This window comes from Stegostoma tigrinum, chromosome 1, assembly GCF_030684315.1.
Source record: "Stegostoma tigrinum isolate sSteTig4 chromosome 1, sSteTig4.hap1, whole genome shotgun sequence".
NCBI lineage: Eukaryota > Metazoa > Chordata > Chondrichthyes > Orectolobiformes > Stegostomatidae > Stegostoma > Stegostoma tigrinum.
Window position 1 is genome coordinate 40,783,928 of NC_081354.1, and position 115,301 is coordinate 40,899,228.

General features: G+C 42.9%; 1 protein-coding gene across 5 annotated transcripts; it reads left to right on the forward strand.

Annotated features, from left to right (window-relative positions):
* The first annotated feature begins 38,711 nt into the window (after positions 1-38,711).
* On the forward strand, positions 38,712-110,985 carry ctso (cathepsin O). 5 transcript variants are annotated; one of them, XR_009445614.1, is made up of 9 exons: positions 38,712-39,138; positions 45,357-45,474; positions 48,197-48,333; positions 74,173-74,340; positions 78,556-78,677; positions 83,497-83,660; positions 97,697-97,789; positions 105,678-105,776; positions 105,878-110,985. XR_009445614.1 is itself a non-coding variant. In XM_048538561.2 (8 exons), exons 1-8 carry the CDS (start codon positions 38,914-38,916, stop codon positions 105,910-105,912), a joined length of 1,062 nt encoding a protein of 353 aa, XP_048394518.1. In that variant the 5' UTR covers positions 38,712-38,913; the 3' UTR covers positions 105,913-110,984. The 5 variants fall into 5 exon arrangements, 2 of the variants coding, with proteins under 2 accessions (XP_048394518.1, XP_048394535.1); XR_009445615.1 differs by lacking the exon at positions 105,678-105,776 and adding an exon at positions 84,590-84,815 and having other exon boundaries at positions 105,878-105,897; XR_009445617.1 differs by lacking the exon at positions 74,173-74,340.
* Positions 110,986-115,301: the final 4,316 nt, after the last annotated feature.

Consider the following 115,301-nt stretch of genomic DNA (forward strand, 5'->3'; position numbering starts at 1 on the left):
TCAGAGTTAACGTTTTGGGTCAAATGAACCTTTCTCAGAGCTCCAAAGCGCTCTCGCTTAGCCAATCAGTGCACACAGTAGAGAGATCATCTGTCAATTTTGAGATATTATATTTAGTTCCCTCACCAATATCATATTGTGAATAGTAGGGGTCCTACTATTAGGACCCCAGTGATACATCACTATTCATTGTCTATCATTCAGAATAAGACCTATTTATTCCTACTGTGATCAGAGATAATGGGAACTGCAGATGCTGGAAAATCCAAAATAACAAAGTGTGGAGCTGGATGAACAGGGCAGGCCAAGCAGCATCTTAGGAGCATAAAAGCTGATGTTTCCGGTCTCGGCCCGAAACGTCAGCTTTTGTGCTCCTAAGATGCTGCTTGGTCTGCTGTGTTCATCCAGCTCCACACTTTGTTATCTTACCATTTATTCCTACTCTTTATTTACTGTTTACTAATTAATTCTCTATGCATCTCAATAAACTACCCAATCCTATTAGCTTTAATTTTACATATTATTCTCTTGTGTGGGACTTTGTCCAAAGCCTTCTGAAAGCTCAAATAAACCATACCCACTTGCTGTCACGCCCCCCGCCCCCGATCAAATCTACTGGTTACACCCTTAAAGTATTCCAGTCATTTTGTCAACCATGATTTCCTTTTTGTAAATCCATTGAATCCCTACAGTGTGGAAACACACCCTTTGCCCCAACAAGTCCACACTGATCCTCAGATAATCCCACCCAGGCCTATTCTCCAAACCCACCTAATCTACACATCCCTGAACACGATAGGCAATTTAGCATGGCCAATCCACCTAGCCTGTACATCTTTAGACGGTGGAAGGAAACCAGAGCACCCTGAGGAAACCCACGCAGACACAGGAAGAACGTGCAAACTCTACACAGACAGTTGCCCAAGGGATATAGAACCCAGGCCCCTGTCACTGTGAGGCAGTAGTGTTAACACAGCTACCATGCCATCCCCTAAATATTTGTGCCGAAGTGGGATTTGAACTCTTAACTATTATGATTTATAGACAACTGTACTACCCACTGAGCGACACCACAATTCTAATTCTACCAAAACATTTAAATGGTTCGCTATAGAATCCTTGATAATGGAGTTGGACATCTCCCCCAATACTGACATCTGATGTACTGATCTCCAATTCCTCATTTTCTCTCTATCTCTCCTTTTAAATAGCGAGTTACATCAGCTAATCTTCAATCTGTTCAGAACTGATCCAGATTGTAAAGAATCTTGGAAGATAACCACCAATATTACTTCCTTAGGTACTGTAGGATATAGAAGATCAAATTCTGGGGATTTATCAGTGTTCAATCCCATCAAATTCTCTAACGCTATTTATAGAGTCAAACAGTCATACAGCATGGTAACAGATCCTTTGGTTTAAACGGTCCAAGCCGAATATAATCCCAAACTAAACTAATTCCACCTGCCTGATCCTGGCCTATATCCCTCCAAACATTTCCTATGCATATATCCATCCAAATATCTTTTAAATGTTATAATTGTACCCCCATCCACTACTTCATCAGCAAGTTCAGTCCTCATATGAACCACCGTCAGAGTGAATAATTTGCCCTTCGTGTCCTTTTTTTAATCTTTCTCCTTTCACCTTACAAATGTATCCCGTCGTCTTGAAATCCCCCATCCTAGGGAAAAGACGACTATCATTAACTCTATCTTTACCTCTCATTATTTTATAAACTTCTATCGGGTCACCTCTCGACTTCCTAAAATCTATTAAAAAATGTCTCAACCTTTCCGAATAACTCAAACCTTCCATTTGCTCACTTTTACTAAACTTTGTGTCGCCCTTCATTTCTGGTACATTATTCGTGTCCTCCTTTGTGAACACAGAAACAGAGTATGAATTTAGTTTGTCAGCCATAGTTTCATTCCCGTTGTGAATTCCCCTGTTTCTGACTTTAAGGGACCTACATTAGTTTTGATCAATCCTTTTCTTTGAACATACCGATACAAATTTTAACAGTCAGTTCCTATGTTCCCACAAGTTTACTCTTATACCCTATTTTACTTTCTTAATTAATCCCTTGATCATCCTTTGCTGACTTCAGAACTGTTCCCAATTCCTCAGATCTATTTTTTTCATTGCTCATTTGTATGCTTCATTTTCTTGCATTTGATACTATCTCAAATTTCCATCATATGCCATGGTTTGGCCATAGTTCTCTTTGCACCCTTGCACCACATAGGAATAAACAGTTTTTGTAGTTTATCCATTTGCTCTTTGAACGTTTGCTTATCCACTGTCATTTCTTTCCGTCACATTTTCCAATCCATCTTAGCATCTCAGGCATCAGACCATCGTTGTTTCCCCTTTTAAGATTCAGGACTCTCATCTCAGAATCAAATACTCCACTCTCGACCCTGATGGACAATTCTAACATGATATGGTCAGTCATTCACAAAAGGTCTCTTACGACTACATTACCATTTATTCCTTTCTCATCACAATAATACACAGTCTAAGATGGCCTGTTCTCCAATTGGTTCATCAATGTATTGATCCAGGAAACCATCCCATGTACAACCTAGAAATTCCTCCATGGTATTGTGACTAATTTGATTCACTTAATATATATGCAAATTAAAGTCACTCGCAGTTACAGTTCTTCCTTTACCGCATGCATTTCTGATTTCCTGTTTAATATTATTCCCAACTTAACCATTGTATACTATTTGCATAATTTTTTTGTCTATTGATATTTCTCAATTTTACCCAAACAGAATCTACATTGTCTAAGCTAATATCTTTCCTCAATATTATGTTTATATCCTTTTTAACCAATAAAGCAACTCCACAGCTTTTTCATTTTTGACTGTCTTTCTTAGGTATTGAATAACCCTGGATGTTCAGTTCCCATCCTGGTCACCCTGCATCTGTCTCCATAATCCCAACTATATCATACTCGATTATATTTATTTTAGTGATTTAATCATTAATTTTATTTTGAATGCTACATGCATTCAGGCACAAAATCTAAAGGCATGATTTTTTTTTCTATTTCTATTATGTTTTACCATGGCTTTATTTGATGCCGTCCCTTGATTCCTCTGCTTGACACGTGACTTATTCCCCATTCTGTCTTTTGTTCTTGACCTTGATTCCCCTTCTATGCCCTGCTTCCCACTCCCCTGCCAATTTATTTAAAACCCTCCCCAACCACTCTGGCAAATACCCCCCTGGGCATCAGTTCAGTCCTGCCCAGGTGTAAGCGTTACAGTTTGTACTGGTTCCACTTCACTGAACCAGTCTCAATGCCTCAGGAATCTGAAATCCTCCATTTCTCCCATCTCTTTAGTCAAATGTTCATCAATATATCCTACTATTTCTGTTCCGACTAGTATGTGGCACTGGTAGTAATCCTGACATCACTATCCTGAAGTCTTACTTTTCAGCTTGCTTTCAAACTCTCTATATTCCACTTTTAGGACCTCATCCCTTCTTTTTGGCATTTGTTGGTACTGATGTATACCACAGCCACTGGCTGTTCACAGTCCCCCTTCTGGATGTTCTTGGCCCTAGCACCAAGGAGGCAATATACCATCCTGTTTGCGACTACAAATATGCCTGTCTATTCACTTCACAATTGAATCCCCAACATCTATTGCATTTCCACACTTGTGCTCCTCCTGTGTGCAGCACAGCCACAAATTCGGCAATTGGTAATTTCCAGAGGGGTCATTCCTGTTAAGAGTATCCAAAGTGGCGTATCTGTTTTGCAAGGAAATGGCCAGAAGGGATTCCTGCACTGCCTGCCTGGTCCTCTTAGTCTGTCATTTTCTTTCTTAACATGTGGTGTGACCATTTCTATTCACAATACTCTCAACTTTCTGGTTACTCCACAAAGTCCCCAGCCACCAGTCCAGCTCCAAAACCCAAGCTTCCAAGAGGTGCAGCTGAAGACACTTCCTGCATACATGCTGGCCTCAGACACTGGAAATGTGCCCAGATTCCTACATGGAGCGGAAGGCGCACACACAGTTTGAGCTCTCCTGCCAATGATTTATCCCTTTAAATTAAATATTCCTTCAAGGCAGAGATCGACAAATTCTTGATCTCAGAAGGGATCAAGGGCTACAAGGAAGTGGCGTTGAAATGCCCATCAGCCATGATTTAAATGGCAAGTGGACTTGATGGGCTGAATAGCCTTACTTTCACTCCTATGTCTTATGATCTTATGGTCTTATTAAACATTCACATCAAATAATATCAATTTATCTTGGGTCCTTCTTTCCCATTCCTTTTACCAAAGAACTCAGCACTGAAACTGAGAAAATATAAACCATAAAAATCCCTTACAAACTATAAGCAACATTTTTACCTCGCTTAACTTACTATTTGCCAATGTCCTCTCTCCCTTGGAACCCTACTCCTGTAGTAGGGATGCTCCCATGATGTCACTCTTTGTTTCTTCCCAACAAGCAAGACACCCTGCCCAGATTTCTTCACTGTGACACTGACTGTGAGGACACTCTTCCTAAACTTGAAATGTAAACTTTGTTTTTTCTCCTCAGTGCTGCCAGACCTGCAGAGTTTCTGCAGCAGTTTCTATTTTTGTTTGTTTCAGATCCCGAGCATCTACAGTTTTTTTTTGTTTTATCTCAGATCAATCTTTTTCGGAAGAAAGATTCTTTCCATGAGTCGAGACAAAGCCAAAATTTATTGGCCATCCCTCACTACCTTGACAAGGTGGTTATAAACTCCTTTCCCACAGTTCCCATAGCTCAGGTACCTGCATGTGTTGTTAGGAATTATCACCTAACAGTGAGAATGACAATGAATAAACAGTGATATGGTTTCAAGGCAAGGTAATGGCTTGGAGGGAATCTTAGACTGCGTATTACCACGTGTCTGATGTCCATGTCCTTCTAAGTGGTGCAGTTTGGAAGGTACTTTCAGAAGCTCCTTGGTGAGCTGTACATTTATTGTATGATTTCAGAATGCAATCTGTTAATGTTTTGGGACATCTATTTTTCAGTTAGCTTACTGAATAGTGCAGACATTTAAGTGCCTCAGCAACAAGTTAATGTTGCATGATCTTGCTATGCTTTGCCGCTATCACTGTGAAAATTATTGATGCTTAGAGATGTAATTATTCAACTGTGCCTTAATTGTTTCTTCTCCTGAGTGTTGGTTAGCTCAGTTCACTGTTTGGCGAGTTTTTAATGCAGAGTAATGCCAACAGTGTAGGTTCAACTCCTGCACAAGCTAAGGTTACCATGAAGGACTCTCCATCTTAACCTCTCCCCTCACCTGAGGAGTGGTGACCAAATGAAATATCAGCTATGCAATTTAAATCTGTCAATGGACTAACAAGAGTGTTTGAAAGTTATGATGAAATTCTTTGATAGTCAAGCTATAAGCATATTCACTAGTGTAGGCAACTGTTGCTTTTTTGCATGGTCCAGGATAAATTCCACTGCCCAAAACACTCAGTAGATGTAGAGTTTACTCAGATAAAGAGATAGTAAGAACTGCAGATGCTGGAGTCAGAAATAACACAATGTGGAGCTAGACGTCCACAGCAGGTCGGGCAGCATCAAAAGAGCAGGAAAACTGATGTTTTGGGTCAGGACCCTTCTTCAGAAAATACTTAAATACAGTCTGAAAAAGCAGCAATCACTAACAAATGTGGCAATAATTTAAAATTTCTACATTGTTTAGATTTTTTTTTAAGTTGAATGTTTTTATCATGGTTCTTGCTGGTGAGGGAGAAACTGGCCTCTAGAACAGGCCCAATGCTATTAAAGAGGTGACCGGGAGCATTGTGGGCTCATCCCAATAAATTGCAAATTTTAAGAAGATGATGGACGTTAGCGTTTGCTGGTGCAATGGATGCTGAAAGCTATTACTAAGGACAATGTAATGGTGAATTTTAAAAATCTCATGGTAATCAAGCAGAATCAACATGGTTTTGTGACAGATAAATGGTGTTTGACTAAACTATGAGTTTTCTGAGGAAGTAACAAGCAATGTGGATACATTTATGGATGCATTGACCTTAGACTTTCAGGAGGAATTTAACAAAGTGCACATCAAAATTTACTCCTGAAAATAGGAATTCCTGGAATAGGAGGTAACATAATAAGGTATTAGCAAGCTAACAGGAAACAGTGAGGTAAGTAATGGATAAATTTAAAGTTGCCAAGCTATAACTGGAGGACTGCCACAGGGATCATTGCCAGGATCTCAACTGTTTATCATTTATATTCATGACTCTAACAAAGGGACTGAATACATGACAGCTATATTTAATTAAATATCATATAGCCTTAAGGGGCTGATTGGCTTACTCCGACTTCTTATTCATATACTCATATGATTGCATCAAAAGGCTGGAGCTTCTTGATAATGGAACCAAAGCTTTCAAATTTCCTGTTCTGGATTCTAGGCTATTTTGGGCTTGGATCCAAGGAAGATCTCACCTGTTGGCAGTCTCAAGACAGAGGTGAGTTTGTAACAACCGCATTGGTCCTGCCTGCTGATACCCACGACATGAAAATTAGATCGTTACTGCCTAAACACTGTGAATCCATTAAAACAGAAAGGTCACAAAATGAACATTGTTTTGCTGTTTGATTTGGTTGAAAAAAGTATTCACACTTTTGTCAATTCCAAGCATAGCCAGAACCAATTGTCATATGATTGAAAGTGTTGTAGTGGCATTATGTGTATGCCTGAATAATGAGTATGATGTTCGCTGATTTAACAACAAACTTTTCAACCTTGATAATACTTTCTTTTAAACACTCACAACGAAATATGCATTCATCAGCATGAGGCACCTCTCAATTTGAAGGCATCATTGTGCAACATTTAAGTTAATTGCTTTTTTTGTGTTGAATTTGTGCAAATATTACATTGTGTCAAAACATTCCAAAGTCTGTAGTTGGCAAGGCATTGAGTTGTTCTGAATCATGAGAAACTTGCAGTTCCCCTTGGGCTGTTGCTTCATTGGGAAATAGACACAGGCAGCAAAGAAGATACACTCATTGAAGGTGAAGACGGGGAATGGTTAATTATCTGCCTCGAGTATTTAGAATACACTTCTATTTTCACTTAGGCATTGAGGAATGTGGCAGCTGCACCTTTCCAAAGGTAGTCAAAGAAGTCAGCTCCCTCTTTTTGAATCATTTCCTTCAACATACCCTAACATAAGACAGTGCTTACATTAATAACTCCATTTAATATTTTTGTTAATTAGTCCATTGTGATTCTTATTCATATCAAATGAAATGTGATGAAATGGAGTGACCTTGATAAATTCAGGAGGTGGGCAAGAGTAGCTGTGTGAGGGAAAACCTGGAAACCTCAGGAACATAGCTCACTGACCAAATTAAAAGGCAGAACCTCATTTTCATTTCATTTTTTCAGCAGCTAGATAAGTTCATTGGCAGGTTATGGAGGATTCTGGCTTCCTCACCACTTAATCAATGCTGCAACCCACCTCATTAAAATTCAGCTTCGTGTCACACCAAATATATTAAGTAAATGTTGACAACTCTTGACATAGAGAATTCAGAGTGGGTACCTGGTGACCCCAGCTAGCTCAATGGCTGCATACAGCTCCATGTTACTCAGCACAAAACAGAATTTCACAGCTTGATCTGCAGGTACCAGGAAAATGCATTTCTCATCCATGGACTATGCCATCGACACTTGTCAATGCATCATGACCATCAGGATGGTCCACTTTGTAAGCATATAATTGAACAGCAGCAACAACAGCAACTAGCGTAGAATGGGCTACAGCAGGGACACTTTGTGTGCAGGGACAGGCACATAGCTCACCGATTGGACCTGAACGTATCTCAGAGCCACTCGCTTAATCTTGTAAGACATGCTGACTTGGCACTAACTTGCAGGCTTACATCGTCCATGTCTTGCCTTACTTTGCCAGGTAGCGAGTTAATACTTCAGCCACAGCCAAAAGCTATTATTAATGCCAGATTAACATGCAATTGAGCAAAGACACAGATCTAGGCTGCTTGTCATGTTAATCAGTGGAGAAGTGGACAGAATTGGGTGGGGGGGTGGGGAGGGAGTCAAATGTCTAGCCTAACAGTATGCCAATATGTAAATCAGAGATTTCCAGCATATGCCAACTGCCTGTGCTGCAAGTAGACTGTACATTCAAAGAACAAAGAACAAAGAAAATTACAACATAGGAACAGGCACTTGGGCCTTCCAAGCCTGTGCCGATCCAGATCCAGATCTAGATCTAAACCTGTCACCTATTTTCCAAAGATCTGTATCCCTCTGCTCCCTGCCCATTCACGTATCTGTCCAGATACATCTTAAATGATGCTGTCATACCTGCCTCTACCACCTTTGCTGGCAACGCGTTCCAGGTACCCACCACCCTCTGCGTAAAGAATTTTCCATGCATACCTCCCTTAAACTTTCCCCCTCTCACCTTGAAATCATGACACCTAGTAATCGAGTCCCCAACTCTGGGAAAAAGCTTCTTGTTATCCACCCTGTCTATACCTCTCATGATTTTGTAGACCTCAATCAGGAACTGCCTCAATCTCCGTCTTTCTAATGTTAATAATCCAAATCTACTCAACCTCTCTTCATAGCTAGCACCCTCCATACTAGGCAACATCCTGGTGAGCCTCTTCTGCACCCTCTCCAAAGCATCCACATCCTTTTGGTAATGTGGCGACTGGAAATGTAGGCAATATTCTAAATGTGGTTGAAGCAAAGTCCTATACAACTGTAACATGACCTGCCAACCCCTGTACTCAATACCCCGTCCAATGAACGAAAGCATGCCCTATGCCTTCTTGACCACTCTATCCACTTGTGTTGCCACCTTCAGGGTACAACGGATCTGAAAAATCAGATCTCTCTGTGCATCAATTTTCCCCAGGGCTTTTCCATTTCCCATATAGTTTGCTCTAGAATCACCTTGCATTTGCCTGGATTGAACTCCATCTGCCATTTCTCCACCCAACTCTCCAATCTATCCATATTCTACTGCATTCTCCGACAGTCCCCTTCACTGTCTGCTACTCCACCAATCTTAGTGTCATCTGCAAACTTGCTAATCAGACCATCTGTGCTTTCTTCCCTAATCATTTATGTGTGTCACAAACAACAGTGGTCCCAAAACAGATCGCTATGGAACACCACTGGTCACAGTTCTCTATTTTGAGAAACTCCCCTCCAATACCATTCTCTATCGAATTGCCCAGCCAGTTCTCTATCCATCCAGCTAGTACACCCTGGACCCCATGTGACTTCACCTTCTCCATCAGCCTACCATGGGGAACCTTATCAAATGCCAGACTAAAGTCCATGTATACAACACCTACAGCACTTCCCTCATCTATCAACTTTGTCACTTCCTCAAAGAATTCTATCAAGTTGGGAAGACATGACCTTCCCTGGACAAAACCATGCTACTTATCACTAATAAGCCCATTTTCTACCATATGTAAATAGATCCTCTCTCTCAGTATCTTCTCCAGCGGCTTCCCCAACACTAATGTCAGGCTCACCGGTTTGTAATTATCTAGCTTATCCTTACTATCCTTCTTAAACAAGGGGACAACATTAGCAATTCTCCAGTCCTCCGGGACCTCACCTGTGCCCAAGGATGCTGTAAAGGTATCTGTTAAGGCCCCAGTTATTTGCTCTCTCGCTTCCCCCAGAAACCTGGGATAGATCCCACCCGGACCTGGGGACTTGAACATCCTAATGCCTTTTAGAACACCCAGCACCTCCCCACTCCTGATGCCAATTTGACCTAGATTAATCAAACATCTATCCCTAACCTCAACATCTGTCATGGCCCTCTCCTCAGTGAATACAGACGCAGAGTATGCATTAAGAATCTCACTGATTTTTTTTGACTCCTCACATAACTTCCCACCTTTGGCCTTGAGTGGGGCAACGCTTTCTCTAGTTCCCTCTTGTTCCTTATGTATGAATAAAAGGCTTTGGGATTTTCCTTAACCCTGTTTGATAAACATATTTCATGACCCCTTTTAGTCCTCTTAATTCTTCATTTCAGATTGGGCCTACTTTCCTGATATTCTTCCAAAACCTCATCTGTTTTCAGTCGCCTAGACCTTATGTATGCTTCTTTTTACCTCTTTGCTACTCTCACAATTTCACCTGTCATCCATGGTTCCCTAATCATGTCCTTTCTATTCCTCATTTTCACAGGGACACGTCTGTCCTGCAGTCTAATCAACCTCTCTTTCAAAGCCTCCCACATTTCAAATGTGGATTTACCCTCAAACAGCTGCTCCCAATTCACATTCCCCAGCTCCTGCCAAATTTTGCTATAGTTGGCCTTCCCCCAATTCAGCACTCTTCCTTTAGGACTACTCTCATCTTTGTCCATCAGTATGCTAAAACTTACGGAATTGTGATCACTATTCCCAAAGTAATCCACGAGTGAAACTTCAACCACCTGGCCGGGCTCATTCCGCAATACCAGGTCCCGTATGGTCCCTTCCCGAGTTGGACTATTTACAAACTGCTCTTAAAAACCTTCCTGGAAGCTCCTTACAAACTCTGCTCCATCTAAACCCCTAACACTAAGTGGATCCCAGTCCCAGTAACTGTTAGAAGGGGGAAAAAGCAGTCAGCGCAGGGATCCCCTGTGGTCGTTCCCCTGAAAAACAAGTATACCGTTTTGGATACTGTTGGCGGGGGGGGTACTTACCAGGGGCATGCAGTAGGGTGCAGGTCTCTGGCACAGAGTCTGTCCCTCTTGCACAGACGGGAAGAGGAGATAGGAAGAGAGTGATAGTCATTGGGGACTCAATAGTTAGAGGGACTGATAGAAGGTTGGCCAGGAACAAAACAGACTCACGGTTGGTGTGTTGCCTCCCAGGTGCCAGGGTCCGTGATGTCTCAGATCGTGTCTTTAGGGTCCTGAAGGGAGAGGGTGACCAGCCCCAAGTCGTGCTCCACATAGGCACCAATGACATAGGTAGAAAGAGGGATAGGGATGTCAGGCAGGATTTCAGGGAGCTAGGGTGGAAGCTGAGAGCTTGAACAAACAGAGTGGTTATCTCTGGTTTGTTACCCGTGCCACGTGACAGCAAGGCAAAGAACAGGGAGAGATTTCAGCTGAACACGTGGCTGCAGGGATGATGCAGGAGGGAGGGCTTCAGGTACATGAACAATTGGGGGTCATTCTGGGAAAGGTGGGACCTCTACAAACAGGACAGACTCCACTTGAACCAGAGGGGCACTAATATCCTGGGTGGGAAATTTGCTAGTGCTATTCAGGTGGATTTAAACTAGTTCAGAAGGGGGATGGGAAACTGAGGGGTAGTCCTAGTACACTGGATGATGAGCGTAGTGAGGACGTGGACAGGACCTCACTGTCACAGGAGTGTGCTGGCAGACAGCAAGCTGGGTTGAAGTGTGTCTACCTTAATGCCAGGAATATCTGGAATAAGACAGGTGAGCTTGCAGCTTGGATAGGTACCTGGGACTTCGATGTTGTGGCCATTTCAGAGACATGGATAGAGCAGGGTCAGGAATGAATGTTGCAGGTTCCAGGGTTTAGATCTTTCATTAAGGTCAGGGAAGGTGGTAAAAGAGGGGGAGGTGTGGCTTTGTTGGTCAAGGACAGTATAACAGTGGCTGAAAGAACTTTTGATGAGGACTCGTCTAATGAGGTGGTATGGGCTGAGGTTGCTGAGGAAGGTCTATTGACTGAGTCAGGATGGGTGGAAGTTAGGAACAGCAAGGGAGCAGTCACCTCATTGGGGGTTTTCAACAGACCCGCAAATAGCAGTAGGGAGATCGAAGAACTCAAAGGCCGGCAGATTGTTGAAAAGTGCAAACATAGCAGGGTTGTTGTTATGGGTGACTTCAACTTTCCCAATATTGATTGGAACCTCCTTAGTGCAGATGGTTTGGATGGAGCCATTTTTGTCAGGTGTGTTCAGTAGGGTTTCCTTACTCAGTATGTGGACTGGCCAACGAGAGTGGAGGCCATTTTGGATTTGGTGCTCGGCAATGAGCCAGGACAGGTGTCAGATCTCGTGGTGGGACAGCACTTTGGCGACAGCGACCACAACAGCCTCAAATTTACCATTGCCATGGAAAGGGAAAGGAGCAGTTACCAGGGGAAGATATTTAACTGGGGAAAAAGGAAACTATGATGCTATCAGACGGGAGTTCGGAAGTACAGATTGGGAGCAATTCTTCCACAGAAAGGGCACAACAAACATGTGGAGGCTGTTTAAGGAGCAGTTGTTGCAAGTGATGTATAAATTTGTTCCTCTGTGACAGGTAAGAAGGAGTAAGATTAAGGAGCCTTGGATGACGGGAATAGAAGTGCTTCTCGTCAAAAAGAAAAAGGCAGCTTACGTAAGGTGGAGGAAGTAAGGGTCTAGTGCAGCTTGAAAGGATTACAGGTTTGCTCAGAAGGAGCTCAAAAGTGGACTGAGGAGGGCCAGGAGGGGGCATGAAAAAGGCTTGGCAGGAAGGATTGGGGAGAACCTTAAGGCATATTACTCATATGTGAGGAAGAAGAGAATGATCAGGGAGGAGGTAGGGCCAATCAGGGATAGCGTAGGGAACATGTGCGTGGAGTCTGAGCAGGTAGGGGGAGCCCTAAATGAGTTTTTTGCTTCGGTTTTCACTAAGGAAAGGGACCTTGTTGTGAATGAGAACTTTGAGGAGCAGGAAAACAGGCTTGAACAGATCGAGATTGAGGAAGTTGATGTCCTGGAAATTTTGGCAAACATTAAGATTGATAAGTCCCCAGGGCCAGACCAGATTTATCTTAGGTTGCTCCAGGAAGCGAGAAAGGAGGTTGCTAAGCCGCTGGTGAAGATCTTTGCTTCCTCACTCTCCACGGGAGTCGTACCAGAAGATTGGAGGGAGGCAAATGTTGTTCCTCTTTTCAAGAAAGGGAGTAGGGAATTCCCTGGAAATTACAGACCAGTCAGTCTTATGTCTGTGGTCAGCAAGGTTTGGGAAAGAATTCTGAGGGATAGGACTTAAGACTATTTGGAAAAGCATAGGATGATTAAAGGGAGTCAGCATGGCTTTGTGAGGGGCAGGTCATGCCTCACAAAACTTATTGAGTTCTTCAAGGAGGTCACGAGACAGGTTGACAAGGGTCGAGCAGTGGATGTCGTGTACATGGACGTCAGCAAAGCATTTGATAAGGTTCCCCACAACAGGCTCATTCATAAAGTCAGGAGGTATGGGATACAGGGTGATTTGGCTGTCTGGATTCAGACTTGGTTGGCTGACGGGAGGCAGAGAGTGGTTGTAGATGGTAAGTATTCTGCCTGGAGGTCAGTGCAGAGTGGTGTCCCGCAGGGCTCTGTTCTTGGGCCTCTGCTCTTTGTAGTTTTTATCAATGACTTGGATGAGGAGGTTGAGCGGTGGGTTAGTATGTTTGCTGATGACACATAGGTTGGAGGTGCTGTTGATAGTATCGAGGGCTATTGCAGGCTTCAGCGAGACATTGACAGTATGCAGAGCTGGGCTGAGACATGGCAGATGGAGTTCAACCTGAATGAATGCGAAGTGATGCATTTTGGAAGGTCAAACTTAAATGCTGAATATAGGATTAAAGGCAGGATTCTCGGCAGTGTGGAGGAACAGTGGGATCTTGGTGTTCAAGTGCATAGCTCCCTCAAAGTTGCCACCCAAGTGGATACGGTTGTTAAGAAAGCATATGGTGTTTTGGCTTTCATTAACAGGGGGGTCGAGTTTAACAGCCGTGAGGTTATGCTGCAATTCTACAAAACCCTGGTGAGAACACACTTGGAATATTGTGTCCAGTTCTGGTTGCCCTGTTATAGGAAAGATGTGGGGGCTTTGGAGAGGGTGCAAAGGAGGTTTACCAGGATGCTGCCTGGACTGGAGGGCTTGTCTTACGAGGAGAGATTGACTGAGCTTGGACTTTTCTCTCTGGAGACAAGGAAGAAGAAAGGTGACCTGATCGAGGTGTACAAGGCAATGAGAGGCATGGATAGAGTTGATAGCCAGAGACCTTTCCCCAGGGCAGGATTGACTGCCACGAGGGGTCATAATTTTAAGGTGTTAGGAGGAAGGTATAGAGGAGATGTCAGAGGGAGGTTCTTCACCCAGAGAGTTGTGAGCGCATGGAATACTTTGCCAGTGGTATTCGTGGAAGCAGAGTCATTCGTGACATTCAAGTGACTGCTGGACATGTACATGCGCAGCAGTGAATTGAGGGGAATGTAGGTTAGGTTATTTTGTTTTTGGATCAGGATTATTCCACGGCACAACATCGTGGGTCGAAGGGCCTGTACTGTGCTGTACCTTTCTATGTTCTATGTTCTAACGTTGGGAAAATTAAAATTTCCCATCACCACCACCCTGTTGCTCCTACATCTCTCCATTATCTCTCCAGATATTTATACCTTCATCTCATGCTCGCTGTTGGGAGGCCAATTAGTACAGCCCCATATTTTTACCGCACCCTTCCTATTTCTAAGCTCTGCCCATATTGCCTCACTGCTCGAGTCCTCCTTAGTGCCCTCCTTCAGCACAGATGTGATATCCTCTATGATCAGCAATGCAACTCCACCACCCCTTTTACCTCCCTCTCTATCCTGCCTGAAGCATCTGTATCCTGGGACATCTAATTGCCAATCATGCCCTTCCCTCACCAAGTCTCAGTAATAGCAATAACATCATACTCTCAGGTACTAATCCAAGCCCTAAGTTCACCTACCGTACCTACCACTCTTCTCGCATTAAAACAATTGCAACTCAGACCACCTGTCCCTTTGCTTTCATCATCTGCTCTCTGTCTCCTCTTCCCCTTAGTCACACTGACTTCATTATCTAGTTCCTGACAGGCTTTTTTTACTACCTCCTTACTGTCCACTAATTTCCACATTTGGTTCCTGCCCCACTGCCACATTAGTTTAAACCCTCCCCAACAGCATTAGCAAAAGCACCCCCAAGGACATTTGTTCAAGTCCCGCCCAGGTGGAGACTGTCCAAGTTGTAATAGTCATACCTCCCCCAGAACCAGTCCCAATGCCCCAAAAATCTGAACCCCTCCCTCCTGCACCATCTCTCAAGTCACTCATTTATCCTGCCTACTTTCATTTCTACTCTGACTAGTGGATGTGAGTTTGCTCGCTGAGCTGGAAGGTTAGTTTTCAGACGTTTCATCACCATTCTAGGTAACATCATCAGTGAGCCTCCGACGAACTGCTGGTGTTATGTCCCGCTTTCTATTTATCTGTTTAGGTTTCCTTGGGTTGGTGATGTCATTTCCTGCATTGGTGATGTCATTTCCAGTACTTTTTCTCAGATTGGCTCCAAATCAATGTGTTTGTTGATGGAGTTTGGCTCCAAATCAATGTGTTTGTTGATGGAGTTCCAGTTGGAATGCCATGCTTCTAGGAATTCTCGTGCGTGTCTCTGTTTGGCTTGTCCTAGGATGGATGTGATGTCCCAATCAAAGTGGTGTCCTTCCTTATCTGTATGTAGGGATACAAGCGATAGTGGGTCATGTCGTTTTGTGGCTAGTTGATGTTCATGTATCCTGGTGGCTAGCTTTCTGCCTGTTTGTTCAATGTAGTGTTTGTCACAGTTCTTGCAAGGTATTTTGTAGATGACATTCATTTTATTTGTTGTCTGTATAGGGTCTTTTAAGTTCATTAGCTGCTGTTTTAGTGTGTTGGTGGGTTTGTGGGCTACCCTGATGCCAAGGGTTCCGAGTAGTCTGGCAGTAATTTCGGAAATGTCTTTGATGTAGGGGAGAGTCGTTATGGTTTCTGAGCCCGTTTTGTCTGTTTGTTTGGGTTTGTTGCTGAGAATTTGGCGGACTGTGTTCATAGGGTACCCATTCTTTTTGAATATGCTGTATAGGTGATTTTCCTCTGCTCTGCGTAGTTCCTTTGTGCTGCAGTGTGTGGTGGCTCATTGGAATAATGTTCTAATGCAGCTTTGTTTGTGGGTGTTGGGATGGTTGCTCCTGTAGTTCAGTATTTGGTCCGTATGTGTTGTTTTCCTGTAGACGCTGGTTTGAAGTTCCCCATTGGCTGTTCGCTCTACTGTGACATCTAGGAATGGCAGTTTGTTGTTGTTTTCCTCCTCTTTTGTGAATGTTATGCCAGTAAGGGTATTATTGATGATCTTGAATGTTTCCTCTAATTTGTTTTGTTTAGTGATGACAAAGGTGTCATCCACATAGCGGACCCAAAGTTTGGGTTGGATGATTGGCAGAGCTGTTTGTTCGAGTCTCTGCATTACTGCCTCTGCTAAGAACCCTGATATCAGAGATCCCATGGATGTACCATCCCAACACCCACAAACGAAGTTTTCGTCTGAAAACTAACCTTCCAGCTCAGCGAGCAAACTCACATCTAATATAAAAGTAAAGTCACATGGTGAACTAGCTTACACAGAGGGTAGCAGTGGAAAGAAGCTTCTCAGAATGGAGGGTTGTAACCAATGATGTTCCACAGGGATCAGTGCTGGGACCTGTCCTGTTGATGGTCTACATAAATGATTTGGAAAACAGTGGCTAGTCCAATTTGTAAGTTTGTGGATGATACAAAGATTGATGGAGTTGCAGGTAATGAGGAGGATCGGTAGAGGATACAGCAGGACATTGATCAGTTGGAGGCATGGGGAGAAAAATAGCTAATAGGGTTTAATTGGGCAAAGGAGAGGTAATGAATTTTGGAAGGTCAATTACAGGTAGAAACTATACAATGAATATCAGAACCTTTGGGAGTATTGATATGCAGACGGATCTGGGTGTGCAGGTCGAAAGATCACTGAAGATAGCAGCACAGGTAGATAAGGTAGTAAAAAGGATAGACATGGTAGTAAAAAGGATAGACGTTAGGTTTCAGGTAAAAGTTTGGCACAACATAGTGGGCCGAAGGGCCTGTACCGTACTGTACTGTTCTGTGTTCTATGTTCTGAAAGGCTTATGGTATGCTTGCTTTCATTGGAAGGGGGCATTGAAAATGAGGATAGGCAAATTACGCTGCAGCCTAATAGATCTAACATTAGGCCACACTTGGAATATTACATCCAATTCTGGTCAACACACTGCCAGAAGGATGTGGATGCTTTGGAGATGGTACAGAAAGGTTTACCATAATGTTGCCTGGTATAGGGCATTTTAGCTATGAAGAAAGGGTGTATAGACTTGGTTTGTTTTCACTGAAACACAGGAGGTTAGGGGGTGACTTGATAGAAGTTTATAAGGTTGTGAATCGCATGGATAGAGTGGAAAATACGAAACTTTTCCCTAGCATGGAAGGGTCAGTTAACTGGGGCACAGGTTCAAGATGCAAGGGGAGGAATTGAAAAGAGATGTGCAAGGCAAGTGTTTCACACAAAAGGGTGGTGAGAGCCTGGAACGTGCTGCCAGAGGTGGTGATGGATGCAGACACAATCGCAGCATTCAAGAAGCACCTGGACAAATACATGAACGGGAAGAGAATACAAACACATAAAATAAGTACAAGAGTAGGCCATTCAGCTCTTCAAGCCTGTACCACCATTCAATATGATCATGGCTGATCATGTAGTCTGAGTATTCCATTTCCACCCTGTCTCCATACCCATTGATCCCACAAGGGCCATGTCCAACTCCCTTCTCAATATATCAAATTAATTGGCCCCAGCAGCTTTTGGAGAGAATTCACAACTCTTTGACTGAAGAATTTCTTTCTCATCTCAGTTCTGAATGGCCTACCCCTTAATCTTAGACTGCGACCCCTAGGTTCTGGATTTGCCCAAATCTTCTCGCATCTAGCCTGTCCAGTCCCTTCAAGATTTTATATGTTTCTCTCAGAACTTCCCCTCTTTCTTCCAAATTCCAGTGAGTGCAAGTCTAGTCAACCCAGTCTTTCCTTATGTCAATCCTGCCATCCCAGGAATCAGTCTGGTGAAACTTCGCTGGACTCCCTCAATAGCAAGAATGTCCTTCGTCAGATTAGGAGACCAAAACCGCACACAATGCTCAAGATGTGGCCTCACCAAAGCCTTGTGTAACTGCAACAAGATATCCTCACTCCAATACTCAAATCCTCTTGCTATGAAGGCCGGTATACCATTAGCTTTCTTCACTGCCTGCTGCACCTGCATGCCAGCTTTCAGTGACTGTTCCACCATGACAACCAAGTCTCATTGCACCTCACCTTCTCCTAAACTGCCAGCATTCAAAAAATTATTGGCCTTCCTGTTTTTGCAACCAAACTGGATAACCTGTCATTTATCTATAGTACATTGCATTGCAGGGATACGGATCGTGTAAGTGAAGATAGTTTTAGTATGGAAGGACAAACTGTGACTGTGCAGGCTTGGGGGGCCTGTTCCTGTGCTACTCCGTTCTTTGTTTCTTATTCTAAAGTACCTAAATAAGGAGTGGCCTGGGTGAGCCGACCATTGCAGTGAGCAAGTATTGGGTCCTGGGGTCAATGGGACAGAAACGCTCGGAATCAGTGAAGAAAGCTGAAAGAAAGCACTCTTTTAAAGTCAGCAAGGCAATAATGACATCACTGAGTAGCTGAGAGGTAGACAATAAGAGAAAGTGGACCAGGAATTATGGAAAGTAAGAGTCAAATCAACAGAGCATGTGCAGAGGAACCAGATAAAATTGGTCCACTTGGTTCGGTTTTCAGACCCAGTGCAAAAGGATATACCAGGAGGCACACTGTAGGGCCATTGATCAGGACATAGCCCAAAAAGCTGTGGATGAGCTTATTGAGAGATGCAATAATTTATGGGTTCTGCTCAGAGTCCTGTATCAGACATGTAAAGAAAACAGATCCCGCACTGTGAACCATTCAAAACAACAGTATGAAGTTGAAAAATTAAAGTTCCAACTTTTCTTGTAAAAGGGAATATTATGCACATTTGGAACAATAGAATCAGATGGGGTCAGTGATTATGGGATACACTGGGAAGAAATTTACAAACAAATTCATAGCTACACAGAGTGTCCAAGATTGTGGACTTCCCTTTTTCAGTTCCCAAAGGTCATTTATCGTAAAACAAAAGAGGGAAAGACCTAACGGAAGCTGGAGATCAGAAGAGAGACCTCACCACCACCCTGCCCCCAGAATACTATTCATAAATGGATCCTCTACAGTGGAGGATAAACACAATGACAGGAAATGACATGTTTATGGAGAACAACAGAGGCAAATCCCTAAAAGAACTTGTGCTGAGGCTCCTGAACAAAATGAGGCCTCAAGCTGCCAAGTTAGCAGTTGTAACCTACTTGGTTGGACATACGCTCAGATAGCATGCATGTCTGAAATAGCTTAACTGACTTCTTGGTATTTTGGGAAGCTAGAAGGTTTGTCTCAGCAGATGGGTTCACTTTCTTTTATTCTTTACCTCTCAGCTACTCGGTGATGTCATTATTGCCTTGCTGACTTTAAAAGAGTGCTTTCTTTCAGCTTTGGCACACCTGCTCAAATTTATTCTAAACTGCTCAAGGCTGCAAATATAGTATCTTTAAGGTTACAGCCTACCACATAGCCTCCCCAGATGAGAACATAAGGACAGAAAATCTAACAAAGTAAGGTAACCATGAAGCAGAACCATGGCTTTAATGTTAGGACTGTAATAGATAAGCCTTATTCCACACCAACCCTCAAAAGACCATCCTGCCCGGACCCAGTTCTGCTACCCTGCATTTTTCACAGCTAATTTACCTAGCCTGCACAACCCTGGACATGATGGACAATTTGGCATGGCCAATCCACCTAACCTGCACATCTTTGGATTGCAGGAGAAAACCAGAAGAAACCCACGTAAACACGGGGAAAATGTGCAATCTCTTCATAGTTGCCTAAGTGTAGAATCAGACCAACGTCCTTGGCACTGTGAAGCAGTGTTGTTAATCACTGAATTACTGCACCATCCAACGCAGAGAAGGGTGTAAAATGAGTGATGGACTAGCACTATTAATTAAGGAGTCAATTCAGGAGAGATGATGTCTTGGAAAGGTCTTCAAATTAAGCTTTGTGCGTAGAACTTAGGAATTTTAAGGGGGCAGTCACATTGTTGGGAATGTACTATAGTCCCCTAAGAGTCAGTGGAAGGTAAAAGAACAAATATGTACACAGCTCACAGAGTATAAGAGTAATAATCAGGTATTATACTAGGGTATTTCATGGTTCTCAGCATAAATTGAGATAGTCATAGTGTTAGGGGTTTCAAGGGTGGCAGATTTCTTGAAATGCATGCATGGGAGGTTTTGGAACAATTTGTAGAGGGCCCAATCAAGGGACGGCACAATGTTGGATCTGGTTTTGGCAATCAAAGTCAAACAACTGTTCAATGCGGCAGTTGAGGGAACATATTAGCAATAGTGACCACAACACGGTATGGTTCAAATTTATTATGATCAAGGAGAAAGATGGCCTGTAAACTACTTAGAAACCGACATCCATTTCAAGCCGACCGACTCCCACAGCTACCTAGAATACATCTCCTCCCACCCACCTTCCTGCAAAAATACCATCCCCTATTCCCAATTCCTTCACATCTGCTCCCAGGATGAGGCATTCCACTCCCGTACATCCCAGATGCCCTCACTTTTCAAGGACCGCAACATCCCCCCGTCAGTAGTCGAGAACACCCTCGACCATGTCTCCCCCATTTCCCGCAACACATCCCACACATCCCCTCCCCGCAATAACACCCAAAGCAGAATCCCCTCATCCTCACGTACCATCCCACCAACGTCTGGATCCAACGCATCATCCTCTGACACTTCCACCATCTGCAATCCGACCCCACCACCAAAGGCAATTTTCCCTCCCCACCCTTATCTGCTTTCCAGAGGGACCACTCTCTCCATGACTCCCTTGTCCACTCCCTACTCTCCTCCAGCCCCATCACTCCTGGCAATTTTCCCTGCAACCGCAGGAAGTGTACACATGCCCCTACACCTCCCTCGTCACCTCCCATCCCAGATGCCAAAAAGACTTTCCACATCAAGCAGATGTTCACTTGTACATCTGCTAATGTGGTATACAGCATCCGCCGTTGCTGTTGTGGCCTCCTCTACATTGGGGAAACCAAGCGAAGGCTTGGGGACCGCTTTGCAGAATACCTACGCTCGGTCCACAATAAAGAACTACACCTCCCAGTCGCAAACCATTTCAATTCCCCCTCCCATTTCTCAGACGACACGTCTGTCCTGGGCCTCCTGTAGTGCCACAACGATGCTACCCGAAGGTTGCAGGAACAGCACCTCATATTCTGCTTTGGAACCCTGCAGCCCAATGGTATCAATGTGGACTTCACAAGCTTCAAAATCTCCTCTCCCCCTACTGTATCCCAAAACCAGCCCAGCTCATCCCCGCCTCCCTAACCTGTCCTTCCTCCCACCTATTCACTCCTCCCACCTCAAGCCCCACTCCCATCTCCTACCTACTAATCTCATCCTGCCTCCTTGACCAGTCCGTCCTCCCTGGACTGACCTATCTCCTCCCTACCTCCCCACCTACACTCACCTTTACTGGCTCCATCCCCGCCTCTTTGACCTGTCTGTCTCCTCTCCACCTATCTTCTCCTCTATCCATCTTCTATCCACCTCCCCCTCTCTCCCCATTTATTTCAGAACTCCCTTCCACTCCCCCATTTCTGAAGAAGGGTCTAGGCCCGAAACCTCAGCCTTCCTGCTGCTCTGAAGCTGCTTGGCCTGCTGTGTTTATCCAATGCTACACCTTTTTATTTCAGAGTACAAATGCAACATGCAACCTTCAGGGAGAAATACAGGAGGAATAAATTTAGGGAACCCTGGGTATCTATGACAACTCAGGGCTGGATGGGGAAGAAGAGGATAGCTCTTAGTAAGTCCAAAAGAAGCAATTCGGCTGTGGCCCTAGAAGAATATACGAAGTGCAAGGAGGAAATTAAGAAAGCAATTCAAAGAGCAAATTAGAGGCGTGATAAAGGGCTTGCAAACAGGATTAGGGACAGAATCCTAAGTAATTTTATAAATATGTTAAATGGAAGATGTTTACCAGGGAAAGAATAGGGCCCATTACAGACGAAGAGGGCAATCTGTGTGTGAAGCTTCATGATATTGAAAGGGTGTGAAATGAATACTTCTCTTTGGTCTTCACTTTGATGAAACAGAATGTAGGTACAGAATTCAGGAAAGGGCCGGAAGAACTTAAGCAGTTTTACGTAGGATATGGGGAGGTATTGGAGGCTCTGGTGGGCTTAAAAATGGACAAATCCCCAGGCCTGGATCAAGTGCATCTCAGGCTACTGTAGGAGGCAAGGCAGGAAATTACAGGGGCTCATTTAAGAAACATTTGGACAGGAGGGATAAGTATGGAGGGATATGAACCAAATGCAGGCAAATGGGACTCAATTAATTGTTAAAAACTGGGTGCATAGACACGTTGGGCCGAAGTGCCTGTTTCCATGCTGTAAACCTCTATGGCTCTGATACTAATTTTTAATTCCTCTTTGGCCGCAGGTGGAGGTTACAAAGGATTAGAGGACAGCTAATAAAGTTCCACTTTTCAAGAAAGGTGGCAGAGATGAACCACAAAATTACAGATCAGTGATTCTCTTGTCTGAAGGGGTGAATTAATATCCATTTGAAAAAGTATATGTTTACTGGAGATATTCAGCAAGTCTTTTTCAGAGGGCATTCATGCCTAACAAATGTGTTAAAATTTTTTTGCAAATGTAACCAAGTGTGTGGGTGAGGAAAGTTGTTGATGTAATCTACGTGGATTTTTGCAAAGCTTTTGTACTACATGGGAAGCTGATTGAGAAGGCAAAAGCGCATGAAACTCAGACAATTTCTTGGTGAACAAGGCCAGCATATCCATATGCAGAATTTTGCTGGACACAGGATAAGCTGAGTGGTATGATCTCAATCAGTTCAAGTGCTACCGAGCCCAGAGCAATAGCCACCAACTCCATGTGCTTCCACGGGAGCTGAAGGAAGTGGACCCTAACCAGAGTCCTAATCCAGATCCTGGATGAGTCTGTTGCAAAACCATACCAAATTCCTGATCTCAATCCAGTAACAGCTCCAGACACTGTCTCTCCTCAGGCCTCAATCTCGGGAACTGGACCACAGTCTCACCAATTCCGGTCAGAAGAGGTAGATGTCAATGCACAGTAGCCCTTAAGACAGAAGAGTGGTTAGAGACAGTCCACCCAACAAAGCATCCTATGCGGTGCTCTAGCTCAGAGGCAGAGACAATCCCTTTACAAAGGCAGTCATTTTGATGTTCTTTCAAAGACGTGGAGGAGGAGCAGGTCATTGGTAGCCAGGGGGCCCGATTCCTCAGACACACGGACGTATGCAACCTCCAAGCCTGCTTCATCATGTTCATGGAAAAACATTGTCATAAACCTCTGCCACCACCATAGTTTGAATCTAACAGTCCATCCTAGCTGTACATGGATATAGCGTCGAAAAGTATGATAGATATTCATCATCATAATTCTCATCTTTTGGCCATTTTTCATTTCATCCTCTAAATTTTAATTATCCAGAATTCTGAAGATGTAGCCTGTTGGTCTGCATCATCAATTGGATTGCTAGGCAGAACTGATCATAAGTGTTAATTAGACACATACCTTGGCTATACGTGGTTTGCCCTACTGGAGGCAGGGAAATGTGAGAATGGCATTTTGTGGATCCATCCCAACAAATTTCTGATGTTTGGATAACGGCCATCTAGTTATGTATAGAAAGATAAACGGGAGCTCAGATTATTGCTATTTGATCACAGGTAGAATAGGTGACTGGTGGGGTTTTTCCCCAAATGAATGTTTGGCTACTGGCTACAAGGAAAGGCTAGAAATTCGGCAATGATGCCCCAGGGAGGTCATAGAATGCAACTATGTCCGATACAAATTGGGTATGAAATTAGATATGGACTAAAACCAGCCACACCTCACGTTTGTCCATGGACTATCCGAGGATGGAAAACAGAAGAGGCGAGACCCAAACCATCAGGACTCTATAAAAGAGATATATTGAACGATCTGGCAACAGCTTAAAGAAAAGCAGTGTCTACAGTCAATACCATCCATTTGGCTAATTTGGATAATAAGCTCAGACTTTTAACCCAACAAAGAGAACAGACCATGGATAAAACTTATCTGTACAATTAACAAAATGATAACCGGAATAAAAGAACATCAGGCAGACTAACATCTGGTAACAGTGCTAGAAGGACACGCCAAGACCATAAATGTGATCATCAAGGGAAACACAAATGCTGACACTAAGTAGCAGACAGGACCTTGTGCCATAAGATCTATAGCCAGTAGATGATCAAACAGTTGAGGGAGAACCTTGAGCAAACTCAGCATGGACAGCTCCTAACTTGGATCAGATAGAGCATTTGTTCCTTGGGAAGAGACACACCAATGTTTCAAACTGTCAATTTCAGCAACTGACCAAGGTCTGGTTGAACAATAATTATAAGGCATCCCAAGAAAGGCCTTGGGGGATGGCAAAGGGGATCCTGATCAAATTGCCAAATCAAAATGGATTAAAATCTTCAGGGTGGAAAACATCAGCATTATCCAATACGGAGAATGGTTAGAATGTGACGGCACCCTTTTGATTGCTGTTGAAAAAATGGGGTTTGTAGGTGCCACTTTGGATAAATGTCAGCAAACAAAAGAGTGCCCCTGCCCCATACATGAACACACGTTGTGTGGTTTTTAGACAAACACTGTTCTAAATTGTACTGTAAAATTCCAAAGCCTGAACACAGACATCACCAAGGTAGTGCATATCGCAAAGGGAGAATACTGCCTTACAACTTCCCCATTACAAGTGTTATATATATGACATCCAAAGCACAACCTTTTGCCATGAATACCAGCCAGGGTAACCCTAACAGAAGTCACAGATATCCACAGGAGGAGTGAGATCTTTGTCAACATCCGTGACAAATTCAGAAAAATATTCGGGGATTTTTGGGAGAAGTACTTTGAACTATTAGAAGAACGACCGCAGGTCCAGACACAATAATATATGCATATTACGATTTTGCAGCTGTTATTTCAGCAGAGTGAAAAGAAAGGTATCAGGGAAATCAAAGTGATTAATCAGTACAATAACTTCTGGGACTAGGGCTCAAAATTGAAGATACACCCGTGGGTCCACCTCCTCTCACAACTAGCTCTGTTGTTCTTCCCATTTACTTTGATCCACCTCACCATCTTCATGGTTAAATTAATCCGCTGGAAGAAGGAACTCATGAAAAAACCAACAATACAGTCAATAGTCCTACAGCAGGAGCCAAGAAATTAATGAACCCGGACTGCTTTGCAAAAGAGACGGCAAGACTGCAGATGCTGGAGTCAGAGTCTAACATAGTGTGGAGCTCCTGAACTTCTGAAGAAGGGTCCTGACCTGAAACATGTCAATTTCTCCTTTGATACCCGTGATCTACTGCAATGCAAGAGAGGTCACTTAAGAATACAAGTGAGAATGCTCCCTTCTAGGAAGTTTTCATTGAGAGAAAATTACATTATTCTTTCAGAAACTTACGTTGTAAGTATAGTATAGCAATGATGTGTATACCCCCTGCATTGTGTTTCTCTTATTTCCTTTGCGTTTTTACTTTGATTATGATCTCTTGATTATCAAGTATATTTGATCAAGTGGCATACTCCTGGTTCCGGAGATGCCGTACAATAAAAAGTTTGCTGTATATAATATTGTTAAGCTTATTGGTGTGCATAAGGAAGATAGTTAGTGTACAGGGTATTGTTGTCTATATATGATAGGGAATGGCATGGTGGCTCAGTGGTTAGCACTGCAGCCTCACAGCTCAGGGACCCGGATTCAATTCCAGCCTTGTTTGCACATTCTCCCCGTGTCTGCGTGGGTTTCCTCAGGGTGCTCCGGCTTCCTCCCAATGTCCAAAGATGTGCAGGTTAGGTGGATCAGCCATGCTAAATTGCCCGTAGAGGTCAGGGGTGTGTGGGTTAAAGGGGGATGGGTCTGTGTGAGATACTTCAAAGGGTGGTGTGGACTTGTTGGGCCGAAGGGCCTGTTTCCACACTGTAGGGAATCTAATCTAATCTAATCTACTCAGGAAGTTAGGCTATCCATTTGAGGCTTGAAATATTCCTGCAAGATAGTGTTGTCTGAGCTTGTGATCCCATTTTCGCTAGATGCTTCAAGGGATCAACAGGAGGAAGTGTTGTCAAGCGACTTTGGATCTAATATTGGACACTCTAAATTTACCTAAGGTCAGAGAATTCAGCCTTGATAAAAGTTGGCCAAACCTAAATTAAATAGCAGCCAACAGCTATCAGCTATGGTGAACATTGGAAACTAAGATCAATGGGTTTGAAAAGCTTCAAGGGAAACCAGTTACAGCCTGCCCAGGGTTGTGTATTGGATGCATTTTGACTGCCCGAGTGTGTCCTGCTGAAGGGTCCCAACCCACAATGTTGACTTTCCTGCTCCTCTGATGCTGCCTGACCTGCTGTGTTCGTCCAGCTCCATACTGCATTAACATTGTCTGAGTGTGTGCACTTTACCCATCCTGGTATGGCAACTGCGAAGGGTGTTGACACAGCACCATTAGATGATTTGAATCCAATTCATGACCCTGTTGACCAAAGGTCACAGAACATTTTGCAAGGTTCATTGCAAGAGACTTGTAAGCCAGTCCCTCAGTGAAGATGCAATGAAGACTCAGGAAAGGCTCAATGAAGACATGGTGAAGACTCACTGGGGTGTCTCTGAGCAAGAAGAACATGCGGCAATAAAAGAAGGCTCAGGAAAAGATTCACCCGACATGCGGGATCCACTATAATGGAAGAAAGCCAGCACTACCTCAGAGAGGAAGGGAGGTTCCATCCGCCCTACTTATACAGATGGACTATTGCCAATAATATCCTTTCTCTGACAGGCAAAGAAAAGAGTAAATATTGTGAGAATTTGGGAAATGTTTAAATAGTGTTTTGGCAAGGAATATTTTGTTAATAGCGTTGAGTTGAAACACAAATCGAATTCTAGTCCCTTTGTCCACCTCATATAAGCACTTGGGTAAAGTGTCTTTGAGAAAAAATTCTCGTCAAAATGTCCAGAGCACAAACAAGAGATCTCGCAAAAACTCTTACAGCACCAACATAATATCTATTCATTTGAATTATAGGCTGTCTTCAAAAATGATCTTGAATCATCCTACTTGAATAATTTTCCACACTTTTACAATACATCTGTGTCATACTGGCATATGGGTGCATATATTTTATGACAACTAGTAAACATTTTACAAAAGATCTTTGCCAAACATTGCGTTTCAGCCACAGGGATATCAAAGTGACATACCCCAGAAACAGCTTGCAATCACAGTTCCATTCCAGTTAAATGGGTTCCTGAATATCAGTGTAAGCTGTGGTATTGTAGAAAGTCATAATCCATCTTTGGCACTGAACAGCTGCACTTGTAAGTTACTGAAATATATATTTTAGTTGTAATTTGAGTTGTAATTGGTGCAAATTTCAGCAGCATTAATCATCAGATTGAATGCATTGCTCTTCAATCATTAGTCTTATGTGTCAGCTCATTTCTTACATATGTTGTTGAAAATTGTGCTGCACCCAATCTTTAAATATTGGAAAAAAAAAGATTTTATTTAGACCATTTCAACATTTCATTAATTATATTATGGTGGAAAGATTATATTAATGTTTTTACAATCCATCTGAAAAGTGAACTACTGAAAGAAGTCATGAGCCTATAGCTGCTAAATGAAGCTTAATTGCCAAACAAACCAATGCATATGCCCAATGCATGGAAACAATAAAGCCATTTATATTACTGAAAGTTGACTCCCTTAAATGAGTAGGTTAGGTCAGACCAGAAATTATAATTTAAAATACCTGAACAAGGAACCCAACCTGTCTTAAAAATAAACGCAAAATACTGTGAATGCTGGAAATCTGAAACAAAAGCACAGAATGCTGAGAAACTCAACGGGTCTGGCAGCATCTTGCAGAAAGTAAGAAAGTTAATGGTTCCGAGTCTGATGTGACTCGGTTGTCCTGAAAGTCACTTTCTCTCGCCACAGATGCTGCCAGGCCTACAGAGTTTCTCCTGCTATATAAATGTCCACTTTCAGCTTTAACAAAGTTAGGCTAAGAGTGTGCAATCAATTTGATTTCAGGAGGTAGGTTGGAGATGTAAGCATTTTAATGAAGTCATATAATGTTCACTTTAACAGTGATTCTGTTTTTATTTCACTCAAGACAGATTTACCAGATCTTGGAAAACCTTGAAAGTGGAAGGAAGAAAAGGTAAGTCTACATGGCAACAGGATATCCAGTTAACTCCAGCTACTTCACTGCTGGCAGTAAAATGAGAGTATGGGGGTACCCTTAATAAAACACTAAATGTCTTGGTTTCTCAAGGTGGTGCGAATATTAGCGAGTCTTCACTCTTGCGACCATTGGAATAAATGTTCAATTTGATTAATTATGTCCTCACCAAACTAGGGGGTGTGAGGAGGTATCTATATCTATGTGATATGCTGAAATGTTAAAGTTCATGTAAAAAACATGTACTGATGTTGACCCTCCCTAGCAGCTTCTTTCTTGGTGCCCCTCTAAGTGTCCTTTTATGCCACGGCTCCTCTTCATCCATCTTATCTAAGATTGCCTCATGCTCTACACAGCCGCACATCACATCATCAAGGTAGTAACTTGTGTCCTCTATGGGAGGGCCTTGATCCTGAATGGATCAAGCCAATCATCCTGAATCTCATTTTCAGGAACAATGGTCTACTCAATGGCCGTAGTCTGACGAATGTTATAGTTTCCCCTGTTTCAGTCCTGGGTTTTCATACTTGTATCATTATACACCTTGAGAGTAGGTAATGCTTGTCAGCATGTATCCATTCTTGCAGGTGAATGAGACAAGGCTGAGGTCTCAGGAAACAGCTGGAGAATACAAATATCATGCTTACTCCCAAGATAAGCAGCACAAACGAGCAGGACTTACATGATCTGTGGCTGCAGATGAATTACAGGTTAAGGATGAAAACTCTGAACAGACTGTTTTTAACACTCCTTTCGCAGGTGGCTTGATTTTGCCTGCCTCTGTGGAACATATTTTCCAGTAAGGGGGCACATAAAATAGTTCAACTAGTTAGTTCACCCCCTTAGGATGGACTGTTTTTTGTGCACAGAACATATCTATGCACTTTTCCACATTGCTGGTTAAATTTTCCTCAGTGCTATTGTCTGGTTGGGGCGGCGATGCCTTGTTGCAGTTGTACACAGCCTTGCTGAGACCACACCTGGAGTATTATGTGCCGTTTTCCTCTCATTTACTGTGGAGGATTGTTCTGGCCATGTAGGGAACACATCAAGTCTGATTCCTGAGATGCCAGGACTGACATAGGAAGAGAGGCTGGATTAGTTAGGACTACATTCACTGGAGTTTTGAAGAATGAGAGGGTATCTCATAGAAATCTACAAAATTCTAACAGAAATAGACAGAGTAAATGTAGAAAGAATGATTCCAATGAGTGGACTGGGGGAGGTGTCCAGAACCAGACATCACACTCAAAACTAGTGAGCCTAAAGAATTTTCTTTAAGAATAAGAACAGAAAATGGGTAAGGCCAAAACATTGAATGTTTTCAAGAAGGAGGTCCATATAGTTCTCAGGATTAAAGAGGTCAGAGGGTATGGGGTGAAGGTAGGAACGGGGTACTGAGTAGAATGATCAACCACGATACATTGAATGGCAGAGCAGGCTTGAGGGGCCAAATGGCTTATCCTTGTTCGTATTTACCACATTTCTCTGTTCCTATAATCTTTTCAGCATCTGACTGTTTCTTCATATCATGAGGATCTCTGAAGAAATCCCCTTGATTGTTCAGTGCTGGCAAGTATAACAATTGTCTAAATTTCTGTCTGCACTAAGAAGTTAGGCAAGGCAAAAATGCTGCGAGCCTCAAAATGAGTGATCACTAAGAAAGTAAACTAAGACCCCATCTCATGTATCCTGTGGGTGAATAAGATGGGTGTGTGCCCCTGTCCACATAGCAACCTAACAGGAAAATTGCAATTTATGGTGCCAATGAACTCTGAAGTGCAGTAGAGAATTACTGAAAAGTCTTCTGAATTATTCAGGGTTCGGGCATGCTGAGGATTGTGCTTTGCTGAAGCTGACTTGCATGAATGGAGAGTGGAGATAATCATTACCTATGGAACATGTCATGAGATGTTGGTGACTGAAGGCGCACAGGAAGGTGTGGAAAAGATGCAGTAAGCTTCATCCTCCAGGTAACTGCACTGACTTTCAAGTTGAGAAGTTGCACCATCTTGTTTCCCATCATTGCTTGAGATAATTGCGAACTGCATAGGAATGAGATGAGATACCCAATAATGAAACGTGAATGTATGGAAATAAGTGATGTGCTACTTACTAGTGAGATTCTTATCTAGCCTTGAAATATTAAGGGGAATATCAGACTTTGTTTCTCAATGTTGAGAATCTCAGGATTAAATTTTAGCTAAGCATCAGAGTCCCCCTCCACAATAACAATAACAATACTCACTTCAACATGTGTGTATGACAGCTCTATGCTGCTGCTCTCGTACTACCTTGTGCTCACAAGTGGCATAAGTACTCATCCCACTATGAGTCCACAATGTGGATCATAGAATCATAGAGTCCCCACAGTGTGGAAACAGGCCCTTCGGCCCAACAAGTCCACACTGACCCACAGAGCATCCCACCCAGACCCATCCCCCTGTAACCCACATAATCCACATATCCCTGAACACTATGGGCAATTTAGCATGGCCAATCCACTGAGCCTGCACTACTTTGGGCTATGGGAGGAAACCGGAGCACCTGGAGGAAACCCACACTGACATGGGGAGAATGTGCAAACTCCACACAGACAGTCACCCGAGGGTGGAATTGGACCCGGGTCCCTGACGCTGTGAGGCAGCAATGCTAACCACTGAGTCATCATGCCGCCCTATGACATCTTCATGGCTATCAAATACACAAGACTAGAAGAAACTGGTAGAAACCCACCGTCACGTAAACAACATCCTCATTGGGATAAAAATTCACAAATTCACAAACTCCAGGCTAGCGTATACAGAAAGGCCATACTTAATTACACCAGCAATCACCTCAATACCCATAAACAGAGCTACATCAGGACATTATTCAAATGATCCACAATACATTGCAGCAACCCAGAATTGCGGAAATCAGAACAGGATCACCTGTATGGAGTTTTTATAAGGAATAAATACCCAAAAAGCACAGTCTGCCATTAACTCCAAAACAAGAAGACACAACAGGCCCAGACGCACTGATCACCCTACCGCACATCAGATATTTCAGAGATGACCACAAGATAACTCAGACCCCTAGGTATCAGGATAGCCCATAAACCAACAATCACCCTGTGACAGCGACTCGTGAACATAAAGGATCCCTTATCCACAACCAATAAAACTAATGTAATGTACAAAATACCATGTAAGGACTGTGAGAAACATTACAGAGGCTAGCTGGAAGAAAAGTGACAATAAGGATATGTGAATACCAACTAGCCACTAACAGACACGAGCAATTCTCACTGGTCTCAATACACACGGACAAAGAAAGACATGAATTCCACTGGGACAACACATTCATTACAGCACAAGCCAAACAGAAAAATGCCAGGGAATGCCTGGGGGCCTGGCATTCTAATCGAGTGGACCCGATATATAAACCACTGAAAAACAGAACCAAAAGTAATGCCAACCGCCCCAGTAAATTGAGGCATATAATTAACACGTTGGACAGAACACCAACACTTCACCAGAGGCACACTGATGGCATTACCTAGAAGGGTGATGAAACGTGTGCAATCAAACAGACTGACTTGGCGAGCAAGTCTACAACCTCAGTACTCATCCTGCCGGAACCTTCCAGAACACCCACTGTCAGGGCTATGTTAAACCCTGGCTATGTACAAGGTTAATTTTGAAAACAAGGAACTACCCCTCACATATGAACATAGGGATTAGAAGCAAGTATACGCCATTCATCCAAGATGCTCCATGATCCATTGAGATCAAGGTTTGTCCAATTGAAACCAAATTCAAATTTCCACTTATGCCTAACAATCTGTCAATCCTTCAGTTAACAAAAAATTTATCTGCTTCTGTCTTAAAGATGTCATAGGGTTCTGCTTCCACCAACTTCTAGAAAGTGAGTTCCAAAGACTCAGGACAGTCTGACAGAAATAATTTAAATCAACAAGCTCTGGTTTTTAAAGTGACCTCTTGTTCCAGATTTTCTCTTAGGATGAATCATTCTCTTCACATCTACACTATCAGAGCCCCTCAGGATTTTATGTAGTTCAATCGAGTTACCTCTTACTCTTCGAAACTTCAATCGATACAAGCTTAGCCTGTCCAGTATTCCCACATAAGTCAAACTGCCCGTTCCAGATATTAGGCCAGGCACTGTAGAGCATCTGCGCTCTGTTTGCAAAAAATGACAACACCTTCTGGTTGTGAACCATTTTAACTCCCCCTCCCACTCCCTGGATGATATGTCCATCATGTTCCCCAGTATTACAATGACGCCACCCGCAAACTGAAGGAGCAGCACTTCATATTTCGCCTCAGGAGCCTACAGCCTGATGGCCTAAAAGTGAATTTCACCAGTTTAAGAATCTCCCCACACCTAGCCTCATCCTATGTCCAGCCCTTCCCCTCATCCCCACCTCCTTGACCTGACACAACCTGTCCATCTTCTCTCTCATTCCTAACCAATCCCCATCACTCCCTACCCGCACTCACCTATCACCATACCACCTATCTTCCCCAGCCCCACCTCTCCGCTCTCAATTCATTTCAGAGCTCCCTTCCCCTTGCCCCATTTCTGAAGAAGGGTCATGACCCAAAACATCAACTTTCCTGCTCCTCTAATGGGCAGCAAGGTGGCTCAGTGGTTAGCACTGCAGCCTCACAGCACCAGGGACCCGGGTTCGATCCCAGCCTTGGGCGACTGTCTACGTGGAGTTTGCACATTCTCCTCGTGTCTGCGCGGGTTTCCTCCCACAGTCCAAAGACGTGCAGGCTAGGTTGATCAGCCATGCTAAATTGCCTGTAGTGTTCAGGGACGTGTGGGTTACAGGGAGATGGGTCTGGGTGGGATGCTGAAAGGGGCTTAGAGGTGACTATTATTAATAATTACCATTAATAAGTATTAATAGATACAATGAAAAATAGTCCATAACAGGAAGGGATAGTGAATATGAATATAAGAACCAACCTATAATGACTAGAATTTATAAAGAGAGTAAAGGACAACATGAAAGGCCCTGAATCTGAATGCACACAGCATTTGGGAAAAATGAGTTGAGAACACGAATAGAAATGAATAAGTATAATCTGGTAGTCATCTCAGAGTCCTTCTACATGGTGGGATTTGAACCTTGAAGGTGACAGGATATTTATGAATGACAGGAAATAACAAATTAGTTAAACGATAATATCAGCATAAAAGGGAGGGATTCCATAAGTTTGGGAATCCAAGATGAGGAAATAGTTTGGGTAGAAACGAAAACGATAGAAGCAAGAAGTCACTTGTGGGAGTGATGTAACAGAAGGGTAGACTATGAAGAGATAAATAATAAGAGCTTGTCAAAAACGCATGATAATAATCATGGGAGATTTTAATCTACATATTGATTGAAAAGTTAGATGGGCAATGATAGCCTAGATGCTCAACTGTCCAGAGTTTCATTGTTTTAGATGAGATAGAGAATAAGGTAACGGAGGTAGAGGAGTTGCATTACTGTTTAGGGAGAATATCACATGTGCACTCAGAGAGGACATACTGGAAGGGTCATTCACTGAGGCAATATGGGTACAGCTCAAAAATAAGATGGGTACAATCACTCTGATAGGATTATATTACAGCACCCCCTGCCCCCGCCAGCCAACTGCTTCCAAAGCAGATGCAATAACAACAGCATTATCATTGTGGGTGACTTTAACGTCCCCAGTTTTGACTGAACTGCATAATAGGCATAGATTGGGCAGAATTTGTTAAGTGCATCCAAAAGGGTTTCTTGAAGCAGTGTGTAGACAGTCTAAATAGAAGTAGGGCCACACTGGACCTTGTATTGGCTAATGAACCCGACCAGGTGATTGACCTTACAGTGGGCCAGCATTTTGGATACAACTTCTTGCGTTTTAAGATAACTATGAATAAGGATAAGTCAAGACATTGCGTGAAGGTACTAAATTGGGGGAGAGCAAACCATGTCAAATTTAGTTAGGAGCTCGGGAGTGTAAAAATTGGGAGGAGCTGTTATCAGGCAAGTCCACATTTGACATGTGAGAGTTTGAAGGCCTACTGATCGGAACTAAGGGCTGGCATGCTCCAGCAAGAAGGACAAGGATGATGAGGTAATGGGCCGCTTGAAAAACAAGGGAGGTTGTGAATTTAGTCAAAAGGAAAAAAGATGCATATATAAGGTTTCAAAAGCTAAAAATCTGACAGGGCCCATAAGGAATATATGGAAAACAGCAATGAACTTAAATAGGGAATTTGGAGAGTGGGGAGGGGCACTGGGGGCTACCAGATCATACTTATTCATTTCTATTTGTGCTCTCAATGAAATAACTTTGGTAAATGGGGTTAAAGAGAATCACATGCATTCTTTACATACATTAAAAACAAGAGGATAAGTAGGGAGAAAGTAGGACCACGCAAGGGTAAAAGGAGGGAACACGTGCTTGGAGGCAGAGGATGTGGGTAAGATTGTAAATGAGTGCTTTGTGTCAGTATTCACCTGGGAGAAGGATATGGATATTAGGGAATTTTGAGATCAAGAAAGAAGTGGTGTTGGATCTCTTGAAGAGCATTAAGGTGGATAAGTCCCCAGGGACCCATGTTACCTGCCCAAGAATATTAAGAGACAATAGAGATGCTGGAGCCTTGACTAAGATCTTTGTATCCTCATTAGCCACTGGACAGGTTCCAGAGGATTGGCGAGTAGCAGGTGTTCTCCCTCTGTTCAGGGGAAATAGGAATAATTGAGGAAAGTATAGACTGATGAGTCTCACATCAGTGGTTGGAAAGCTATTGGAGAAAATTCTGAGGGATAGGAATTAGGTACATTTGGTAAAGCGTGGCCGAATTAGGGACAGTCAGCATGGCTTTGTGTGAGGCAGATCATGTCTTATTAGCTGAAATTTTTGAGAAGGTGACGAAGGTAATCGATGAGGGTCGACCAGTGGATGTTGTCTACATGGACAGAGCCAAGAACAAAGAACAATACAGCACAGGAACAGGCCATTCAGCCTTGCAAGCCTGTGCTGACACAATTTGTTCTGACATAGTAGAACTGTCTTCACTTACATGATCTGTATCCTTCTATTCCCTTCCTATTCACATATTCACCCAGGTGCTTCTTGAATGCTGCTATTGTTTCTGCGTTCACCACCTCCTCCAGCAGCGCAACACAGGCACTCACGACTCTCTGTGTGAAAGGCGTGTTTTGCATATCTCTTTCAAACTTCTTCCCCAGACCCTGAACTTGTGTCCCCTAGTAATTAACCTGTCCACCCTGGGCAAAGCCTCCACTATCCATGCCATTGACTATCTTATAAACTTTTATCAGGTCACCCCTCAACCTCCTGTATTCCAGTGAAAACAAACCTAGTCTATCCTAACTTTCTTCATAGCTAAAATCCCACATTCGAGTTAACATTCTGGTTGTACCCACTCCCAAGCATCCACATCCTTCTGGTAGTGAGGTGACGAGAACTGTATGCAATATTCCAAGTGTGGCCTAACTAAAGTTGCATAAAGCTGCAGCATAACTTGCCTATCGTTATACTTAATACTCCTTCCAATGAAGAAAAGCAAACATGCCATTGGCTTTTTTAAAAAACTACCTTATCTATCTGCACTGCTATCTTCAGTGATCTGTGGACTTGCATGCCAGATTCCTCTGCATATCAATACTCATAAAAGTTCTGCCATTGACTGTACAACCCGCACCTGTAGTTGATCTTCCAAACTGCATTCCAAACTGTCCTGATTAAATTCCATCTGCCATTTTTCTGCCCATGCCTCCAACTGATCTATATCCTGCTGCATCCTTTGACAAATCTCCTCACGACCCACAACTCCACTAATCCTAATATTGACTGCTCTACTACTATTTAGATCAGCCACGCTTTCCTCCAGATCCCCACGGCAGGCTCATTCATAAAGTCAGGAGGTATGGGATACAGAGTGATTTGGCTGTCTGGATTCAGAATTGGTTGGCTGACAGGAGGCAGAGAGTGGTTGTAGATGGTAAGTATTCTGCCTGGAGGTCAGTGCTGACTGGTGTCCCGCAGGGCTCTGTTCTTGGGCCTCTGCTCTTTGTAGTTTTTATCAATGACTTGGACGAGGAGGTCGAGGGGTGGGTTAGTATGTTTGCTGATGACACAAAGGTTGTAGGTGCCGTTGATAGTATCGAGGGCTATTGCAGGCTTCAGCGAGACATTGACAGTATGCAGAGCTGCGCTGAGAAATGGCAGATGGAGTTCAACCTGGATAAATGCGAAGTGATGCATTTTCGAAGGTCGAACTTAAATGCTGAATATAGGATTAAAGGCAGGATTCTCGGCAGTGTGGAGGAACAGCGGGATCTTGGTGTTCAAGTGCATAGCTCCCTCAAAGTTGCCACCCAAGTGGATAAGGTTGTTAAGAAAGCATATGGTGTTTTGGCTTTCATTAACAGGGGGATCGAGTTTAAGAGCCGCGAGGTTTTGCTGCAGCTCTACAAAACCCTGGTGAGACCACACTTGGAATATTGTGTCCAGTTCTGGTGGCCCTGTTATAGGAAAGATGTGGAGACTTTGGAGAAGGTGCAAAGGAGGTTTACCAGGATGCAGCCTGGAAGGAGGGCTTGTTTTACGAGGAGAGGTTGACTGAGCTCAGACTTTTCTCACTGGAGAGAAGGAGGAAGAGAGATGACCTGATCAAGGTGTACAAGGTAATGAGAGGCATGGATAGAGTCGATAGCCAGAGACTTTTCCCCAGGGCAGGATTGACTGCCACGAGGGATCAGAGTTTTAAGGTGTTAGGAGGAAGGTATAGAGGAGACATCAGAGGGATGTTCTTCACCCAGAGAGTTGTGAGCGCATTGAATACTTTGCTAGTGGTAGTTGTGGAAGTGGAGTCATTAGTGACATTTAAGCGACTGCTGGACATGCAAAGGGACAGCAGTGAATTGAGGGGAATGTAGGTTATGCTATTTTATTTTTGGATTAGGATTGATCCACGGCATAACATTGTGGGCCGAAGGGCCTGTACTGTGCTGTACCTTTCTATGTTCTATGTTCTATTTATGTAGACCACGAACAGCAGAGGTCCCAGCGCTGAACCCTGTGGAACTCCACCAGTCATAACCTTCCATTCCGAAATGCATCCTTCCACTGTTGTCCTCTGTCTCCTATGACTATGCCAATTCCGAATCCGTCTTGCCAGTTCACCCATTTTAGTAAAGCTTTCAACAAGCTCCCTCATGGTAGGTACATCCAGAAGATTAAGATGCATAGGGTCTCTGGTGGCTTGGCTGCATGATTAGATTACCCTGAGAAGGCAGAGGGTAGTGGTGGAAGAGTGATTTTTTAAAGTTGGAGATCCATGACTAGTAGCGTTCTGCAGGGACTCCTACTGGGACCTCTACTGTTTGTGTGTACGTGTTCATAACGTGTGTATATATAAAGCTCAAATCATATAAATAATTTAAATTCCAACTGCCATTTCTTTGCCCCTATCTGCAACTGATCCGTATCCTGTTGTATCCTTTGACAATGTTCTAAACTGTCCACAACTCCATCGATCTTTGTATCTCTGCAAACTTGCTAACCCACCCATCATTATATATATTGTATAGGGGACAGCTTTATTTGATTCAAGCTTTTGTTCAGCAATTATTTGGAATGCTATCAAGTAGTTTAAATGGTTTAGCTATTAATTCAATACAGTTTCGTCAATTTATACGCTACTGTACTTTGCAGCAAAAACAAATCTTAAAACTTCATAGCTTGACTAATATTTTTCTATTTCAGTTCACTACTCCCTCTCTGGGATAACTCTTGTTCTGTAAGACAGCAGAATTACACCTAATTCTCTCAGGTCTTCATTCTACCTAAACCCTTGTTTAAAATGGCCATTTAAAAAACTATCAGAGATAATGGGAACTGCAGATGCTGGAGAATTCCAAGATAATAAAATGTGAGGCTGGATGAACACAGCAGGCCAAGCAGCATCTCAGGAGCACAAAAGCTGACGTTTCGGGAGCTCTGATGAAGGGTCTAGGCCCGAAACGTCAGCTTTTGTGCTCCTGCGATGCTGCTTGGCCTGCTGTGTTCATCCAGCCTCACATTTTATTATTTTAATTTAAAAAGCTACTCCGCTACACATTCCTAAACTGTTATCTGTGGAATCTGTTACCATCGTCCTTTCAAGCAACGTTCCAGAGTAACATATGATTTGTACTAAACAAAAAACTGGGCGAATTACGATTGCAATCTAATATATACTTTCAGTCAAACAAGTAGAGAGGAGAGTCAAAGTGAAAATGAAACCAACGGATGTTGTTGGAATCTGTATGTGGTCCGGAAGTCAGTCGGGGTGGAGAAATTGGACTCGAAACGTTAGCTGTGCTTTTCTCTCCACATATGCTGCCAGACCTGCTGAATGCTTCGAGCACTTCGTGGTTTTGTTCACTTTAGATCTCCAGTATCCGCAGTTGTTTGTTTTATTTTAGGTAGTAGCTGTGGCCTGCCGACTGTGGAACATTTCAAGTTCTTACTTTGCGTCCCGTTCCCTTAATACACGACGATGCGTTGGTTTCTGCTGCTGTTGTGTTTTCCCAGCATCCAGTTTGCTTTACCCGGATATTGCAGTATACAGCAACGGCTTCGTTTCCAGCTGCCGAGCAACATAAGCCGAGACGCAGCTGCTGCTGCTCATTCAGAGCACCTCTTCGAGCAGTTTGTTTGGAAATATAATTGCAGCTACGCGGCAGGAAGCTCCGAATTCGATCACAAATACAAGGTTTTTCTGGTAGAGTTTTGGGCCATGGGTCCACTGTATCATCTCCCTGGGCTGTGTGCAGTGTAACTGTTGGCAAAGTCAGATCGAAACTTGGAATAACAAGGTGTAAAGCTGGATGAACACAGCAGGCCAAGCAGCATCAATGGAGCAGAAGGGCTGACATTTCGGGATGCTGCTTGGCCTGCTGTCATACATCATGTCATCTCAGATTTTCCAACATCGGCAGTTCCCATTATCTCGAAACTTGGAATCTCGCTTTTAGTTATTAAGACACGGTGTGCAACATATTGAAGTAAAGGAATCCTTTTACTTTGAATAGTGGGTCAGATTACAAGGAGGCACAACGTCAACGCTTTAACAGATTTGCTTACGATGTTTTGGATTTCGCTACTTCTAGGATTCGTGGTTTATTACACTGCGGAATAACTCGAATTTGGCTCTCCTTAAAATGGGATTTTTTTTACCGTGTTCTGTTTTATTTAGCAAGCTGTAAGGAAAGCACAATAATAAGTTAGAATATCGTGAGAAAATAGTAGCCGAAAAGGCATTTTGCAGCCAAGTAAATAGCCACAGAGTATAAAAAGTTAATCAGCCTAAGCTGGTGATAGCACAGTGTGGAGCTGGAGGAGCATAGCAGGCCGGAGAGCAGCAGAGGAGCAGGAAAGTTGACGTTTCGGGTCGGGGCCTGTCTTCGAAAATACGTTAGGTAGTGCCTTGTTTTTCTTCCCAGTCAGCAGGAAAACAACAGTTTTGTACATTGAAGAAAGATGTCCACAAAGAATTTGTGATTTCTGTGGTATTGCTTTCTTGACATCAGTGTGAATGTGCTGTCAGGTCTCTGGCAGCAGTTGTTGAAAAGCAGGGTATACAGCATCAAATCACTCGCTTATATGCTTACAGCCGACAGATCAGGCAGTTTAAAGTACTAAATCCCTTCACATCTATTATTGTCAATATTTAGATAGTGAAAGCAATGTTTTTATTACATTAGGATAGAACTGAAGTAACTTTCTTTTTCTTAAAAGCATGTGGAATTTCTCGTAATGGAGATGTTTGGCATTTCATAAGTTTTCCAGGACAACTGATGGTGTTTCGTAGTAATAATGAAGTTAGTTGTTGTTGAGTAGTTGACTTCTCCATGGGCATATGAAAATGGAGGATTGTGGACCAAGGGCATGCAGAATTGCAGTTCTGAAGAAGGGTCACTGGAGCCAAAACATTAACTCTGATTTCTCTTCACTGATGCTGTGAGACCTGCAGAGCTTTTCCAGCAATTTCTGTTTTTGTTTCTGATTTACAGCATCTGGAATTCTTTGGGTTTTTATTTAGTTCAGGAGAATAGTTTGACCGAAGAAGAAAGGCAGGTTACGTTACGAAGTCTCCTACTTTGTGAGGGTTCGTAGCAAAGGTTTCAAGTTACCAGAACTGAAAGGGACAGAATGTTAGAAACATTACAATCCAGAAAGACTCAATTTAACACCTGGTGTCTGCACAGGCTAAATAAACTAGCTACCTATTGTCTTCCGGCTCACCAGCTCACTACCCATAATCTTGCCAGTTATAGAGCTTCAAGTGCAGATTCAGGTTACTTTTAAGTGAGTGGAGGGCTTCCATCTGAATCACCAAGCTGGCAGAGTGTTCCAGATACCCATGACCTTCTGAAAAAGTTTCTCCTCATGACCCCTCTAATCCTCCTACCAAGGATCTTAAGTGTATCACGTTTTCACGAGGACAAGAAATAAAACCTTCCTGTCCACTCTATCCACGCTCATTATTTTGTGCACCATAAAGCCTCCTCTGTTGTAAGGAAATCACCTCAGTCAACTCAACCCTTCCTCATTGCTGCAATTTTCCAAGCCCTGCCAATAAAAAACATAAGATATTGGAGCAGAAATTGGGTCATTCAGCCCATCGAGTCTGCTGTGACATTAGATCATGGCTGATGTTTTTCCAACCCATTATCCTGCCTTCTGCCTATGACCTTATATTCTTGATTAGTAAGGGGATCTATCTCAGTTTTAAATGCACTTAATGACTTGGCCTGCACAGCCTTCTGCAATGTCTTTGACAGATTCACCACCTCTAGCTGAATAAATTTCTCCTCATCTCAGTTCTAAAGTATTATCCCTTCACTGGAAGGTTGTACGCTCAGGTCCTGGTCTCTTCTACTAATGAAAACATCTCCATGTCCATCCTGTCCAGACCTCTCAGTATTCTGTAAGTTTGAATCGGATCACCTCTCGGCCTTCGAACTTCCATCAAGTACCTAGAGTCCTCAAATGCTTCTCATATGACAAGAACTTGATCCCTGGAATGATAAATGTGAACCTCCTCTAAACTGCCAAGTCCAGCATGTCCTTCCTTAAAATTTTGGCAAAGATCTGTAGCTTGGGTTGTGGGTGAGATTGTTGACTTGCTCGCCGAGCTGATGTATTCTCATTCAGACGTTTCATCATCATGCTGGATAACACCATCAGTGGAGCTTCTGGTGAAGTGATGTTATTCTACTCCACTTGAAATTTATACTGTTTGGTCCCTTGTGGTGAACAGCAACATTTCCAGTTTTGGTCTGTAAGGGTTTATATATGGGGTCCAATTCTCTATGTTTGCTTACTGAAGTATGGGTGGAGAACCATGCTTATAGGAATTCCAGTGCATGTCTATGTTTGGCTGGGGCTACTGTGGTTACCTTGTCCCAATTAAACTGAAGGCCTTCATTGCCTGAGTGTACCGATATTAAGGAGAGTTCATTGTGCCGTTTTGCTGCTAGTTGGTATCCATGCTAGTTTCCTTCCTGTCTGTCCGATGTAATATTTGTGGCAGTCATTGCATGGTATTTTGTAAACCACGTTGGTTATGCATGTTGTGGGAATAGGGTCTTTAATCTTGTGAGTGTTGCTGTAGAGAGGCTGTGGCCGTGTGGGCTGCCGTGATTCCTAGTGGTCTTAAGAGTCTGGTTTTCAGTTCCAATATGTTCTTGATGTAGGGCTGTGTGTTAGGGTGTACTTTGTCCTCCTGTTGTTTTTTGCTTTGGTATTTGTGTATGAGTAGGTATTTGTGGATGAAGTTGCAGGGATATCTGCTTATAGTGAGGGTTTTGTATGGGTACTCTTCCTTATTCCTACGCATTTCTGGAGTGTTGCAGTGTGTCCAGGCCCATTTAAATAGTGCCCAAATGCAGCTCTGTTTGTAGACGTTGGGGTAGTTGCTGTCAAGTTGAGGTTTTGATCAGTTTGGGTTACTTTTCTGTATACCAAGGTTTGGAGCTCCCCATTGGTCATATGCTCAACTTTAACATCCAGAAAAGGAAGCTGATTGTTGTTTTCTTCTGCCCTTGTGAATTTAATCCCAGCGAATACGCTGTTGATGAAGTGGTGGGTCTTTTCTAATTTGTTGCGTTCAATAATGACAAATGTGTCGTCTACATAACCGTATCCACTGTTTAGTCAACGGATCACCCCATTCCATCAACTCACCCCAAGATTTCCCTCGATACCCTCCAGCACGTAAAAATCAGCAGATGAGATTATTTATCCTTTGACATCACAGCTTTATTTACATCAAACAGCATCCCACTAGCCAAAGAAACAGTGGCTATAGTACTAGAGAAAACAGCAATGGAGACCAGCAGCTCCATCAGTAATGATAACCTACTTAAACTACTAGACCTCTGCCTCACCACACATTTCATCTTTAATAGTCAAATATACAAACAGATCAACAGTACACCAATGTGGTCACCCATCACAGGACTCATTGCAGAAGCAGTCGTGCAAAGTTTAGAACACACCACCCTCCACCACATTCAACCAAAACTAAACAAAACAAATTAAAAGAGACCCACCACCTCATCAACAGCATATTCTCAGGGATTAAATTCACCACGGAAGAAGAAAACAACAACCAACTTACGTTTCTGGTTGTTAAAGTTGAGCATATGACCAATGGGGAGTTCCAAACCTCGTTATACAGAAAAGTAACCCAAACTGAACAATTCCTCAACTTCCACAGCAACCACCCCAACGTCCACAGATAAACCTGCATAAGGACACAACTTAAATGGGCCAAGACACACTGCAACACTCCAGAAATGCACAGGAATAAGGAAGAACACCTATACAAAACCCTCACTATAAACAGATATCCCTTCAACTTCAGCCACAAATGCCTACTAAACAAACAACAGGAGGACAAAGTACATCCTAACATACTGCCTTACACCAACAGCGTATCGGAACCGACAAAACTCCTAAGACCACTCGGAATCATGGTAGTCCACAAGCCCACAACCATTCGATGACTAAGAATTAAGCATAAAAGACCTCGTTCCCATAACATGCAGAACCAATGTGTTTTACAAAATACCATACCACTATTGCCACAAGAATTACATCAGACAGATAGGAAGGAAACTCGCCATCAGAATACACAAACATGAACCAGCAGCCAAATGACACAACTAACTGCCCTTAATATCTATACACTCAGACAATGAAGGCCAACAGTTTAACATGGACAAGGTAACCATAGTAGCCCAAGCCAAATGTAGATGCACAAGGGAATTCATAGAGGCATGGTTCTCCACCTGTGATAACAAACACATAGAATTGGACCCCATTATCAAACCCATACAGATCAAAGCTGGAAATGACGCCACTCTCCATATCGGACCAGACAGTATAAATTCCAAGCGGAGTAGAATAACATCGCTTCAGCAGAGGCTCCATCGATGCTGTCATTGAAAATGGTAACAAAATGTCAGAACAAGAGCAAGTCAGCTCAGCGAGCGAGTCAACAACCTCATGCCTTTCCTTAGCTATTGGGCCCATTTTGGTAAATCCCTTCTGCACTCTTTGTCGAGCAGAACTGTATATAAAATTCTAGCTATGAGTTAAGCAGTATATTATGTAGTTCCAGAATGCTCCTGCATTTAGTATCTTGCCTCAAAGGAAAGCATCACGCATTACCTACCTGTTCTGCCATCTCAGACTTGTGAGCATGCAATGCAAGGTCTCTATTTTTCTATTCCTCTCAATTCTCCCCCATTTATTGTGTATTCTCTTGCTTTGTTTATCCTACCCAAATGCATAACCTCACATTCTTTTTCTGATGAAGTGCCTAGGCCCGAAATGTCAGCTTTTGTGCTCCTAAGATGCTTGGTCTGCTGTGTTCATCCGGCTCAACACTTTATCTCGGATTCTCCAGCATCTGCAGTTCCCATTATCTCTCCCATGACTTCACATTTCTCTGGATTGAATTCCATATGTAATTTTTCCACTCACTCAACGAAACCATGATGTCATTCTGCAATTGATAGGCATCTTCGATAGGCTTCCTCTTTAATATCAATTACCCTGCCAATTTTTTTTCTCCTCTGTAAATTTCCCAATCATGCTTTCCAATTTAAGCCAAAATCAATGTAGATCAGAAACAGTAACAGTTTCAAAATTGATCTCTGTGGAACATCACTGGAACCATTTACAAAAACATTTGTCAACCATTATCTTTTGTTTCCTATCACTGAGCCAATTTTGAAATTAACTGAAAACATTCCCAAGTCCAATGTCCTTTAATTTTTCCAACCAGTTTGTCATCTGGAGACTTTGTCAAATGCTTTATTAAAATCCATGCATTCAACATCCATGATACTAACATCATCAATCTTACTTGCTTAGAAAATCCAATTAAGTTTGTAAGACACGACCTCCCCTTAATGGGATAGTGTAGGGGGAGGGGCTTAAATTAGTTCACGGGTCAGCGCAACATCGAGGGCCGAAGGGCCTGTTCTGCACTGTATTGTTCTATGTTCTATGCTAATAAAATCATGCTGATGATCCCTGATTAAACTATGCCTCTCCAAGTAATGGTTAATCCTATCTCTCAATCTTGACTCCATTAATTTGCCAACCACAGAGGTCAGACTCACCAGCCTGGAAACTATTGTTTTTGAATAATATAACCTTACATTTACATTCCTTGGTGCACGAGTAAAAGTCTAAGATCAGTCGAAGATCAAAAATTCTTATCACTATTTGTTACTTGCATATCCAATTTTTGAAACAAAAGAGAAATTTAACAACCAAAGTTAATTACTTTCAGTTGGTTTTTCAAAGAAGGGAAACAAGATTAATTCACACTCTGCTAAGTTCATTTTTGGAATTTACAGAAAATATTTTTTTAAATGGTTGAATTTCTGATGCTTCATAACGGAAACACTTTATTTGTAGGAAAGCATACAAAGACACTACTCTCTGAATCTTATTTCTTCAATCTTGTTGAATGAAAGTGGCTCCGCTATTTATGGAATCAACCAGTTCTCCGATATGCCACCTCAAGTATTTAGAGGTAATGTCTTGTAACATTTCATAGCATGTATATTAATATTTAAAGCTTGTAATTCTTCGGCACAGTGTACTAAAATTTGAATAATTGGCATTAAATATGTTTGTTATACCTTTTGGTTAGCAAAATTTTGAAACATTCACAATTTTAAATTCAAATGCTGGGACGTCATTGGACATAATTTTTAGAGCACACCGTGTAAAGTAGAGAGTTATGTGGAAGTCTGGAGGCTTGTGTTGCACATGAACATGTTGTTCCTAAATCATATTGGAATGACATAATGTAACTGGTAGTTTTAAAAAAAAATCTGACCTATCCCCTCCCTACCTCCCCACCTATCTTCTTTTCTCTCCATCTTTGGTCCCCCTCCCCCCTCTCCCTATTTATTCCAGAACCATCTCCCCATCCCCCTCTCTGATGAAGGGTCTAGGCCTGAAACGTCAGCTTTTGTGCTCCTGAGATGCTGCTTGGCCTGTTGTGTTCATCCAGCTTCACGCTTTGTTATCTCGTATCCCAGTTTTTGTCATTTTTCCATTTTGTTAGCTTTAGGTCCGCATTGGCTTCTCTCCACATTTTAGTTCCACTACATTAGCTAAAACTGGCGATGTAAAAAAATGTGGCAAGATGACTTAGAAACAACTTACTGACTGTAATATAATGTCTTAACAATGGAAAACCATGAAAGATTTCCTCTTTGGTTTTGACTTTGGTACAAAAGATGAACTGAGGAAATCTAACACTTTTGCTCTGAATACTTCCCAAGTTATAAGCTAGATTCTCATTGAATTATGGCAACTGTCCAAAATGAAACTGGATCTTGAAGTCCCACCATTATTTCCAGCAGACCCTATTTTCGCTGGTCGCGGTAAGTGAACAGAATATGCAAATAGTGGGGGAAACACAGACTCAGCAAGGCATTTGAACTGAGTGCTGTGTACAAACAGACTCCATTTTCACTGGAGCATGGACCAGTGTGGGAGTTACAGATTTTTAAGAATAGATGAAAATAGTGTATAGAGTAAATGAGGTCTATAAATCTGTTCAGTGATTTAATTTTCCAACCCTTTAAATTTCAGAAAAAAAAAATCCCCTGCCTGTATCTGATATGACATTGTGGTATCAATATCTCCTTGTTGACACAATGTTGATGATCAGATGCCTACTTCCACAATCTGTCATTACCACAAAGTGGTAGTTCAGAGTTTGGTTCACAGGTCCAAGAAGTTATCCATGGATTAGCTATTTTTGTGACCTGGTGAATACAAATATTTAAGTGATTACGTTGTTAAGGTGATTTAGTTGTAGTGAATCACATTCAATGAAGGAAAATGGCATCATTATAGCGTGAAGTTTGTTATTGATACTTCAAACTTAATTTCATTTGACCATGGTTCATGAGTCCTACCTAGAGCGAATGCTGTGCAAATTGATTATAAAAGGTAGTCGGGGGGATTTGTTTGGCTTGGCATGTCATGAGCTGATGTTAAGTTTGTATAGAGGCTGTAGAAGCGAGTAGGGTTCTGTTCTGGCACTAAATTGTTTTAGGAGACATTAGGGTAGTTGAGGATGGGTCTTGGGCATGGATTGACATGGTGCATAGCAGCGGCAAGTGGGGTGGATGGAAGGACATAAGGTGGAAGGTGAGTGAGAAGCCGTGAGGAGTGAGCACAAGAGGATCTAACATTTAACAACTCAACTGAGACAAAACCCCAGAAAAATGAGGTGGCCGTTTTAATAAGCCTGCTTCAGCACTATGCTGTTCTTGTGACTGTCACCAATTTCTGTCCAGAAGTGGCAGGCTCCACTCTCTCTCACACCTTAACACTTACGGCCCTAACCCTGAAGTGAGAATTCTGCCATTTGGACACTTCTTCCCAAGATATGTTTCATAACTAGGATATTTCCTTGTGCCTGAAACAAATATCAAGCTATTAGTCCAGTTTGATTGGATGTGCCTAGAGGAGACTGTATACTGTACAAACATGGAGTACTTGAGTGAGTACGCAGTGAATCCAGCTCATAGTAAATTTGTTGTAGGAGGCAGAACTGACAGACAATCTCTCAGATCTGCCACCTTTTACTGTCAGTGTAATTTATGCTGTATTTTATAGTGTATGCTGATTAAATTGTGAGTTGAGATTCCGGTATTATATATATTCTGATTTCATTCTGATTGTATATGAACAGGACTTAAAACAGTTGAGTTCACACTAAAGCTCAATGTCCTGTAATACATTCCTTTTAGAGGTATTAAAACCTTCTGTTTTAAAATTAATCATAAATTGCATGAAATAACAACCAGTAGAATTAGCATGATAAAAATACTGTATAACTTTTCTTGCTGGAAATACTATTATCTATTTGCAGATGAATAATCTTAATATAGTTGTGTTGCACATGAATCTTAATATAGAGTTGTGAGAGCATGGAATGCGTTGCCAGCAGCAGTTGTGGAAGCAAGGTCATTGGGGTCATTTAAGAGACTGCTGGACATGCATATGGTCACAGAAATTTGAGGGTGCATACATGAGGATCAATGGTCGGCACAACATTGTGGGCTGAAGGGCCTGTTCTGTGCTGTACTGTTCTATGTTCTATGTTCTATGTTCTATGTTCTATGTTCTATATATACGGATTTGTACAATTATATGTTCTCAGTTTACTAAACATTGACATGAAACAAGGAGTTTTAAAAAAAATAGTATTTTATAAATTGAACCCACAGCAACATATTTGAGTTCAAGATCAGTGCAACTTCCGAAATATACATCAGTTCTTAAGGATACCAAGACGCGAGCATTACCACCAAAATTTGACTGGAGAGACAAGAATGTTGTCACATCTGTGCGAAATCAAAGATCTGTAAGTTTCATTTTTTTTCCTAAATCTGCTGGAAATATATATAGATGAGCAATAACATTTTGAATGCATATTGTATTATTATTTGTGCCTACCCCTAAAGCAAGTTCTCTGAATTGAGAAGTCATGTTGAGGTTGTGCACAACATCAGTGAGGCCTCTTCTGTCGTACTGTGTCCAGTTCTGGTCACCCAGTTACAGGAAGGATATTAAGCAGCTGGATTGGGTCCAGAAGAGATTTACCAGGATGTTGCTGGGTATGGAAGGCTCTAGTTTTAAAGAAAGGCTGGGTAGGCTGAGACTTTTTTTCTGTTGGAGCCTGGGAGGTTGAGGGGTGGCCTTTATAGAGCTTTATAAAATGAGAGGTATAGGTAGGGTTAATGGTAGTTGTCTTTTCCTTATAAATGAGGGATTTCAAGATTGGGGCCACATTTTTAAGCTGAGAGGAAAGAGATTTTAAAAAAAGACGGAGGATAGTTCACTTGTTGAATTAACTTCCTGAGAAAGTGACCATTATGGGCACAGTTACAACATGTAAAAGACACTTGGATAAATACATGAAGAGGAAAGGTTTGAAGGGATATGGGACAGGATCAGGCAGATGGGACTAGTTTAGTTTGGAATTATGTTTGCTATAGACTATTTGGACTGAAGGGTTTATTTCCATGCTATATGATTCTAATCTTTAAAAATCACTCTATTCTCTGTCATTCTTTTCATTTGCCAGTAACTTCCTTCAATTTTCAAGCTATCCAGTATTGATATTCTCCTCCCTCGCCTCTTTTGCCTTGAAATCTTACCTCTTTAACATATCTTACCAACCTGTTTCGTCTTTAAAATTTGCTGTATTCAGAGTCTCTGCCTTTTCCTAATTATAATTTACCAATTCTTTGTTCATTCAGTTAGCAATTCATGTGCCTAGGTGATCCTTTCTAATCACATTCATATTTCAAAAGGTATTCCTTTCATAAAATCCACATCCTCCATTCAAGCAAAACAATACTCCAAATCAAGCTCTTTACAAGTCACTTTTTGAGCTGCGTTTTCAATTTTCTAAATATGGTGTCTCCTGTTGTTATTCTTGTTCTTATTTCTTAGTTACATCTTCGGTATGCGATATAACGTTTCCTACTTGAATTCTTGTTTTAAAATAAATTCTGCAGATTCTAGAAAGAGGAACTGAAAGGTCTGGCAGTATCTGTGGAAAGAATAACAAGTTAACATTTCAAGCCCAATATAATACTTCATCACGCACACCAACATACATAACCACTAACCTTGCACATTCTCTTTGCAACCTACTTGTTCGCTTAGGAAACATCACCAACCCCCTCACCACCAGCAGTAGCTTTTTCTGTTGTAATACCTGCCTCTCATTCATTCCAGGAACAAAACAACTGACAATAGGGCAGAAAGAGTGAAGACTCACTTCTGATCAGTGAAGGATCCTGACTCTGACCACCCTAAGTAGGGCTTACACTGATGCTAGAGGCTTCATTTGATTTACTGTGCTGGAATTTCTTCAGCAAAGGCTATGCCCCTTGAGTGAACGGAGGCCTGTTGATACCTGTGGCAAGCTTCCTGGCTTTGTGTTTGAGGTAAATGGCATGGCATTCAGTGGCAATGTGAAGCTGGCTAAGGGGGCTATGCACAAAAAGCAAGGCAAGGCAATGCAAGGCAGGGGTGCTGCAAGCATCCAAGTAAGGTCAGAGTCAGCGAGCACTACACAGCAAGCAAGCCCGGTCCACTCTATGAGATAGGTGTGAGTCCCTGAGCTCAAAGTACCCTTACCACAGTTATTACAATGATAGTTGCTGGAGCAGCCCAAGGTGCATCCCTGGAGGGCAGAAGCATTACTTAAGTAACAAAGTACAAAGAGAATAAATAACAGTACAGCTAAGCATCAGGCCCTTTGGCCCACCAAGACTGCACTGACATATGATGCCTTTCTCAACTAAAAACCTTGTGCCTCTTACAAGGACCATATCCCTCTATACCATGCTTATTTTTATATCTGTCAAGATGCCTGTTAAACATTGCTATTTAATGGCTGGAATGTGTTACCACGTCCTCTGCTAGCACATTCTAGCTACCACCTTCTGTGAAAAACTTGCCTCTCACATCTCCTTTAAACTACCCACTTTTACTTTAAACCTGTGTCCACGAGTAATTGACATTTGTACCCTGGGGAAAAAGACTCCGACTATCCATTCTCTCCATGCCCCCAGAAGTTTACAAAATTATATCAGGTCACCCCTTGTCATTCGATGATCAAGTGGAAACAAACCAAGTTTGCCCAATCTCTCCTTGTAACTAATCACCTCCAAACCAAGCAACTTCCTGGTAAATCATTCCTGTACCCTCTCCAAATCTCCACATTGTTCTGGTAGTGTGGCAAACAGTATTCTAAATGTGGCCTAACTAAAGTTCTATACAGCTGCAACATATCCTGCCAATTTTTATACTCTATGCCTTCTTCACCATCTTATCCACTTGTATTGCTACTTTGAGAGAAGTGTGGACTTGTACCTCTGCATGTTGATTCTGTTAAGGGTTCTGCCATTTACTGTATACTAACCTACATTAGATCTTCCAAAATCTATCACCACATGTTTGTCCGGATTAAACTCCATCTGCCATTTCTCCACCTAAGGCTCAAACCTATCTGTATCCTGCTGTATCCTCTGGCAAACCTCCTTTCTATCCTCAGCTTCCCCAATCTTGGTGTCATCTGCAAATTATCACCTGCATTCTCCGCCAAATCATTTGGAAACAATAGGGTCCCAGTACTGATCCCTGCACAGTACCGCTGGTCACGGACCTCCAGTCAGAAAATCTCTTCCACCACAAATGTTTGTCTTCTAGACTGTGCCAGTTATATATCCGTCTTGCCAGCTCATCACAGAACCAATGTGACTTCAGTTTTTGGATCAGTCTGCCATGAGAAACCTTGTCAAAGGCCTTGCTAAACTGCAAACAGACAACATTTCCTGCCCTTTCCTCAATGATCTTGGTCATTTCTTCAAAAAACTCAAATCAAGTTTGAGAGTCATGATCTTCTCTGCATAAATTATTATTCTATTAAATTATTATATAAATTATTATAAAGATTAGATAGGGTGGACAGTGAGAGTCTTTTTCCAAGGATGATGATGTCAGCTTGTACGAGGGGCATAGCTACAAATTGAGGGGTGATAGATTTAAGACAGATGTCAGAGGCAGGTTCTTTCATCAGAGAGTGGTAAGGCCTGCCAGTATAGTTAACTCAGCCACATTAGTCCTTGGATAAGCAGATGGATGATGATGGGATAGTGGAAGGGGATGGGCTTAGATTAGTTCACAGGTCGGTGCAACATGGAGGGCCGAAGGTCCTGTTCTGCGCTGTATTGTTCTATGTTCTAAAACCATATTACCTATCACTAATAAGCCTGTATTTTTCCAAAATGTGGGTAAACCCTATCCCTAAGAAACTTCTCCAATAATTTCTATGCCACTGCTATAAGTCACATTGGTCTGTAATTTCCTCGATTATCCCCGTTGCCCTTCTTAAACAATGGATAAAGCACGTGACATGAAAGTTCATAGAGGATGGCACATGTCGAGATCCCATGTCTTTGGATGTGGGGATGGATTTAGCTGGTGCTTAGTAAGAACACCGGAATAGAAACAGGTTATTCAGCCTGTTGAGCCATTTAAAATGATCTTGGCTGATCAGACACTTGAGTGTCTTTTACTCGCCACATCCTCATACCCCTATTTATCACGCAATTTCTGCCTTATATACATTCAAAGACGAAGCCACCACAGCCCTCTCAGTAAAATATTTCTTCTCATTACAGATATAAATGGCATGCTTTATTTTTCAATTGCAACCCTGGTTTTAGACTCCACAATTGGAGAAAACATCTAAGTTTGCATCTACCTTGTCAGTACATTTTTTATGTATTCATTGTGGGCATCACTGGTTGAGCTGGTGTTTCTTGCCCATTCCAGTTGCTCAAGAAAGTGTTGGGGAACTGCCTTCTTGAACTGCTGCAGTTCTCCTGCTGTGGAATGACCGACAATGCTATTAGGGAGGGAATTCCAGGATTTTGATCCAGCGATGGTGAAGGAATAGCAATATATTTCCAAGTCAGGATGGTGAGTGATTTGGAGGGGAACATGGAGGTGGTGGTGTTCCCATATGTCTGATGACTTTGTCCTTCTACCTGGAGGTGGTTGTGGGTTTGAAAGATGCTCTCTGAGGATCTTTGGTGAATTTCTGCAGTGCATCTTGTAGATAGTACACATTGCTGCTACTGTGAGCGTCAGTGGTGGAGGGAGTGAATGCTTGTGGATAAAGTGCCAATCAAGTGGGCTGCTTTGTCCTGGATGCTGCCAAGCTTCTTGAGTGTTGGAGGTTTCAATGAGATCAGCTCTCATTCATTGACACTAGAGAATACAGGCCCAGTTTAAACAATATCCCAGGACAGGTATGGTGAAATTTTGTTGCACATCCTCCATTGCAATAATACCTTTCCTGAGATAATGAGACAAAAACTGCACACAGTACTCCAGGTACAAACTGACCAAGCTCTGATGCAATTGAAAGAAGATTTCATGACTCCTGAACTCACTCTTGAAATAATGGCTAATATTCCATTAGCCACTCATGGGAGAATTCACGTAGATTCCTTAGTGAAAACAGATGCAAAGCAATCATTTGGCTCCTCTGCATTTCTCTATTCCCAGTAATAAATTCTTCATACCTTTTAATGTATTTTCCTGATCAACCTCAGCCAGTGCATACTTCTTGCCTTCAACATATTGCTGCAGAAAATCATTCCTAACATGCCAGAAACCCACCTTCCACTACTTTAATGCTCAGTTGATTCACTCTGTCTATATGCAGATTGAAATTATAAAGAGTGATAAAGGACAGTGCACAGCAAAGGGAAAAGGCCCCTTTGGACTATTGAGTCTGTACTGGTCAAAGATAATCACAACTATTCTAATTCCATTTACCAGCACTTACGCGTAGCCTTGTGGGCCTTGGCATCACAAGTCTACATCTAAAAACATCTTCAATATAATGAAGGTTTCCGCCTCTACCACACTTAAAGACCGTGATTTCCAGATTCCCAACATCCTCTTGATGAAGGAAATTTCCTCACATCCCCTCTAAACCTCCTGTCCCTTGCTTTAAATCTATGTCCCCAAGCATCAACCCTTGCACCAAGGGGAAAAAGTTTATGCATCTCATTTTCTACATCTCAAATCATGTCCCTCCTCAGTCTCCTGTGTTACGACGAAAACAACCCCAGTCTATCCAATCTGTCTTCATAACTGAAACTCCTGAGTGCAGCCAACACTGTAGTAAATCTCTTTTGCAACCTCTCCAGTCCATATATATGATTCCAATAATGTGGATTCCAGAACTGCACAAAATATTATAGCCGTGGCCTAATCAAGTGTTCCATCTTAACCACCTTATCTACCCATCCTGCTGGCTTAGGGTTTCCCTGATCCTTGGTGCATCCTAGCGTCCTATCTTTCATCGCTTATTTCCTTGCCTTATTAGTCCTGCCCAAGTGCATCATCCTCTGCTTCCTGCCACTCAGCCAACTGTGGATCTAATTTGTCAGAATTTATTGCATTGCATGGGGTCTTTCCTTTGCCATCAGTCTCCAATGCAGAACCTTATGAAAAGTCTTGCTGAAGTCGAAATAGACTACGTCAAATTTGTTGCCCTCAATCACACACCTAATTATCTCTTTGAAAAATACCCTGTTACTTTTTGCATCTCTGAATCAACAGATATCAGGGGACAAATTCTACGTTGGATGGGGCCATACCTGACACAGGAAGTTGCCATGGTTGTTGGAGGTTAGGCATCTCTGCAGGAGTTCCTCAGGGTAGCATCCTATGCCCAAAAATCTTCAGTTGCTTCATCAATGACTTTCCCTCCATAAGGTCAGAAGTGGGGATGTTCGCTGATTATTGCACAATGTTCAGCACCATTTATCACTCCTCAGACACTGAGGCACCCCATTTCTAAATGCAAGAAGATCTGGATGATATCCAGGCTTTGAGTGACAAATGGTAAGTAACGTTCGTGCCACACAAATGCCAGGCTGTGACAGTCACCAACAAGAGATTCTGGATGTGAGTTTGCTCGCTGAGCTGGAAGGTTCGTTTTCAGACGTTTCATCTGAACCTTCCAGCTCAGCGAGCAAACTCACATCCAGAACCTCAACCTGAGCTACAAATCTTCTCAAAACTCGCTACCAACAAGAGACAATATAACCACCATCCCTAGACATTCAATGGTGTTGTCTTCACCGAACCTCCACTATTGACATCCTGGGAGTTACCATTGATCAGAAACTCAACTGGACTCACCACAGTGTTGAGGTTCTTTTACCACTGCAAACCGTTGTGAGAGACAGATAGACATAAACTGGTCTTTCGTTGTCATTTATTCGGAGAACTTGCTCTGATATGGTTCCGAGCTTTAATCTCGAGCTGGAATTCTCTCTCTTTCTCTTTTCTTTCTCTCTCTTTCTTTCAGACAGTAGATGTGGCTTCTTTTTGTACCAGATTGTACCAGATACAAAGTATTACAGTTATCGCATATAATCTGATTCATAATCTCAATATAATCAGTAGAGCTTTTTTAACAGGGTGTTCTTATTCAGTTCTTTAACAATTAGTACCTTTAACAATGGCATTGTGGGTCAATCCACAGCAGGTGGACTGCAGCAATTTAAGAAAGCAGCTCACCACCACCTTCTCAAGGGCAACTGGGGATGGTCAATAAATATTTGCTTACCAGCAACACCCACATCCCACAAAATGAATTTTTTTTTTAAATTGCCTACATATCTACTCATTTGTTTCTGTCTGACTGACTTTAGTAAAATACACTTCCAGATATTTAATTTTTTTTCCCTTAAGGGGTTTGTTTGTCGCATCAGGGCAGGCACTTGAAAAAGACCTGTAAGTAACTATTAGAAACTTTAACCTTGGTACAATTAAGTTTCCCTGATATAATTAAGTTTCTTTTAACTTTTTCTAGCCCTGTGCATTTCTGCTGAACCCCACAATATAAACACAGTGGCTAGGTAAATTGTCAAGCAGCTCACCTCTTGACTCATCAAAGCCTGTCCACCATCGACAAGTCATCCACTTGCCTGGATGAGTGCAGCCCCAACAACATTCAAGAAGTCTGACACCATCCAGGACAAAGCAGCCTGCTTGATTGGCACTGCATCGACAACATCCATTCCTTCCACTAGCAACATTCAGTAGCAGCAGTGTATACTATCTACATGAAGCACTGCAGAAATTCATCAAAGATCCTCAGATAGCATCTTCTAAACCCACGACCACTTCCATCTAGAAGGACAAGGCAGCATATGCATGGGAACACCATCACCTTCAAATTCTCTTCCAAGCCACTCACCATCCTGATGTGGAAATATATCGCTGTTCCTTCACCCATATCTACTCATTTGTTTCTCTCTGACTGACTTGAGTAAAAAAACACTTTCAGATATTTAATTTTTTTCTGTTCTATCCACATTGTTTAATTTGAGGAACCTACTAAGATATTACTGCTGTGGTTGATTCCCTCATCAAAATACTGACAACACTTCCTGTTCTACCATGTTCCTTGTCTTGTCTGAAGACCCTGTGTCTTGGAATATTGACCTGCCAAACCTGCCTGCCTTTCAACTATGTCTCAGTGATAGCAATTACATGACACCCTCATTACATCTTACTCTTAGTCTGTGTCCTCAACCCATCTGTCTCATTTGTCAGACTCCTTGCACTAAAATGGGGCGGCACGGTGGCTCAGTGGTTAGTACTGCAGCCTCACAGCGCCAGGGACCCGGGTTCGATTCCAGCCTCGGGCAACTGTCTGTGTGGAGTTTGCACATTCTCCCCGTGTCTGCGTGGGTTTCCTCCGGGTGTTCTGGTTTCCTCCCACAGTCCAAAAAAAATGTGCAGGCTAGGTGGATTGGCCACTCTAAATTGCCCGTAGTGTTCAGGGATGAGTGGGTTATAGGGGGATGGGTCTGGGTGGGATGCTTCAAGGGGCAGTGTGGACTTGTTGGGCCGAAGGGCCTGTTTCCACACTGTAGGGAATCTTAAAATAAATACCGTCCAACTTGACAAACTCTCTTGTGGCTTAACTGGCCTATAAACTAGCCTTCCTGACTGACTTTCTGTCTCTTCCAAATTTGACTCTACATCTCCATCTGATGAACCTTATCTTTACACCAAGCTAGTTTAAACCCACACCAACACCACCAGCAAACCTCCCCATAGAATGCTTGTCACATTTCTGGTTCAGGTGCAACCACTAACCTTGCGCAGATTCTACCAGCCCCAAAAACAGTCCCATGTCACAGAAATCTAAAGCCATCCTTCCTCCACCATTTATCTAGCCATGTACTCATCCAGACTAATGCCCTATTTTTTCCCCATTGCTCCCCTCTTAAATAGTGGGGTGACGTTTTCAGTCTTCCAATTTGCAGGTATCATTCAGAATCTGTAGAATTTTGGAAGATGATCTTCAACATATTGACTATCTTCATTGCCACATCTCCCAACACTTTACAAAATCAAGAATCACATACAGGGACTTGGCAATTTCCAGCCCACTGATTTCTCCGTTCCATCCCTCTTGATAGCACTAATTTCCTTCAACTCCTCATTGTCCCTAGTCACTTGGATCTCTACTTCTGGGAGTTTTCTTGAACCTTCCTTTGTGAAAACAGATACAAAAATAATCATTTAGCTTCTTTGCCATTTTTCTTTTCCCCATGAATTCTGACTCTACCTGTTATGAATCCAGTGTTGTCTCAGCCAGCCATTTTGTTTTTATGTACCTGTAAAAGCTCATGCACTCTGTTTTTATATTTTTTGCAGGCCTGCATTTGTGTTCTCTTCTACCTTTCCACAGTTTCTTTGTCTTCCTTTTCTGTATTTAAGAACTTAGAACGGACGGATTTGCTACTACTCTGGTCACTTTATATGCCTTTTTCGTTCAATCTTATACAATCGTGAACTTTCTTTGTCAACCATCGTTGCCTGACTTTTATTGAGTTTTTACAACGTGAAGGAATGTATAGCTGCTGCACACCACATAATATTTCTTTAAAGCCTGTCCATTTCCCATGTACAGTCAGGCCATGCACAACCGTATGCACAGTCTCGACTCCTCCTTCCAGCAGCATCATTTCATACTATTTCAAAAATGTCCTGGTTCTCAGCACTATTTCGCACACTGTTAGATTCAGCGTTTTAATAAGAAACAAACCTCCAAAAAGGAGCTATCTCCAAAAGCTGAGATCGTAAGGTGTAGAGCTGGATGAACACAGCAGGCCAAGCAGCATCAGTGGATCAGGAAGGCTGACGTTTTGGGCCTAGACCCTTCTTCAGAAAACTCTTTTGTTGTGAGCTGTGTTCTTCCAGCTCTACACCTTGTTATCTCAGATTCTCCAGCGTCTGCAGTTCCTACTGTCTCTACCTCCAAAAGCTCTCAGGCACTGACATCCCTGTAGATTCTTCCTTCCCTCCCCTTTCTTCTGACATCACCCCTCTTCTAATCCCATGTAATGTATTCACTGTATTTGCAGACCTTTCCCTCTGTGAGTCAGGACCATCGGTGCTCTGCAAAAGATTTAGTTTTGTCCCTTTATACATCTCCCTCAATGAATTTAGGGCATATCATGACATTGAACTCTTCTTCTCTGGACAGGAATCCTGTCCCCATTCCACAAGCCCTTCACTCATCCCCAGTACTCCCTCCCACCTGGATGTCTCCCTCTGGCCTTCTACCTGTATTTGATCTCTTCAAGAACTGCCATTGCAACAATAGCCGCCCTAATTTCTCTGTTCCCTTTAGCCACACTAACCCATGTATTTGCTACTTTCCATTCTTTCAGATGCAACCCTGATTTGATTCCCAAACCAGTTGACAAAGGTGGTGGTGTCCTCATGTGGTGTGCTAAACTCCACGTTTCAGAGGCTAAGCACCAGCTCTTAGACACTTCTTCCTAACTTGTCTCGAGTTTGACTCTACCACTGAACATTAAGCTGTTCTTTTTAGGACTATCACTGACTCTGGAAATATCCCCTGCACAGTTTCTCACCTCATGGTCCCCAAATACATACAAATATGCTTGTACCTCCTTCTCAAAATCCACCAGCAGGATGTAATTAGTAAAGTGAAAAAGCAATGGCAGATGTAATTTAATCCTGATAAGTGTGATGTAATGCATTTTGGGAGGTCTAATAAGGGAAGGATATACACACCGTATGTTCAGCTCAGAGGGAGTACTGAGAAACAAAGGAACCTTGGTGTACAAGTCTACAGATCTCTGATCAGCACAAGTAGACTTGGTGGTCAGTAGACTTATGTTCATTAGCTAGGGTGCTGAATTTAGGAGCAAGTAAGTCTTGTTACGTTTTAGTAAAATATTGGTTACAGATGGAATTCTATATGCAATTCTGGTCCCCACACCATCAGAACAACATGATTGCACTGGATAGACTGCAGAGGAGGATCACCAGAATGTTGCATGAGATGAAAAGTCTCAGTTATGAGAAAAAACTAATTCAGCTGGGTTTGTTTCCTTGGGGCAGGGGTGGTGTCTGAATGAAGTATACACAATTATGAGAAGTATGGACAGAGCAGATCATAAGAATATTTTCTACATGGCACATAGGCAAAGGCTATTTTTTTCTGGAGCAAAGGTTGAGGAGTGACTTTACAGAAGTGTATAAAATCATGAGTAGCACGGATAGTGTTAACAGCCAAAGTCTTCTCCCCAGGGAAGTTCAAAGCGAAAGGGCACAAGTTTAAGGTGAGAGAGGAAAGACTTAAAAGGGACCTAAGGGGCAACTTTTTCCACACAGATGGTGGTGTGTACATGTGGTCAGGGCTTCCAAAGGAATTGGAGGAGGCTGGTACAATTACATTTAAAAGGCATCTGGACGGACGTACGAATAGGAAGGGTTTAGAGGGATATGAGCCAAATGGGACTGGATTAGTTTCGGGTATCTGGTTGGCAGAGATAAGTTGGACTGAAGGGTCTGTTTCCATGCTGTGCATCTCTGTGACCAGACGGTACAAGTTTAAGGTGGAGGGAAAGTGATTCAGAGGATATCTGAGGGGAAAGAAAAATCACGTAGCTGGTGGTAGATATATGCAAGATGCTGCCTGATGGCAACTTCTAAGAAGCGTCTGGATGAGCATTTAAAATGGCAGGGCAGGGCACTGTAGGCTATGGATCAACAGCAAATAGATTGGATTAGTGTTAATTTCATGTTTGTTGGTTTGCATAGACATGGTGGACCAAAGGGCCTGTTTCTATCTTATATGACTCTCGGACTGCACTGACAGACTCAATGTTTCAGTCTTCTCCTGCCTGCTTATTGACTTTATTCCAAGTTAACTTGTAATTCTTATGATGCTTGATGTTGATTCCATAATTTCCACTTTTCTGGCCCGAGCCACATCCTCTCCACCAGGAATGTGCAACGCTGCATGTCCATCCCACGTCAGGATGGTCTTAAGGCTCTTTACCTGTTTCTTAACGAGGTCTGAACATTCCCAATTTGTCACCACCCTCCATCGCCCAGTGGACTTCGTTCTCACTTTTTCCATGACTTCATCTCACTTTTTGCACATCAGAGGCATGGCGAGGGGTACTTGCTTGGTTATAGCCCGGTCTCTCTCTTTTGTGGTATTTAGAATATTGCTTATTTCAGTCCTACTTGGGGTTCCCTGCGCACAACACACGCTTCAATACATCAATGCTGTTTTCTGGTATCATGTGGATTTGGAAAAGTTAATCAATTTTGCTTCCAGTTTCCATATAGGCATTTTATAGCCCCTAGGATTGTATACTCAATGTTGAAGTACTTAATATTTCACATTTGGAATGTTAACTTTGCTTCTCTCTCTACAGATGCTGCCAAACTTGCTGAATTTCTCCAGCATTTTCTGTTTTTAGTTTGAAATATATTATGCATTGTTTTAATAGGGTACGAATGCTGGAGAAATTCAGATCTGGCAGCATCAGTGGAGATAGGAACACCGCAAACATTTCAAATCCAGTTCACTCTTCTTCAGAACTGAAAGGGGCTAGAAAATGGTATCAGAGATAATAGGAACTGCAGATGCTGGAGAATCCAAGATAACAAGATGTGGAGCTGGATGAACACAGCAGGCCAAGCAGCATCTTAGGAGCAGGAAAGCTGACATTTCGGGCCTAGACCCTTCATCAAAAAGGGCTAGAAAATGTCTTTTATTTGTTGACAGAAGTAGAAGAGGAACAAGTGGAAAAGATGTGAGGATGCCAAAGCAAAAGACAAAAAGGACAACAAACTGTGTCAGTGCTGGTAAACGAGTGTTTGAGATACAAAATAAGTATAAATGACAGGTGTGAAAAGGAGAAAATGCATCCATTGTGCCAAGGTACTAACAAGATGCTGTGACGGCGGGAGATAGCAGTGTGATTGTCATCAAAAGGGAATATGGAGGACACAGGTCATGTGCCGACATTGTTGAACTTAATAGTCCTGAAGCCTGCAAAGTATCTAAGTAGAAAATGAGGTGTTGTTCCTCCAGCTTGCCGTGGGTTTTGTTGGAACATGATTAGGGCCAGGTGGAAATGCAAGCATGGATGCAAGATGGTTTGTTGAAATGGTAAGCAACTGGAAGGTCTCGGTCATTTTTATTGACAATGTGGAGGTGTTCAACAAAGCAGTGTCACAATCTGTGTTTGGTCTCGCAAACGTGAAGATGACTACATTGTGTGCAGTAAATATAATAGACTAGATTGAAGACAAATACAAGCAAAATATTGCTTCCCATAGGTGTGTTTAGAGCCTTGAACAGAGAGGAGGGAGGTGGTGAAAGGGCATATGTTAAGCTCTCTGTGACTGCATGGGATGCTGCCATTGGGCAGAGGTGTTGACGAAGTGTTGGGATTGATGGGGGAGTGGCTATAGTGTGAAAGTGGTCCCTGCAGAAGGCTGGCGGTAGAACGGAATTTAAAATGTGTTTGGTGGTAGTAGTCTATTGGAGATGGCAAAAGTTGCAGAACATCATGCTGAGTCCAAGACTGGTTTATGCACAATAAGATGGGGAAATGGGAGCAAAATTACACCATTTAGCCCATCAAGTCTGCTTCAACATTTGATCATGGCTGATATGTTTCTCAATCCCATTCTCCTGACTTTTCCCCGTAATCCTTGATCCCCTTACAAATTAAGAATCTTTTGTCATAAATACTCTCAATAACTTAGCCTCCACAGCCATCTGCAGCATTGAGTTTCACAGTTTAACTAAAGAAAATGCTGCCTCATCTCAGCTCAAAAGTGCAGTCCTTTGTGCAGAGTGAGTGCCTTTGGGTTCTAGTCTCTTTACTAGTGAAAACATCATCTCTACACGCACTCTATTCAGGTCCGTCAGTATTTTGTGAGTTTCAATGAGACTTCCTCCAACATCCTTCTCAACTCCATTGAGTCCAAACTCAAAGTCCTCAACCCCTCCTCATGACAAGTCTTTCATCCCAGGATCATTCTTGTAAACAGGAGGCATGGGATAGAGGGTAATTTGGCTGTCTAGATTTAGAATTGGTTGGCTGACAGAAGGCAGAGAGTGGTTGTAGATGGTAAGTATTCTGCCTGGAGGTCAGTGCTGAGTGGTGTCCTGCAGGGCTCTGTTCTTGGGCCTCTGCTCTTTGTAGTTTTTAATCAATGACCTGGATGAGGAGGTTGAGGGGTAGGTTAGTATGTTTGCTGATGACACAAAGGTTGGAGGTGCCATTGATAGTATTGAGGGCTATTGCAGGCTTCAGCGAGACATTGACAGAATGCAGAGCTGCGCTGAGAAATGGCAGATGGAGTTCAACCTGAATGAATGCGAAGTGATGCATTTTGGAAGGTCGAACTTAAATGCTGAATATAGGATTAAAGGCAGGATTCTCGGCAGTGTGGAGGAACAGCGGGATCTGGGTGTTCAAGTGCATAGCTCCCTCAAAGTTGCCACCCAAGTGGATAAGGTTGTTAAGAAAGCAATATGGTGTTTTGGCTTTCATTAACAGGGGGATCGAGTTTAAGAGCCGCGAGGTTTTGCTGCAGCTCTACAAAACCCTGGCGAGACCACACTTGGAATATTGTGTCCAGTCCTGGTGGCCCTATTATAGGAAAGATGTGGAGGCTTTGGAGAGGGTGCAAAGGAGGTTTACCAGGATGCTGCCTGGACAGGAGGGCTTGTCTTACGAGGAGAGGTTAACTGAGCTTGGACTTTTCTCTCTGGAGAGAAGGAGGAAGAAAGGTGACCTGATCGAGGTGTACAAGGCAATGAGAGGCATGGATAGAGTCAATAGCCAGAGACTTTTCCCCAGGGCAGGATTGACTGCCACGAGGGATCATAGTTTTAAGGTGTTAGGAGGAAGGTATAGGGGAGACGTCAGAGGGAGGTTCTTCACCCACAGAGTTGTGAGCGCATGGAATAGTTTGCCAGTGGTAGTCGTGGAAGCGGAGTCGTTAGTGACATTTAAGCAACTGCTGAACATGCACAGGGACAGCAGTGAATCGAGGGGAATGTAGGTTAGGCTATTTTATTTTTGGATTAGGATTAATCCACGGCACAACATTGTGGGCCAAAGGCCTGTGCAGTACTTTTCTATGTTCTATGTTCTAAACCTCCTGTGGACCCCTTCCAACACCAGCACATCCTTCCTTAGATATAGGGCCAAAACTGGTCACAATATTCCAAATGCAGTCTGACCAGAGCCTTTATCTCTGCTGTTATATTCCAGCCGTCCTGAAATGAATGCTAACATTGCATTTGCTTTCCTAACTGCGAATTGAACCTGCATGTTAATCTTCAGAGAATCTTGAACTACGACTTCTCAGTCCCTTTGTGCTTCAGATTTCCCAAGCATTTCCCCATTTAATTGTGGTCATACTGAGCCCCTGCGCAATCTCACTAGTCATCAGCTGCCATCCTGACAAAGGCCCTCTTATATACGCTTTCTGCCTTCTTCAAGTCAGCCAGTCCTCTATCTATGCCAGTACCTTGCCCCCAGCACTATGGGCTCCATGATGAGTGCATCACTGGCTAGGGCAGCATTTATTGCTCATCCTTAATTGCCTCAAACGCAGTTAACAGTCAACCACATTTCTGGGTGTCTCAAGTCAAATGTAGCGAGACCAGGTAAGGATGACAATTTCCTTCCCTAAAAGGGCGTAAGCAAACCAAATGGGTTTTTTTCTGACAGTTGACAACTGATTCATGGTCCTCGTTGGACTCTTAATTCCTGACTTTCATTGAATTCAAATTCCACCATCTGCCATGGTGGGATTCAAACCCAGATTCCCAGAACATTATATGGGTCTTTGGATTAATGGCCCAGCTTTAATACTACTGGTCTGTTGCCTCTCCTCCTCTTATTTAGCAGCCTCCTGCTCTGCACCTTGTCAAAAGCCTGGAAGTTCAAATAGATCATATCCACTTGCTCTCCTTTGTCCAGTTTGCTCATTCCTTCGTCAAAGAATTTGAACAGATTTGTCCAACCCTGGACTCATCTCTATTTTTCTATTCACTTTCAATTACTCTGCAATCTTATCCCTAATAATGGCCTCTAAAATTTTATCAACGACCGAGGTCAGGCTAATCAGCCTTTAATTTCCTTTCTTCTGCCTCCCTCCATTCTTAAACTGGGGTATTATGTTAGGCATTTTAAAGTCCTATGGGACCCTCCCTGACTCTCGTGATTCCTGAAAGATCATCACCAATGCCTCTACAATCTTGTCAGCTGTCTCCTTCAGAACTCTGGGGTCTAGACCATCTGGTCTGCAATTTGTCCACTTTCAGACTTTTCACCTTCACAGCACCTTCTCCTTAGTGATGCCTGCTAGCCTCATCTCTGCCCCGACTCTCTTGAAGTCATAGAATCCCTACAGTATGAAAGCAAACCATTTGGCCCATCAAGTCCACACCAACCCTCCAAAAAGTATCCCACCCAGACCCACCTCCCTACCATATTCCTGTAACCCTGCACTTCCCACAGTTAATCCACATAGTCTGCACATCCCTGGACACTACAGGGTAATTTTGCATGGCCAATCCACCTAACCTGCGCATCTTTGGAATATGGAAGGAAACCCACCAAGAAGAGGGGGAGAATGTGCAAACACCACACAGACAGTTGCCTCAGTCTGGAAGTGAACCCAGGTCCCTGGCACTGAGGCAGCAGTGCTAGCCACTGTGCCACTGCTACTAATGTTTAGCACAGCAAAGGCTGATGCAAAGTAACTATTCAGTTCCTCCACTTTTGCTTATCCAGCCTCATTTTCAAGTTTCCACTGTTGTCTCTCTCTTACCTTTCATATGTCAAAAAATACTCATACAATCTTATTTTATATTTCTAGTTAGCTCACCCTCCTATTTCATCTTCTCCCCACCCCACTTATTGCTTTTTAAAATTTATCCTCTGCTGGCTTTTAAAGGCTTCCCAATCCTCAGGCATCCCATTATCTTCACCACATTGAATGCTTTTATACTTTCCTTGACTTCCCTTGTCAGCCATGGTTGCGAGCGGGTTTTGAGAAGATTTGTAGCTCAGGTTGAGATTCTGGATGTGAGATTGCTCGCTGAGCTGGAAGGTTAGTTTTCAGACGTTTCGTCACTTTTTTTTTATTTGAAAAAATATACTTTATTCATAAGATGTACAAAAAATAAAACATATTTATACACCTCCAGCAGTTCCTGGCTGACCAGGTCCCACAGAGCGGAATACAGCTCGACCGGTAAGCCGTCGCTCCCGGGAGTCTTATTCCTCTCCCAGGATTTGAGGGCTGTGGTCAGCTTGTCCAGGGATATCGGCCGGTCCAGCCACTCCCTCGTGCCGTCGTCTAAGATCTCCGTGATAGACAACAGGAACGACTCGGAGGCCATGCTGTTTGTGGGCTTTGCGTCGTACACTCCAGCGTAGAAGGCTCTGCTGATCCTCAAAATATCGGGCCAAGACGACGTCGCCGAGCCGTCCTCCTTCAGCCGGCTAAGCACAGAGCTCTTTTTGTGCACCTTCTGAAAGAAGAAACGCGAGCACATCTCGTCCTGCTCCACGGAGCAGACCCTGGACCGGAAGATTATCCTGGAGGCCTCCGTGGCGAAGAGTGAGGCTTGCTGGCCCCTCACCTTGCAGAGGTCCTCTGTGACATCGACCCCCATCAACTGCAGAAGGAGCAGGTTCTACACCCTTTTCTGGAGTCGTGACAGCTTTCCCTGTCTCTCTCTCGCCATCCGAACACCCTTGAGGACAAAGAACCTCTTGATGTTCTCCTTCACCGTCTCCCACCAGTTGCCCGGAGACTCAAAGAGGGGTTTCATGGTTCTCCAACTGGCGTACTCTCTCTTAAGCTCCTTGACGTTCTCTGCGGTCAACAGAGTCGTGTAGAGCTTCCACGTCCCCTTGCCGGCCTGCTGGTCGTTCTGTAAGTGACAGTCGGCCAGCAGGAGGCAGTGGTCAGAGAAGAACACCGGCTCGACACCGGTGGACCTGACCGAGAACACCCGTAACACAAACAGGAAGTCTATCCTTGAGCGGATAGACCCGTCTGGCCGCGACCAGGTGTATGTCCACTGCGCTCTATCTGCAGGGGTGCTGAAGACGTCGAGCAGCTTGGCGTCCTTCACCGTGCCCATCAGGAATCCAGACGTGACGTCCAGTTGACTCCCCCCACCCGCAGTCCCCACGCCGGATCTTCCATCTGCATCGATGATGTAGTTGAAGTCTCTGCCGAGGATGACCGGCCTGGACGTAGCCAGCAGGGGTGGAAGCCGCTGCAGGACGGCCAACCGCTCCCTCCATACCACTGGGACGTACGCGTTGATCAGCCTCAGGGGAGCGTCCCTGTAGGTGACATCAGCCACTAGGAGGCGACCCCCACCACCTCCTGAACTTGAGAGATGGTGAAGTTGCGCTCCCGCAGCAGAATAGCCAGGCCCGAGGAGCGACAGTCGTTACCCCCCGACCAGATCGAAGGCCCACAGGTCTAGGTGCCGGACCAATTCCCGTATCTGCTGAGGTGCGGTATCCTCAAGGGTGTTTGGACGGCGAGAGAGAGACAGGGAAAGCTGTCGCGACTCCAGAAACAGGAGATCTGCCTTGACGGTGGTCAGGTAGGCCAATGTAGACACACATCTTGCAGTGGATTTGATGCTGCGCACATTAATGCTCGCAACTCGTACCCCCATTGTGGGCAGTGACTGCAGTACCCTCCCCAAGTCCAAGGTCCAGCCCCTCCATCTGTCCCTTCATGCCCATTGCCCAGGCTAACTGCTAGATGCTGTCCGGGCTCAGGAAACCGTCCGTGCTGCCTTCCGGGTAGCATCCCCCTGTCGGGGGTACGGAGGCAGGAGAGTCTGGCTCTGGGTCAGGCTGGGGACGCACTGTTTCCTCCTTCCCACCTGGAAGTTCCGGGAGCCCCTCCAGGACCCCAGCGACACGTGACTAGGTGTCGGAGGGAGCCTCAGGACGCCTCCCGTCACCTGGAAGCGGGGTGCTGCTTTCCTTCTCCCTTGAGATCTTTAGCTTCTGCTTTGGGCGGGCCTCCTCCGAATCTCCCTTGTCAGAGGAGCTCTTATAGCCCCACCCCGTAGCTGCCTCTTCCCGCCTGATGGTTGCGGTGCCTGGGCCCACCATCGCGCCTTCCTCCTCGCTTTCTGGACCGTCCTCCACTCCCCTGGGCCACCTGTCGCCGCCTCCATTGACTCTGGGTTGTCAGGGGGAGCGGAGCCTGCAGGGACACTTTGCTGGCCTCGGGTCCATCCTGTAGGGCTGGGCCCTCCTGCACGACCTGGCCCTCCTGCACATTAGGGGGGGGTCTTTGCAGGCCCTGGTGCCTTCCTGTCCTCCGGGGGCGCCTGCCCCACATTGCCCCTGTCGGCGACCTGGGCATAGGTGGTCCCCCGCCACGGGCATGCCCTATAGAGGTGGTCCGCTTCCCCACAAAGGTTGCAGCTTTTCTCTTGTGGGCAATCCTTTGCAAGGTGCCCCTCCTCCCTGCAGATGGTGGCTTTGCAGTCGGCCGCCACGTGACCTGACCTACCACAGGCATGGCAGACTTTAGGTTGCCCTGCATAGGCCAGGTAGCCCTTGCTCCCGCCGATCGCAAAGCTGGATGGTGGGTGTACAATGTTCCCGTCTATGCCCATCCTCAGCCTCACTCTGACCTGCCTCTTACTGGTCCAGATGCCGAAGGGGTCCATGATGTTGGTTAGGTCCCCTTCCACCTTCACGTACCTTCCAAGGAAGGTCAGAACATCAACTGCTGGCACATGCGGGTTGTACATGTGTACAGTCACCATATGGCTCCTCTGCACTGGCATAATGAACAGCGGGACAGCGGTCAATACAGAGAGGGGGCCCTCACCTCCTTTCTCCTTGAAAACCTCCAGAAAGCACTCGCAAAGCTTGGCACTCCTGAAGTTTACATCGTAGAAACCTCCTCCAGGGAAATCCTGCAGGCAGTAAATGTCCGCAGCAGCAAACCCACAACAGTCCAACAGGACCTTTCTCCTTGAAAACCTCCAGAAAGCACTCGCAAAGCTTGACACTCCTGAAGTTTACATCGTAGAAACCTCCTCCAGGGAAATCCTGCAGGCAGTAAATGTCCGCAGCAGCAAACCCACAACAGTCCAACAGGACCCTCTTCACAAAGAAGGTGCGGTCTACATGTGCACCTTCACCCGCCTTCTTCACAGAAATGCGGATGGTGTTCCGGACCCCCTGACCCGGGGCATGAGCACTCGCCGCAGCCATCGTTGCAGGTTGGCTGTTCCCCTGAACCAGCGTTCGGCCGAAGCCAGCATTAAGATCCACCGGTTGCAAGGGTGCACATCCAACCCGACGTCTTCTTTCCACCTCCAACACAGTCGTGCTCTCCTCTTCTCAGCCCACAAAAGAGTGGGTCTTTATTTTGTTCCGGATGTAAGCTGGTTCACTGAGCTGGAAGGTTTGTTCCCAGATGTTTCACCACCATTCTAGGTAACATAACAGTGAGCCTCTGATGAAGCGCTGGTGTTAAGTCCCGCTTTCTATTTTTCTGGTTAGGTTTCCATGGGTTGGTGATGTCATTTCCTGTTCTTTTTCTCAGGGGATGGTGGATTGGCTCCAAATCAATGTGTTTGTTGATGGAGTTCCGGTTGGAATGCCATGCTTCTAGGAATTCTCGTGCTTCTCTCTGTTTGGCTTGTCCTAGGATGGATGTGTTGTCCCAATCAAAGTGGTGTCGTTCCTCATCTGTATGGAAGGATACGAGTGATAGTGGGTCATGTCATTTTTGGGGCTAGTTGATGTTCATGTATCCTGGTGGCTAGCTTTCTGCCTGTTTGTTCAATGTAGGTTTGTCACAGTTCTTGCAAGGTATTTTGTAGATGACGTTCGTTTTGTTTGTTGTCTGTATAGGGTATTTTAAGTTCATTAGCTGCTGTTTTAGTGTGTTGGTGGGTTTGTGGGCTACCCTGATGCCAAGAGGTCCGAGTAGTCTGGCAGTCATTTTGGAAATGTCTTTGATGTAGGGGAGAGTGGTTATGGTTTCTGGGCCCGTTTTGTCTGTTTGTTTGGGTTTGTTGCTGAGGAATCGGCAGACTGTGTTCATAGGGTACCCATTCTTTTTGAATACGCAGTATAGGTGATTTTCTTCTGCTCTTCGTAGTTCCTCTGTGCCGCAGTGTGTGGTGGCTCATTGGAATAATGTTCTAATGCAGCTTTGTTTGTGGGTGTTGGGATGGTTGCTCCTGTAGTTCAGTATTTGGTCCGTACGTGTTGTTTTCCTGTAGATGCTGGTTTGAAGTTCCCCATTGGCTGTTCGCTCTACTGTGACATCTAGGAATGGCAGTTTGTTGTTGTTTTCCTCCTCTTTTGTGAATGTTATGCCAGTAAGGGTATTATTGATGGTCTTGAAGGTTTCCTCTAATTTGTTTTGTTTAGTGATGACAAAGGTGTCATCCACATAGCGAACCCAAAGTTTGGGTTGGATGATTGGCAGAGCTGTTTGTTCGAGTCTCTGCATTACTGCCTCTGCTAAGAACCCTGATATCGGAGATCCCATGGGTGTACCATTGGTTTGTCTGTAGGTTTTGTTATTGAAAGTGAAGTGGGTGGTAAGGCATAGGTCCACTAGCTTGATAATGTTGTCGTTGCTGATGAGATTGGTGGTGTCTGGTGTATGTGTCTTCGGTTCTTCTAATACTAATACTTCTAACACTTCTAATACAGTTGGGTACTGTACTTGCGGGTGTGTTTTGGGCACTGTACAAAAGCTGTTATATTTTTATTTTCAGTTTCTATCTCCTAATTTATTTGTCGCCTCACAGCCTGACTGCTGGTAGGAAGCCTGTACATAACTTCCATCAGAGCCTTTTTCCCTCTATGGTTCTTCCACTTGACCCATATAAATTTCTATGCCTTCCGAATCTATAACATTGCTTGTTTCTGATTCAATTTTGTTTCTTACAAGACAACCCCAGCCCCTCTGCCCATCATCATCCTTTCAATAGGGTACATTCCCTTGGAAATTTAATTTCCCAGCTCTAATCCCCTTGTAACCACATCTCTGTGATATCTGCAACATAATTCCCAGCAATTACATACTGTTCCACAAGCTCATTTACCAGGTCTTGTATACTGCATGCAGTTCTGTACAACATCCTTAGCATTGACTGGTCACCTCTCATAGTTGCCCCCTTCTCTTCTGTACAGTTATATTCCTGACCCTTTCCATACTTTGTCCTATTACTTGTTCTGGAAACTTCAATAATCTCTGCTGATCCCTCCCCAACTTTAACTTCAATCATTTTCCATGTACCTGAACCCACCCACTATTTAGTTTGAAGCCCTAATCACACTATCTTTAGTTATGCAATTCACCAGGTCTCTGGTCCAATCATGATTTCGCTAGAGTTTGACCCATTGGAACAGTTCCCTCCTGCCCCAGTAATGATGGCAATGTCCCATCAATTCAAAGCTTTTCTCACCAACAGTCTTTGAGCTGCATGTTTACTTGTTCATGCATGTTGACCCTGTTGCAATTAGCTTTGTGGTTCAGGCAGTGAAATCCAGAGATTAGCACCTCACGGTCCTGCTTTTCAACTTAGCCCCGAGCTGAACATATTCCCTCAGCAGAACTCCTTTCCTCTTCCTGACTATATCTTTGGTACCTAGATGGATCATAATAACTGGATCTTTCCCACTGGCTCCGATGTTCTTCGGTAGCCCAGATGACATTTCCTGAACCCAGGCACCAGGCAGACAACATAGCTTTTGAGAGTCTCAATCCTGGACTCGTATCTATTCACCTCATAATACAATCCCTGATAACAACTACATTTCTCTTTTCTTCCCGCTATCATGGTACTGTGGTCAGTTTGCTTATTCTCCCAATGGCCCCTGCTCTCATCAACACATTGAGCGAGATATTCCAAAGCAGTTAGACAAGCTTAAGCAATGTGGCTTCTTCAGCACAACATCCCGGAATCCTCTACTTGCCTTGCTTGAAGTCACACCCTCCTGTCCCTGACCAAATTTGAGATAGTTAATCTAAAGGGGTATGACTGCCTCCTTAAACACACTGTCCAGGTAACATTCGCCCTCCTGATGTGTCCCTGGAATGGTAGGTTTAACATATGATGAACGGCTAAGGATCCTGGGATTGTACTCATTAGACTTTAGAAGGTTGAGGAGAGATCGAATAGAAACTTACAAGATAATGTATGGTTTAGAAGGGGTGGACGCTAGGAAGTTGTTTCCGTTAGGCGGGGAGACTAGGACCTGTGGGCACAGCCTTAAAATTAGAGGGGTAGATTTAAAACTGAAATGGTTTCTTCAGCCAGAGAGTGGAGGGCTTGTGGAATTCATTGCCGCAGAGTGCAGTGGAGGCTGGGATGTTGGATGCCTTCAAGGCAGAGATCGACAAATTTTTGATCTCACAAGGAATCAAGGGCTATGGGGAGAGTGCAGGGAAGTGGTGTTGAAGTGCCCATCAGCCATGATTTAAATGGTGGAATGGACTTGATGGGCCGAATGGTCTTACTTCCACTCCTATATCTTATGGTCTCATGGTCAATGTTTGAAGATCAGACTCCAGCTCATCAACTCTGAGCCAGAGTTTCCTCAAGCAACCAACAGTTGCTATGTAATATGGTCACTATGAACACCAATGGGGTTCAACAGCTCCCATATCATGTGGGTACAATACACCACTTTGCCCTGCATCTCAATTTTTACTTAGTTCCTAATTTGATTTTTAAATTTTGTTGCAGGTCTTTTAATTTGCTCCCTGAGCTATATACTCATACAAGCTGTGTCTCACTTCAGATGCGATCTTTCCTTCCTAACTGTGCATTGTTTACTGATCTTATGCTTTTACAGGCAGTCTCAAATAGAGCTGAGCTGATTCACACCAGTTAAGATTCAATTGTAATCAAAACCTTTTGAGACCCAATGCAGGCTTCGGGGAATACCTAATAAGTATTCAACAGTCTGCTGAGCCAGCTACCTTTTCAATAGCTACTGCATTTTAGAGATTTAAAATGGAGAAAGTAAAGAAAGATTTACTTGTTCTATTCCCATGCTGCCTCCAATTCCCCTGAACCATATACTCGCGCGACTGTGTCTCACTCCAGATGTGATCTCTCCTTCTTGACTGTGTGCAGCTTACCTGGTGAGCATCTCAAGATAAGGGAACCCTATTATTGCTCTGGGAGTAGGGCAGAAGTTCAGGAAATGCATTAGACAGGCTGAGGGCCCTGTTGACCACAGTGGGGGAGAATTCTCAGATGACAAAAAAAGGTGTTTGAGCCAGCCCTGTGGAAAGTAGCATCATTGCATGGAGATGGAGAAACTGAGAAAACAGAATGGACTCCTTGTGGGGTGTCAGGTATGCAGAAACATAGTCAAGATAAATATGAGTCAGTTGGTTGGTAGTAGATATTGATGGACAGCTTACCCCTGCAGAAATGTAATACTGAAATCAGAGAGGGAAGAATCAGAAATGGACCAGAATCAGAGTAAATGATGCAACCTACCTAACCGTGTCTCCCATTCCCCCACCCATTACCACCACTGCTTATCTCATTGGCTATGGTCTCAGCACAGCACACCCAATTTCTCCTTTCACACCTATTATTTATCTAGCTGTTACACCCAAAACTTTCCTTACTCTCCATTTGTCTAGATCAGTGAAGACACCAACATCTACTCGATACCCTGCAGTTGTTCCAATTGTTCTTCTTTCCCCTCTGTCAACAATGTTAAAAAGCCCATTTTCCTGGTCCTTTCCAGACCTGAAGGAGAGTCTTGGCAGATTTGAAACATTAGCTGTTTCTCACTCCACAGATGCTGCCAAATCTCCAGCATCCTCTAGTTATCCTGACACACATCATTTTAAAACGTGAAACACTCAGTACTCACTTTAAACCGTTATGATAGTGATAGATATGGACAATCAAATTTTAATGTCCATTATCTGATTGTTAAAACATGATTGTTATCATTGTCTAAAAATGGTATTTTAAAAAAGAAAGAAATATGAACCTGAAATGGCTGGTGGTCACCTGACCTTAGATCGAAGCACACTTATGAGACCCATGTGGAATAAATAAACTGTCTACATTGAGATTACCATTTTAACACGTCTAAAAGATACTGAAAGCTAGACAACAGAGTCAGCATCAATAAATTTGAATCTCTAATTTACTTGACATATGTGATTATTTCACAAATTGGAACCATGAACGTGGGAGGGAGGATTGGTCAATATGTATGGACAAAGAAAATAACTGGCAAAAAGTGCCAAAGAATCAAAGCAGGTCATTTAACTTGACCATTCAGCATTTGTCAGCAGAGCAGTTTATATAAAGATCCAATAGGTGTCAGCAGATACGGTGCTACAAAATAAAGAAACATTATACTGAAAATCAAGAAACCACTGTTATGGTTGTCAAAATCAACCTTATTAATGAAAGTAGCAGAGTGGTACTTGGTATTTGTACGCTAGCATCATGATATGGTATTTCATGTCATCCACCACCCCCCGAATCTTTTTTAAATAAATCATCACTTTGTTTTGTTCCGTCCGTGGTAGCCAAATGGAAAGAATAGTATTAAACATATGCTTTGGGTGCCATTATCTGGTTCTTCTATGCTAATAAATGAATATTTCTATTATTAGATATTACAGCTTAAGAAAAATAGCACAATTACTTTTCTGCCAAGTTGTTTCTTTGGCAAATGTAACTTATTTTAGTGCCACGATGTCTATTAGGGACTTGAGGTATGCTCACTCAAATCTTTTCTCTCCTAAAGCACTTTGCAACATGCCAGAAATAAACTGCTTAGGTTTTCTAGAATGCTGCCATTATGTTCTGAAAGTCTCGTGTTTCTTTTAAATCTTCTCAAGGATTTCATTTTGGAAATGTAACATGCAGAATTCAAGGTAATATGACACACTGCCACTTGCCTTTGAAGACTGTTGCAGTGACCAGGCAATAGTTCAACCTTCAGATATAATTTGGTTGATTTGCCAATAATAAATATTTTCAGATGCTAACACTTTACTTCCATTTATTTCCTTGCTGCCTGAAAAAAGTATGAGATTTACAAGGCCTATCAAAGTACCATTAATAGTAACTATCATCGTATATATTTTATGTATGTGATGGTTTCTAAAATAATATTTCATTAGCCAGGAAATGCAGTAATCAGTTAATTCCCTTGGGATTAATTTGGGTTCTGCAATAATCAGATTGATTTTTGTATTTCTTTTGTAGTGCGGTGGTTGCTGGGCATTCAGTGTTGTGGAGAGTATTGAATCTTCAAGTGCAATCAAAGAAGGTCACCTGGAGTTGCTCAGTGCACAAGAGGTTATAGATTGTTCTTTTAGGGATGCAGGTTGCAAAGGTGGCTCACCCATCAGTGCCCTGATGTGGCTAAATCAGGTTGGTATGACTTTTTGACAAATGACCAGTGTTTACTTGCCAGTAAGTTAATAGGAGTACCTTTTATGGAATATTAAATTGGCAAGTAAGGAGAACAAATAGTTCACTGTGTGCACCCATACCGAAGGCAGCAATGAGCCAGCCATACTCAAGGCAGCACACTCAAGTGTGCTCACCACGCAGCAGTGCATTCCAAAGATTCATTAATCTAGCAGTTTTGAGAAGATTTGTAGCTCAGGTTGAGGTTTTGGATGTGAGTTTGCTCGCTGAGCTGGAAGGTTAGTTTTCAGACGTTTCATCACCATTCTAGGTAACATCATCAGTCAGCCTCCGATGAAGCGCTGGAGTTATGTCCCGCTTTCTATTTATCTGTTTAGGTTTCCTTGGGTTGGTGATGTCATTCCCTGTTTTTTTTCTCAGAGGATGGTAAATTGGCTGCAAATCAATGTGTTTGTTGATGGAGTTCCGGTTAGAATGCCATGCCTCTAGGAATTCTCGTGCGTGTCTCTATTTGGCTTGTCCTAGGATGGATGTGTTGTCCCAATCAAAGTGGTGTCCTTCCTCATCTGTATGTAAGGATACTCGTGATAGTGGGTCATGTCGTTTTGTGGCTAGCTGATGTTCATGTATCCTGGTGGTTTGTTTTCTGCCTGTTTGTCCAATGTCGTGTTTGTCACAGTTTTTGCAAGGTATTTTGTAGATGACAAACACGACATTGGACAAACAGGCAGAAAGCTAGCCACCAGGATACATGAACATCAACTAGCCACAAAACGACATGACCCACTATCACTAGTATCCTTACATACAGATGAGGAATGACACCACTTTGGTTGGGACAACACATCCATCCTAGGACAAGCCAAACAGAGACACGCACGAGAATTCTGGGTGAGAGAGTGGAAAGCAAGAAAATGATAGACCTATTGGTGAAATTTATTGCGGCGAAGTTATTGGAACTATAATTAAACACAGTAATTGAACTTTGGAAAAGCTTTAGTTGATTAGGACAGGCAACATGGATTTATAAAGGGAAGATCACGTCTAATGAACCTAATTGCACTTTTTCAGTAATTAACTAAAATAGTAGGACAAGGAAATGCATTTGTTTATAAAGTGCTTTATCCAGGAAATATTCAACAGAGTTTAAATGACGATCAAGCTTCCGGTTTCTGGAATATGCTCAAACAATGGACTGTTTTCTAGCCCAAAAACCTACCAACCAATAGTTCAAGAAATGATAAATCTCCTTTGGGAAATTTACTGCTTTGGGCAAGGCTATTCATGTACAATTAAATCCATTTCACGTAGAGGAACAGTACTGTTGGTGATGTCATGGACAAAGTGAGAATGGGGAATTTTATATGATTATTTCCCCAGTTAAGACTGTGACTGCAAAGTATTGTTCAATTTACTACTTTCCCTTTTTACTCCTATTCCTCCTGATCCTCAAATCCCAGTTTGCATTACAATTTTTGAAATAAATCCATAACTAAATCAGTGAAAATGGGAACAGCAGATGCTGGAGAATCCAAGATAATAAAATGTGAGGCTGGAGGAACACAGCAGGCCCAGCAGCATCTCAGGAGCACAAAAGCTGACGTTTCGGGCCTAGACCCTTCATCAGAGAGCGGGATGGGGTGAGGATTCTGGAATAAATAGGGAGAGAGGGGGAGGCGGACCGAAGATGGAGAGAAAAGAAGATAGGTGGAGAAGAGAGTATAGGTGGGGAGGTAGGGAGGAGATAGGTCAGTCCAGGGAAGACGGACAGGTCAAGGAGGTGGGATGAGGTTAGTAGGTAGGAGATGGAGGTGCGGCTTGGGGTGGGAGGAAGGGACGGGTGAGAGGAAGAACAGGTTAGGGGGGCAGAGACAGGCTGGACTGGTTTTGAGATGCAGTGGGTGGAGGGGAAGAGCTGGGCTGAGCTGGCTGAGAGACCACTCTCTCCGTGACTCCCTTGTTCGCTCCACACTGCCCCCCAACCCCACCACACCCGGCAGAGAGACCACTCTCTCTGTGACTCCCTTGTTCGCTCCACACAGTCCTCCAACCCCACCACACCCAGCACCTTCCCCTGCAACCGCTGGAAATGCTACATTTGCCCCCACACCTCCTCCCTCACCCCTATCCCAGGCCCCAAGATGACTTTCCATATTAAGCAGAGGTTCACCTGCACATCTGCCAATGTGGTATACTGTATCCATTGTACCCGGTGTGGCTTCCTCTACATTGGGGAAACCAAGCGGAGGCTTGGGGACCGCTCTGCAGAACACCTCCGCTCGGTTCACAACAAACAACTGCACCTCCCAGTTGTGAACCATTTCCACTCCCCCTCACATTCTTTAGATGTCATGCCACCCGAAAGTTGCAGGAACAGCAACTCATATTCCACTTGGGAACCCTGCAGCCCAATGGTATCAATGTGTACTTCACCAGCTTCAAAATCTTCCCTTCCCCCACTGCATCCCAAAACCAGCCCAGTTCGTCCCCTCCCCCCACTGCACCACACAACCATCCCAGCTCTTCCCCTCCACCCACTGCATCCCAAAACCAGTCCAGCCTGTCTCTGTCTCCCTAACCTGTTCTTCCTCTCACCCATTCCTTCCTCCCACCCCAATCCGCACCTCCATCTCCTATCTACTAACCTCATCCCACCTCCTTGACCTGTCCGACTTCCCAGGACTGACCTATCCCCTCCCTACCTCCCCACCTATACTCTCCTCTCCACCTATCTTCTTTTCTCTCCATCTTCAGTCCACCTCCCCCTCTCTCCCTATTTATTCCAGAACCCTCACCCCATCCCCCTCTCCGATGAAGGGTCTAGGCCTGAAACGTCAGCTTTTGAACCCTTGAGATGCTGCTGGGCCTGCTGTGTTCATCCAGCCTCACATTTTATTACCATAGCTAAATCAATTAAGGTTAAATAAAAGAATGAGAATTTTTAATATTCAAAACTTGATGTAATTACTGTGGTACTTCATATACAAAAACAATCACTCTGAAAACTAATGAACACTAGACAGAAGCTTGTTAGGCTATAATTTACAGATTCTGGCAAATCCGGAGATATTTTTAAAAATCAGTTCACGAGTTACAGCTTCCTGAAGGTCAGTGTCCAATTGTAATTTCTTCATTGAGCTGGACCCAGCTGTTTTCCTTCTTGCACACAAAGCACAAGCTTCCTTCCAGCCAACAACATGTAGACACGATTGGGGATTTTTTTGGGTGGGGGAAGGGAGGAGGATCCAAAGCTCGTTGCCACCTAGGCTCGGCCTTGTGTTCGCCTTTTTCAGGTGGGAGAATGCAAACAGCAGGTACTGCCAGCAGAGTTTATTTAAACAACAAACAAGCTCCGATTTCAGTCGTGGAATGAAGATAGGCATTTCAGGTACTGTGGGCCCCCTCTCAGTCAGCTTTGGAAAGTTGTTATGCTAACTTTGTAGCTTAACATTCTCAGAGGTAATGTGGTAACGAAAAGCAGTGGCAATCATTTTTAACAATAGTGGGGCTTAATGTTTTCCTTTATCAAGAGCCAGTAAATATCCACCAGTTTTCTTCTGTCATCTTTATTCAGAATGTCTACTCAGTATTGGGGGGAAAGGCGGGATGTCAGATGATCCTGGAAATATGATAATATGATCAGCTTTAGCCGTTTTGTATGTTCAACAATGTTTACTACCTTTTAAAAAAGCAGAATTTAATTCCAAAATATAGAACACAGTTGCTTTTTCTTTGAGATTCCTCTTCATGCTGTCTGGCCATGATAGCAAGGTGGCGACAAGAAGTATCAATTAATAGGATTCCTGGAACCAGTTACATTATTCTTCTGAATGCAGAACTGGGCCAGTGCTAATGAATCTGTCATGCCCCAAAATGCCAGTATCTTACCATACAACATCATTCACTCTAAATGCAGGATAATGGCCAATACAGAATTTCACAATTGACAGCATTTCTCCCTGAAAAGTAATTGAGTGCATGCCCTTTCAACATCCAATTATGTTGTTCTTGTTTCTTATCAATGGGAGAAATGATTATGAGAGTAAATTAATTCATAAGAGGAAGGGTATTTTTTTCCAGATACAGATGATTATAGCTGATGTAAATTGGGTAAATACAGACAAAATGTAACAAACATCCCTTGCAAAGAATTCTGTATTTTCTCACTGAAAATCATGTATATTGTCTATTTGTTTATTTTTTGTTTATATACAGAGCAAAGCAAAACTGGTGAAAGAGTCAGAGTATCCTTTCAATGCACAAACTGGAATATGCCATTACTTTTCAAGGTCTACATTTGGCGTTGCTATCACAGGTTTTAAAGCATATAGCTTCAGGTATTTGAGATTCCTTCAGTCTATTACATCATATTTGATGCTAAATTAATTGACTGGGACATTATTTTTGAGAGATAAGTTGTTGGCTGTCAAGTTGATAATGTGGAACCAATATCAAGAGATACTCTGCACTGCTGTAAATTAGAACATAAGAAATAGGAACAGGAGTAGCTCATCCTACCTCTTAAGCCTGCTCTACCATTCAATAAAATTATGCCTGATCTTTCAGTTCAATTTCACTTTCTCATCCTATCCTATATCTCTTCACATTTATGTCCAAAGATCTGTCAATCTTTGTCTTGAATAAAGTCAATGATGAAGCATCCACGAAACTTATTGGTGAGAGAATTACAGTTTCTTTATATTTAAGAAGTTTCTTCTCATCTCAGTCCTGAATGGATGATCCCTGAACGACTTACAGTCCTGAACTCTTCATCTAAAGCTTACAGCCTCTCAGCATCTATCCTGCCATAGCCTTCAGAAGTGTTCCATGCTTCAAAGAAATCACCTCTCATTTTTCTAAACTCCTGGGATCATACAGCAAATCTACTCCAACTCTTTAAACAGCAGCTCAATCATCCCAGCACTCAATTTTGGTTTGTATTCCCTTTAAGGCAGGCATATTTTTTTCTTCGATAAGAAGAGAAAACTATTCACAGTACCTAGGTTTGATCTTGTGGAAGCTGGATACATTGCAGCAAAGTTTCCTTACTGTTGTTATTCTTCAAACCCTTCTCATAAAGGCTGTCATGTAATTTGCCTTTCTACTTGATGTTCCTGCATAACATACTGTGATATACAAGGATACTCAAATCTCTTTGTATTCAAAGATTTGCTATTCTGTTCTTTTGAGACTGTTTTTGTTTTTTCCAATATTCCACCCAAAGGGAATAATTTCAATTTCATCACATTATACTCTATCTTATTACATCTATATTTGTTTTTCATCCAGTTTCCTTCATGTCTAACTTTGCTTCAGTAGATTTGCGTAGGTTTCAGTTGGTTCTTCCATCTCAGTCACTGACAGGAGGCTAAAGTTCTGATCTTGTGACACTGCACTAGTTATTAGAATTGTATTCTGTCTATTAACACATCCTCAATTCAAGTTAAGGTGATGAGTTGGGTATTAATATCCTCACAGGGTATATTTTTGGCATAGAGCCATAAACTAGATCCTTGGGCCCAACTAATTGTCATCTATATAACTGTATTGGATGATACTAAAACAGATAAGGAAGTAAGCTGCAATGAAGAGATAAGAAATTTATAAATGGACATGGATAAGTTAGGTGAATGGACAGAAAATTGTCAGATGAAGTTTCATGTGGTTATCATTTTGATTTGTGAACCGGAAAGACAACTTATCCAAATGAGGAGGAGCTTCAGATTGCGTCTGAAGGGATGCAGAGGGATCTGCATATACTCATGCAGAATAATATGTCGGTACATCAGGGAATAAGGAAGACAAATGGAATTTTGTTATTTACTGCAAAATGAATATGGAATATAAAAGTAGGGAGGCATTGCTACAACTATACAAGACCTAAGTGAGACAGCACCTGGACAATTGCAAACAATTTTGGTCCCTTTGTTTGAAGAGAGATGTAGTTGTACTAGAGACGGTTCAAAGAACATTCACTATATTGATTCTGGAGAAGAAAGGCTTGTCTTATGAAGAGAGAGATTGAGCAGCTTAGGCCTATACTCTCTCTCGGGTTTAGAGAACTAAGAGATCTAATTGAGATGTATAAGATGCTAAAGGCAAATGACAAAGTAGATTTAGAATGTTTCCTCATGCGGGAAAGTGTAGAACAATAGATCATAGTTTGAGGATAAGAAGTAGCAGATTTAAAATGGAGATGAGGAAAAATTCATTTGCTGAAAATGGTCGTGAATCTGTAGAATTCAGTAACTCAGAACGTGGTGGGTGCTGGGACATTGACGAAACTTAAGGAGGAGATAGACAGATTTTTAATTAGTAATGAGTTGAAGGGTTATGGGTAGGTAAGTGGGGCTGAGACCAAGTTAAGATTAACTATGATTGTATTAAATAACGGAGCAGGCTTAGGGACTGAATTGTTTACTCTGGCTTCTATTCCTAATGTTATTGTTTTCAGTAGGTAACGCACTAACCTCACCCACTCCTGAGGTCACCCCCTTATGCAGAGGATGGTGGAGTGCTGAAATCAGCAGCTAGTCACCACATATGGTTAAGATGGTTAAAAGTAAATTGTGTTTGCTCAGTTTTTATAATTTTCAAAATAGAACAGAACAACACAAGAACAGGCCCTTTGGCCCACAATGCTATGCTGAGCATGTCACCAAATTAAACTAATCCTTTCTGCCTGCCGTTAGTCTATATCCTCCGTTCCTTGCTTATTCTTGTGCTTATCTACAAGTCCCTGAACCCTTCTATTATATCTGCCTCCAAAAGCACCCCTAGCAGCATATTCCAGAAACCTACCACACTCCATGTAAACTTGCCTCCCCCTCACCTTCAATGCATCCCCTGGTATTAGACATTTAAGCTCAAGGAGAAGGAGAAAGATTCTGACTGTCAACTCTATCAATGCATCACGTATTTTATAGGCTTCTAACAAGTCTCCCCTCTGCATCTACCGTGCCAGAGAAAACCACCCATGTTATTCTAGCCTCTCCCTATAGCTCATACCCTTTAATCCAGGCAGCATCCTGGCAAACCTCTTCTGGACCCTCTCCAAAGCTTCTACATCATTCCTATAATGTGGCAATCATAATTAAATGCATTACAGTATAGCCTAACCAAAGTCTCATAAAACAATGATCGGAGATCAGGAAGGTAATTTCTTTAGAGGTCATTTTTTGCCTATTTTGGGTAATGCCAAGAAAATAACACTTAAGCAGCGTCTAATATCCCTAACTTACCTCACTCCAGATTTAATTGGTTTTCTTTATGCGGCTTTCTGAAGTTCAGGAAGCATCCACTAATTTAGCCCAAGTGTTGCTGGGACTGTTGGACCTACAGATCAATCTGATTGGCTGGCTGTTCCAGAGGCTGGGACTTCCTACCCATCACTTCAACTCCACCCACAACATGTAATGGCTCTAATCTCCTGAGTCCAAATCTGGTGTGGTACCCTATCGGGATGGCTTTTAAAAATTGACGTAAATTCTTCAAATGTTAAAGCAACGTTAGCTGTAGTTCTTTTGCACACTGACATTCATGGAAATATGGTGCTTAATTTCTGGCCAGCAAAATTGTAAGTAGCATGCTTATATTAAAACCCTAATTTTTGTAAGTATATTCTAACTCAAAGAGTAAAATATTTCATTAGGAATCATTCCTCTGTGCCCATTTTAGTAAATATGCAATTGTGCAATGTTATAAACCATGGCTACCACAGTGATCAGGACTGGATATTGTGCCTTTCAGTCCAGCACGTCTCCAACATTTTACAAGCTTAGTGAGAAGCACTTAGTGAGACAAGATGTGAAGGCAGACCTGAAAATGTTTTATTTAGATAGCTATGTATATGTAAATTTGACAACAGTCAAATTCTACCCACTTCATTAAATCTCTGTTCTCCAAAATGGAAAGGAATAATCAACATGTGAACTGATTTCCTTGTCTTTGATCTCCTGCATTTTAACTTCCAAATCTTGGCAACAAGGCTGAAGCTCACAGTCTGGTGTTTAATGAAAACATAACTGCTTTCTAGATTTCTTTCTCTTTCAAGTAAAAGGGAGACACAATATATTTTTAATGGCAGCTTTCAATAGAGTAGACCAGAAACAGAGGAAGTTGCAAGGGGGAACAAAAAGAAGGCAGGTCAATTAAATATATACTTTGGTTTTGTCTTCAGAACGAGGACAGAAATAAAGTCTCAAAAATGTTGAGAAACACAGGTTCTAGTGAGAGGGAGCAACTGAAAGAAATCAGTATATTTAGGAGATGGTGTAGGAGAAATTAATGGGATTAAAAATCGGATAAATCCACAGACTAAGATAATCGACTTTTAGACAACTTAAAGAAGTGCCCCTACAAATAATGGGTGGTCATCTTTCAAGATTGTCTAGATTCTGGAATTGTTCCTGTGGATTAGACAATTGCTAATGTAACCCCACGATTTAAAAAAAGTTGATAAAGAGAAACAGGGAATTACAGACTGGTTAGCCTGACTTCAGGAGTGGGGAAAATGCTCAAGTCCATTATAGAGGATTTAATAGCAGAACATTTGGAAAGCATGGGACAGGATATGACAGAGTCAGCATGGATTTATGAAAGGGAAATCATGCTTGACAAACTGCTGGAATTTTTTGAAAGTAACTGGCAGAATTGATGAGGAGGAGCCAATGGATGTGGTTTATTTTGACTTTCAGAAGGTTTCAATAGGGTCTTTGGATTGGAGTAGTGTACTGACATGTTTAGAGAACGGGCTAGCAGACAGGAAATGTAGAGTTGGTATAAATGAGCATTTTCCCGAGTGGCAGGCAGTGGCAGGGTTGCTGACTCCTGCACTTACTGGGGTACATTGTCTATTGTGCAATAAATACTATGCAGTTATTTACAGCTAAGTGAAGAACAATCATAAGTGTAACAAATGTAAGTTCATTGTTGCAGGGCAGGTTAATATCTTAAAGAAGGGGAATCATTATGTTCATTTGAGGGGAAGGTTATTTACAATGTGCTCATCAAATTTAGTGGATCATATTTTGTTTTTACTCGAATAAAGTAATGTGCTACTTGGATGTCACTCTATGATTAATTTTGTTTCATTAAGTTTTTGATGGGTTCAGATATCTTTAAAAAACTAACATGCACAAATGTTGCTCTATGTAGATATAATGAAGATGTTATGATGGAGAAACTGTTGGAATGGGGTCCGTTGGTGGTGGTTGTGGATGCAGTAAGTTGGCAGGACTATCTTGGTGGCATTATTCAGCATCACTGCTCTCAAGGCAAGTCAAACCATGCAGTAGTGATCACTGGTTATGACACGACAGGTACGTGAAATTTAATTTCATAACTGAGATTTTGAAAATTTGGTTTATTGAGTGCTTATAAAAACATTTTGGTTAAACTGTGTGTTGTTCCCATTTAAAGGCTGTAGTTCTGTTTTCATATTAAGATGTTCTTCAAGATGCCTGGAATGCACTGACTTGGAGTCAGTTGAGTCAGGATATCTCACAATCTTTAGAAAACATTTGGATGAACACTTGAAACGTCATGACATTCAAGGCAGTGGGCCTAGTGCAAGAAAGTGGGAGTCATCTAAGTCACAGTATATTTTGGCAGTCCAAACTCATTGGGCCAAAGGGCCTATCCTGTACTGTGTAATTCTGTGAAACAGAACCAATAAATGAACAAGCAAGAACATGGCCCAGGTAGCTTTCCAAAGTATCTTTTACAAGGTAGTGGTCTGTTTGAAAAGTTGTGGGATGCAAACCAAATAAATCTTAACAATGAAACTGGAATAGTTTTGGGCTAGATCATATGCATATAGAATATTTCCAGTTGTGTACAGAACACAGGATTTACACACAATGAAAATCAGAAATCTGCTTTTCAGATTCTAAATGGAGACACGTGGGCCATGGCAGGTTATATCACCTTGTTTAAAACAGTGATCAAAGATTATAGCCTGTGCTTGAAGGGTTGTAAAATTCAAAACTAATCTCCAGACACAGTCAGGGCAATTCAGTCTGAAGAGATATGTGCTTTTGGGGACTTAACTGCAAGACAGGGAGGCTGCAGACCTCTCTGAAAACACTATGCAATTGGATGATATAAATTGGGACGAGTATTTAAGGCCTTCACCTACCAATGAGTTGGGAAGGCACTGTCACATGCAGCATGTGAGAATGCCAGAGATGCCACAACAAACTCCTAAGCTGATTCTGTGGTTGGTTCGCTCACCAAGCTGATTTGTTAGTTTGCAGACGTTTCATTACCCTGCTGGGTAACATCACTATGCAGCCTCCAATGAAGCATTGCTGTACTTTCCCGCTTGTTATTTAAACTCTGGGGTCCCTCTGGACCCATCACTGCAAAGGAAACTTGGAAATGAGGTGATCAACTCCAACGGAACCCATCTTCAAAGGATTGGTTGGTGAACATCCAATCTGTTTGCAAAGAGCTGGATTTATTGGAGTCAGTTGGTGAGTAATGTTATTTTCTACCTTATTATAGATCATAGGTTCCCTACAGTGTGGAAACAGGCCCTTTGTCCCAACAAGTCCATACCGACCCATCTCCCTATAACCCACCTAATCCCCACATCACTGAACACTTTGGGCAATTTAGCATAGCCGGCCCACCTCTCCTGCACATCTTTGGACTGTGGGAGGAAACTGGAGCACCCAGAGTAAACCTATGCAGCCATGGCGAGAATGTGCAAACTCCATACAGACAGTCACCCGGCAGAGGAATTGAATTGAAGTCCCTGGCACTGTGAGGCAACAATGCTAGCCACTGAGCCACCATGCCACCCACAGTCTCCAGTTTTAAAATAAATAGTCTGAAAATAAACTTAAGCTAATAAATGCCCATCTTGTGCCACGAACGAGATTGTGGATACTCCACATGGCCTAGACAATCATGTATGTCTACATGATTGGAGCCCAAGCAGAGGTTGGAGTCACTGTGGTTTATACACAAATGTGAGTGCTATGAAAAGAACTTGTTTAACAAATTGGTACACTATGGATTAAGATTGAGACGGAATGGGTGACCACTAGGCCAACTCGGAAGATCAGGCAGGTAGTGCAGGAATCTTTTGAGCCTATCTCACTCATGATCTAGTCTTCAGTTTGAATACTCATGAAGGTGATGTTTTATCAGAGGAATGTAGCAAGAGTCAACTTGTGGTTCAGTTGCACAAGTGGGATAGAAAAAAAGTGGAAGGGAAATCATGTTAGGGAGTTGAGTACTTATGGGAATAGACAGGAGTTTCTCTGTAGCTTCCAGAATGGTATTTTGCCTCCAGCTATGCTTGATTTTCAAAACAACATACATCCCCAAAAGGTAAAATTATCCAGCAGAAAAAGAGAGAGAGCCATGGCTAACAAGGCAAGGTAAAGATTGTATGATGTAGTATAATATCATCAAACAAGAAAACTTATAAAAGAACAAACAAAAGTTAACCGACTCTTAGAGCTCCATGTTGGCATCAACAATCTGCTCATGACTCTGTCTACAACTTGCCAAGAAGCAACAGGTGAAAATTATGAATGCCTAAGCTGAAACCCTTGATGCCATAGATGAATCCACAAAGGTGTTAGCTCCACCATACTCAGCAACATCTAACTCACTAAGGAAGATAAAATTATCCTCCTTGGAGACTTCAACAGTGTTGGAAAATACTCTCAACTCTGGAAAGAAGCCATTGGAAAGGAAGGAGTCAGGAGTTGCAACTTTAGTGAAATTTTCCTGCAAAATAACAACTTGTCATCATCAACACACTTCCACCAAAAAGACAAGTTCAGGACTTCTTCGAGGCACACATGATCAACTACATCATCATTCAATCCTGAGACCAAAAGAATGTTCTTATTACTAAGCAATGATTGGTGCAGACGACTGCTATGCATTCCACCAGTTCATCTGCTCCTCAATGCCCTTCAATGCCTCCCAAAGCTGCTAAAGAAGACAAAGCAATTCAGAAAAAAAAAGCCCAATGATGAGCAGCTTCAAGAACCAAGCAGCCTAATGGACTTACAACAATGTCTTACCCAAAACTTCTAAAGAGTTAATTTTAATGGAGTGAAGGAAATCTGGAAAGAATTAAAGACAACCATCATCTCCTGCTGTGAAGAAACCATTGACTACTTGACCAGGAAATGTCAAGACTGATTTGACAACAATGACCACATTGTCCAGTATGTCAATGACAAGAAGAGGAAAACTCAACATGCCTGGAAAAACATGAACGGCAGAGTTACACAGTAGAAGTAGGAAAATCAAGAACCAATGGTAGATGGAGAAAGAGAAGGAATTACTACTCCATGCTGACAAACAAGATGCTTGGAGTTTCTACAATGCCACCAAGACAGTATACACGCCCAAACAGCCTTGGCCTCAAATCAGTTCAGAGTAAGGTTGGAACCCTTTTGTGAGAGACAGAAAGCGTCAGCCTCTTCTGGAGAGAATATTTCAAAGAATTTTTAAACTACAAGGCAATTATTGTTGAGCGTATGTTTGAGGAAATTCCTCAAGTCACCATCAAAAGTGATCTTAGCAGAAGTTGATGCCACCATTAGGCACATGAAGAATGGAAATGTAATGGGAGTTCAACAGAGATTTTTGAACTTGGAAGAGCAAAGCTTATCTGTCATCTCTATTAATTGTTCCTGAAAATTTGAGACAAAGAAAGAAAGAGGGAAGACAAAGAGGACAGCACAGTGGCTCAGTGGTTAACAGTGTTGGCTCACAATATCAGGGGCTTACGTCAATTCCACTCTCAGGCGACTGCCTGTGTGGAGTTTGCACATTCTCCCCTTATCTGTGTGGGTTTCCTCCCACAGTCCAAGGATGTGCAGGCTAGGTGGATTGGCCATGCTAAATTGCCTGTAGTGTTCAGAACTGTGTAGATTAGGGGGATGGGTCTGGGTGGGTTGTTGTGAGAGTCGATGTGGACTTGTTGGACCAAAGGGCCTGTTTCCACACCATAAGTCATCAGAGTCCAAGAATCTTTGCCGATCTCAGAAATGCTGCCATCACCACCATCTTCAAGAAAGAAGACAAAGTGGACTGTGGGAACTAGTAATGAATCTCCCTACTCTACATCACTGAAAAGGTCATCACCCAAATCCTCGCTAGGCACCTTCTCCTAGTCTCTGAGGAAATCCTTCCTGAAAGCCAGCGTTTGGGGCGGCACAGTGGCTCAGCGGTTAACACTGCAGCCTCACCACGCCAGGAACCCAGGTTTTATTCTTCCCTTGGACGACTGTGTGGAATTTGCCCATTCTCCCTGTGTCTGCGTGGGTTTCCTCCGGACGCTCTGGTTTCCTCCCACAATCCAAAAAGATGTGCAGGCTAGGTGGATTGGCCATGCTAAATTGCCCATAGTGTTCGGGGATGGGTATGGGTGGGATGTTCCAAGGGTCGGTGTGGATTTGTTGGGCCGAAGGGCCTGTTTACACACTGTAGGAAAAAAAAAGTAGCTTCTGAACAAACCATGGTGCTCGGGACACGATTTTCACAGCTCAGCAACTCCAAGAACAATGACAGACATCGCTTTTATCAATCAGACTAAGGCTTTTAACTTAGTAAATGGGGAAATGCTGTGGAAGACCCTGTCGAAGGTCAGCTGTCTACTGAAATTCAATTGTATCTTCCATCACCTCCATGACAAGATGTCAGGAATTATTCCCCTCTCTAGCAGGTACACTGTTGGGAGTATTGTGGGGGATCTTCCCCATCTTCATCAATCAATCCTTGCATGAGAAAGGATCCTGTACCCAAAACGAGCAAAACTAGGGTAATATACAAAATACCATACAAGGATTGTGAGAACTACTACATAGGCCAAACCAGAAGAAAACTGACAATACGGATAAACGAACACCAACTGGTCACCAAGAGACACGACCAATTCTCACTTGACTCAGTACACACGGACAGCGAGGGACGTGAATTTGACTGGGACAACACATCCATAATTGCAAAAGCCAAACAAACATGCTAGGGAATTCCTGGAGGCTTTGTATTCCAACTGGGAACTCCCATCTCAAACACATTGAATTAGACCCTATGTACAAACCACTGACAAACAAAACCAGAAGTAATACCAACCACCCCAGCAAACTGAGGCACAAAAATAACAAGCAGGACAGAACATCAATGCTTCACCGGAGGCATACTGACGATGTTACCGAGCTGGGTGACAAAATGTTTGCAACCAAACCCACCAGCTCGGCGAGCATGTCTACAAGCTCATCCATAACCCGAACTACAAGTCTTCTCAAAAACTTTAAATTGAGTGAATCAGATTTTTTCTGTGCAGTACTTTTGTAGCGTACTTTGTAAACTCCTCTATTGATATCCAGATTAAACCCGATCAGTGAGAGAATGTGCAAATAAACCTATTAGGATAGAATGTGAAAGCGAGATAAAAGCCTATAAGAGCTGAATATGAATGTAAAATAGCAAGATATGTTAAAAACTAATCTCAAAAGCTTCTATAAGTATTTTTAATAGAAAACTGGCAAAGACCAAAATGGCTCCATTGCTGATAGAAACAGACAAGTTTATAATTGGAAATACAGAAAGGGCAGAGAAGCTTAGTAAGTACTCTGTCTTCACAGAGAAAGGTATGAGAAATCTACCTGTAATAATTAAATTTCTGCAGTTTAATGTCAGTATGGAACTGAAAGGAATTAATATTAATTTTAAAATGTATTGGAGATATTAAGGGGATTGAAAGTTGACTAATTTCTGGAATTCAATGATCTTCACCCTAGAATGGCTAAAAGAGATAGAGAGATGGTAGATGCATTGGTGATCATCTTTCACGATTCTGTGACACCTGGAGATCGAATGGTTGCAATGTGACCTGCTGTTTAGAAAGAAAGAAGAGAAAAAAAAAGAACTAATGACTTTTTAGCCTGACATTAGTAGTAGAAAAACTACAAAAGCTATGATGACTGGATATTTAGGAAATAATTGTCCATTGGAACAGAATCAACTTGGATTGATGAAGGAAGTCATACTTGACAAACCTGATCGAGGCAGTAGATGTTTTAGATTTCTGGAAAACTTTTAAGTCCCACAGAGGACATTGGAAACAAAAGTAAAACCCATAAGATTGAGGTAATATACTGCCATGGATTCAAGATTAGTTAACAGATAGAAAGCAGAGAGTAAGAGTAAGTGGGTCATTTTGTCAGGCTGTGAACAGTGGGGCATTGTGGGAAACTTGTAAGGAGGATGTAAAGAGGCTCCAAGAGGATTTAAATAGTCTGAGCAAGTGGGCAAGAGTAGGACAGATTGAATATAATGTGGATAAATGTGATTATCTACTTTGGCCAGAAGAATTAAAGCACAGAGTATTTCCGAAATGGTGAAAGACTGTAAACGTATTGCTATGATTGGTACATAAGTATCCTTGGAAATAAATCACTGAAAGCTAACATCATAGGTATATCGAATAATTCAGAAAAAAAAACTGGTCTGTTAACCTTTGCTGCAAAATGATTAAAGTATAGGAACGAAGAAGTGTTGCTTCAATTGTATTAAACACTGTTGAGACAACATTTCCAAGTATTGTGTGTAGTTCTGGTTCCCTTGGAAGGATATCTTGCCATAAAGGGAGTGCAGCGGTAGTTCGCCAGACTGATTCTGAGGATGGTGGGAGTGTCCTATGAGGAGTCATTTAAGGAGATGACCTGTATTATTTGGAGATAGCAAGAACTACAGATGCTGGAGTCAGAGACAATATTGTGTGGAACTGTAGGAACACGGTCAGGCAACATCAGAGGAGTAGGAAAGTCAACATTTCAGGTCAGGACCCTTCTTCAGAACTGTTCAAAACTGCCAGATCTGCTGAGTTTCTCCAGAAGTTGCTTTTATTTTTCAAAGTTGTTAAAGGTAAGTAAAAGACAGAGTAAATGTAGAAAGGACTTTTTCCTTGGCTATGGGGTCTAGAACCAGGGAACATAGTCTCAGTACTAAATGGTCTTTTGTTCTGAGATGTAATGGAAGTCTTTACTCTGAGGGTGATGTTTCTTTGGAATTCTGTACTCCATAGTTCTGTGAAAGCTCAGTCATTAAATTAGGTTTCTAGTGACTAATGACATGAAGGGATATGAGGCTGGCATGGGAATACAACAATGAGGTAAATGATCAACTGTGATCATACTGACTAGTGGAGCAAGCTCAAAGGGGCTGAACAGCCTACTCTTACTCCAATGCTCCTATGGTTTTGAGTAGGAAGTTAAACCTAGCAAAAATTTGAGTATGCTGGCATGCCAACTCTAACCAACATCCATAAATGTGTCAGGAAATTAGGTTGGTTACACAGAGATCCTCTGCAAGAACTGGTTGCCAATGAACATACATCAATGATTAATAGGAGTGATACTTTAATTCACTTTCAAACTTAACAGCACATGTATGCAAATCCTGAAATTCCTGAAACTCACGAAACTCACTTTCCTAATGGCAAGGAGAGAACATAACAGCAGGCAAGGAGGCTGAATTCATTGCACAGAAATAATGCAGCCAGTGCACTCCCCTCAGTTTCTTTCTTGCTTGCTCTTGGACAGTGGTTTACTGACAGTTGTTGATAACTTGAATAGTTGTTGAGAACTGAGTTACATCATTTTGGAAATTTTTCTGAATTACAGTAGGATGGATGGCTGTTTGTTTTGATTGTATCTGAGATGAAGTCTAATACGACCAGTGCCAACATCAACAGCAGCATCAACTTACTCTTTGTATAAACACAGGCAGACAGTACAGAGGACAATACTGATGATACAGTGCACAGGCAAAGATTGAGTTTCATTAGCCAGTTTAAATGGCCTTGTTTCCCCCCGAGTACACCAAGGCTCTTGTGCGATGTGACATTTACAGGTTACACACCATGACCTGCTGCTTGCTGTACCTGATGGTTATATGTTTTAGGGTCAGCCCTTGACCCTGAATAAATTAACCTCTGAGGATGTGCTAGATGAATATCCAGGATCTCTCAATCAATGGCACAGAGGAGCATTACATCCTACCCACAATGCCGCTAACACAAAGCAATTCCAGAAGTGACAATATTGTGCAACCTCAGTATTCATTCTCATAAATGCATAAACTGTATTTATCATGAAGTAAATTCAAAGACGACTTGCTACCAAGCAATAAATGGTAAGAAAAAGGACTGTGGTGCAAAAGAATGTGATAAATCATGAATGAAGCAAAATACCATGGACTCAACTCTGTTAGCCTATTTCCCACAATCTACTCTTATTCACTTCTGAAGAGTAAACTGATGTTTGTCTAACATGGAACAAAAACAGAAGTTGCTGGAAAAGCTCAGCAGGTCTGGCAGCATTTGAGAAGAAAAATATCAGAGTTAATGTTTTGGTCATTTGGCACTTCCTCAGAACGATTAACAGATCTTTGAGCACTTGTATTTCCCATGTGGACATAGGATCCAGAGTGGAGGACTGGGCTCCTTTACCTGTAGTCTCTGCTACTCCTCTGATTTGCAATTAAAACATTTGGACTCAAGGTATAAAGCATCGAGACAAATAAGTTCCCAGCATTTTGAGTGATTCGTGGCAAGCTCGTCCCAGTTGTCGAATGACTGCCTGAAGCATTTCCTGAAGCATGGTGTCTTTGCAGCATTTTCTATGTCCAGGGATTCTGATCACTTGGGAATTCATGAAATAGAACCTTACAGACTTAGAGTGGGGAGTATGCTAACATGCCAGGGAATTTTGAGTTCAAGAAAGAAGTGGTGTTGGGTCTCCTCAGGAGCATCAAGATGGACAAGTGCCCAGGACCCGAGGGTATCTACCCCAGATTATTGGAAGAGGCAAAGGAAGACATTGCTGGGGCCTTGACCAAGATCTTTGTATCCTTACCAGCCACTGGAGAGGTTCTGGAGGACTGGTGAGTGGCTAACGTTGTTCCTCTATTCAAGGGTAATCCAGGAAACCACATACTGGTGAGTCTTACATCGATGGTTGGGAAGCTGTTGGAGAGAATTATTAGGGATAGGAGTTATACACATTTGAAAAAGCATGGCCTAATTAGGGGCAGTCAGCATGGCTTTGTGCAGGGCAGTGGTGTCTTACAAACTTATTAATTTTTCAAGGTGGTAATGAAGGTCATCAATGAGGGTAGAGCAGTCGGTGTTCTGTACATGGATTTTTCACCAATGTCCCTCAGGGTAGGCTCATCTAGAAGATTAAGATGCATGGGATCCCTGGTGACTTATGCAAGGAATTGACCAAGGGTAAGTAGGAGGGATTAGTTTAATTTGGCTTCATGTTCGGCTCAACATTGTGGGTGAAAGAGCCTGTTCCTGTGCTGTACCATAATCACATATGTTCTATGACTTCAATCATTCAGAAATCGTGTTCAGTCCATTTTAAGAACATCAGGACGAGGACACATGGATTCAGAATTGGCTTGCCCATAGCAGGTAGAGGATAGTGGCAGAAGGTTGTTTTCAGGCTGGAGGTCCATGACGAGTGGTGTTCCGCTGGGATGTCTGCTGTTTGTGATATATATTAATGACTTGGATGAAAATGTGGGTGGGTGGGTTGGTTAGTTTGCAAACGATACAAAGATCGGTGGAGTTGTGGATGGTGTAGAGGTTATCAAAGGATACAGCCAGATTTGGGTGGAGAACTGGCAGATGGAATTTAATCTGTGTATATGTGAGGTACTGTACCTTGGGAGGTCACATAGTCAGAGTAATATAGCATGAAAACAGGCCCTTTGGCCCAAACTGGTCCATGCTGTCCATTATGCCCACTCAGCTAGTTTCAACTGCCTGCCTTTGGTCCATATCCCTCTCATCTCTTCTCATGTGTGTCCCTATCCAAATGTTTTTTAATGTTAGGAAAAAGTAGAGTTAATGGCAGGACCCTGAAGAGCCTTGATGTACAAAGGGATCTTGGGGTTCAAGTCCATAGTTCCCTGAAAGTGACCAGGCGAGTAGATAAGGTGGTGGAGAAGGCGAATAGCATGTTTGCCTTTATTTGACAGGAATTGAGTACAAGAATCAGGATGTCACCTTGCAGCTTTGTAAGACTTTGGTTAGGCCACACATTGAGTACAATTCTGTTACAGAAGAGGTTTATCAGGATGCAGAGATAGCAGGAACTACAGATGCTGGAGAATCTGAGATAACAACGTATAGAGCTGGATGAACACAGCAAGCCAAGCAGCAAGAAGGCTGACGTTTCAGGCCTAGACCCTTCTTCACAAATCTGACAAGTGTCTAGGCCAGAAACGTCCGCCGTCCTGCTTCTTTGCTGCTTGGCCTACCGTGTTCATCCAGCTCTACACCTTGTTGTCTCTTTTACCAGAATGCAGTCTGGATTAGAGGGTATTAGCAATAAGGAGAGGATAGAAAAACTTTTTTTTGATCTCTGGAGCGGTGGAGGCTGAGGCGAGAGAAGTCTATAAAATTATGAGATGCATAAATAAGGTTAACGATCAGAATCTTCTTCCCAGAGTTGAAATGTCTCAAACTAGGGAGCACGGACTTAAGGTAGGGAGAGTTCAAAGGAGATGTGAGGGGTAAGTTTTTTTTACACAGAGTGGTAGGAGTCTGGAACATGCTGCCAGGCGTGATGGTGAATGCAGATACAATAGGGATGTTTAAAAGACTTTTACATAATGTCAAGAATATGCAAGGAATTGACCAAGGGTAAGTAGGAGGGATTAGTTTAATTTGGCTTCATGTTCGGCTCAACATTGTGGGTGAAAGAGCCTGTTCCTGTGCTGTACCATAATCACATGTTCTATGACTTCAATCATTCAGAAATCGTGTTCAGTCCATTTTAAGAACATCAGGACGAGGAGAAGGAATAATCGATCCAACCCCTCAAACCCACTCTACCTGATCTCATCCAGGCCTCAACTGTACTGCCTGCCTACTCCCATGAGTCTTCACTAATTAAAAATCTATGCATCAAATTTATTCAGTGTCCTGACATCAGGTGTACTCTGGAATAATGAATTCCACATATTCACAACCTTTTGAGAGAAGCAATAGACAATAGGTGCAGGAATAGGCCATTTCGGCCCTTCAAGCCAGCACCACCATTCATTCTGATCATGGCTGATTATCCACAATCAATCTCCTGTTCCTGCCTTAGCAATTCCTTGTCATCTCTCTTTTAAATCTGCCATTCCTTAGCTTTAAACAATGAACTTGCATGTGTGATCGCCCCCTCAAGGGGAAACATCCACTCTCCGTCAATTTTGTCAATTCCCTTTAGCATCTTGTATACCTAAATTAGATGTCCACTCATTCTTCTAAACGCTACTACATGATTTTGTAGGAGTTTTGCCTGAATGCCAGTAGAGTCAGTTTTAAGAAGTACGCATGCGTTTGCTTATTAGTTTCTCCATCAAATCTGGAGGATGAAGCAGAGGTGTTACTGATGGAACTTCTCTTGTGTTCTTCTGTGTATCACTGATCCACAATGTTGGTCTCACTGCAGTACAGGAGTATGGTGAATGACATCTAATGTACATTTGTTGACTTGCAAATATCTTCAAATGCACTGGTGCAGGTGTTTTTAAATCATACTCTTTTAATGGAAATGAGCATTCAGGTTATGCTAGCATTTACTGCCCATTTCTAATTGCCCTCAAGAAGTTGGTTTGTTAGCAGCCTTCTTGAACCATCCAGGCGAAACATAGAAGTGAATAGGATTATAGCAGGATTTTGACTGGATATCACTTTCAGGAGATTTAACACTTCACATGTCCCCAAAGCTGCATGCCCTTGGAAGCTGTTTCCCCTTTCAAACATTGCATTGAGCTCAATCATATCACAATCAGTTTTGGTTAAATATACAAGTACAGTGTGGCTGTTAATTACATTCTCACTCATTATTCATTACTAAATGTGTAACATCCTGCTGTTTGTTGGCTGCAGGGTATACTGTTGCAGAAAACCATCCTGGACACATTCAAGAAAGTCAGTCTTTCTGAAATATTGTAGTCCCCTTAACCTGATATGCAAGAATGTTAAAACCCTCCTTTAAAACTGCTATGTCTTTCGTACATGCTTGTCTAATCTCTGATTTTAAACAATCTGCACTTCTCAGCTAAAACTCTATTACAATCTTAAACCATGAAGGCACAATTTCTTGTCATTGATTTGATTTTATCCTTATGGCTGAGGCAACTATGTTTTCCCTCTACCATTTCATCTGTCTTTCCAGTAGATATTATAAACCTGGTGTATTTAATTTCTGATTCTTACTATCAAGCAACCATGACTTGGTGATAGCTACCATATCAGGTCTGACAAGATGAATTTGGACCTGGAGATTATTCAGTTTGGTCCGTGTATTTCAAGAATTTGGATAAGTAATGTTTATTTGAGTCACACACCCTAATCTGCTAGTCGACTGTAATATTTTTCTCACAAATTTCACACCCATCTCTACTTGCTCTAATTGATTTACGTCTTCCGGTTTTCCCTTTACCTGTGTTGCCTAAAGTACAAATTCTAACTTTTATTCTGCTCTCTTCCCTTTTTGTTTGTTTTTGAAACTTTATTTATACTACTACTACCTAATAATTTGCAGCCTACATTGCCACTCTATTCTGTTGTGTCATTGATTTCAAATTACTTCAGTGGAGCACATGCCAATAGTAAATTTCCTTCCTCTCCTACCACTGGTGCCAGTATTTCTCATTCTCATCCCATTTCAGCTGCTTGCTCATTTCCATATCCTGTTTATCTGATAATCTAATGATTAAAACTTTGAAGCCCTGTTCATAAATGTATTTTCTTGTTCCTGGTACTCGACAGACAGAACTTATTTTCAACAATGTGTGCACCTCAACATAACCAGTTTTCCATCCCTCCAGTATCTCCTCTCCAGTGTACTAATTGAGTTGCTCCCTGCCCTGTTAACAGGAAGGCAATAAACTCAATCCTACTTACAGATGGTGCTATTCATATTCTCTAATTATTGTCTGCGATGACCGCATTGTTTACCCACTCCACCTTCTTCAAGGCACCATGGTCACTAACAAAGGTGAATAAATTCCTGACTATTGCAGTTTATTTATGTTGAATGATACTCACAACTCCAGGCCACAACAAAAACCCAGCTGTTTAGAAAAGTTTGTGGACACAGCTGTCTGCCGTGCCTCCTCTATTGCCCGCTCCACACCTCTTAACCACCATTTCCCCCCTCCCCCCAAACATCATAAAGATAGGATGCCCCTTGTCCTCATTACTACCCCACCAACCTCTGCATCCAACGTATCATCCTCAAACACTTCGGTAAACTCCAATTAGACTCCACCACCCGGAACATCTTCCACTCCCCACCCCTCTCTGCCTCCCTTTGCTACTCATTAGTTCATGCTACACTCCCCACCAACAACTCCAACCCACCCAGTACCTTCCCCTGTAATTGTAAAAGATGCAACACTTGCCCATAGACCACCTCCCTCACCTTCATTGAGGATCTTAAAGTGAGATAGAGCTTTACCTGCATCTCCTCCAATCTCGTCTATTGCATCCAGTACTCCGGATGTGGTCTTCTCTACGTCGGTGAGATCAAAAGTAAACTAGGTGACTGTTTTGCTGAGCATCTCCGCCTAGCCCATAACGGCCAACCTAACCTCCCAGTCCCCACCTCACTCCCCCTCCAGCATATCTATCCTTGGCTTCCTCCAGCATCACAGTGACTCAGAATGCAAAGTTGAAGAACAATCCCTTGTCTTTTGCCTCGGCACTCTACAGCCTGAACTCAACATTGAGTTCTCCAACTTCAAATAACCTTCCCACTCATCCCTCATCTCCCCACCTCCTCCCTTACGTTCCACCTCTGACCCCCCCCCCCCTTCCAGCACCAATCTATTCATCCGTCCCATCAACCAACTGGTGTCCACCTATCATCACCATTCTGCCTTCACCCCTCCCCCCCACTTTTATCTGCAGCTCTCCCTAGCCCCACATCCAATCCTGAAGAAGGGTAATATCCAAAATATTGACTGCTCCTTTCCTCCAGATACTGCCTGGCCTACTGTGTTCTCCTGGCATCCTGTTTGTCTACCTTGGATTCTAGCATCTGCAGTTTTTTTTTCTCTCTAACCAAATTTGTTCTGAATTGGATTTGGAGAGTTGACTCAGCATTGAAAACTCAGGTGTCTGTCCTGAAGATCTACTAAATGAAGTTAGATACAAGTGCTGTGCTTGTATCAAAGTGATTTCCTATTTTCTACTTTGATAATCCAGCAAGTGGTAGATACAAGTGTTGTCTGAAATTGAGTTTGCCATGAAGTAGTGACAAGTATGAAATAACAGTAACTTATGGCACTTCTCCATTGAAAACAGGTGATATTCCTTACTGGATTGTACGGAATTCATGGGGAACCAAATGGGGAATTGATGGCTATGTATACATCAAAATGGGAAGAAATATTTGTGGTGAGTTTTCTGTGGAATCTACAGTTCATTTTGAAATAAAATGTCATTGATTTAGGGAATACACTTTCAATCTATGCAATCAGGACAAAGTTTGTTGGAAATCAATATCTTCATATTTTGGAGAAGGGTGTTCATTTTTATTCAGTTCAGTTTCAAAACTGTGTCAGTGTCCAGTTTAGACCCTGCAGTATCATGTTGCTAAGATTTTGTTTACTTTTGCATCATGATTCATTGTCAAATTGCATTCCTATGAAGTCTGGTTTCCGATTTCGTCTCAGAAAGAAACTAGGTACCATAATAGTGTTAACCAGATGTAATACTGGAAAGACCCAAGAACTGATTTACTTCTTTCTTTGTGAGGCTGGTACTTCCAGTCACCAAGCTCACAAATTAAGCAAGATAATAAAATGTGAGGCTGGATGAACACAGCAGGCCCAGCAGCATCTCAGGAGCACAAAAGCTGACGTTTCGGGCCTACACCCTTCATCAGAGAGGGGGCTGGGGTGAGGGTTCTGGAATAAATAGGGAGGGAGGGGGAGGCGGACCGAAGATGGAGAGAAAAGAAGATAGGTGGAGAGGACAGTATAGGTGGGGAGGGGATAGGTCAGTCCAGGGAAGACGGACAGGTCAAGGAGGTGGGATGAGGTTAGTAGGTAGGAGATGGAGGTGCGGCTTGGGGTGGGAGGAAGGGATGGGTGAGAGGAAGAACCGGTTAGGGAGGCAGAGACAGGTTGGACTGGTTTTGGGATGCAGTGGGTGGAGGGGAAGAGCTGGGCTGGTTTTGGGATGTAGTGCAATAAACAACTGCACCTCCCAGTCGCAAACCATTTCTACTCCCCCTCACATTCTTTAGATGACATGTCCATCATGGGCCTCCTGCAGTGCCACAATGATGCCACCCGAAGGTTGCAGGAACAGCAACTCATATTCCACTTGGGAACCCTGCAGCCCAATGGTATCAATGTGGACTTCACCAGCTTCAAAATCTCCCCTTCCTGCACCGCATCCCAAAACCAGCCCAGTTCGTCCCCTCCCCTCACTGCACCACACAACCAGTCCAGCTCTTCCCCTCCACTCACTGCATCCCAAAGCCAGTCCAACCTGTCTCTGCCTCCCTAACCTGTTCTTCCTCTCACCCCAAGCCGCACTTCCATCTCCTACCTACTAACCTCATCCCACCTCCTTGACCTGTCCGTCTTCCCTGGACTGACCTATCCCCACCCCACCTATACTCTCCTCTCCACGTATCTTCTTTTCTCTCCATCTTCGGTCCGCCTCCCCCCTCTCCCTATTTATTCCAGAACCCTCACCCCATCCCCCTCTCTGATGAAGGGTCTAGGCCCGAAACGTCAGCTTTTGTGCTCCTGAGATGCTGCTTGGCCTGCTGTGTTCATCCAGCCTCACATTTTATTATCTTGGATTCTCCAGCATCAGCAGTTCCCATTGTCACAAGTTAAGCACTTCATTTGATACTATTGCACTACTAAGAGACATTCAAGCTATACGGTCCAATGGGAAAGAAAACCCATAAAGGTTTATTGAAAGTAGGTAACATTTAAAATGAATGAAGCCTCCATTGAGATTCTGACGGCTGGAAAGAGAGGAATGAACTCTTCTTGGTTTTCATGGCAACAGAGGCAATCATTAGGACTGCAAATAATATGAGGAAGGAAATTGCCCAGCTCAGCAGCTCCACCTTGATATCAAGCACCCTGTCTCATTGCAGTGTTTGCTCTGGGAATGAATGAGACATGATTGAATCAAGCCAGCCATTTCTGGTGCACATGAGCAACGAAGAGGTTTGGTGAGAAGCCCAACTTAGTCCTTTTGAGTCTTCCACCTGGTTTTATAAAAGGTTGTTAGACCCTCACTTGTCATTTTTCCATCTGCTTTCCTTAGTACCTGCGTGTTTTCTGATACTCTCCCCTCCCATACTACCTTCAAACCTACTCACCCAATACCTACAACAGGCAGGCCCTGGGAGCCATGGCAAGAAGAAAATTAAATAAACTTTTAACCATTAAAGAGAATTCTGGCTTATATATGTTGTAAACTGAAATAATTCTCATTCTTAAACCTGTGCAGCAATTTTAAATCCTCTCAGTTGGATAATCTATTATAAAGGCAAACTAACTTCTTGTCAGAAACTACATTAAAGACATATAATCCTTTAATAGCCTCTTCAAACTTTCAATCAAAGCGTGAACACAGTCCCACCCCTGCCTCCTGCTGAGATAAGTGCTTTTTGTGCACCTAAAACTCAACTAAGCATTCATATTGTTGCAATAACAAATCTTGAAAATAAAAATAACAAAGTGTACTGAAACTACAGGAACAGATGGTAATCAGAGGTCCTATCAATCTGTGTATTTTAGCAGTGCAGGTTTTTTGTACTCTAATTGACAGCTGCACTAATCTCCATAATGCACTAAATTACCAGCCATAATGGTTCTTGCTGTTAGTAAAGTTGTTCCCATTTTGCACACCAAACATTTCGGAAACGTTTGAATTTACCAGTTACATGGGATTCTGTACAATGTGTGTTCCGGCAACATGATTTGGCTATAAGTTGATTGACGAATAGGGGAACGCTATTTCTAAAACGTGAACTTGTGTTGGCTATAACATGATGCCATCCAGTAGACATCTTGCTGTCAGGAGCCTTATGCTAATGACACTGACAGTCAATTCCACAGAAATTCTGCCTGTCAGCCTTCATTAAAACTGAAATGTAATTAAGCGAGCAAGTCTGTTATCAGGAAAAGTAGGGTGTTGGCAAGAGTGAAAAACAGTACATCTGACATACCTTGAAAACAACTGTGAGGCACAGGACCTAAGTACCACAGGGATGGGGTTGTATGAAATGATTGTAGGGAGTTAGGTAAAAAGTTTGAAAAGCAGGACCTCAAGGTTACTCTCTGGATTACTCCCAATGCCGTATGTCATTGAGGATAGAAATAAAAAGATGAATGCATGGCTGAGGAGCTGGTGTAGGGGACAGAGTTTTCAGCTCTTGTATCATTTGGATCTTTTCTGGGGTAGAGGTGAACTGTACAAGAGGGACAGGTTGCACTTGAGCTGAACGTGATCAATATCCTCACAGGGAAATTCACTAGGTGTTACCTGGGAGGGTTTAAATTAGTTTGGTGGGGGGGTGTGTGGTTGGAACTCTGACAAGAGTGGGGCTATCGAGAAGTCAGGGAAAATACATTAGCCATCAAGAGCAAGTTTACGATTCAGGGTAGTCAGGAGCACAGTAAAGGGAGGGAAAAGATTTCTGGTTTAAAGTACATTTATTTCAATGCACGAGGTCTGACTCAAATGGCAGATGACCTCAGTGCATGGATTGGCTCTGGGGAATTGCCTATTTTGGCCGTAACAGAAATGTGGCTGAGGGAAAGGTGGGAATGGCAGCTCCATGTTCCAAGAGACACAAACTCCAGGTGTGACAGAGAAGTACAAGTAAGAGAGGGGTGGAGTTGCCTTTTTGATAAGGGAGGACATGACATCAATGTTGAGAGAGGATGTTCTCAAGGGGTCATCAAATCAGGCCATATGAGAAATGAGGAGGAGATGGTCACTGTCTTGGGACTGTATTAAAGACCTCCAAACAGCCAGTGGGTACTCAATGAACAGATGTGTAGAGAGATTGCAGATACCGATAATAACAGAATAGTATTGGTTGGAGATTTTAATTTTCCCTGTATTGACGGGGCCACCCAGAGTGTAAAAGGCCTTGACCGGGTGGAATTTGTCAAATGTGTCCAAAAACGTTTGCCATATCAATATGTAGTGGGCCCTACTCAGGAGGGTGCAAGACTGGACCTCCTCTTAGGAAACAAGGTTGGACAACTCACTGAAGTGTCAGTCAGAGAGCACTTTGGATCCAGTGACCATAACTCTCTTAGTTGTAACATAGTTGTGGAAAAAGATAAGACAGGTTGAGATGCAGAACTGGAGCAGGGCCAATTTTGGCGCTGTTAGGCAGGATCTAGCAGAGGTCGGTTGGTGGAGCCTTTTTGAAGGAAAAGGATCAACCGGCAAATGGGAGGCTTTTAAAAGTGTGATATCAAGAGCCCAGGGACAGTATGTCCCTGTTACGGTGAAGGGAAAAGTTGGCACGGTTTAGGGATCCCTAGCTGACAAGAGACAGTGAGGCTGTAGTCAGGACAAAGAAGGCATACATTGGATTTAAGCTATTGGGCTCAAGCGAATCCATAGATGAATATAAAAAGTATAGGAGCACATTCAAAACGGAAATCAGAAGAGCGAAGACAAGGTATGAGATTGATTTGGCAGATAAGGTTAAAGATAATTTCAAGAGGCTTTATATCTATATTAAGAGTAAGAGGGTAGCTAGGTAGAGAATTGGTCCCTTAAAGATCAGCATGGCCATCTATGAGTGGAGTCACAGGAGATGGGGGAGATTTTTAATGAACATTGCTCCTCAGTGTTTACTGAAGAGAAAATCATGGATGATAAGAAAATAAGGAAAACAAGTGGAGATGTTTTGGACTGCATACCAGAGAGGAGGTGTTTGCAGCCTTAAAGTAGATTAAGGTGGATAAATCCCCTGGGCCTGATCAAGTTCATCCTTGGATGTTGTGGGAGGTTAGGGAAGAAATTGCAGAGGCCCTTGCAGAGATTTTTGCTTCATCTTTAGCCACTGATGAAGTTCATGAAGACTGGAGAGTCTAATGTTGTTCCATCGCTTGAGAAAGATAGCAAGTTATTGATAGCACTGATAGCAAGATATCAGTGGTAGACAAGTTATTGGAGAAGATACTGAGGGACAAGATCAACCAGCATTTGGATAATCAACATGGATTTGTGCACGAGAAATCATGTTTGACAAATCTTTCAGCGTTTTTCAAAGCGGTAACCAAGAGCATGGATGAGGGAGGGCAGTGGGGATGTTATTTGTATGGACTTCAGTAAAGCCTTTGACAAGGTTACGCAGAGCAAGCTAGTCATGAAAGTTAGTTCGCATGGCATCTAGGGAAAGCTAGCTAATTGGATTCAAAATTGACTTGATGGTAGGAAGCAGAGAGTGATGGTCGAAGATTGTGCCTTGGACTGGAGGCCTGTGACTAGTGGTGTGCCACGAGGGTTGGTGCTGGGACCTTTGTTATTTGTTATTTACATAAATGATCTGGATGTGAATGTACAAGGCACAGTTAGAAATTTGTGAATGTTACAAAATGCGGGAGGTATCATTGGCAGCAAAGAAGGTTTTCAAAATTTACAGAGGGATCTTGATCAGATAGGGAATTGGGTTGAGGATTGGCAAATGCAATTCAATACAGCTAAGTGTGAGGTGTTGCATTTTGGTATGTCAAAGCAAGGTAGGATTTATACAGTAAATGGTAAGGTTCTGAGGAGTGTTGTGGGACAGAGGGACCTACAAGTACAAGTACATAGTTCGTTAAAAGCGCCGTCACAGGTGGACAAGGTGGTGAAGAAAGCTTTTAGCGTGCTGGCCTTCATCTGTCAAGGCTTTGAGTGCAGAAATTGGGATGTTATGTTACAGTTGTGTAAGTCATTGGTAAGGCAGCCTTTGGGGAATTGTGTACAGTTTTGGTCACCCTATTATAGGAAAGACTTAGTTAAACTAGAAAATGTGCAAAGAAGATTTCATAGAATCATCGAATACCTACAGTGTGGAAACAGGCCCTCTGGCCTAACAGGTCCACGCTGACCCTCAGAGCATCCCACCCAGTCCAATCCCCCTATAACCCACCTAATCTACACATCCCTGAACACCACGGGCAATTTGGCTTGACCAATCCACCTAGCCTGTGCATCTTTGGACTATGGAAGTAAACTGGAGTACATGAAGGAAATCCACGCAGACACGGGGAGAACGTGCAAACTCCACACAGACAGTCACCCAAGGGTGGAATTGAACCCGGGTCTCTGGCACTGTGAGGCAGCAGTGCTAATCACTGAACCACTGTGCCGCCAATTTATGTGGATGTTGCCAGGACCACTAGGCCTGAAGTATAGGGAGTGGTTGGTCAGGACAAGACTTTATTCCTTGGAATGTTGGAGATTGAGGGTTACCTTATTGAGGTATATAAAATCATGAGGGGCATAAATAGGATGAATGCATATAGTCTTTTTCCTCGGGATGTGCAATTGAAAACTAGAGGGCACAGGTTTAAGGTGAGGGGGATAGATTTAAGAAGGACCTGCAGGGCAACTTCTTCATGCAGAGAGTGGTGCATATATGGAATGGGCTGCTGGAGAAACTGATTGAGGCAAGTACAACAAAATTTTAAAAAATATTAGATAGTTACATGGATGAGAAGGGTTTAGAGGGACGTAGACCAAATACAACCAATTGGAACTTGCTGAGTGCTCAGCATGGACCAGTTTGGGCTGAAGGACCTGTTTTCATGCTGTATTACTCTGACTCTACAACAGGAGGCTCCAGGAGCCTGTTTAAGTAATTAGTCAGTTCATTGTTGACTTATGTTTAAACTTGATTCTCCCACCTTTGCCCCATGTCCTTCAACACCTTTGTGGTGTGGTGAAAAGATCGGTGAAGGAGTTGCTAGGTACGTATATACGATATATATACGCAGTCCAGAACAATGGACAGTAGAAGTAAAGTCTCCAATATTCTTTTAGTCACACAGCTGATCATGAATCTCTCCCCATCCTACAATCTGCTCCTGGCAGTGTTGGAAGAATTTGCCAATTGATCCTCAATATTTTTGGTAATATTTTGAACACACCATTTCTTGCCTTTGGAGTTCTGAGGCAGGACTTGAACCTAAATCTTCTTACTTACAAAGGCTTACATCTTTCGCAACCTCAGGTTGTTACAAAGAACTTGACAGTCACTGAAGTATTTTTGAAGTGCAGTCATTGTAGAAAATACAGCAGCTAATTTTTAAACAACACTCTCCCACAGGCAACAGTGTTATAATGACTATAATCTGTCATTGTGTTGCTGAATAAGGGATGAGTGTTGACCAGGACACCTGGATAACTGTCCTTCACTTTTTGGAATTAGTGATGCCAGTTGTGTCAATCCGAGAAGAAGCCGCAGTCACAGTTGGACTAATCTGCCTAAAGAGCTGCTGATAGTGCAATCCTTTGTGTTACGCTATTTTGATTTTCTTCTGCTAACCTCCCTTTTCCCATAGGCCCAGTTATTTATATAGATAACACAATGTTGAGCTTTAACTCAACTGTTGTGTTACAGGAGAGCCCATGGAGTGCCAAATTAAGGACTTTTTTCTTGCCCTTCATTCCACAGAAGCGATTGAAGCCATCAATATTTATTTCACTTACGATCCTTACAGTCTTCAGGGACATAGTTTCATTTCATTTGGCTTGGTTGAATTAGTCAGTGCTTCCCTACCCACCGCTTTGAAGATAGGTTCATGGTGCTAAGATTGTTCTCTAAATCGTGTTGGAAATGTCTTCAGATAGATAATGAGGCTATTGAGAAGTAGAATTGCCATTTCTTCATCTCAAGATTGCCAGTGTTTCTATGAAATCTACACCAATGCATCTCCTTCAGGTGCAACGTATTTGATTGGTGTAGGAAAATTTGTGATATCATACTCGATAGCCTAGAGTTGTCCAAGTCCAAAAAATCCAGTTGCCATAGCTTTCAGCCAGGACATTTTTTACTACCAATAGAGTTTATTCTTTGCATTAAACATCAACAAACAGAAGCAGAAAGAATGTCAATTCCAGCCACCTGAAAACAGCTGACCAGAGGCATATCAGGTAACATATGTGGCACTGGAAACAGAGTTAATGTTTCAGATTTATAATCTAAACAATTAATAAAAATATTAAATGCTTTTTCTCCTGCCATATATGCTGCCTGAGCAGGAAAAAATTTTGAAAATTTTCTGCTTTATTTCAGATTTACACAACTACAGTATTTTGCTTTTGACCTGTTAATAAATCACTTGAACAGGGCACTACTATAGTTTTTCAGTTGAAAGGAGAAAGAAGAACAAAGGTATTTTTATAAAAACTGAACTGAAATATTAACTATATATGCATGAGATGCAGTTTTCCAATAAACATTTCTTAATGTTGAATTATTTTTAAATCACCCAGGTATTGCTGATTCCGTTGCTGTAGCATTTGTATGAGAAGAAATAGATGTTCCCTGGATCTTGGTCTGCCTACAGGACAGCCTTTTACCAAGAACTGAATTTAAGATGAAGATAGCCCAATTCCTCCACATCCGCTGCGGATCCCCCATTGTGTAACCTATGCCAGAATCCAAATGATGTTCCTTCATTTAAATTAATGGAAGAAATTTTGGTGAATCACATCAGAGAATCAGCTCTTACCTGATTTCTTAATAACTGCAGTGGACAAGTTAGTACAGACTATGTTTCATTTTAAATCTTCTGGACCCTCTGCTGACAGTGTTGAATGTTCTATGTTCTATATCTCAAGCTGACATAAAAAAGGTTGTCAGTGCTATTCCACCATTTTCTGAAATGCGCTGACACTGGCAAACAACCTCACCACAGAGCAGTCTTAAAACGTTTAAACCAAAATGCCTTAGTATTAAGTTAGCTATTAGCAACTCTTGTCAGTATTCACAATATTTATTTCAGAGAATCCTAAAGTTGCTTAATTTGTTTTACACCGAAATTAGGAGCTCTAATTCATTTGATTGCATTCCCAAAGTTTATGATAATTTTTAATATTTTAATTAATATTTTATTGGAGCAAGGAGTATATATATATATTTACACTAATGTAGTCTTTTTAAATTTTAAAACTGTTTTCAGATGTCAATATTTCCATGGAATTTTCAAATGAGCAGCTTATGAGTACAATTGATGACCTTCCCATTTTGTTGAATGCAGTACAAAAGCGATAAAATGACAACCTTGCCCGGCAACATAGTTCAATGTACTAAAAGTGATGGTAATTAACCAAATAATTGTTTCCAGTCTTCAAACCTTACAAACCAGGATACCACAATACAATCAATGTTTTTTTGAGTTCATTACCTTATGCACGTACTTTTTAATTTGTGTACACTGCTCATGAAATTGGTCAAAATTAAATTTTACTTTGATCACCTGAATGATAGAAAATATATAGTTATCTTTTTAAAGATGACCAAATTGACTTCTGGGTCTATTTTTATGATTCGTTTTGATAAGGATGCGAGTACTTCTGCTTATTTAACTGCATTTTTTTGTAATCGTGTTACAAATAGAGTCACAGTTATACAGCTCGGAAACAGACCTTTCAGTCCAACTCATTCGCGCCGAGTGGATACCCTAAACTGATCTAGTCCCATTTGACCACCTTTAGCTCATACCCCTCTAAACTCTTCCTATTCATGTACCCATCAAGATGCCTTTTAAAATTGGTAATTGTATCTGCCTCTATTATCTCCTCTGGCAGCTTGTTCCATACACTCACCTGAATCATAAAAATCGTGCAGAGAAAGGCCCTTTGACCCACTGTGTACATGCCAGTCAAAAACACCACCCAACTATTCTAATCCCATTTTCCAGCTCTTGGTTTGGAGCCTTGTATGCATTTATTCCACAGAAATGCAAAACAAAAAATGGCGAGAACATTCCTTAAGTGCTATGATAACTAAATGAATTTCTATTTTCTTCCCTACCTACAGTCATCTTGTCATTTTCCTTTTTTCCATTCCAGTTAGTACTGCTTCCCAGGACTGCCATGCACAAGGTGGGAGAAGGCCTGAGGTGGCAGGGTCAAAGGCTCCAGGGCCTTGAGATGAAGAAATAGGGCCTAATAATGGCACTCTGAATCCCTGTTACTTAAAACCTGTAAGCTCTGTTGATCATATTGGTCTGTTCAGTGCTTAACCATCTCTCTGGTGCTGCAGTAACAAACCCAAAACCAAGTACTGACAAGCTTCCTAAATATGAGTAATTAGGAAAAAGGTCATGGTTAATACAATGGATAAAGGTTGGGGCTGAACATCAAAGAAGAAAGTATCACTTCTGAGTAGTGAAGACAACTGTACTAAATTCCTTTAAATTTGCTGAAGTAGTTTTGGTTTTGCCAAAGCCTTCTCTACAAGTCTTTTAGAATTATCATATAGCTTCTGGTTTATTGAAACTGTAGCAATGACAAATGCATTCCCACCTATAGAGCGTTGAATGTCAGTGGGACAGTCAGCAATGAGCATTGCTATTCTTCTCTTAGGAGGAAGACCTGCCTTGGCTACTGGCTCTATAATCACACCAAAACATGAAGTGTGCTATACTGGGACTGCAAATGGTGCCCACCGTGTATGTCTCCACAGCCCAAGAGTCGGTAGGTGTGAGGTTCTTCAGACAAGGAGGGGGAAGCGAGGCAGAGATATGGAAATGTTAGTAGAGAGGCTGGGTGAAATAGAATACCCACAGCAGTTAGACATTGGGAGAGGGTGGTGATATCAATGTTGGAAAGAGGTTGTAATGGAGTTTTTCAACTCTTTCTCCTCACAGTCTGAACAAGGTCACTATCGATGTCTCCCTTCTACCCAATTCTGAATCTTTCCTTGCAGACTGAAATTTGCGGCTGAGTGGGAAATGCCAAGTTGTCATTGATTTGCCACTTAAGGGCCTCAATTAGGTCAGGAGTCCAGTGTTAAGACTATCTAGCAAAAGGGTATATAATTCTGCCCAATGGATTAAAGGAATGTGATACCGGTAAGACTGCGATTTGTTTAGCACAGATTAGTGACAAAACTTGTTCAAAAGTTTTTTTTTGACAACAGAAACACTCTTTGCTGTGATGATTGTAAAAATATAAACTATCAAAACAAAGTACAATAATATTTCAAACTAAAAACAGAAAATGCTGGAGAAATTCAGCAAGTTTGGTGGCATCTGTAGGGAGGGAAGCAAACTTGAGGTTGGCTGTAAAAGGGCGGCATGGTGGCTCAGTGGTTAGCACTCTGCCTCACAGATCCAGGGATGCGGGTTCAATTCCACCCTCAGGTGCCTGTCTGTGTCGAGTTTGCACCTTCTCCCCATGTCTGCATGGGTTTCCTCTGGATGCTCTAGTTTTCACCCACAATTCAAAGATGTGCAAGTAAGGTGAATTGGCCATGCTACATTGTTTGTTCTTTGTAATTCTGGACAAAGAAACCTACAACACAGGAACAGGCCCTTCGGCCCTCCAAGCCTGTGCCGATCAAGATCCTCTGTCTAACCTGTCAGCTATTTTCTAACGGTCTGTGTCCATTTGCTCCCTGCCCATCCATGTACCTGTCCAAATGTATCTTAAAAGACGCCAACGTGTCTGCGTCTACAACCTCCGCTGGCAACGCATTCCAGGCACCCACCACCCTCTGTGTAAAGAACTTTCCACGCATATCTCCCTTAAACTTTCCTCCTCTCATGACCCGTAGTAATTGAGTCCCCCACTCTGGATTCAAGGATGTGTAGATTAGGGAGAGTGGGTGTGGGTGGGATGCTCTCAGTGTCAGTCTGGACTTGTTGGGCCGAAGGGCTGTTTCCACACTGTAGGGATTCTCTGATTTTGAATGTGAAATATTAAGTATTTCAATATTGAGTATTCAATCTAGAGGCTATAAAATGCCTAATTAGAAGCAAAATTGATTAACTTTTCCAATTCCACATGATACCAGAAAACAGCACTGATGTATTGAAGAAAGTGTTGTGCAGGGACCCCAAGTAGGACTGGAATAAGCAATGTTCTAAATATCACAAAAGAGAGGGACCTGGCTACAACCAAGCAAGTACCCCTGGCCATGTCTTTGACATGGAGAAAATGAGATGAAATAAAGGAAAAGTCGTTCAAAGTGAGAACAAAGTCTACTGAGTGATGGAAGGCGGTGACGAATGGGGAGTGTTCAGACCTCTTGTCAACAAAGAGGTGAAGAGCCTTAAGGCCATCCTGACGTGGGATGTGCAGAAGGGTTGCACATTCCTGATGGAGAGGACGCTGCTCGGGCCAGAAAACTGGAAATTGTGAAACCAGCATCTAGCATCATAAGAATTACAAATTAATGTGGAATAAACTCAATAAGCAGGCAAGAGCAGACTGAAACAGTAAGCCTGCCAGTCTGAGAGTCATATAGGATAGAAACGAGCCCTTCAGCCCACCACGTCTATGCAAACCAAAGACAATGACACGACACTAATCCAATTTACTTGCTATTGATACATAGCCTACTGTGCCCTGCCCTGCCATTTTAAGTGTTCGTCCAAATGCTTCTTACAAGTTGCCATCAGGCAGCAACTTGCATATCTCTACCACTATCTACGTAAATTATTTTTTCCCCTCAGATATCCTCTGAATCACTCAGACCCTTCAGTCCAACTCATCTAATGCCAACCAGATATCCTAAACTAATCCAGGCCCATTTACTAGCATTTGGCCCACATCCGTCTAAACCCTTCTGATTCATACATCCATCCAGATGCCTTTTAAATGTTCTAATTGTACCAGCCTCCACCACTTCCTGTGGCAGCTTATTCCATGCATGCACCACCCTCTGTATTAAACAACAAGCTGCCCCTTAGGTCCCTTTTAAATCTTTCCCTTCTTTCCTTGAACCTATGCCCTCTAGTTTTGGACTCCTCTGCCCCAGGGAAAGGATCTTGTCTATTTATCCTATCCATGCCCCTCATGATTTTATAAATCCCTACCAGGTCACCCCTCAGATTCAATGCTTCCCAGAAAAAATCCCCAGCCTATTCAGCCTCTCCCTACAGCTTGAACCCTGACAACATTCTTGCAAATCCTTTGTGAACCCTTTCAGGTTTCACAACATCCTCCCTCTACCGGGGAGACCAGAATTGCACCCAGTATTCCAAAAGTGGCCTAATCAATGTCCTGTTCAGCCATAACATGACTGCTCAACTCTTAGAACATAGAACATAGAACAGTACAGCACAGAACAGGCCCTTCAGCCCACAATGTTGTGCCGACCATTGATCCTCATGGATGCACCCTCAAATTTCTGTGACCATATGCATGTCCAGCAGTCTCTTAAATGACCCCAATGACCTTGCTTCCACAACTGCTGCTGGCAACGCATTCCATGCTCTCACAACTCTCTGCGTAAAGAACCTGCCTCTGACATCCCCTCGATACTTTCCACCAACCAGCTTAAAACTATGACCCCTCGTGCTAGCCATTTCTGCCCTGGGAAATAGTCTCTGGCTATCGACTCTATCTATGCCTCTCATTATCTTGTATACCTCAATTAGGTCCCCTCTCCTCCTCCTTTTCTCCAATGAAAAGAGACCGAGCTCAGTCAACCTCTCTTCATAAGATAAGCCCTCCAGTCCAGGCAGCATCCTGGTAAACCTCCTCTGAACCCTCTCCAAAGCATCCACATCTTTCCTATAATAGGGCGCCCAGAACTGGACGCAGTATTCCAAGTGCGGTCTAACCAAAGTTTTATAGAGCTGCAACAAGATCTCACGACTCTTAAACTCAATCCCCCTGTTAATGAAAGCCAAAACACCATATGCTTTCTTAACAACCCTGTCCACTTGGGTGGCCATTTTAAGGGATCTATGTATCTGCACACCAAGATCCCTCTGTTCCTCCACGCTGCCAAGAATCCTATCCTTAATCCTGTACTCAGCTTTCAAATTCGACCTTCCAAAATGCATCACCTCGCATTTATCCAGGTTGAACTCCATCTGCCACCTCTCAGCCCATCTCTGCATCCTGTCAATGTCCCGCTGCAGCCTACAACAGCCCTCTACACTGTCAACGACACCTCCGACCTTTGTGTCGTCTGCAAACTTGCTGACCCATCCTTCAATTCCCTCGTCCAAGTCATTAATAAAAATTACAAACAGTAGAGGCCCAAGGACAGAGCCCTGTGGAACCCCACTCACCACTGACTTCCAGGCAGAATATTTTCCTTCTACTACCACTCGCTGTCTTCTGTTGGCCAGCCAATTCTGTATCCAAGCAGCTAAGTTCCCCTGTATCCCATTCCTCCTGACCTTCTGAATGAGCCTTCCATGGGGAACCTTATCAAATGCCTTACTGAAGTCCATATACACCACATCCACAGCTCGACCCTCATCAACCTTACTAGTCACATCCTCAAAAAACTCGATAAGGTTTGTAAGGCATGACCTACCCCTCACAAAGCCGTGTTGACTGTATTTGATCAAGCCATGCTCTTCCAGATGGTCATAAATCTTATCCCTCAGAATCCTTTCTAACACCTTGCAGACGACAGACGTGAGACTTACCGGTCTATAATTGCCGGGGATTTCCCTATTTCCTTTCTTGAAGAGAGGAATTACATTTGCCTCTCTCCAGTCCTCAGGTACGACTCCAGTGGAGAGCGAGGATGCAAAGATCTTCGCAAGTGGCGAAGCAATTGCATTTCTCGCTTCCCAAAGCAGCCGAGGACAAATCTGATCCGGGCCTGGCGACTCTTATACTGAATGCACTAACCAATAAAGGCATGCATACCAAACACCTTCTTCACTCTCCTGTCTACCTGCTACTCCACATTCAAGGAGCTATGAACCTACACTCCAAGGTCTCTTTTTTCAGCAACACTCTCCAGGATCAGACGACTAAGTGTATTAGTCCTACCCTGATTTTCCTTTCCAAAATGCCGCAACTCACATATTTTTTAAATTAATTTCATCTGCCACTCCTCGGCCCATTGGCCCATCTGATCAAGATCCCGGACAAGGACAAAGGACTTGGAATTCAATGTTGTGATAAACAATATAGCTGAACAAAGTGGGTGAAAGTTTCTCTTGCTCCCAACACGATCTCGTCTATACTGGGGAGACCAAACACAGCCACAGGGACCGGTTCACAGAGCACCTCCGCTACGTGCACACCAACCAAGCCAAACTTCTGGTTGCCATCCATTTTAACATCCCCTCCCACCCCACTGGTGATGAGTCCATCCTTGACTTCCTCCACTGTCAGAGCGAGGCTGTACATGAACTGGAGGAACAACATTTGATGTTTACAGTGGGAGTTTACAGCCCAATGGCCTGAATATTGACTTCACAGGCTTCAAAATCTCTCCAGTCCCAACCTGTCCATCTTCTGATTCATTTATCCATTTCACCCTCCCCACTGGTCTACCTCTTACCTGCATCCACGCATCTCCATCCCACCTACCTTACCTCCAAGAGCCCCCCTCCTCCCTCTATTTATTTAGAACATAGAAAAGTACAGCACAGTACAGGCCCTTTGGCCCACAGTGTTGTGCCCTGGAATAATCCTAATCCAAAAATAAAATAACCCAACCTACATTCCCCTCAATTCACTGCTGTCCCTGTGCATGTCCAGCAGTCGCTTAAATGTCACTAATGACTCTGCTTCCGTGACTACCACTGGTAAACTATTCCATGCACTCATAACTCTGTGGGTGAAGAACCTCCCTCTGACGTCTCCTCTATACCTTCCTCCTAACACCTTAAAACTATGATCCCTTGTGGCAGTCAATCCTGCCCTGGGGAAAAGTCTCTGGCTATCGACTCTATCCATGTCTCTCATTACCTTGTACACCTCGATCAGGTCTCCTCTCTTCCTCCTTCTCTCCAGAGAGAAAAGTCCGAGCTCAGTCAACCTCTCCTCATAAGACAAGCCCTCCAGTCCAGGCAGCATCCTGGTAAACCTCCTTTGCACCCTCTCCAAAGCCTCCACATCTTTCCTATAACAGGGCGACCAGAACTGGACACAATATTCCAAGTGTGGTCTCACCAGGGTTTTGTAGAGCTGCAGCATAACCTCGCAGCTCTTAAACTCAATCCCCCTGTTAATGAAAGTCAAAACACCATATGTTTTCTTAACAACCTTATCCACTTGGATGGCAGCTTTGAGGGAGCTATGCACTTGAACACCAAGATTCCATTGTTCTTCCACACTGCCAAGAATCCTGCTTTTAATCCTATATTCAGCATTTAAGTTCGACCTTCGAAAATGCATCACTTCGCATTTGTCCAGGTTGAACTCCATCTGCCATTTCTCCGCCCTGCTCTGCATACTGTCAATGTCTCGCTGAAGCCTGCAATAGCCCTCGATACTATCAATGACACCTCCAACCTTTGTGTCATCAGCAAACATATTAATCCACCCCTCAACCTCCTCATCCAAGTCATTGATAAAAACTACAAAGAGCAGAGGCCCAAGAACAGAGCCCTGCGGGACACCACTCAGCACTGACCTCCAGGCAGAATACTTACCATCTACAACCACTCTCTGCCTCCTGTCAGCCAACCAATTCTGAATCTAGACAGCCAAATCACCCTGTATCCCATACCTCCTGACTTTATGAATGAGCCTGTTGTGGGGAACCTTATCAAATGCCTTGCTGAAGTCCATGTACACCACATCCACTGCTTGACCCTTGTCAACCTGTCTCGTGACCTCCTCAAAGAACTCAATAAGATTTGTGAGGCATGACCTGCCCCTCAGAAACCCATGCTGACTCCCTTTAATCATGCTATGCTTTTTCAAGTAGTCATAAATCCTATCCTTCAGAATTCTTTCCAAAACCTTGCTGACCACAGACATAAGACTGACTGGTCTGTAATTTCCAGGGATTTCCCTTTCTTGAAAAGAGGAACAACATTTGCCTCCCTCCAATCTTCCGGTACGACTCCCATGGAGAGTGGGGAAGCAAAGATCTTCGCCAGCAGCTTAGCAACCTCCTTTCTCGCTTCCCAGAACAACCTAGGATAAATCTGGTCTGGCCCTGGGGACTTATCAATCTTAATGTTTGCCAAAATTTCCAGCTCATCAACTTCCTCAATCTCAATCTGTTCAAGCCTGTTTTCCAGCTCCTCAAAGTTCTCATTCACAAAGTCCCTTTCCTTAGTGAAAACCAAAGCAAAAAACTCTTTTAGGGCTTCCGCTATCTGCTCAGACTCCACGCACAAGTTCTCTACGCTATCCCTGATAGGCCCTACCTTCTCCCTGATCATTCTCTTCTTCCTCAAGTATGAGTAAAATGCCTTTGGGTTCTCGCTAATCCTTCCTGCCAAGCCTTTATCGTGCCCCCTCCTGGCCCTAATTGGTCCACTTTTGAGCTCCTTCCGAGCAAGCCTGTAATCCTCTAAAGCTGTGCTCGACCCTTGCTTCCTCCACCTTACCTAAGCTGCCTTTTTCTTTTTGACGAGAAGCACCTCTGTTCCCGTCATCCAAGGCTCCTTAATCTTACCCCTTACCTGTCTCAGAGGAACAAATTTATGTATCACTCGCAACAACTGCACCTTAAACAATCTCCACATGTCTGTTGTGCCCTTTCTGTGGAACAATTGCTCCCAATCTGTACTTCCCAACTCCTGCCTGATAGTGTCATAGTTTCCTTTTCCTCAGCTAAATATCTTCTTCTGGTAACTGCTTCTTTCCCTTTCCATGGCTACGGTAAATGTGAGACTGTTGTGGTCACTGTCGCCAAAGTGTTCTCCCACCATCCTATTCTAGGCTACCGTCTCCCTCCCAAGTCCTGACGAAGAGTTTCAGCCCAAAACATTGACTGCCCTGCTCCTCGGATGCTGTCTGACCTGCTGTGTTT

What these genes read in the sequence shown, in the direction of transcription:
- ctso (XM_048538561.2), top strand. Translation starts at nt 38,914, where the DNA reads ATGCGTTGGTTTCTGCTGCTGTTGTGTTTTCCCAGCATCCAGTTTGCT. An exon ending in ACAAATACAAGGTTTTTCTG is followed by an intron (nt 39,139 to 45,356) that starts GTAGAGTTTTGG and finishes CTTTATTTGTAG; the next exon opens with GAAAGCATACAAAGACACTA. An exon ending in AATGGGAAGAAATATTTGTG is followed by an intron (nt 97,790 to 105,877) that starts GTGAGTTTTCTG and finishes TAAATCACCCAG; the next exon opens with GTATTGCTGATTCCGTTGCT.